Source organism: Sphaeramia orbicularis, chromosome 18, assembly GCF_902148855.1.
Source record: "Sphaeramia orbicularis chromosome 18, fSphaOr1.1, whole genome shotgun sequence".
NCBI lineage: Eukaryota > Metazoa > Chordata > Actinopteri > Kurtiformes > Apogonidae > Sphaeramia > Sphaeramia orbicularis.
This window is the reverse complement of record NC_043974.1, coordinates 37,737,146-37,872,149: the sequence shown is the minus strand read 5'-3', so window position 1 is coordinate 37,872,149 and position 135,004 is coordinate 37,737,146. Positions and strand designations below refer to the sequence as shown.

Here is a 135,004-nt window from a genome sequence, read left to right as displayed (position 1 = left end):
AATTGTTTCAGTTTAGAGTTTGTATAAATAAATTGTCATTGTAAATATGCATCATTATTCATTCTATCATTACTGTATAGTGGTTTCATAAGAACTTAGAGCATAATGTATAATTGGTCAGCTGGGACTGCTTCTATTTTTGCTGTAGTTTCTGATGCCAGCAGAGCAAAGTGAACAATTCCATCATCTCCCTTCTTTTAGGTAACACTATAATCGTGTGATCTACCAAAGCAGTTTCAAACATTTTGTATCCCAGCAATCTGCAGGACTATATCTGCACGTTAACCGCACCGTGTAGAGTTTGGTCTCACACTGATTGTTACAGGCTGACGTCAGCTGTGAGATGCAGTATTGCTCAAACTAAACAGCAGCTGCAGCGGCTTGGATGCAGCAACAGAGTGGGCACAGCACCATAAGTTAAACACACTTTAATACAAAGGAGCACACTGCAGTGACTGTCATATTGCATCCAAACCAACTTTCAAATGCAGCAAGTGTTTTGTAAATGCACTACATCTGTGTTTTGGTAACAAGGCATCCCACTTGAAATGTACTAGATTACTGATTAACTAGGTACTCTGTTAATATGTAAGTAATTCAATCATCAACATAATGCAACCTATTCTATTATTATTATTTTTCATGACTTTTCCAAATCCCAAAAAAAAAAGGACAAATATGAATTTAACCAACACTGTAGAGCCGGCCTGATCAGTGAAATAATAACGTAATAACCTGTAAATAACGACTCCAAATTTTTCTTTCTTTTTGTGCAAAAAAAAAAAAAAAAGGGCAGTTTTAATAATAATCTATATCATAATACTGGAAGATCTCAGACCGTGTGTGTGTGTGTGTGTGTGTGTGTATTTGCAAAGCTCTGAGAAACTGGGAATTTTTTAACTTGCCAATTTGGTACCTACAGTTAATTCATAGTCCCATCTCCACATCAAATATCTTGGCAAGTTGATAGGTCAAATATTGTGGAAGATATTAGTCATTTTGGAATGCAATAGCCTTACATTCACGTTGTTCGGTTGACTGGAAGCACAGTACCATGCAGCGTGATGAGAAAAGAAGCTAAAAACAGGAACGACGCACTTACTAACTTCAGTCCCTAGATATCGGTATTAATATGACCCATGGTTCCCCACAGGTCAATGTACTAGAAATAATAATAGTAATCATAATGATAAGCATAATAATAATAATAATATTACGCTTATCATTTACACAAGTGGATCTACAACTGTACAAAACATTTAGCATCAGGAATTATATTGTCAAATTTCCACTTGTTTTTAAGAAATTCCAGGTTGTTGATGGACGTTTAGATTCACATTTTTTTGTGAAAGGATAGTTTGTAAATGTAACCACATAATTTAACTTTCAACATTAAAACAAAGAGAAAAAATAGGAGTTGTCATCATGTATATGTTATTATGCTATTATTATTATTATGCTAGATTGGTCTGTATGTGCCCCCTGAACTAAAATGTTTACACCTTTGACTGTTAATATCCTCAGTGGAATTTTTGCATCTCACAGATTCATCCTGCGGACCGGATTGTACCTTTTTGTGGGCTGGATTCGGTCCACGAGCCACATGTTTGACACCCCTGCCGCTATAGAGTAATATTAGAGGCTTATGCATTTTTTCCTAATAAGGTAGGTATTCTGTGTTAATTTAAATCTAGCCCTCAGCACTGGAAACATGCCTCACATGATCGTGCATAAATATGCTCTTAACCCCACATGTGGTTTGTTGGGACCTGGTTAGTCCATAGTTGGGTCCATGTGACCTAACACTGTAGACCACAGGATTCAGTTTTGGACAGCTGGTCCTCCAACTTAGCCTTGAGCTAAAACCATTACAGTTAGCAGTGCTGTTGGCTGGGAAAACAGTGCCCGACAGTGCTAACTATAGGATCTCCAGTTTGGGAACGAGTACAGGTGAAATTGATCTTTAATGACCAGGCATGAAAGGGTGGTATAGTATGTTAAATTAAAATGAAAACAGAAAACATAGCAAAATAATATGATGTTTCATCTCATGAGATTTGTTGTAATATCCAGTTAAAGCAGGGGTGTCAAACTCATTTTAGTTCAGGGGCCACATTAAGCCAAGTTTGATCTGAAGCGCGCCAGACCAGTGAAATAATAACATAATAATATATAAATAATGTCAACTCCAAACTTCCCTCTATGTTTTAGAGCGAAAAAAGTAAAATTATGCGATGAAAATGTTTATGTCGAGGCCCAAAACGGAATCTGGCCCGATTCAGAATCGGGCCGGCCCAGAATGGAATTCTATTCTAGGCCGGCCTAGAATGGAATCCTGCTGCTATAATGTTATTTTTATACCATGTTTAATGCAAATGATCCATAATTCCATAATTTGTCATAATTTTACATTTTCAGTCTTACATACCTTGAGTAACTATTGTCAATTGCAGTCGATTTCACTGTACCATATATTGGTGGGGAGTACCACTAGGTTCTATTTGTAAATAAAGTGTATTATAGTTTACAATTAAAATGTTGTTTGTTTCATTTTTTTTTCACATATTTGCAAATTCCATGTATTGATTTTTGTAATAATTTAGATCATTTGCATTAAACATGGTATAAAAATAACATTATAGCAGCAGGATTCCATTCTAGGCCGGCCTAGAATAGAATTCCATTCTGGGCCGGCCCGATTCTGAATCGGGCCAGATTCCGTTTTGGGCCTCGACATTTACATCTACCAACTATCCTTTAAAACACAGGTGTTAAACATGCGGCCTGGGGGCCAAATCCGGCCCACCAAAGGCTCCAATCTGGCCATAGGATGAATTTGTGATTTGCAAAAATTGCACTGAAGATATTAATCAATAGTGTAAAAATCATGTTATTTCAGGTTCCATACATACACATATAAACCAATTAGATCTCAATTGGGTCAGACCAGAAAAATACTGTCATAATAACCTATAAATAATGGCAACTGCAGATTTTAATCTTTGTTTTAGTGTAAAAAAGTAAAATTAGATGAAAATATTTGCATTAACAAACTGTCCTTTTTCAAAAAATGTGAATAAACTGAAGAAATATGAACAACTTGAAATGTCTTGAGAAGAGTAAATGCAATTTCATCAATATTATACCTGTTACTAAATGTTTTGTGTATTTGTAATTGGAATGTAAGTTGTAATGCACATGTGTAAATGGTAAACTGATAAACTGAGGCAGAATATTGTTAAAACTGCACTTGTTTTTCTTAAGACATTTCAAGTTGTTCACGTTATTCAGATTTTTAAGGAAATGATGTAGATATAAACATTATCATAATGTAATTTTACTTTTTTCACTGGTATTATTTTACTGGTCCAGCCCACTGGAGATCATATCAGGGTGAATGTGGCCCCTGAACTAAAATGAGTTTGACACCCCTGCTTTAAAACAATGTGAATAACATGAACAAACTGAAATTTCTTAAGAAAACGAAGTGCAATTTTAACAATATTATGTCTCAGTTTTATCTGAAAAATAGTTAAAGTAAATATTTATCATGTTATAACAATAAAAGTGTCATGTCATAATGTGAAAATTATCATGTAATATTTTCACATTAAAATGACATACAAGCTGATCGTGATAACTTATCTAGTTAAAACTGATCTGCCTTGGCGGAGGTCTGCGCTCTCCAAGTGCTTTTCTAGTTTTGGTTTTTGATCTGTGAACTGCTGGCTGTACAATAATTTTCCCCGAAAGGAAAATAAAACAAAACAAAAACTAAAGTTATCCCATGACACTTTACATTTAAACCTGGTATAAACCAAACTCTTAATAAGCCAATTCACAGACACCAAGGAGCAAAGACTTGGCTAGAGAGAGAGAGAGAGAGAGAGAGAGAGAGAGAGAGCTAAATAGATAGATAGAGAGAGAGAGAGGGAGAGGGAGAGAGAGAGAGAGAGGGAGAGAGAGCTAAATAGATAGATAGATAGAGAGAGAGAGAGAGAGAGAGAGAGGGAGAGGGAGAGGGAGAGAGAGCAATAGATAGATAGATAGATAGATAGATAGATAGATAGATAGATAGAGCGCAACAGAGAGAGAGAGAGAGATAGATAGAGAGAGAAAGAAAGAAAGAGGGAGGGAGGGATAGAGAGAGAGAGACAGAGGCAAAGATGGATGGATGGAGAGAGAGAGGGATGGATAGAAAGATAGAGCGAGAGAGAGGAAGGGAGGGAGAGAGAGAGAGAGAGATGGAGGGTGGGGGGGATGGATGGATGGATAGAGAGAGAGAGAGAGAGAGAGAGAGAGAGAAAGAGTTGGGGGGGGGGGCATATAAATACAGAGCAAACTGAACTATAGCTGTTAAAAACTGGAGCTGCTGGTACTAATACCAATAACTAGTACAAATACCCATAACTGTTGATACTACTACTCCAAATACAAGTACTATCAGTGGATGTCCAGTAGTTTGTAAAATTATTATAAATTACTGTATTACAAAAGCAATTGATGAGATAATATGTTAATCAGATTTCTTCTGTGTACTCAGTGCTTATCAGAGGTTTAATGAGTGCTGTGGGATCATGTACAATCCAATCATTGGTCCAGTTTTCTTCAACGAGACATCAGTTACTACAAATGATTACTGTGACCTTTTGACTGAATATATGTCACTACAACTGGATGACCTTCAACCAACCATCATTCTCCAAGTAGATGATGCACCACCACATAGGGGACTACATGTTGGTGGGTTCTAAATCAAACGTTTCCAGACCGGTGGATTGGAAGGGATGGTTCAATTCCCTGGACGCCTCATTCACCAGATATCACTGGATTTCTTTCCATGGGGTTATGTTAAAGATATCATGTGTCGAACAAATGACCTGAAGCTAAAGATCACTGATCATCCCTTTGAAACCTAATAATGTTGATCTACTAGTTGGATCAATAGTTGTTGTTTTTTTTTTTTGTTATTCAAGTTTTTATTGGAGTTTTCACTTGGTACATGACAATCATACAATGTTGCTTAATGTTAACAAACAGGACTTCTATACATACATGAAAAGTATCAAAAATGTTACAAAGTGTGGAAGTTCTTACAAAGGAAAAAAAAAAAAATAGAACAGATAAATAAATAAATAAATAAATACAGGGTGGGGAAGCAAAATTTACAATGAACATTTAGTTGTTTTTTCTCAGCAGGCACAACGTCAATTGTTTTGAAACCAAACATATATTGATGTCATAATCATATCTAACACTATTATCCATACCTTTTCAGAAACTTTTGCCCATATGAGTAATCAGGAAAGCAAACGTCAAAGAGTGTGTGATTTGCTGAATGCACTCGTCACACCAAAGGAGATTTCAAAAATAGTTGGAGTGTCCATAAAGACTGTTTATAATGGAAAGAAGAGAATGACTATGAGCAAAACTATTACGAGAAAGTCTGGAAGATACTATTAAAGAAGAATGGGAGAAGTTGTCACCCCAATATTTGAGGAACACTTGCGCAAGTTTCAGGAAGCGTGTGAAGGCAGTTATTGAGAAAGAAGGAGGACACAGAATAAAAACATTTTCTATTATGTCAATTTTCTTATGGCAAATAAATTCTCATGACTTTCAATAAACTAATTGGTCATACACTGTCTTTCAATCCCTGCCTCAAAATATTGTAAATTTTGCTTCCCCACCCTGTAAATAAATAAATAAATAAATAAATACTAGAGGGAAGTAGTTCAGCTGTCATCCTGCTGGCTGTCAGTCATAGTTATGTCAGACCAGAATGGTTCCCAAACTGGTGCTGTGGTTCCATCCCTATTGTTAACCTTATGAAGCATACATTCATATGAAGCAGTCTTTATCTTCATGTTTACCCATTCTTTAAACTGTGGGGCTTTAGGGGTTTCCCAGTGTTTGAGAATAATCCTAACTGCCACTGAGACTTCAACCATAACAGAAAATTTCCCGTTTGATACGTTAGCAATCTATCCCTTTTCGTCAATAGCTGTTTTAATAAAAAAAAGATAAAAAATGCTTGTTCATGCAAACCAGACGGTAAAGTGCCGCATATTACTGTGAGGACTAACTTGCTTATTCTCCCTTCGCATTTGTATTCAACAAGGTTTATAGTGTTCTCTGAAAAGTAAAGGAGGAGAAAACGAATGAGCAGAAGGCAAAGGGAGAGAAAGAAAGAAAGAGGAGAACTGCAGCAACGCAGAGATTTTAATCAGCGTAAGTGCTTCCAATCTGACCTGTCCCACCTCTCCTCAGGTTCCATTAACACACACACACACACACACACCTACACACACACTCACACACACACACACACACACACACACACACACACACACACACACACACACACACACACACACACACACATATTGTGTTTTCATTACATTGCCTTATATCAATACAAGAGTTATATGGTTAAAATTTTCATGAGTTTTTATATTTATGGGACCATTCAGTTTGGTTTTCTGATTTCAGTTTATTTTGATTTATACTTTATTTTTGAGGAATTAATTTTTGTTCCTTAGTTTCGGGGATTAAGAAGAAAACCTTGATTTATTGAAGATGAAAAAAGGTCAAATGAAACCAATTATAATGTAAAACCACTGTTTATCAAAGGTCTCATATTGTACATATTAAAGCTGTGTGATCAGACCAAAAATATTACAAGTCAGTCAAAGATAATCAATTTAAATATTTATATGTATATTAATAAATGTGAAATAATTTCTTTTCAGTTTAAAGGCCAATTTTTAGTTCAAAGTGAAAGTCAAAGAAGCTGACATATTTGTGGTTTTAAATGTCTTTATGGTCAGAACATGACAAACATTTATCATAACAGCAGAACCTTTCACCTATTTAAACAATTACACCTGCAATTAATAAAACTATCAATGATAAAATCAACATCTGAATATGTTTTAGTAAAAATAAACAAAACAATATAGCCACTGAAACAATTTGGTTAACCTTACTGTAAATTAAAATGTGGATTATATATAAATATACTGTATATATATCATAATAGTTGGAGCTACTGATCACCAATGACAATTAACGTTATATGGCCGGGACTGTCCTGTGCTAAAGTGCCTCAGTGAGCTTTTTTTTTTTTTTTTTGGCTAAATGAAGAGTAAATTAAAAAAAAAAAAAAAAAAAAAAGTCATGATAAGAGACAGTAATTATCATCATTATCACTCCAACAACTCTTAACCTAACCCGTCCCAAACCATAACATAAACCTAATCTTCACGTCAAAACAAGCCTTTACCCTCAAACTGAATTATTTTCTCAAATGATTTAGAGAAACCTGTGCTACAAATTCAATAAATACAGTGGAGAATGCATGAACCAGCGTTAGTCACAAAGCATCGAACAGAATGAGTCGACTTTCTTAGGTAAGGATCAAGCTGCATGTATGCAAATTACATCCCCATAATCTTGTACAAATAATATGAATATGAATTCTCCATCTGGTCTAATAATAATCATAATCATAACAAGAATATTAAATTGCATTTATAAAGGAATCATTCAAAGGAATCTGAAAGTGCTACAGAGAAAAAAAAAAAGTCATGAGTAAATACATTATCTATCTATCTATCTATCTATCTATCTATCTATCTATCTATCTATCTATCTATCTATCTATCTATCTATCTATCTATCTATCTATCTATCTATCTATCTATCTATCTATCTATCTATCTATCTATCTATCTATCTATCTATCTATCTATCTATCTATCTATCTATCTATCTATTTATATTTTAGGGCTGTCAAAATTAACATGTTAATGCAAATTAATCCATCATCATGATTGATCTGATTTAATATTTGAGCACAATTAATCCATCTGCAGCACAGAATGACTCTGAATGTCTCTGCCAACACATTTGGGTCAGTTTGTCCAAGTAAAGTTACCATCGTGCATGAACAAATGGGCAGTTGATCTGGTAATGACAGGCAGCAGAACCAACCCATAAAGGTGGAAGACACTAAACAGCATGTTGGCCCTCTGGATGGAAATATGAAGACAAAAAAAAATACATATATATAATACAACATATAAAACAAGACAACATGGTGGGATATTAAAAGCCTATCTAAACAGGAAAAATAATGTAATGGTTAAATAAAAAAAATTATTATAGAAAAATATATAATATATAATTCTGCCGCATTGTTTTATTGCAGCAGAATCAGTCAAATACTTATACAAGACCCTCAGTGATCTTCAATACAGTTTTTCATTACTTTGCAGTAACTCCTGTTTAACATAAGCTCTACCCATTTCTAATCCAATATGTCCAATAATTACAGACTTAGTACATCGCTGCCACATCGATTTCCTTATAAAGAAATGCAAGCAACAAGACAACCAAAAAAGTGTGTGTTAAAATAAACCCAGTAGGAGGATGGTTTAGTCATGCCTATAAACAAACACTCATGAATTTTTGAGTTTGCGTCTGCCATGTTGAAATAAGGTCATTCTGTCCTCCTGCTCTGCTTGGTTCCATCCCTTATACACTCCCTCTCTCTTGCCCTCCATTACAGTGTCTGTCTCAGCATAATGGCAAATAGCTCTCAGTGAATTAAGGAGGAGGCATTGCAGCACCACTGAATGTATATTACATAATCAATATGGTCTGCCCTAAAAGTGCAGACACCATTCGCTGTCATCTATGCTGCTGCACACAAAAAAAATCCATCCATCTGCTAAATGGACTATCGATACATTTATCTCTGTTGATTGTGAGGAAGAAACTGGCTTTATCTATCTCAAACTGTAGCACAGACTGTAGCTCAAAGGAAAATTGGATGTGACTGCTGCAGTAGAGGAAACCTAGGGGTGTTATCCTTTTATTCATTTACTATCACTCTCTCTCTCTCTCTCTCTCTCTCTCTCTCTCTCTCTCTCTCTCTCTCTCTCTCTCTCTCTCTCTCTCTCTCTCTCTCTCTCTCTCTCTCTCACACACACACACACACACACACACACACACACACACACACACTACACACACTTTTCTATACTTACAGCAACATTAGGATTAAGGTTCTGTAGAAAAAAGTCCTTTGAGTTTGCTACTGTTGTGCATCGCTGGAATATACACCTTATACCATGTACTACTATACTGTACTGTACTGTACTATACTATACTATACTATACTGTAGTGTACTGTGCTATACTATACTATACTATAGTGTACTGAAGTGTACTGTGCTATACTGTACTGTACTGTACTATACTATACTATACTATACTGTAGTGTACTGTGCTATACTATACTATACTATACTATACTATAGTGTACTGAAGTGTACTGTGCTATACTGTACTGTACTATACTATACTGTAGTGTACTGTGCTATACTATACTATACTATACTATACTATACTATACTATACTATACTATAGTGTACTGAAGTGTACTGTGCTATACTGTACTATACTATACTGTAGTGTACTGTGCTATACTATACTATACTATACTATACTATACTATACTATAGTGTACTGAAGTGTACTGTGCTATACTGTACTGTACTGTACTATACTATACTATACTATACTGTAGTGTACTGTGCTATACTATACTATACTATACTATACTATAGTGTACTGAAGTGTACTGTGCTATACTGTACTGTACTGTACTATACTATACTATACTATACTGTAGTGTACTGTGCTATACTATACTATACTATACTATAGTGTACTGAAGTGTACTGTGCTATACTGTACTGTACTATACTATACTACACTATACTATACTATACTGTACTGTACTATACTATACTATACTATACTATACTGTAGTGTACCATACTATACTATACTGTACTGTGCTATACTATACTGTACTATACTATACTGTACTGTACTGTAGTATACTGTACTGTACTGTACTATACTATACTATACTATACTGTAGTGTACTATACTATACTATACTGTACTGTACTGTGCTATACTCTACTGTACTATACTGTACTGTACTGTAGTATACTATACTATACTGTACTGTACTGTACTGTACTGTACCACACTATACTGTACTGTGCTGTACTATACTATACTGTGCTATACTGTACTGTACTGTGCTATGCTATACTATTCTATACTATACTGTACTGTAGTGTACTATTCTATACTATACTGTACTATACTATACTATACTGTAGAGTACTATACCATACTATACTGTACTGTGCTGTGCTGTACTGTACTATACTATACTATACTATGGTATACTGTAGAGTACTATACCATACTATACTGTACTGTGCTGTGCTGTACTGTACTGTACTATGGTATACTATACTGTAGTGTACTATACCATACTATGTTGTACTATACTATACTATACTATACTATACTATACTATACTATGCTATGCTATGCTATACTATACTATACTATACTATACTATACTATACTATACTATGCTATCAGTTTCTGATATAATAATCCTCAACTCTAACCTGAGCTTTATTGAACATCTACATGATCCGTTAATTAAATATAGGAAAATACATGATTTTCACTGAAAAATATGCAAAATACTTTCAGAGGCTCCGTAGTTACCGTGGAAACACTGTCATCTTCTACAACATTGATTCACCAGTAAAACCCATGGAGTTGGATCAATGACAGTGGATGGACACACTGGGTTTATGTTCAGTTTGATATATTTTACTAAAAAAAAAAATCACCTTTTCTTCAGGTTTTTCTGTTTTGATATAATAACCTTTGACTTTACACTGAGCTTTTATGAACATCTTCATAATCAGTCAACTAAACATAGGAAAATAAACGATTTCCACTGGAAAAAATGCAAAATTCAGAGAATAATATTATGATAAATGGTGATAAATCACTTAGGAAAGGTTAAACAGAGAGAAAAATTAATTTGGGAACTGACACAAAAGTCACATTAGGTCCTTACGGGTTAAGGAAGCAAAAGTAATGTGTTATGTTGTATCAGTGTGAGATGGAGGTGGGATTTAATATGTTTTCTTCTTCCCACTCCTTTTTGAGCAGTACATATAGAATTTATTGGTTACTAGTGTACATGACAATCGCTATATTGTCTTGATCACCTTTATTTGTTATGTAATGTATTTGCTCTGATGTTAGTTCCTTGTTCACATAAAAATGTTTTGTTTTCTCCTCTGCGCAAAATAAATGAATGAATGAATGAATACTGAAGAGAAGAGAGAACTGGAAGAACAGAATCCGGAGCAGGATCATGTGACATTTATGTTGTTTGGTGGATCAGAGGTGTCACATCATGAAAGGCCTTTCAGATGGTCTGTCAGCGCTACAGACAGATGTTTACCTGGAATATGCTGGCTGATAAAAAGACCGCAGGGATGTGTATGGATCCATAAAGACACAGCAGTCATGTAGTCAGCTCTATATCCAGCAGCCAATGAAACAGCTTTCTCAGGCTAATCTCTAATGGTGTTGAGCAGGCTGTGTGCTGCTGATCCAGACCTATTATCTAATTGGTACTGCAGCAGCACTGACTGAGCACAACACATCAATCTCTCTGTCCCTCCTCTCCTACCTCCCATATCTGCTGTGTAATTTCTTTTTTTCAGTGTCCATCACTCAGTGCTTACTGAAGTGCTCTTTTTGTGCACGCTAAATGGGCATTATAAGCATAACCAAGGTTGACAATATCCATACATAAATGTCCCAGAGTTAGATAGCAAATGTAGAAGTGCAGCTTTCTGAGGCCCATGCAGTGAGCAATGAGAAACCACTAAGACAATGGAAGCAGCAAAACAAGCATAACACATGGATAATTTTGGTAATAATACAACCTAAATAGTTATTCTTTGGAACATTTTTAACAAATTAGCACATTTTACACTGAGACATGAGATGTAAATTGGCTAAAATTTGCTTAGAGGTCTTCTTTATGTCTTTGTGCATAAGAAATCAATCTAAGTGAATACCCAAAGGAACTTTGTGTTGGTAAATGCAAGTTATGCAAATTTACAGGATTTCAGTTCTGTTGCAACATGTTGATGGTCATATGAACTATGTTTTCAGCTCAAAAATGTCCAATTTCAACAATTAATGCTATATTTTCATGTCACAAATGGCCAAGTTATATTTGAACTGAATTTACCTAAAAAACAAATATTGTATTCTTTTAGATTCCCCAATTTTTCTTACAAGATTGTATACTACATATTACGTTTTATTTTTACAGGTTCAATATGGAGTATGGTGCTGATCCATCCTGCTTATGTTACGCCAATACATACATTAAGAATGTCACACGTCACTTTTTAAATCAACAGTTTTCCAATAATAAGCATTTTTGTAAAGAAATAACAATTTTATATTGTTATTTACTCTTTAGTATGATGATAAACTATACAATAAATAATTCTGATCCTAGTTTTTGCACAGGGATCATTTGTGGAAACAGTGACATGGCTGCCGAGCATCAGTATGATGGGATCTGGAACAACCATGTCACATCCGTCCACTGCCACATTTTGTGTTTTTGGATCAGCTGTTATTGTTTTAGATCCACAATACTAACATTTATGAATAAGAGGAGAATTAGCAATAGTAAGTATATAAGTTTATTACTGATAAAGTACCGGTACTGACCAGAGCATCATGGGTAATGTCACGTCCGTCCACCAGCAAAAGTTTTCACATACACGTGCTATTCAAAATCCAATATTTCTGAAAATAGAGCTTCCACTGTCAAATAATATCAGTAGTCTGTGCACAAATGGATTAGCATTATTTCAACACAGTTCTATGCATTTCTTACAACTTTTTTTTTTTTGACAAAAATGGCCACTCATTTGACCCCCTACATAAATTTTAGCCGAAATAAAATATTACATCAATTGTAATTAAAAATGCATTTTTTTCTCTTGACAAACAGCTACACTGTAGTTGTGGTTGACTGCAAAATGACTGTTTTATCTGGCACTTAATGTTTTCCATTTTTGTCTGTAAAATAGCATTTAGCATTAGCTGACCCATGACCCCTTGCTTCTGCTTTGGACCCTGAATGATTCTGAATAATAATAATTAAGCTGAATATATACTGATGAAAACTGTTATAGAAGATTTCTACAATCAGATGAACATTTAACATCTCTTCATTGGAAAGTGACAGTTTTTCTGATGCTGTTTGTCAAATTTTCATCTGATTAATGAATTAATTAGTTAATTTATCTTTTTTTTCTTGACAGGTGTAGTTTTAAGTCTAAACAAGAGAACAGAAGTCTATAACATGAGTTTAACCCATAAAGACCCAAACATCTACTGATCTAAACTGTTGATCCATTAATCCTATCAATACATATAAATAATTGTTGTAAAATACAGTTTGTCATCTTTTCATGGTCATCAGATATGACCCATTTGGACATTCAGAGGCTCCGTAGTTACCATGGAAACACCGTCATCTTCTACAACATTGATTCACCAGTAAAACCCATGGAGTTGGATCAATGACAGTGGATGGGCACACTGGGTTTATGTTCAATTAATGATAGATTTGCCTGAAAAAGTCACTTTTTCTTCAGTTTTTTCTGTTTTGATACAATAACCTATGACTTTACTCTGAGCTTTTATGAACATCTACATGATCAGTCAATTACCCCTGTAAAGCCTGAACCATTAAATCACTGACAGAAAATTCCAGTTCTTTGAAACTGGAGCCTTTATTGGTCCTTCTGAACAACCCAAAAGATGTGTTTTCGCATATCAATTTTCATGTATGAGTTTCAATTTTGTATCATATTTGATACATCAGGTCTCAATGCTTTAACATTATTATTTTTGAACAAACAAAAACATGATATAACACAAACATGTCTAACAAATTGGTAATTCCTTTTCAAAACTGGCAAAGTTCTTCCTCCTTCCTCATTAATGACAGTCTTGTAGTGTCACTGGAAAGGCCTCTGGTGAATGAATTCCTCCCCCTGGTGGATTGTCTGTGTATTGCATGTATCTAATTGTATACATTAGGATTTTCAAGAAAAAAATATCACACTGATCATGTAGAGGGCTTCAAAACTCGTGTATCAAATATGATACATTTGGCGTAGGTTAAACATAGGAAAATAAATGATTTGCGATGGGAAAAATGCAAAATTCAGAGGATGATATCATAAAAAACGGTGCTAAATCACTTAGGAGAGGTTAAATAGAGAGAAAAAATTCATTTGGGAACTGACATAAAAGGCACACTGGGTCCTTACGGGTTAAAAACTGATTTTTCAGGTAATGGTACATTTCATTTAAGCACATAATATAATAATAATCATCATCAAAGAACATAAACACAAAGTAGAAAAATAAACAACTATTAAAATAAATGCATGTTCTAAAAATATCTCATCCACACATTTCTGCCATTTTTAGTACCCTTTCAAATACCTAGAGAATTGCACCAACAGAACACACACACACACACACACACACACACACATACACACACACAACTACACACACACACACACACACACACACACACACACACACACTATTCATAGTATTTTCTATCAGCCTCATTGTAGTTCTTCATCCATGTGGACAGGCTGTATCTGTGGCCTGGTTGGAGTGCACTCAGACTATATTTACAGCAATTCACCAGGGACGTGTTCACTAACAGTACGATGAGAGAACTGCAACATCACATTTTCTCTCGTTACCTATCCACACTGACTGTAATCACAGTCACAACATGTACTTTTATGCAATCTGGCACAAGTGAAGGAATACTAGGTTTATGCTTATATTATGGTTTTTAGAGTGTAATATTACATGTTTTTTTTTTTATCCCTTTTATCTGTATTTTTTAGAGTGAATATTGCATGTTTTATCATTTTATCTGTATTTTAAATTTTTTTTTCATTCTTCATTTATTTGGAAAAGCATATATACAAAACTTCCCTTTCAGGTACAATTCAATATCCACACATCAAATCTGAAAAAAGACGCTTATCCAAGATTTTTAGTCAAATATACAACAAATAAAATAAAAGGAAAAAAAAAGTGGGCTGGTGGAGAGGGCTTACTCCACTACTTCATCAGCAAGATAAAACACATTAAGGTGTATTTGTTTACATTAACCTAAACATAAATGTATATCATATAACTGTTTTCACATTACCAATGTATTCAGTTCACATCCATTACAAATTTAACATAGTTTGTCCATTTTGACCAAATAGTGAAAAAATATTCCCTTTGACCCTTTAAACAAAATGTCAGTTTCTCCAGAATGAAAATGTTCTGTATGATATCGATCCATTCTTCTGTTGTGAGTGCTTCAGGCTTTAACCATTTTCTAGTCATAGTCTTTTTACTTGCTGCCAAAAGCATTAGCAACATTTTTTTATCCAGTTATCACATGAAATATATTTGATCTGTATTTTAGATTGAAGTATTGCCTGTATTTGATCATTTTATCTGCATGTTTTTATTGTTTGATGTGATTGCATGTTTAAGGTTTTTAAATTCCCCACAGCAGTAACTTGAGCCTCATGACTCTATCAGAGAAGCACTTGTCTTCTTTTAATCAATGCACCTACAGCAGACGTCTCAAACATTATCATCATCTTAGTTCAGGTTCCACATACAGACCAATATAATCTCAAGTGGGTCAGATCAGTAAAATACTATCATAATAACCAATAAATACTCACAACTTCAATTTTTTCTTTTTATAAATGCAAACATTTTCATGTCATCTTACTGTAAAACACACTAACATTTCACAAAAACGCGAATAACTTGAACAAATATGAACATTTTCAAATGTCTGAAGTGCACGTTTACCAATATTCTGCCTGTTATTAAATGTTTTGTCTATTTGTAGATCCACTGTGATCTGTATGTTGTAATGTACATGTGTAAATGATAAACTGAGACATAATATTGTTAGAATTGCACTTAGTTTTCTTAAGAAATTTCAGTTTGTTCACATTATTTTAAAGGATAGTTGGTAGATGTAAAGATTTTCATTGCATAATTTTACTTTTTCACTCTGAAACATAGAGGAAAGTTTAGGAGTTGACAATATTTCTATATTATTGTTATTATTTGACTGGTCCGGCCCATTTCAGATCAAATTTGGCTTAATGTGGCCCCTGAACTGAAATGAGTTTGACACCCCTGATCTACAGTCTGGTGTGAGAGAAACAAAAGCATTACCTGTGAAAAAATTCATGAAGCAGTCAGTTTTATATATATAACATTTCCTGAAAATTTCATCAAAATCCTTCTATAACTTTTTGAGTTATCTTGCTAACAGATAGACAAACATACAAACAGACAAACCTCGATGAAAGCATAACCTCCTTGGCAGAGATTTAAAAAAAAAAAAAAAAAGGGATAAGAAACCAAGAAGTGAAGGCACTGGAGATATACAAACCACAAGAAAATAAATATACAGATAGATTGTTTTGTTCTTTTCAGAAAAAGACAAGAAATATACAAAAAGACCATTGTAAAATGTTATATGTGCATGTGAATGTAAAACCTGTAAATTCTCCATTATAAAATCAAATAAAAAACTTACATTAAATAAATAAATAAATAAAAAATCAACCTAAACACAAATTGGAAATGAGATAGTGATATAAGTTACACATTGTACCTTCGGTTTTGTACAGTGTTCAAAGGTAGTGTGCTGGTGCCTGCTTTGGAAATCAGGACTAACTGAAGTTCTGTTAAAGCAGGATTACAGTGACCCTCAGTGGCAGCACTACACACCATACAGACTCACCTGGTGAGATGGATACACTACAAACAAAAAGTTAAGGATATTTTACATTTTTGGGCCATTTTTTTTTTCTATTGGGATTCTTGCACAGCGCTTTTTACTTTTTTTTGTGTGTGAATTGAATTGAAACACATTTGTTTTTAATGACCAGACATAGTTTTATTTACAAATGGCAAAAATGACAAAAAAAGACGAAAAATGAATAAATAACCTTAACTTTTTGTTGATAGATAGATAGATAGATAGATAGATAGATAGATAGATAGATAGATAGATAGATAGATAGATAGATAGATAGATAGATAGATAGATAGATAGATAGATAGATAGATAGATAGATAGATAGATAGATAGATAGATAGATAGATAGATAGATAGATAGATAGATTTAATAGCTAAGAATAAGTTAAACAGAAAAAGATAAAAAGAAGAGAAAAAAGACTCATGGATGTGCACACCTTCAGTCTTCCAGATGTTTACTACAATGAAGGTTCAAACTCCTGAACCTTCCGTAGACAGGGGTGCTTTTTCATTTAATTTTAATGGGTTACATGTAGTTTCTCTGAGTTAAAATCACCATTAATAATAATAAATGAGAAATTATGTAGAAATATACCATATATTTTGTACAGGATTTCAATAAGATTTTACATCCAAAATTTTCTACATGCAAGTGAAATTCATGTAGTCTTTATTATTATTCTTTTTTAAAGGCGCTCAGTATTGCACCGCATTTCTTTACAATGTTATATGCAATTCAGTGTAATAATGTTAAAGTCCAAACTATTAAAGTGTGTTACTAATGGTCACTCCTCTCACAGAATTTTGTATAATGGCTATACTATACAGGGTGGGGAAGCAAAATTTACATTGAACATTTAGTTGTTTTTTCTCAGCAGGCACTACGTCAATTGTTTTGAAACCAAACACATACTGATGTCATAATCATACCTAACACTATTATCCATACCTTTTCAGAAACTTTTGCCCATATGAGTAATCAGGAAAGCAAACGTCAAAGAGTGTGTGATTTGCTGAATGCACTCGTCACACCAAAGGAGATTTCAAAAATAGTTGGAGTGTCCATAAAGACTGTTTATAATGGAAAGAAGAGAATGACTATGAGCAAAACTATTACGAGAAAGTCTGGAAGATACTATTAAAGAAGAATGTGAGAAGTTGTCACCCCAATATTTGAGGAACACTTGCGCAAGTTTCAGGAAGTGTGTGAAGGCAGTTATTGAGAAAGAAGGAGGACACAGAATAAAAACATTTTCTATTATGTCAATTTTCTTGTGGCAAATAAATTCTCATGACTTTCAATAAACTAATTGGTCATACACTGTCTTTCAATCCCTGCCTCAAAATATTGTAAATTTTGCTTCCCCACCCTGTACATACATACATACATACATACATACATACATATATATATATATATATATATATATATATATATATATATATATATATATATATATATATATATATATATATATATGTGTGTGTGTGTGTGTGTGTGTGTGTGTGTGTGTGTGTGTACTTGTCATTTTATTTTCTTGATATCATGAGATCAATTTAGAACACTCACATAGACTTTTTAGTTCAGTAACATTTATCTTAAATACTGAAAAGCAGCCACTTGCACTATAATTGATGTTAAGACCTTATAATCAATTACAGTGCAATGTAAAAAAAGAAAGAAAAAGAAAAGGGGGTAGGAGGAATAGCCTTTGGCTGGTCATGGCTGGTCTGGTCCTTTAGCTGTGACTGTGCTGCTGGAGGTTTGGGGGGGTTTGATGGTGTCCTCCCCTCCTCGGGTTCTGTGTGCTGTGTACACACTGAGTTTATGTTCAGTTAATGATATATTTTACTGAAAAAGTCCATTTGTCTTCAGTTTTCTCTGTTTTCATATGATAACCTTTAAATTTACTGGAATTTTTGTGAATGTCTACATTTAATATAGGAAGTTAAATATAGGAAAATATACAATTTATAGTGAAAAATGCAAAATAAAGAGGGTAATATTATAATAAATGGTGATAACTCACTTAGGAAAGGTAAAATATAGAGAAAAATTCATTTGGGAACTGACACAAAAGCAGCACTGGCTCTTTATGAGTTAATCTTGTGTTGTTGTTGTTGTTTTTTTTTTTTACATAATTTTCCATCTTCGGACAGAACTAGACCTTGTGGCTCACTTCAGTGAAGAGTAGCAGAGGAACATTTTTATTGACATAAAGTGCATCCAGAATATGAAGTCATCACAACTTTAATAGTGCAAAATCACTTGTCCCTTAGTGACCTACTATCTCACATCTCATCCTCAGATCTTCATCATCATTGGCTGAGGCACATCTGAGCATCCTTGACAAAGTGACATCAGTCAGACATTTTAACTATAAAAGCGCAGTCTCGTAGAAGCTGAAATCACTTCGCTCCACTCCAGTCAGAAGCAGCACAACAACGCTATAATATAGTAGTACGGTCATTTTTGAATATGATTTTTGATGTCATAACATAAACATGAGAAACTGACTCATAACTATCCAAAGGATCATCTTACTGAACAAGAAAAAAGCAGAAAAACTAAACACAATAGACAGTTAAAAGTGTACAGTGTAAGAGGTGTCGCTTAAAGGAGCAATGTGTAGGATTTAGCAGAACCTAGTGGCAAAGATACACACTGCAACAAACTGAAAACCCCCCAGCTTCCCTTTGCAAGATACAGTATATATACTGGACATTAACTGGAAAAAATGCACAGAAACATCACCCAATAAACATTATATATATATATATATATATATATATATATATATGTATATATATATATATATATATATATATATATATATATATATACATATATATATATATATATATATATATATATATATATATATATATATATATATATATATATATATATATATATATAATTGTAATTATTATACATGGTAATGCAATACCTCTTCTGTATCGTATTGATTCAAATTTAGAATTATTTGGAATGTAATGGAATTCAGTGCCATAACTGAGTCCAACCTTATTAAAGCAAACTCTTTACTTTGGTTCCAAAAGTGGTCACATTAGTGAGGTTCAAGTGTATTGTTTTATTAGTGTAGGGTCAAAACACAGTATTCAAAATGTCTCTGAAGGGACATTTTAGAGACAATTTGACAGATTAGTGTTGCTAAATGACCCACATTTTTACTTTTAAATTCATTTTTGCTTTAGTTGGATCATAAGAGATTACCCAAAACAAGGAGCTACTTTATACTGAAATAAATGTTGGAATGGCAATCAATTAAAGTTCGCTCTCTGACGGGACATTACTTTGTTTTGACCCTGTATGATAATAAAAAAATACAGTTTTAAGTGATTTGAAGCATCTATAATTTAAATTTTGCTCCATCTTATAGGGGGAGAAATTCCCCTGAGGCTCCGCCCTTGGACCCCCCCACCCCACCCCACCTTCCATTTTTTTCTGAGATCCGCCATTGTGGAGATTAAACAAAAAATTAACTGTATATTGAGATATGTCTGTAAATGGAAAGATCGGACCTTCCTCAGATTTTTTCAGATATCTTCTAATTATCTTTTTTGAGACTCTGGATAAATTAGATCTGTGATCAGATCTGTGACATGTCATTGTCCTGTTCTGGGTGACTTTAAGCATTTTTACTATTGGATGAAGTGCTTTCTAGTGGAATTTGAAATACCAAAAACAGGGACAAAAGTGGCCTAATCATTATATTCTATTTCTGCAAATACAGTCCCCTAAATCCTACAAACTGGTCCTTTAAACCCACTTCACCTCATACACATAAATGCAGAAAAACATATACAGTCAGAAAAAATTATTAGACCATCAAAAGTCATCAAAAACAATGGTTATGCAATCTAGTACTAACTCCTGTGTGTATCATGTGACTATAACAGACAGAAAAGAAAACATGGAATGCCTAAAAGCACTGTTTTTTGTTTGAGAAAAAAGTCAGAATTCTGACTTCAATCTCAGAACAATAATAAAACAAAAAACAAAAAAATTAAAACAGTCAGGATTCTGAGGAAAAAAGTCAAAATTCTGAGATTAAAGTCGGAATTCTAACTTTTTTCTCAGAAATTTGACTTTTTTCTCAGAATAATAAAAAAACATATATATTGGACCTCATTATTTTTTTTTTCCTGTGGCCCTAATCCTCTTCCGTACATAGCTATTGATGTAAGACCTTAAGTGATTTTGGTTATTATCAAGAAAACCATGGAAAATGGATAGATATCAGCTCTGAAATTAAACTACTATGAGCTATTTTTGTTGTTATCATTATATTTGTCCAAACAAATGTACCTTTAGTTGTATCAGGCATTAAAATGAACAAGAAATTGAAGGGTGGTCTAATAATTTTTTCCGTGACTGTATAATATAGAAGTCCTATTAAGTTTTGACGCTATAGTAACAATACAGATGCCTGAGAACTACTTAACATTCAAAGCTGCATAAATTTAAGATTTATTGTAAGACTGTTTAACAGAATAATAAATATTACATATTTATTAGCATGTCGGTGTTGTGGTTAGTTTCTACTTCTGAAATCAATAAATAAATCAAATGCTAACACAAACCTCTAATACACAAAAGACATAAATAGTTTGAAAACAGCTGGGTTTATGTGGCAGGGTTCGCTTAAGCATCCCATGATGTCCTTGTCGGAGGCCTGCTGGTCATCTGTGGAAGGAACAAACAAACACAAATGCTGAATGTCCTTTAGAACAGGGGTGTCAAACTCATTTTAGTTCAGGGGCCATATCCTCCCAATATGATCTGAAGTGGGCCGAACCAGTGAATTGATAACATAATAATATATAAATAATGCCAACTCCAAACATTTCAATGTGTTTTACAGTGAAAAAAGTAAAATTACATTATGGAAGTGTTTACAGCTATAAACTGTCCTTTTAAAAATGTAAATAACATGAACAACCATGAAAAAACGCGCAATTTTAACTATATTTTGCCTTTGCTTATCATTTGTAAATGCTCATTACAACTTAGATCACAATGGATCTGCAAATACACCAAATATTTTAGTAAATGGCAGAATATTATTAATAAAATTTGCCCTTATCTCTCTTAAGACATTTCTAGTTTTTCATATTTTTTGTGAAAGGCTAGTTTGTAAATTTTCACACTTTCATGTAATTTCACTTTTTTTTTTTTTTTTTTTTTTTTTACACTAAAACAGAGGAAAAATGTGGAATTGTCATCATTAGTAGGTTTTTATGGTAGTATTTTACTGATCTGACCCACTTGAGACTAAAGTAGGACTTTATATGGACCCTAAAGTAAAACGATTGACTGTTAATATCTTCAAGTGTAATTTCTGCATTTCACAAATTCATCCCAGGGGCTGGATTGGACCCTTTGGCGGGCCAAATTTGGCCCCCGGGCCGCATGTTTGACACCTGTGCTTTAGAACCAGTACATTAGAACCAGATGGAACATGCATGGGTCAAACCTTTAAGACCAAGTGCACCATGTTGAGGCCGGGTGCAATATTTGAAACAATGACATTTACTTGTTTTTATCTTGACTGGGTACCACACTTAACCCATAAAGACCCAAACATCCACCAGTGACCAAAACCATCCACTGATCTAATATGTTTAATACCTGTTGATCCACTAATTCTATCAATACATGTAAATAATTGGTGTAAAATACAGTTTGTCATCTTTTCATGGTCATCAGATATGACCCATTTGGCCATTCAGAGGCTCCGTAGTTACCATGGAAACACTGTCATTGGTAAAACCCATGGAGTTGGATCAATGACAATGCATGGAAAACTTGTTTTTACGTTAATTTATTGATATATTTTGCAGAAAAAGTCACTTTTCTTGAGTTTTCTCTCTTTTTGATATAATAACCGTCAACTTTATTCTGAGCTTTAATGAACATCTACATGATTAGTAAATTAAATATAGGAAAATACATGATTTTCACAAGAAACATACAAAATACACAGGATAATATTAATATAAATAATCACAAATTGCTGGAGAAAGGTTAAATAGAGAGAAAAAAATCATTTGGGAACTGCTGTAAACGTAGTATTGGGTCTTTATGGGTTAAATGTATTTATTTTTACAGCCATGTGTTTGTAATTTTAACGGCAGGTGCAATGAAAGCATGTTTTTACTTTTAAGACTAGGACTCTATCTATCTATCTATCTATCTATCTATCTATCTATCTATCTATCTATCTATCTATCTATCTATCTATCTATCTACAAACAAAAAGTTAAGGATATTTCTTTTTTGTCATTTTTTTGTCATTTTTGCCATTTGTAAATAAAACTATGTGTGGTCATTAAAAAATGTGTTTCAATTCAATCCATCCATCCATCCATCTTTTTTCTTTTCTTTTTAATCTAATTTATTCTTAGTTATTACATGCTGCATTTTTTAATTTGTTGTTGATGTGGTGTGACTGTTTCTGTGGAGCGGTATCTATCTATCTATCTATCTATCTATCTATCTATCTATCTATCTATCTATCTATCTATCTATCTATCTATCTATCTATCTATCTATCTATCTATCTATCTATCTATCTATCTATCTATCTATCTATCTATCTATCTATCTATCTATCTATCTATCTATCTATCCATCCATCCATCCATCCATCCATCCATCCATCCATCCATCCATCCATCCATCCATCCATCCATCCATCTTAAATAACAGTTATATATGTTTGTGTACATGCATACTTACTGATGTAGTAGAGAACTGTCCCTGTTGAAAAGGTCTGCCTGCAGTTTGTAGTGGTGGATGCCTGTACAGAGGGGCTGAATGTGGTCTTGTCATTCCCATTGACTGTCCAAAAGTATGCATATCTATTCCATTCTGCTGGTAGGCAGCAGGTTTACTGTAAACACCTGGACCCTCCCTCAGCCTTGGTGTTTCTTGTGTGAATGAAGGATTTTTATAATCTCCTGAAAATAGTAAAGAACAGAATTTATCCATGAGAGATTCACAAACAGTCCACAAGTGATGTGCACTTAAAATCAACCAATCTTACTCCCACAAACAATGAATTCATCCTACTAGCAGTACTACAACTCAATCCATAACTCAGTTTACCTGTTCTATCACATCAATGTGGACGTAAATGTATTTATTCACTTTCAGGTAGTAATAGATAATCACAGTGAAATGTATTTTTGTACCTGCAGCCAATAGTAAAGTAGTTTTTTTTTTTAATGGAATTATGCATTTGAAAACATTTCCCTGTGGTCTACATAAACTGTAAATGCTCTGCTTGGGTCTGAATTCTTCATTAATTCAACTCCACAGGTCCATCTTCAACCCTATTTCTGAGTAATGACACCAGAAAGGTGGTTTTAAGCGCTGGCCCTTTAAATGCAAATGAGCCACTTCAGGTCCCACCCCCTCCAGGTTGTTGGCTGTGCTGCTCTGTCCCATTCAACCAACACCTGAACATTTTCAGTTAATCAACTCAAAGTTTAGACATATTTTCAGTTTTTACTACAACCGCTGCTGCTGACAAACAATTATGTCGTACTCGGAGAAATTTTCATCCGAAGTCTTGACCTAATATGTGCAAATGTCGTGATGTAACTGGTTATAAAACTTAACAAATTAAGAAGGAATTAAAACAGGTTGTAGAAATCCACTGGATTTTTTTCCAAAATGAATATAAAGATAGTTTTGCAGCACCTGGAGGGTTCAAATTCAAACTTTATGAACTATTAGGGTCCAAATACACAAATAAATGAACCAAAGACTAATAAAAGTGGGTTTAGCTAAATATAACCCCTTTAAGTTGACCTTTGTATATGCTGTATATGCATACAATTTACAGGGTAGTTTTCTTTGCTTTTCCACATTATATAGTCCTGTTAAGGCTCAGAACACTAGTTACTTTATAGACATTTTAGTTGTTAGCTGTTTGCTAACCAGTCCACAAATGGCAGTTGTACAAAGTAAAATTAAATGAGTGTTTGAAGGTAATTTCAACTAAATGACAACCTGAATCAAAAAGTAAACAACCAATGATATGCTTAGTAATCTGGGGCACTGTTAAAGGAGGGTAAACATGACAAATTCATGGGGCCCAGCATTTATAGGGGTCCATAGAGCAGTGGAGGAGGCCCAGTGGATACAGGTTAGAAGTTGTAAAAATTTCATGGAAGGTCCGCTGTATAATAGAGGTATAGAAGCTGGGAGTCGGACCCATTTAAAGTAAGTTATGTTAGTTATGGATCGCTACCCCCCGCACTCCGAACAGACTGTCAAAATACTGAATTCTACAATGTTTACCTTTCATGGGGCCCAGAATTGGTAGCGGCACCCCCGTTAGTAGTGATTTATACTTAGTTAGAAGGTAGTTGACACTTACCACCTGCCTGGCTGTTTGATCTGGACCACTCAAAGTCCTCGTTCATCCACTGGTTAACCAGTTTCTCTTTCATGTCTTTTGACCTGCAGACACAAAACCACACAACGCAAACAAATCACTGCAGTTACATAATATTGGTCAATGTCTTGTCATTAAATCAACATATTCCACAAGCATTAATCTGAAATCATTTTGTCCAAGTCAAAGCTTTAAAGCACTAGTTAACAAACCGAAATTCAGGCCGATCTATTGGAACGGCGTCAAACAGCAGTCAAGACTCACTACCATAATATTGTGTTTGATTGATCTTTTGGGTACTGTGTTGTTTTCCTTTCAGGACATTGTGGGTTTGATTAGACGAAACAAGTTAGTGTTGGTCCTCTGGCCATATTTTATCTATGTATCATCAATGTATAGAATATATGAGCATCAAATACAGGCAGTAATATCAGAAAACACCTTACCGTGCTTGTTTTTTCTTGCCGATCATAACGTACACAGTCATAGCTGTTATAATCACCAGAAGGCATGCAAGGGTCGCAGATAACCCCCCATAGAAAGCAGTCTTCTGTATAGGCAGACCGCAGTCATCGCCCATGTACCAAGTCGTATTCACATTTAGACACCTGAAGCAGAGGTTAAAGATGATTAACATGAGTGGATAAAAGTGTCAAATGAAGCATCAGTTCTATCTTACTATCTCTGGGGGAGCGCTGTTCTGTAAAGGTGACTCCTGGCTGATGAGCGTCTGTGGATTTTAGCATTTTTTACTAGTGATGTGACGTTCACCAACGAATCAAATCTTTTGAACGGCTCTTTGAAACGAACGATGGGAACTGAGTCTTTGTAAAGAGCCGTTCTTTTTTTTTAATTTTTTTTTAAGGAGGGAGTGTCCGATTGCCTGTCAGTTTAGCGTCACTGGAGAGGCATTGGCTTTATTTTTACAGAGTAGAAGTGAGAGAACTCCTGATGTGGTATCATTTTGATATTTACATTAGCGATATCAGGTATTTTGCAATGTTACTTGAAGTATTTTATTTGCACTACAGTTTTTTAGGTATTTAAGTACTTTAATTGCAGTAATTAATCACCGTTGTGTTTTTTTTCCATATGTTTACACACATTTATTGTTCTTGTTTTGAGGAGAATAAAATGTTATTTCATGAGAAAATGTTTTATTTTCTTCTCCATTTTTAGGCTACAGACGAGTCCACATAATGTACTGTGATGTTTTTTGTCAGATTCCAGCATTTGCCTAATGTCACCTCTCATGTCATGTATTTAGCCCACACATTTGAACTAACTATTCTTTTTTACGGTAAGATAATATTTACTGCCACGCCAGTTAAACACTTTTAAAATGTAATGTCAATCATCACATGTAGCCTATTTAGTCATTAACACACTGGTGTTTCAAAATAATGCAAAAAACATAAAAGAGCCAGTCTTTTGAACGGCTCTTTTCAGTGAACGGCTCCTGACTGAACGGCTCCCTTCAAAGAGCCAAAAGTCTCATCACTATTTTTTACCTCCACCAAGGAGGTTATGTTTTTGCCAGCATTGGTTTGTCTGTCTGTCTGTCCGTGTGCAAGATAACTCAAAAAGTTATGGACGGATTTGGATGAAAATTTCAGGAAATGTTGATACTGGCACAAGGAACAAATGATTAAATTTTGGTAGTGATCGGGGGTGGGGGTGGGGGGGCACGGGGGGACAGCTGATCTGCCTTGGCGGAGGTCTGCGCTCTACAAATGCTTCTAGTTATTGTATATTTTAGTCATTTCTTATTGAACCTGTGTGATTTTACATGATGTAGATGTTTTACTTGTTTTTATCCATTGTATTGTGCTTTTGAGTGTGTTGGGATGTTTTTAATGCCTGAGTGTGGTTTTTAAATTTTGTTTTACAGCCGTGACAAAAGATGAATTTCTGTTTTTACTTGGAACAGACAATAAAGTTATCAATCTATGTGGTTGTTCCTGTCAGAGCCATTATAGAGGAATTCCTCCTTGACACTTGATATTGCCACATTGATATTTGACTGAAATAATATGACGTAGTTAAAGCAAACACAGGGATTTGTAATTTTTGCAAAGAAGCTGTGGGTAGGTGGAACTATTACTAGTGTTCTTTTAACCTCCTCAGACCCAGGACATGTCAGCAAAGTACAAGCTTTTTTGTTGTGCTTATATTGGAAACATGATGATTTTTCATTTTCATGACAGTTTTTTCAGATGCAGTTTTTAAAATTTTTATGGAATGTCCTTTGTGGTGGACAGTTTACTTTACTTTTTTTTGTTTTTTTTGTATGAAGTTGTGAAACTCTTGTCCACAAATGTGGACAGTGGGTCCTCGGAGGTTAAGTAGCTGTTCTGAAAAGCTCATATACATCCAAAATAAACATCAACAGGATGGTGATCATACTGGCATTGAGGTCCAATGTCCCTGTACACCCGGCAGAGTCCCTTGTTGTAGCAGGTTTTACGTTGTGGATGTGCAGGATTACATGCAGTTACACATGTTGTCTTTCCACCTGGATTCGGCACTGCTGCGTAGTGTTCAGCAAGGGCTGGATCATCCAGAAATCTTTCACAGAAAGCTGCAAAAGACATGAAAACACACAATAAGCCTGTTGTTGGTTGAAGTGTTGATGTACATTGTATATGTACAATATAAACATACATAAATAGTGATGTCAACGGTTCTGTCAACCAACACAACATAATTAGAAATAAGTATTTGTTTGCAGAAAAATCTGAAAATCTGAAGGAATGGAAATCACTTCCAATATTATTTTAACAATGGCTGCTTTTCCTATAGGATCCAAATGCTTTAATATTGTAACAAAGTCTTTAAGATGCCTGGAGTTCATGAACCATACTCACAACAGCCATTATTGTTTTAATGTATAATTACTTTTATTGTTTTTATTAATTCCAGTACCATCATTGCAAGATTCTAGAAAAACATAACCTACTGAGCTTTGAAAATTTTAGACTCTTCTCCAACTTCAGTCTGGTGTATTAGATCTGAAACGGCCTGGCCCCTGCTTGCCTACTGGACTTTGTCTGCTATTGTTCTGCTAGCTCTATAAGATCCACCTTTGGACAATCTGTTTTTTTCTTTCAAAGCCACCACACAGTGGAATGACATAAGGAGATACAGATCATAAATGATTTCAAATTCCAGCAAAAAACTTACTTCAAAACCACTCAAATCAGCAATCACTGACTTGACTCTGTATTTAACTTTCCTCATCTTCTGTCGTGGTGCTGACAAAATTAAATTAAATTAAATTAAATTAAATTAAATTAAATTAAATTAAATTAAATTAAATCTGTGTACAGCACTTTGGTCAACTGTGTTGTTTTAAAATGCTTTATAGTTAAAGTTGATTTGATTTCTTTGATATCATACCACTGTGGTCAAGTTAAATAAGCCCAGGGAGTTGCTATAACTTAAATACCTGCTAAATGATTAGAAACTGAAAACACGAAGTAGTTGGCTACTATGTTTCATTTAATATTTATTCAAATTTGTATAAATATTTGATATAATTTGTATCCTGTAACATTACGCCAGAGTCAGTTCTTTTCTATTGGTAGTGAATTGGTCAAATATCACATATATTGTTTATCTTGTGTTATGGGCCTCCATTTATTAATTGAAAAGAGCTGTTTGACATTTTCTTTTTGAGGAGAGAACTGGAGCTATCCCACCTGAGTACGTGACATCAAAGCAGAATGGCCATCTTGAAAATCAAGCTTGAAATTGAATCTCCATTAAAGTATAATTCATTCACCAAATTTAATCAAGTCTCTCATCAACTTAATTTCAAGCCACAATGGGATTTCTTCCAGCCCATTTATCTTATAAAGTATCAGGTACATTGGAGTATATTCACTGAAGGGCGAGATATTTTTATCAGGAGAACTAAATAAAATGAAAAAAAATAAAAACAGACACCATATAGCTTAGTATCAGTCTGTGGGAGTTTGGAAAGTAACTGAATGTGGATTAAAATATAAGTCATACAGATATATAATACGGTGATACTGACTTTCCAAATCAGGCTCTGCTGCTTTCACAACAGGTGGACTTGTGATGTTGTAAATACAATCTGTAAATTCCAAACACAAAAAAAGACTTGTTAAGGGAAATACTTACAATAGGCACATTGTCTTAGTAATAAACATGCTATCATTTGAATAAATATAGTTAAATGTGCGTAATGAACTGATTATATGTCTTACCGTTATTTTTGCACTTGTGAAGGGCATTAACAGCTTCTGTAACCTCTGACATATCATCTTTATAATCACTGTTAGCACTGTCAGTGTTTGGAAGCTCCAAAACCACATCATGTGTGACATTAACACTGCGGTAGAAAGAATCAAATTTAATGCAACACAGATTAATACATTATTTTGAAATTCCTAACATGTGGCATCAAACATAATCAACCAACAGCAAGAAACAACATTTAAAACTCCTTTATAAAAGTTGAAGTGACTGGAAAATAGAAATATTTTCACAGTAATGCTTTGGTTTTATTAAAGGCTTAATGCCTTAGTGCACATATGCTGATGTATAAAAATGACTTGGTTTTATATAATCAGTGCACAGTAATTAGTGGTGTAAAATAATTACCCATCTGCACTTGCTCGGACAGTGAAGACAGCCAAGTCTTCTGCTGATAATTGTATCTGTAAAAAAAAAAAAAAAAATTACTGAGCTTCTCTCACCGAATTAGTTCAACTCAATTCAAGTCATTCATTCATTCATCTTCTGAACCCGGTTTATCCTCACTAGGGTCGTGGGAGGTGCTGGAGCCTATCCCAGCTACCTATGGACGAAGGCGGGGTACACCCTGGACGAGTCTCCAGTTCATCGCAGGGCTGAACATACAGGGTTATTCAAAAAGAATGAACCGATTTCATGACGCATTACTTCAGTTCTCAAGCATCATCATGGAATGAGTCAGTGACCATTTGAAACAGGAGTTTTCTAAGTTTTGAACATCTGCCACAGAGGGCGCTGTAGTCACGTCGTTCCTCCAGCAACGTTCACTTGTTTGTTTACCCTCGGAATGGCGAGACCTCAGCAAAAGGCTTTCTGCGATCTCTTTGTGCTTGGCAATGTTATTATCGTTAACGAAAACTAACAAAATGACGAAAACTAGAATTGAAAAAACATTTTCGCTAACTGAAATAAATAAAAACTATAATTAAAAGAAAAAAATGATAACTAACTGAAACTGTATTGTGTGCTTACAAAAGTAACTAAAATGTATAAAAATTGCGGAAAAAATTCCCTTTGTTTTCGTCTTTGTCAACGTCGGATTGATACAAAATCGATTTATTTCGCTCAAGCAATTTTAGCCGGTGGCACCATACGACACTTGACGGTCCGTCACTTGTGGTTTCCAGTCGTCTTCTGGTCCTCACTCTACCTGGAAACATGGAGACTAAAGTTGGGAGAAAGCAGCAGAGTCCTGTCTGGAATTTATTTGAATACGACGGAAAAGAAGAGAAACGATACGACAAAACTAAAATTAATACTAAAGCTAAACTAAAACTAAGCATTTAGAAAAAAACGAAAACTAATAAAAACTAGCAAACCTCCTCTAAAAACGAATTAAAACTAACCGAATCAGAGAAAAAAAAAGTCAAAACTAAATAAAACTAAACTATAATGAAAAATCCAAAACTATTAGAACCTTGGTGCTTGGCCTGCGAGATCCCCAGACCTCATTGTGTGTGATTTTTTCTGGCGGTAATACGTAAAAGATCGCGTTTATATTCCACCGCTTTCCACAAACCTCGATGACCTTAAACATCAAATAACAACAGCGATCAACTTAGTAGATCGAGATATGCTGTTAGCGTCTGGGAGGAATTCTCTTATCGCATTGATGTTGTCCGTGTTGCAGGTGGTGGACACATTGAACACTTGTAAGACAGGAAATTAAAGTTGATTGTGAGTAGAATACTTGTGACTTGGCTGGAGTTTTCTATTGCTTTTCTGTATTAAAATATTGCGTAATGAAATCAGTTCATTCTTTTTGAATAACCCTGTATTTGCTGCATTCCAGAGTGCTGGGAGATGGGAAGTGTCTGACATCCAATTTGGTAAAATGCATTGGAACGCCTGTCCAAGCCGGAAGTCCTAGTTGCAAAGTGGGGCCAGATAGAAGTACCCCGACCTCACTGTGAACTACAACGTGACATCAACAAAACAATGGTGGCGTACAGTGTGCAAGTTCACATAAAAAAAAACTTTACAATGTATAATTAGCTCATCTGTCATTTCGCTTCTTCCATCTTGTTTACATATATGAGAAAGAACACTGAACTGTCGACAGTCCAAATGCCTCTTCAGTAAGAAAGCAAATAGGGGCTTAGATCTGCGGTCCTCCATGTTTGTTGTTTATGTTCAACATGGGTCACCTGGAATACTTTGAGGTAGGATGTAGTTAACTCCAAGTGAGATATATTCTGCCTCCCAGCACTCCGGAATGCAGCAATGGAGACGAACAACCAATCACTCTCACATTCACACCTATGGGCAATTTTAGGTTGACCAAGTAAACAATCAGTGCATGTCTTTGGATGGTAGGAGGAAGCCGGGGTACCCAGAGAGAATCCATTCAAGTCAAGTCAAGTCAATTCAAGTCAAGCCAAGTCAATTCAAGTTAATTCAATTCAAGTCAATTCAAGTCAGTTCAAGTCATGTCACGTCACATCCAGTCCAGTCAATAACACCAACTCTTATACATGATTATCTTCTCACGGCACTTCTGAAATTCCAATCAAGGTCTTAAAATGACCAAGGCCACAGTAAATAGAGAATAGACAGAGAATAGAAAAGTACAGTGGCTGACAAGGGCCAAACACGGTGCAACAGCCCAATGCGTCTAAGTTAGAGAAAACAGCTGCAAGTACAGAAACGATGCAATTTCACAAACTCAAACTCAAGTCTAAAAACAGAAATGTGGTGCAAATGAAAAAATGTGCCGCAAGACACAAAAGCACATGCATAATCATCAAATGCTCTGCAAATAAAGAAATAATGCAAACCAAGAAAACATCTGCAAAAGAAAAACGCTGCATATCCAGTCAGTACAACGGAAATGCTCCAAACCTGTAGGGGGCGCTGTCAGCAGAACAGCTCAATGCAGAGACACACAGGATGGAGAGAGAGATGGAGAACAGCTGACTGACAGGCTTTCAAACTACAGTGGAACAAATTGAAGTTATGGCGTAATGCAGTCATATGACTTTTATTTGATTATATTTTACTCTAGTCTGTTGTCTATAAATGCTGCCCCCTGCAGGTTTGGAGGACTTCCGTTGTACTGACTGGTTATGCAGCGTTTTTTTGTTTGTAGATGTTTTCTTGGTTTGCATCGTTTCTTTATTTGCAGAGCATTTGATGAGTATGCATTTCTTTTTGTTTCTTGCGGCACATTTCTTCATTTGCACCACATTCCTCTTTTTGTACCTCCTTTAGACTAGTGTTTGAGTTTGTGAATTTGCATCGTTTCTGTACTTGCAGCTGTTTTCTCTAACTGAGACACAATGAGCTGTTGCAATGTGTTTGACCCTTGTCAGCCACCGTAGAAAAGCATTGGGAATGACCAACAAACAGCACAGACACTTTACAACACACTTATTTAAAATGCTTTACCTGTTCCCAGCTGTTATGTGACAGTTTGCTCAAAGGTTTCCCACGGCTATGAGAAACAAGAGAAAAACAAACACAGCTGTTATAACTCACATCACTATGACGATAAAATAGTTGTCAATGTGTGTCATAAAATAGTAATACATTTTTTTATACCTACCTGACACTAGTCACCACCACTTCTTTAAAGTTTTCCACCTTGCCCTGGTAGTAATTATTCATCTAAAATTGTAACAGTAAGAAGGAAAAATCCAAATACAATGAATGGACAGTATTGGTAACACAATGAACCACAAGTTTTATTACTTTTATTACTTTTTGGGGGTTTTAAGTAATCACAATAGATCAGCTGACACATTCAAACTATATTAACCCATAAAGATCCCGTGCTACTTTTGTGGCAGTTCCCAAATGAATTTTTTCTCTCTCTTTAACCTTATCACCCTTTATCGTAACATTATCATCTTTTTCTTGCATTTTTTTCCTGTTCAAATCAGGTATTTTCCTATATTTAATTCACTGATCATATAGATGTTCATAAAAGCTCAGATACCACAGGATACCACAGTTTCCAGCACATATGTTAGTGTATATTTGTATATAATTCACTTCTGAAGGCAAACACTTGTTTTTCTATATTCTTATTCTTATTTTTGTTTTTTTGATATCTGCTGCTTCTTTTAACTGTTCTTTTAACAGAACCAAGACAAATTCCTTGTAATGTAAAAATTACTTGGCAATAAAATCTGATTCTGATTCTGATTAAAGTTGAGGGGTTTTATATCAAAAACAGAGAAAACTGAAGAAAAAGTGACTTTTTCAGTAAAATCTATCATAAACTGAACATAAACCAAGCATCTCCATCTACTGTCATTGATCCATTTTTGAATCCATTTTGAAATTTTGAAGTGACAAATGAAAGAGAAGTAAAGTCTGGATGGTTCACTAGCTCTTGTTATTATCATTATCACTAAATATATTACTATTTTGGAGCATGGTGCTATGGTTGTTGAGATTGGTACGAGAGTTTCCAATTAATTGTAAATGTAAGAAAAACTGGAAATATGGAAGTATGTTTCTGCCTTCTGATTATTAATGATGATTTAAGTGCGGTTGACTTTTATTTCTAGATTATACATATGAAGACAGAGGTCCACTCACAAAGAAAACAATTAAAACTCATGGATTTATGATACAAGATACCTGAACAAACTGTAGTTGTCACTGGAAAATGTTTCATTTGTTTGTAATAGTGATGGAATAGATAAGATAATATAAGATAAGATATGACAGTATTTATCTCACCGTGGGGATATTGCCTTGTTTACAGCAGCAAAAATACAGAACACCAAGCGCAGAAGACATAGAATAGTAATTGTAATAAGTATATGCTTTGTTTTGTGATAGGAGCTGATCCGTTTTGTGTTTTTCTTACATTTGCTAGCACTATTGCTAAACTAAGAACAGTTTTAATTTCTGACCTCCATTATTAATAACCACAACACATTGACCTTTGTGTGAAGGACTTGGGTTGGATTGTTCATTTGTACAACTCTTCCTAGGATCAGGTTGTCACTTAATATCAAAAAAGGATAAAACTAAATATAAACAAAAATACCGTTTACCTTTACTGCTATCAGTTACCTTGGAAGTGAAGTTGCCAACAAATTCTTTGTATTCAGGAGAGTTGTTGTTGTCATATTCTGGATTGTAGGTCTCCTCAATCACCATATTAACCACCACTGATCTGTTGTGTGTCTCTGTAAAGAGAACCATGCATTTTGTATGTCATGAATCAAAAAACAGGCGAGTTAAAAACATTTCAAATATCCTTTTCAAGTGAAGGGAATTAAAGTATACCAAAAATCAACCTACCTGGCACAATATTTTGAATGAATTCACATGTATCTCCATCAAATCCAGCAAGACATATACATTTGCTTCCATTCCAAGATCCTCCATTTAGGCATGTAAGTGGCTTCACTGTTGTTGGACTTGGTGAAGTGGTAGGTGTTGGTGTTGTTGTTACTGGTGGTTTAGTTGTTGTTGCATCAGTTGGTGGTTTGGTTGATGGTGTAGATGTTACCCCTGTGGTTCCGGTGGTGTCTGGTGGTGTAGTAGTGACTTCAGTCTGTGTAGTTGGCTTGTTGGTCTGGGTGGTGGGTGCAGATGTTATGGCTGATTGGGATGTTTCAGGGTCTGCTGAGCCAGTTGTTTCAGAGGACAATGTGGTGCCAGTTGTTTCAGGTGTGTTTCCTGGAGTGGTTCCTGCCGGTGTGGTGGTGGAGTCTTCCAGTTGTGTTGTTGGCTCACTGGTCTGAGTAATAGGTTCGGATGTTACCACGGTGACAGTTGATTGGGATGTTTCAGGGTCTGCTGAGCCAGTTGTTTCGGAGGCCAATGTGGTGCCAGTTGTTTCAGGTGTGTTTCCTGGAGTGGTTCCTGCCGGTGTGGTGGTGGAGTCTTCCGGGCCTGTTGTTGGCTCACTGGTCTGAGTAATAGGTTCGGATGTTACCGCGGTCACAGTTGATTGGGATGTTTCAGGGTCTGCTGAGCCAGTTGTTTCGGAGGACAATGTGGTGCCAGTTGTTTCAGGTGTGCTTCCTGCAGTGGTTCCTGCCGGTGTGGTGGTGGAGTCTTCCAGGCCTGTTGTTGGCTCACTGGTCTGAGTAATAGGTTCGGATGTTACCACGGTCACAGTTGATTGGGATGTTTCAGGGTCTGCTGAGCCAGTTGTTTCGGAGGACAATGTGGTGCCAGTTGTTTCTGGTGTGTTTCCTGGAGTGGTTCCTGCCGGTGTGGTGGTGGAGTCTTCCGGGCCTGTTGTTGGCTCACTGGTCTGAGTAATAGGTTCGGATGTTACCGCGGTCACAGTTGATTGGGATGTTTCAGGGTCTGCTGAGCCAGTCGTTTCGGAGGCCAATGTGGTGCCAGTTGTTTCAGGTGTGTTTCCTGCAGTGGTTCCTGCCGGTGTGGTGGTGGAGTCTTCCAGGCCTGTTGTTGGCTCACTGGTCTGAGTAATAGGTTCGGATGTTACCGTGGTCACAGTTGATTGGGATGTTTCAGGGTCTGCTGAGCCAGTTGTTTCGGAGACCAATGTGGTGCCAGTTGTTTCAGGTGTGTTTCCTGGAGTGGTTCCTGCCGGTGTGGTGGTGGAGTCTTCCGGGCCTGTTGTTGGCTCACTGGTCTGAGTAATAGGTTCGGATGTTACCGCGGTCACAGTTGATTGGGATGTTTCAGGGTCTGCTGAGCCAGTCGTTTCGGAGGCCAATGTGGTGCCAGTTGTTTCAGGTGTGTTTCCTGCAGTGGTTCCTGCCGGTGTGGTGGTGGAGTCTTCCAGGCCTGTTGTTGGCTCACTGGTCTGAGTAATAGGTTCGGATGTTACCGTGGTCACAGTTGATTGGGATGTTTCAGGGTCTGCTGAGCCAGTTGTTTCGGAGACCAATGTGGTGCCAGTTGTTTCAGGTGTGTTTCCTGGAGTGGTTCCTGCCGGTGTGGTGGTGGAGTCTTCCAGTTGTGTTGTTGGCTCACTGGTCTCAGTGGTGAGGTCAGACATTGGTGGGGTTATGGTAGACTGGGATGTTTCTGGGTTCGCTGAGCTAGTATTTTCAGGAGACAATGAGGTACTAGTGGGCTCGGGTGCAGAAGGCTCTGTAATCTCACTAATGCCTTTGTCTCTTGAAAGTCTTATTTCATGTGGTGAAACATCATTGGGTGTGTTTTGGTCGTCTAGTTCAGCTCCGAGATTCAATGAAATGACTTTTGTCTTAAGCTCAGTCTCTTCCCCATGGTGGTCATGGTTCGTTAAATATTCTACAATAAGAAAAAGAAATTATTATCAAATTCTTAATAGCTTTCAGTTTGGTTTCGGCGATGCTAACACATAAAGAATATATGCATATCATCTAACTTCCATGCTACAAATTTAACTGTTCAGTATGGAAGATTTTCTGTTTCGTGCTAATGTGATTATTAGAGTGTGTGTTTGACCTCGAGTTGGCTGATGATGGACATTGTCTTTGTGGTCAGCTCTAAGACTTTGTACTCCAAAGCTTATATTCAAATGTAACCCCTTTAACAGTACCAATATGTAGTTTTTCAGTCATTGTAATTCATTACAATTTTACAATGTTTTTTGTCATCTAATATTTTTATGTTACATGACAAATTACCAGTCTTGTAATTTTAGGATGAGATGGAAGTCATACGATCATTTCACGCACGTCTTCTTTGACCCCATATGGTGGATATCAATATTGTAAATAGACATTGAGCACATTATAATGAGGAAAAAAAGACTTTTGTGGAAAAATAATATTAAAGTAAATTTTCTGCTGGCATGTCACATATGGTGGGTTTTGCTACTTTTCTCTAACGGTAAAAATTTATCCCAGTTTGTGTTAATGTGATGGAGGAGGACAATATTCCACAAAGTTTATAATGTTCTTACAAGACTTAAATAAATGTTATTTGAAGTGTTAAAATGTGGTCATAAAAGTTATAAAAGTCTTAGAACCCTTGCTCAAAAATGTGTGATTACAGATCTGTTACAACCATATCCAATCTTCCCTACGGCTAAAATGGTTAATTTGTTCATGTGACTAAGTTTGAGTTAAGAAACGAACCATTATTGGGTGCTTCTATGAAACTGGTCCTAAAAACAGGACATGGGGCTAAAAATTCAAACCAGATGTAGACTAATGTTATGAAGCAAGTTTGGAAGCACTTTGGGTTGATTTAAAAAATAAATAGTGTACTCACTGAGATAAAAGAGAAACTATTTTTCAGATAAAACACATTTTTATATTATTTTACGTTATATTTGATACACAAAAATCTGTATGTAACAGTTAAGGGGACACGAAAATTATGCGCCACTATTTTTTTCGAATATCGTTTTATTCTCTCACAGGTACGTTTTGGGAATTGAACTAATTATGCAAGGCAGAGTGTTTCACAAAACAAATCACTCATGATTAATAATAATAATAATAATAATAATAATAATAATAATAATAATAATAATGGATTAGATTTATATAGCGCTTTTTTGGCCACTCAAAGCACTTTACATCATTGACCCATTATTCATTCACTCTCACATTCTCCCTCTGGTGGTGGTAAACTACATATGTATCCACAGTTGCCCTGGGGCAGACTAACAGAAGCGTGGCTGCAAGTTTGCGCCAACGGCCCCTCTGACCACCACCAAACTTTCATATGCATTCATACACCAGTGTGGGTGGCACTAGAGGCAAGGAGAGTGAAGTGTCTTGCCCAAGGACACAACGGACTGACTAGGACAGAGCGGGATTCGAACCGCCAACCCTTCGGTTATTGGTCAACCCACTCTCCATCTGAGCCATGCGTTTAACTGAGCAGGTTCTGCATGTAACGCAAGTGGACACGGTGGGTTAAATCAGTGGTTTCCAACCTTTTTTGGCCCTCTCACATGTCATATCCTGCAGTTTATTAGAACTTGAATTTTATTGGGGAAAATGTGTAGTGTTTTAACTATAAAATATACATTGAATCATTTAAAAATATTTTTATTAGTAATTTATTTAATTTTTATTTTTTTGTATTACTAGAAATTTCAGGCGACCCCATGTGAATTCCAGGCGACCCCACGTGGGGTCCCGACCCCAGGGTTGAAAAACACTAGGTCACACACAAAACCTGGAATGGGACTGAGATTCATGAAAAACCCACATGTCTGGATTAGAAAAATCACTAGGATCGTCAAATTTAACAGTGTCTTTATTTATAGCGCCATATAAAACTATTTACAGCGATGTTTTCAGATCTAATGCACTGACACCTAGGTAGTTTTTCAAGTCCCGATTTGGGTCCTATTTTTGGCCCCAGTATTTTATTAAAAATTAATTAATTATGGGATGGCTCAGAGCAAGAGTATTATTTTTTTTTTGCTTTTATCTGAGGTCATCATTAGGTGCATCCTGGGGGGAAATATGTCTAAAATATGTCTAAAATATAATACCAAAGTATACCCAGTCTCACTGAAGCACCCTATTGGAAAAATGCAAAGTACAGACATCGACAACATTTACATCATTAGTAGCTTAATTTGTTAAAGAGTATGAAAAATCATCGAAAACTTACCATTTGCTGAACAGAGGCAGATGAGTAATACCGAAATAATGAGGGCATTTGAAGAAAGTGCCATTAGTGTATGTCCTTGAAAAGTGAATAAAAAAGCTCAAATCCAAATGTAAGACACACAAAAAAGAAGTGTTGGTGGACAACATGCACCTTGTGAAATGGCTGAGTCCAGTGACTGAGATAAGACTATTGGCATGACAATAAAACGTATGGCCATAACTTTATTGCACATACAGTTCACACCTTTTTTGTGATATCTGCATGACATCCAATAGGTGTTATCAGGACACAGCCTGATTATACACAGAGACGAGTCAAATGCAACTTTTAGAAAACCCGTGTCAGTGTTATACATTTAAAATGGGAATGAAATTTCATACTAAGGTTTCAAGTTACAGATCCAGATTTAAGATGATTTAGGGTAATCTAACTACAGACCTGGAAAAAAAACAGTGTTATATATGGTGATAGTTTGGACTCAGAGGTACATATGAAATGTAAAACAAATTGAGGATTAAAAATACTAAATGAAAATCACAATTTTTTGTATTTTTATTGTATGTTCTTGTAAGTATCTTGCATGTGTTTTTTTTTGTGCTAAGTTTATATGATTGACTTGGCATTTTAACTGATTTTTAATTTAAATCAATGAGTAATATTTGTTAAAGGCAACACTACTATTTGATGTTTATACTATTATTATTATTGGAGGAACTAACAAGACTTTATTACTTTTGTAAAAAAAAATTCAAAATTTTTCATTGTTATGTAGGAAATAAAGGTCAATGAAGTTACTGTATTTGGTTTCTTGACTGCAAATGCAAATGCAAAAAAAAAAAAAAAAAAAATCCAAAAAGTATATATAAAAATTAAAGAAAAACACATGTAAGGTGAAAGAATCCGTGTATCATTCGTTGATTCGTTTTTCAATTTAAAACCAAAATCAAAAAAAAAAACACTTGTTTTTTTTGTTTTTCATTTTCAAAACCACAATGAAAAACTGATAACGGTTCATTTTTCCATTTCCCGATTTTGTGCTCAAATGAAAAATGGAAAAAAACGGATAATGACCGTTTCATCCGATTTTGCTATTTTCAATATAGTTAAGTTGTCTGACCCGGAAGTAGTCATCACTAGGGAAAAAATAAACAAACAGAATTCTCCAAATTAACGAGATACTGTTTTCTGAAAAAAATTAAATTCGGCTCTGTTTTTCTGAATTAATTAATTCAGAAAAATAGAGCCGAATTAATTTTTTGTGTGAATGCAATACGCTTCCGTACGTATCAAACAGCTGCTTTATTATAGCAAAATATTCCTCCAGTCCGACCATGATTCCGTTAATTCGGAAAATTCCATTTCTTTATTTTTTCCCTAGTAATGACTACTTCTGGGTCAGACAACTTAACTACATTGAAAATAGCAAAATCGGATGAAACGGTCGTTATCTGTTTTTTCCATTTTTCATTTGAACACAAAATCGGGAAATGGAAAAACAAACCAATCCGTGTATCATTCGTTCATTCGTTTTTCAATTTAAAACCAAAAATCAAAAAACAGAAAAACAGCTGTTTGATACGGAAGCGTATTGCATTCACACAAAAAAATAAATTTGGCTCTATTTTTCTGAATTAATGAGATAAACGGCAGCTTAATTATAGCGAAATATTCCTCCAGTCTGGCCATGATTCCATTTGTTTATTTTTTCCATAGTTATGAGTACTTCTGGGTCAGACAACTTAACTATATTGAAAATAGCAAAATCGGATGAAACAGTCGTTATCCATTTTTTTTTTCTATTTTTCATTTGAGCACAAAATCGGGAAATGGAAAAACAAATCGTTATCTGTTTTTCCTTCTGGTTTTGAAAATGAAAAACAAAAAAACGAGTCGTATTTTTGTTTTTTGTTTTTTATTTTTGATGATTTTTGGTTTTAAATTGAAAAACGAATGAACGAATGATACACAGATTTGAAAGGAACATCACTTTTAGAACATAGACCAACATAAGTGCTGATCCAGACCCCTGTCCACATCCACATGATCCCTTTGAACATCATTCCTTACATTAGTACCATTACTTCATGGTACCGAACAAAGCAGGTCCACTCACTGTTCATGCAGAGGTGGACCTTACAGACTCAGGTTGTAGACACTTGTCCAGTAAAGTTTAAATATGGGTCAAAATCATTTTGACAAAGTGCATTTATTCAGTATTTTTTTTTTATTTTGGGAGAGTCTATAAGAATGTAGACATAGGAATTCATGACATTTTTTGTAAATCTGGAGAGACATAAAATTAATTTGTGGTGTTTTGAGCTATTTGTTCAAGTTAAATTAAAAGCAGTGGGTCATATAATTGGTGTGAACTAATATTGGAGCGATCATACTTTTATGGCCCAGGTGTTTAAGTGTATGTTACACAAGCAGGGGACACAGTATCCATGGGACACAGTCCATTTCATCACAGCTGGGTGGGTCAAAGGTTTACAAAAGAACTGTTGTAACACAAGATGTGATACTATCAGGATGTGTTGTTAAAAAAAAACTAACCCCCCCTACTGTTGTAAAAGTTCACTTTCATCTTACTGGACAATAATAAAACAAGACAATTATCTCTTTGTGTGAACCAACATTTTCCACTCACCACTTATTAACAAAGCAGTTAACCAGCTGTTGGCTTCCTCTGACCTCCAGTTACAAAACATTTATAACCTGAAACCTTGACATAACGTCCATTTGTGTGTGGACACCATTGGCAGCAGCATACACACAGACATAAAGTCTGATAAATGTTATAAATTTTATGCCAGAAAGTTCCATTACTAAACAACACACAAAATACAACCACATCAAGGTGATAAAAAGTGAAAAGCATTCACTTGCCAATGCCAATTTATTGTTGATAGTTGAATCAGGATAAATGGGAATCGTACCGTTTCAAAACTAATACAAATAAATGCATCTGAATGAAATGTTTGAACCAATCTTTACCTCCACCAGGAGGTATGGTGATCGCTGTGCTTTGTGTGTTTGCGTGCGTGTTTGTTTGTTAGCGAGATAACTCAAAAAGTTATGGGCAGATTTCACGAAATTTTCAGGCAATGATGATACTGGCACAAGGAAGAAATGATTACATTTTGGTGGTGATCGGGGGGGGGGGGGGTGATCTGTCTTGGCGGAGGTCTGCACTCTCCGAGTGCTATTCTCGTTATTTTTGTTATTTTATTATATGTTTGACTTGGATGGTGCTTTTCATAGACATCACAATCTTAATTTTACTCACTTATTACCTCCTCCAAGGAGGTTCTGTTTTTGTCTGTCTGTCTGTCCGTGTGCAAGACAACTCAAAAAGTTATGGATGGATTTGGATGAAAATTTCAGGAAATGTTTATACTGGCACAAGGAAGAAATTATTAAACTTTCGGGGGGGGGGGGGGGGGGGGGGGGGGCACAGATCTGTCTTGGCGGAGTTCTGCGCTCTATGAGTGGTTGTCTAGAAAAGACAGCGCAGACCTCTGCCAAGGCAGATCAGTGCCGCCCCCCCCCCCCCCCCCCCCCCCCCCAATCACCACCAAACTTTAATCATTTGTTCCTTGTGCCAGAGTAAACATTTCCTGAAATTTTCATCCAAATCTGGGGCACTGATCTGCCTTGGCGGAGGTCTGCGTTGTCCGAGTGCTTCTAGTTTTATTATATGTTTGTCCTGGATGGTGCTTTTCATAGACATCACAAACTTAATTTTCCTCACTTATTTAACCATTTATCACTTATTTTCTGCTTCTTTAATATTTTTTTATATAACTTTTCAATGTTTTTTTATTGTATTTTTCTATCCGTTATAATTAATAAATATGGATGTTATTATTAATGATTAACACTTTCACACCCATATACACACACACACACACACATATATATGTGTATATATATATATATATATATATATATATATATATATATATATATATATAGCGTATATTTACTTCCATTTTCCTGTTTGTACATAGGCAAATCTTGTATTTTTTTTCTGCTTTATTAGTGTATTCTATTTAGATTATTTGTTGCTTTTATCTATTCTCACTTACTTCCCGTTTTTGCTTTTTTTGTGTGTTTTTTCAAGAGTGTTTTTACATGCTACTGAGCTATTGTGACCAAGTAGTTTCTCTTGTAGATCAATAAAGTTTGTCTAAGTTTAATTATTGTATTTATACCTCTGCCAAGGAGGTTCTGTTTTTGCCGGCGTTGGTCTGTCTGTCTGTCTGTCTGTCTGTCTGTCTGTCTGTCTGTCTGTGTGCAAGATAACTCAAAAAGTTAAGAACGGATTTGGATGAAAATTTCAGGAAATGTTGATACTGGCACAAGGAAGAAATGATTAAATTTTGGTGGTGATTGTGGGGTGGGGGGGTGGGGGGGGCACTGATCTGCCTTGGGCGGAGGTCTGTGCTCTCCGAGTGCTTTTCTAGTTCTAAATGGGAGTGGTCTGAATTTCACAAAACTTGATGAAAGACATTCTGTAAAGTTTTAACTAATTTTATTTCCAGGCACAGGAAATAATTCCATGAGGTTTCCTGGTTATCCGTAACTATAGAAACACTAAGTGGCAAACGAACGGCAAATAAGTACAAAAGAAAACAATGAGCCCGGGTAGCAACAGTCAGTCTATAGAGTTTATGTAAATATAGTCCATTTATTCCACTTTTATCCAGTTGTGGTTGTTCCAGTCTCAGTCTGTGTGTTAATTTTTCCATTTGAAATATTTCTTCACTTGTAAATATCCACTGGTCCTTTGATGGAATGGTTTCCTTCCCCCAGTTCCTTGTTATAGTTTTTTTTTTTTTGCAGCTATTAAGAGTATTTTCACCAAATATTCGTCCTTTTTGAGAATGATACTGTCCCGAAAGTTACAAAGACATGAACATCAGGGATCAGTGGAACTGGATAACCCAACACACGGTACCCATTTTTTTTTTATTTGTTTTGTTTTTTGGGGTCTTTTTTGTTTGTCTTTTTTTTTTTGTTACTGTTACAATTCTGCATAAAACTCAATAAAGATTTAAGTTACAAAACAAAAAAAACAACGAAACCCTAAGTGGCAGCAAGACTATGATGAACTAGGATGGACACAAAGGTTTATGTCAAAAATCCTACCTGATCTGTCTGGATCTGTCTCATTATTTCTCAGCCTTTTTTGAACATTGTGAGTCTTTAATCTGAGCTTCAATGAACATCTACATGATCAGTAAATTAAATACAAAAAAATACATTGTTTTAATTGAAAAAACACACAAAATGCAGAGGTTAGAGTCATAATAAATGGTGTTAAATCATTTAAGAAAGGTGAAATCTAGAGAACAGTTTATCTGGGAACTGCCACAAAAGTAACACTGGGTCTTTATGGGTTAATGCCTTTTATGTTGCCTTCATGTGCTATGGGAATTATGGTAAATACTACTTATGAACTCAAAAATTACACATCAACACCTCCTCATGTCATATTTTCACTGGAGAACTGGGAAAAAAGTTTGATACACGAGTTACTGTGATGAAAATAACATTAGAACTTTTCAACATGGTGAAGAGCGAACAGGGATCAATTGCAAATCATAAACACTGCTTTTATTAATGTGCTGTTAGCTGATTTTTTTGCACATTTATCGTATACACAATGTAGATTTTCCAATAAAACCTTCCACTTGGAGCTTACGGCTGACTCGTGTTAAAAGAGTGTGTCCTCCACAAAAGTTCATCTTCTTTTCTTTTCTTTTCTTTTCTTTTCTTTTCTTTTCTTTTCTTTTCTTTTCTTTTCTTTATTTAACCTTTATTTAACCAGGAAGAAAACCCCATTGAGATGAAGAACCTCTTTTCCAAGGGAGTCCTGGCCAAGAGGCAGCACAACACATAGTTACAACATACAGTTACATTATACAGTTACAACATACAGTAATTTACAGGACCAGTCAACCTATGTAAAACACGTGCAAGTCATTGAGATATTCTCTAACACTCTTGAGTTTGGATTTAAAAGCATTCAGAGAGATCAGTTCAGTCAGTTTCCAGTCTCTTAGCAGCATATTCCATGAGCAAGGAGCAGAGTACACAAATGCCCTTTTTACCCAGCTCTGTACGAGCGAATGGCACAAAGAGGAACAAATGCTCGTTTGATCTCAGACAATAAGAGTCACTATATATAATACATATACAATTCTTCGATTTATTAAACAAAAATACGAAAAAACCAAAAAGCACATACATACAGGGTGGGGAAGCAAAATTTATAATGAACATTTAGTTGTTTTTTCTCAGCAGGCACTATGTCAATTGTTTTGAAACCAAACATATATTGATGTCATAATCATACCTAACACTATTATCCATACCTTTTCAGAAACTTTTGCCCATATGAGTAATCAGGAAAGCAAACGTCAAAGAGTGTGTGATTTGCTGAATGCACTCATCACACCAAAGGAGATTTCAAAAATAGTTGGAGTGTCCATAAAGACTGTTTATAATGGAAAGAAGAGAATGACTATGAGCAAAACTATTACGAGAAAGTCTGGAAGATACTATTAAAGAAGAATGGGAGAAGTTGTCACCCCAATATTTGAGGAACACTTGCGCAAGTTTCAGGAAGCGTGTGAAGGCAGTTATTGAGAAAGAAGGAGGACACATAGAATAAAAACATTTTCTATTATGTACATTTTCTTGTGGCAAATACATTCTCATGACTTTCAATAAACTAATTGGTCATACACTGTCTTTCAATCCCTGCCTCAAAATATTGTAAATTTTGCTTCCCCACCCTGTACAAAGTTCCACTATTTACATTATACTGTCCAAAACATGGCAAAAATACATACAAAACATCCACAACCATCAGAACATGTTCCGAACACGGTCAGAAAAACCGTCAACTCCCCTCGGCCCTAATGCCATATACCCTCCTGATCTGTCGCACACCCCAAGCTCCGCCCATTGGCACACACAACAATCAAAACACCTTTTTAAATAAAATTAAATTATAAAATCACTAATCAGTAATTAATAACAGAACTGAAATTAGCAAATGGCACCTATACACAAGTTGCAAAAAATAAACAGGAAAAGCACTCGGAGAGCACAGACCTCCGCCAAGACAGACCCCCCCCCGCCCTGATCACCATCAAAATGCAATCATTTCTTCCTTGTGTCAGTATCAACATTTCCTGAAAATTTAACAACGAACAAACATGCACGCACACAAACAAAGCAAAGTGATCACAATACTTCCTGGCGGATGTAAAAATAAGTGGGGTTTGCATGTTCTCTCCAGGTACTTAGGCCTCCAAAGACATGCCTTAATAGATTTATTAGTTAAGCTAAATTGCCCATAGGTGTGAATGTGAGAGTGACTGGTTGTTTGTTTCTATATATTTCAGTGCATGTACAGTATGTCCCTGTAACTGTCTCCAGGATAAAGTTCAGAAGATGAATGAACGAAAACATAAACCCGTAACAGATGAATTAACACATCCAAAACTGTTTTACCCAAGTAGCAGCAGGTCACGATAAATTGTGTATCAGTCATATTTCATTTCACTACAACAACAAAAGCACTTGAACACACCGCACTGGTAATGTAGAATTAACCAGTGGAAAGGGTCATCTTCCTGGTAGCACCTGAAGGCAGCATTACTGTATGTGAATTTTAAATTACATTTCCTTCAAGGATGTGATTAAACTAAGAATGAGTCAGAATAACTGAAATAAGGCCGGCTCATGTGGTAGAACAGGCACCAGGATTATGTCATACATCACCTGACTGATGATGACGACCAAGTGGGTCTGTTTGAGGTGTGTTTTAGCAACTCTGTCACACAAAAGATAAATGTTGTAAAGCTTTTAGAGGAACACTTGTACCTGAACACTCCCTAATGACTGTGCCCATCCCATCGGACTATGCCTACTGCACTAAAACCAGGCCTAAAAGATAAAAAGATGGAAACCCAATGGAAAGCTGCTGCCCCGCCCACTCATGCTCAATGTCTTTTCTTGGTCTGGAAAAAAAAATCCTTTATTGTCTTCACTTCTCTGACATGAAATTTGACAAGATATGGGGCCTCTTTATGACTTACTTCCACAACTGAAAAAACTCTCTGACTTCTTCTGCAAACTCTTAACTAATGCTTTTTTTTTTCTTTTTTTTTTTCTTTTTTTTTGGGTGGTTGGAAGTTTAATGTATGTTTTCTGTATTGAAAAACTTTGTCTTTAATTGAACATGTATTGTATCTCTTCTTTCAAGCCAGAAAATCAATACGAATATTTGATTTATTATCATTATCATTCTTATTCTTATTCTTATTCTTATTCTTATTCTTATTCTTATTCTTATTCTTATCATTCTTCTTCTTCTTCTTCTTCTTCTTATTATTATTATTATTATTGGTATGACCAGAATGATCAACACAGATTGGATTGAGTCTATTTTTTTTTTTTTTTTTTTTGGTCTTTGTGTTTTTTGTTTTGTTTTGTTTTGTTTGTAACTTGCGTACATTTCTTATTTTTTTCTTTTGGTGTTCTGTTTGCCCATTTAATACATGTGTGTTTATGTGGATGTATTTGTGGGGATGCCACCTGGATCGGGGGAGGGGGGGATGGGCAAGTTCACAAATTTTGGAAAAAATGCCTTAATGATGTCAATGTTGTTATGGAAAAATGACAAATATAGTTGTTGAAAAAATATATATATTTGATTTTAAAAGATAATAATAATAATAACAATAATAATACATTTTATCTATAGGCACCTCTCAGGACACTCAAGGTCACCATACAGAGTTGTTAAAATAAAATAAAACAAAAGTACACACATACATAAAAGACAAAAAGAGCAAGCTCATCACCTGTTACTAAAATATATTATATCAATTATATGTTAACTCATATGTTTAAATACATCATACCATATTAAAGACTGGTCGCGATATGTTTACAATTTAATGAATGAAGCTGGATGTATAATGTGATTGAAACATGTTTATTTACTGGTAACACTGGTACTTGCAGAGAAACCTTTAACTGCTATATATTCAGTGCTAATTTGCTGCTAATTTACTAAAGCACAGAGGATTCTTTAACCCATAAAGACCCAAACCTCAACTAGCGACCAAAACCATCTATTGATCTAAACTGTTTAATACCTGTTGATCCATTAATCCTATCGATCCATGTAAATGATTGGTGTAAAATACAGTTTGTCATCTATTCAAGGTCATCAGATATGACCCATTTGGACGTTCAGAGGCTCTGTAGTTATCGTGGAAACACCAACATTTTCTGCAACATTTATTCACCAGTAAAAAACATGGAGTTTAATAAGTGACAGTGGATGGAAACGCTTTTTTTTTTTAATTTTTATTTTTTACTGAAAAAATCACTTTCTCTTGAGTTTTGTCTGTTTCTAATATAATTACCCTCAACTTTGATGTGAGCTTTAATGAACATCTACATGATCAGTGAATTAAATGTAGGAAAATATTGGATTTACACTGAAAACCCACAAAATACAGAGCATAATATCATAATAAATGTTTAGAAATCACTTAAGAAAGGGTAAATATAGGAGAAGAAATATATATTTTGGAAGTGCCGCAGAAGTAGTAGTGGGTCTTTATGGGTTAAATGCCTAAATATACCAGAAATAAAAATATCTGTGAAGATGACTCAGATTTCTCCAAAACAGTAAAATGACATGTATTACACAATGAGGACATGTTAATCACCCAGTGATGCTGTAAAGCTGTAAGAGGAGCAGTTATCTTAAATTACCCCAACACTCCCTACTACAACCTGTCAGACTTGATAAAGTTGGCTGCAAATATATGAAGAATGAGCTGATCATTGGTGTAACTACAGAACATGAAACCATATTTATGTCCCTGAGTGCATTATTCAGATTTGAACTCATGCACTGTTAGTATATTTAAATGGTAATACTTGGATGTTGAAGACAAAGGTTTCAGTATACAGCGCAACATTACAGTTTTACTGAAGTACAAAGGCTTCAGACCTCTTCAAAGGGCAGCATGATGGAAGTAAAAAAAAAAAAACATCGAAAAGTTTCTGTTTCCTGGGAAAACGTGTTTTCCCGGGAAACAGGAACTTTCAAATTTTTTTTTTTTTTTTTACACACAGCAGGCAGCCAGAAACTTAAATCTAAGGGTCATCTTCAGCTTTTGATGCATTCACCATGAATAGAATAGAATAGAATAGAATAGAATAGAATAGAATAGAATAGAATAGAAAACAATCTAATAGAATAGAATAGAAAACATCTAATAGAATAGAATAGAATAGAAAACAATCTTCTATTCTATTCTATTCTATTGTTTTCTATTCTGTTCTATTCTACTCTATTCTATAGAATAGAATAGAATAGAATAGAATAGAACAGATAACATGTTTTCCTGGGAAAGAGAAACCTAAGGATCATCTTCAGATTTTGATGCATTCACCATTAATAAAATAAAACAAAATAAAATAAAGTAAAATTAAATAAAATGAAATAAAATAAAATAGAGTAGAATAGAATAGATTACAATAGAGAACAATACAATACAATACAATACAATAGATAACATGTTTTCCTGGGAAACAGAAACCTAAGGATCATCTTCAGCTTTTGATGCATTCACTATTGATAGAATAGAATAGAATAGAATAGAATAGAATAGAATAGAATAGAATAGATAATGTGTTTTCCCGGGAAACAGAAACCTAAGGACCATCTTCAGATTTTGATGCATTCACCATTAATAAAACAGAATAGAATAGAATAGAATAGAATAGAATAGAATAGAATAGAATAGAATAGTCTTTATTGTCATTGCAAAATACCTTTGTACTGTGCAAGGATATTTGTTTTTTCATTCTGTAAGGTGGTCAAGTAATGCAAGTGTAAAAAAAAAAAAAAGTCAAGTAAAAAACAGCTGTAAAAACTTTTTTTTTTTTTTTTTACGTAACTGTCATAGAAAACGACACATGCACACAAAGTCCAGTGTCCAATATTCAGACTGTACAGTGATGACTATAATGTTCAGTTGTTTGAGTAAAATGGGTGGGTGAAGACATTTTATTGACCCAGTGATTGAAAAGATAAATGTTCAACTGTCAGAAAAACAGCACATGAACACTCCCTGCTGACTGTGGACGTCACATCAGGGTCATGATTGCATTCAACACAACTGAGTGTCATAGCAACGGGTTTTATCTCAGGTACAAAAGTACATCGTCATCTTTAACCATTTTGTATCTAAGTAAATACAAAATGACTCATTATAACCTACGGTATTGTTTTCATATTGTCCTTAACCAGCAGAGCAGACCACTGTGGTACTAAGCATTATTCAGTAAATACAGGGGGATAATAGAACACAGTGGTTCTGGAATTCTTCTGCTTGTGACTTAAAAGATAAATGTGTCCTTTTTTGAAACCACGTTTAAGAAATTTCAACATGAATGCTTATAATATCTACTTTTGACCCAAAACAGTGTTAAATAAATGCGCTTCATCTTAGTAGTGGATAACTCTTTAGGTCCTCCTCAAGCATTTTTGTACATTTTTCTCTTTTTGTTTTGGTGATCACTTTGGTTGTGTTGCAGCTTTTGGCATGAAATATAGCAAGTTCTTTTAAGCTATATTTTTGATATCTTTTACTCTTACATTGTTTTATACTCCCATGATGCATTTTGCACCCTCTGGTTACCTTCAAGGAAAAAATTTACATGCACAAAAAAAAACCTATTATAAAATCATGATACAGCAATTTTTTTTTATTTTTTGCTTTTTTTTTCATAAATCTCTTAAACAACTTCAGTCCTGCTCAAATCTACCAAACATCCAACAATTTTGAGGATTTTTACCTGTAAATCACAGGTGTCAAACATGCGGCCCGGGGGCCAAATCCGGCCCGCCAAAGGGTCCAATCCGGCCCCTGGGATGAATTTGTGAAATGCAGAAATTACACTGAAGAAATTAACAGCCAAGGATGTTAGAATCACTTTAGGTCAATTCAGTCTGAAGTGGGTCAGACCAGTAAAACACTATCATAATAACCTATAAATAATGAAAACTACAAATTTTTCTCGTTGTAGTGTAAAAAAAAAGGAGAATTACACAAAAATGTTTACATTTAAAAACTAGCCTTTTACAAAAAATATGAAAAACCTGAAAATTCTTAAGAAAAATAAGTGCAGTTTTAACAGTATTATGCCTTAGTTTAACATTTATACATGTGCATCACAACTTACAGATCACAGTGGATCTACAAATACACAAAACATTGAGTAAGAGGCAGAACATTGTTAAAATTCCACATACTTCATATTTGTTCATGTTATGTTCAAGTACGGGTCATAGATGTAAACATTTTCATTATGGAATTTGACTTTTTTTCACTCAAAAACATTAAAAAAAAAAAAAAAAAAAAAAAAAACTTTGAAGTTGACATTATTTATAAATTCTTATACTATTATTTATATTATTTTACTGATCCGGCCCACTTTATATCATATTAGGCTGTATGTGGCCCCTGAACTAAAATGAGTTTGACACCCCGGCTTTAAATGCTAGTTTTATTTGAACTCTGAATGATTTATACAGTCATGGAAAAAAATTTAGACCACCCTTTCTTTCTTTAATTTTTTGTTCATTTTAATGCCTGGCACAACTAAAGGTACATTTGTTTGGATAAATATAATGATAACAACAAAAATAGCTGTTAAGAGTTTAATTTCAGAGTTGATATCTATCCATTTTCCATGGTTTTCTTGATAATAACCAAAATCACTTCAGTTCTTAAGTCAATAGCTATGTACAGAAGAGGATTAGGGCCTCTGGGAAAAAAAAAAGAAAAAATTAAGGTTTGATTTATTTTTTTATTATTATTCTGACAAAGAAGTCAGAATTCCGAGAAAAAAGTTGGAATTCTGACTTTAATCTCAGAATTCTGACTTTTTTCCTCAGAATTCTGATTGTTTTAAATATTGTTTTTAGAATTGTTTCGAGATTAAAGTCAAAATTCTGAGGAAAAAAAAAGTCTGAATTCTGACTTTTTTCTCAGAATTCTGACTTTTCTCACAATTTTGACTTCAATCTCAGAATTCTGACTTTTAAATATTTTTTAAAATTATTGTTCTGAGATTAAAGTCAGAATTCTGAGAAAAAAAAAAGTCTGAATTTTTTCCTCAGAATAATAATTTAAAAAATATATTGGACCTTAATTTTTTTTTTTTTTCCAGTGGCCCTAGTCCTCTTCCGTAGCTATGGCTTTTAGGCATTCCATGTTTTCTTTTCTGTCCGTTTTAGTCACATGATACACACAGGAGTTAGTACTGGATTGCATAATCATTGTTTTTGATGACTTTTGATGGTCTAAGGTTTTTTTCCTGCAACTGTATACACAATATAAGTGAGATCTCATAGTCCAAATCAGTCACATGGCTGGGGGAGGGAATATGGCATAGAGATAAGGAGGGGAGGGGGCTGAAATTTGGGTCAGTGCACCTTTGAAGGGAACAGGTCTTTATTAAATCGATATCTTTGAATGCATTATTTTAGTGGAAGATGCAAGTTCACCATTTTGTTTCCCCTAAATATCAACATTTTTTCAACAATATTTTTCCGTTGTTGAAAACCTGACGTCTGAAGTAAGTAATTTTGATAATTTACATTTTTTTTTAAAGGTAAAAAAAATCTACAGTGAAAAACAGAAAAAGAAAATCGCAGTGGACACAAACAAGTCATTAATGTTTCATTCTTTTAATAGTGGATGGTTAATGTTGATATAAAACCTGCTCTTGCTGTACTGTGGGGCACCATTTTCTTCCATTACTGGCTACAAAATTCCAGCTTTTTAGCAACAGTAAAGGTAAACACAAATATAAATATACTAGAGCTGCAACTGATTAATCGATTAGGTGCTTGAAGTGAACGAAAAATTCACGATTCGATTAATCGACTCGAATTGATTGAAGGGAAATATTCTATTGCAGTTTTCCTGAATTGAAGCTTCTTTGTGCGTCACAATAAGCGTCCGTATGAAACACAACAGTGGAACCAATGTTTAACAGCAGAGAAATGAAGGAAACAAAGCTTTGATTCAGGAGAACTGTGGTTGAATGATTTTTTTTTTGGATCACTTTGAGTCGATTAATCGGTTGCAGCTCTAAAATATACACAGAAAAGAAAACACTTTGACTTAACTGAATCTGCTGTTTCACCTCGTAACATCAGCAGCTATGTAACACCTTTAACTTCAAATAAAATACACTTTAAACATTCAGAATCTATCGTCAATCGGTCAAAATGTAACCAAATTCACTGGTTTACTGGGCACTTGACTTCCTCTTCAGCAGCTCTAGCGGCACCATAAAAGGGTTGAGAGGGGGGCACAGTCCCATCATGTCTTCATCCTCACATTGGCTGTTTGTATTTGTGTTCCCTGATGACTGGCTGTCGGTTTCCTGTGGCTGAGGTGCCTTTGGGCCAGTGTCTTTAGTGCACCAGCTGCGGTCATCCTGCTGTGGGTTGGCCTCAGAGGCTCTGGTACTTTGGTCATGGGGTCCATCCTGAGACCCCGCTGTGTGACACTCACTTTCACCAGCTCCTTTTAAGCCTTTAAACAGTTCTTTGATCATCTTAGAATCAGCAGGAACTGACAAAGCCTGATACACCTGAAACATACAAGGAAGAGGTAGCGTCAAACAGCTTCTTCTCACTAGGACTTATTTAAAGAGACGGAAAAAAGAAACAGTACGACCTGGTTGTCCTGATATTTTCAAAAGTACTTCAACTTCAAACTTCACAAAGATGGGGAAAAAAAAAACTCCAAATACCTAATTATTCCACTTCAGCAAATTTTTACGATTGAGCTGTACTTCACTTGAGGACTTTTTTTTTTATTTTACTTTATATATTTTAACCCATAAAGACCCAAACATCCACCTTAAACCAAAAGCATCATCTGATCTAAACTGTTTAAAACCCGTTGATCTAGTAATCCTATCAATACATGTAAATAACTGGTGTAAAATACAGTTTGTCATCTTTTCATGGTCAACAGATATGACTCATTTGGATGTTCAAAGGCTCCGTAGTTACCATGGAAACACTGTCATCTTCTACAACACTGATTCACCAGTAAAACCTATGGAGTTGGATCAATGACAGTGGATGGAGACACTTGCTTTATGTTCAGTTATTGATAGATTTGCTGAAAAAGTCAATTTGTCTTCAGTTTTCTCTGTTGTGATATAATAATCTTTACAATCTAAACCATGGGTGTCAACTCATTTCAGTTCAGGGGCCAAATTCAGCCAAATTTGGTCTGAAGTGGTACAGACCAGTTAAAAAAATAACACAATTATATATAAATAATGTCGACTCCAAACTTTCCTTACATAATGAAAATGTTTACATCTACAAATTGTCGTTTAAAACAATGTGAATAACATGGACCACTTAAAATTTGTTAAGAAAAATAAGTGCATTTTTAACAATATTATGCTTCAGTTTATCATTTACACATGTACATTACAACTTACAGATCACAGTGGAAGTGGTGTGCACTGTACCTGGATCAGATGTTTCTGCAGGTTTTTGCAGTCCAGCAGAGGGAGCTCCTCTGGCAGAGACATCAGCAGGTCCAACACTATAGCACTCTCTGAAGGATATGAGACAGTACAAGAAAACAAAAAATGAATGGGCATCAGCGCTCAAAACCACCTTTCTGGTGTCATTACTCAGATTAGGGTTGAAGATAGACCTGTGGAGTTTAATTAATGAAGAATTTAAAACAGTTTATGTATAACACAGGGAAATGTTTTAAAATGCATAATTCCATTTAAAAAAGCAAAATATCAGAAAGGTTAAATAGAGACAAAAATTCATTTGGGAACTGCCACAAACATAGCACTGGGTCATTATGGGTTAAATGACTGACATTAGAGTAGCGAAGGTTTCACTCACCCATAGGAGTTAGCTTACACCCCTGATCGGGGTTATTGATAACACTGAGGAACTGATAGATCTTCTCAAAGTTCACTATGGACTTCACTCCCAGTGACACAGGGTGGTACTTGGTGGTGTACTTGCCAGTTGGTCCAAATTTGGGTGTTGTGTGGGCGGGGACTGAGGAGGAAGCAGCACCAAGGGGGAGACTGAGGCTGCTATCAGAGGTGGAAGGGACAGGTGTGGCAGCAGCAGAGCACACTATGGTGGTCTTGTGCTGTGGAGTGGTCTGAGGCTGTGGAGCGGTCTGAGGCTGTGGAGCGGTCTGAGGCTGTGGAGCGGTCTGGGGCTGTGTGGTGGTCTGGGTGTGTCCATGTGTGGATGCAGACACACTTGCAGATGTTTGGCAGGAGGTGATGCTGGCAAGGGGAGGGTTTCCTACTGCTTCAGGTGACTGCTGCTTTGGTGGAGGGGCTGTGGTGGTGGAGGCCACTTTAGATGGTACTAGGAGTCTTTTGGCTGGGTGCAATGTTGGTGCTGGGGGTTTGAGTATGGGGAGGGGATGGACTGCACTGATGCCAGGAGGCTCACCTAACAGGAAGACATGACAGTGTTAAGGTCTGTGCATACCAAGTCCCTGTATTTGTACATGTTATTTTTGTCATCCAATGAAATTTGTTACATATGCCGCGTTTCCACTACATGGTATCAGCTCGACTTGACTCAGCCTTTCTGTATTTCCATTACAAAAAAGGGCCTGGAATCTGGTCCCCAGTGCTAGTTTTTTGGTATCACCTCCGCCGAGGTTCCAGGACTGGGGACCAGATACTAAAACGTGACGTGTAAACACTGCAGACCACTGATTGGTCAGAGAGCCGTCTCTGTGACCCACCGTTTTACAAAAAAACAGATGCTGAAGTTTACAGTAAATATAGCGGTAGGTTAATACACATAATAACAGCCTGCAAAACTACACCACGGTTTGTCGAGGAGGTTCAGACGTAAAAATTCAGCATGAGCTTGACGAGACAGCACGAAACGAGTGAGTTTATCAGCAACTCTCTGAGCAGACGACATGGAAGTAACGTGCCGCATTGCTATGACACCCAGGTACTGTAAAGTCTGTAGTATCCTGTAATGGAAATGGTCGCCAGAAATAGCACCTGGTACCTGAGTCGAGTCGAGCTGAGCCGAGTTGGTTCCATGTAGTGGAAACGCGGCAATAGACATACACAAAGTCCTATATTAGATAAGATTAGATTATATTAGATTACATTTTATCGGGGAGATTTTAGCAGGGAAATTCAACGGTCAAGGCAGCAACAGAATAAAATGCAAGAAAAAAATGTGCATGCATAAAGATCATGCAAAAGACTAACAATATAAAATATGAATAATAGTAATTAGTAATAAAAAAATCTAATGACTATATTCATATTTACAACAGAGTGGAATTGCAATATGTCAGACAACACAGATGAGACACAAACAGGACAGGGTTCAACAGGCGACCCAAATGTTTGGAAACAAACTTTGGTACAACATTGTACTTAATCTGTGATGAATGGGTCCAATTGAATTATTTCCTTTGCTTCGTTATGTCATAGTTGACTAGGCCTGAGGTTTAACTTGAATGTAATTCATTCTGTCCAGAGAAAATGACCAGAGAACATGGGAATAGGCATGCTGTGGTTGAACTGCACTGTGCAGGTCAACGCCAATGTGAAATTTACCGTTCTCTCAACCGAAGGGTATCACGCAGTTTTATCTCAAAAGTCATCAGGAAGTACCAGGAGACTGGATCTACAGATGACAGGCCAAAGTCAGGCAGACCACGCTCCGTTCGCACCAGACGGCTGATTCAAAATGTCCGCCTCCGAATTCGTTGGAATCCAACTCGATCAGGGAGAAAGATGGCTCGTGACATGAACGTGAGCAGATCCACCATGCAACGTGTCTTAGCAGTCGACCTGGGTCTCAAAGCTGTCCATCAGTCGCAAGTCCAGATGCTTTCAGCCGCTGATAAAGCCATTAGGGTCACTAAGTGCAAAAGGTTACGTGGACGTTTCATGGAGGACGATGTGAAGAAGATGATTTTTTCAGATGAGAAAATGTTCACAGTGGAGCCAAAACTGAACCGCCAAAATAGCCATGTGTATGCTACAAGCCGTGCAGATGCAGATGCTGCAAGTTTGAAAGTCAGAAGAGCTGAATTTCCTGCAAAAATCATGGTTTGGGGGGCTATCTGCAGTTCTGGTGCGTTGCAACTGAAATTCATTGATCCAGGGACCAAGGTAAACAAGGAGTACTACATAAATGAAGTTCTAGAGTCGGTCTTGCTTCCTGAAGCCCGCAGACTGTATCCAGATGGTGATTGGATCTTTCAGCAAGATGGAGTGCCAGCCCACACCGCAAACGTCACTCAGACCTGGTTGAGAGAGCACTGTCCTCAGTTCATCACCAAACAAGAATGGCCTGCTAGGAGCCCGGATTTAAATCCATTGGACTACAGCATCTGGGGACTGTTAGAGGCAAGGGTCAACTCTCATCCTCATCACTCGCTGGCCAGTTTGAAGCAGGCGATTAAGCATGAATGGAAACGTATTCCCAAGGACACCATTGAAAAAACTGTCGCTGAGTGGAGGTCACGTTTGCGCTGCTGCATCCAACACAAAGGGGACCACTTTGAAAAGTGAATATGCCGTGTAGTACTGAGGGGCAAGCAATCGTATCATAGTTATCGATTTTTCAAAATATAATACCATTACTAAAATATATGTGTTTTTGTTTGTTTCCAAACATTTGGGTCGCCCTGATGAAATTTAACAAATATTTGCAGTTCAACAGCTACAACAGGAAGTGGGTCATACCTTGGTTTGGTGTGTGATGCATCGGTCTGAAGGGGACTATACGGCCGAGAGGGCTGTTTTGGTCTACGAGTGGTTTGTCCATCTGAGGTGGGTCACTGTTCCTCAGAGTGCAAGGTTCGGTGGATGACACAATCAGCATCTGGTGAACAAAAGATGAGGAAGATGGAGAGACAGGAAAAGGTTGAGCTCCAGGGTTGGTACTAAGAGTGTCACAGTACGTATACTTGTCCCCTTCCATAACAGCGCTTGGATTTCAGTTTAGTACACTGTATGGGCATATATAGGCAAATGACAAATACATCTTTTTCTGAGTGGGACACTCTGTATGAAATCACTGCAGTTTGGCAGAAATGTGGTATTTCAATCGACCACTTTGATGTTTGTCAGCAGTGATGAGGTTTTTTGTGGGGTTGAGATTGAAAATAAATACTGCTATTCACTTATAAGCAAGTTCAGTTTGAACCTTATTCCATCTCATAGATAGATAGATAGATTAAAATTAAGACAAAACAGTTGAAATGTTTCACTTTATGTGTAATTAAAGTAAAATATATGAAAGTTTTATACTTAAATTGTAAGAAAAAAAAAAAAATCAATGTCACTTTCTGAGATTCATCCAAATAATGATATCATTCCAGTCTTTGACTCCTGCTTTGATCATGAATATGTCATATCCATCAGAGCATCAAACAGAAGACAAGTGCCCTGGGGGTGCTCTTATCAGGTGCCCAAACTACACAGGGGAAGTCATGACAAATAAAAATATTATAATCTTAAAATCAAATAAAACTGGCTTTTGGTACCTGAGAAAAAGCAGTGTTTATGGGTTCGTCCAGTGCTCCACCCACAACTGAAGCCATGTGCGTCCACTTCTCAATGGGCTTTGAGACCTTATTATCATCCCTTCTCTTCTTCTCGAATTCCCTACACACAGACGTGATGAGTTTGTCCTTCAATGTATCGATCACAGATTCAATCTGAAGGAGAGAAAAAGACAGTATCAGCATTGAGAAACACAATTACTCACATATTGTGACTTTACTTAAAGTATCTGTACTTTAGTATTAAAGTATTTAAAGGTTTAAGTATTACTTGAGCATTTTTTTACCTTCTTATTTTACTCCCCAGCCTACTTTTAAAACAAGTATATATTGTTTTCTATATTTTGTGAACTCTTTGGTTTCAAATGCATTTGAGGAGAATTTCCCATTATTTATGTTTGCATCATTGCACATCTTCACAATATCAAGAATGATTTTAACATAAATGGATGGAACAATTACACACAGAAAAGATGATCCACTGGTGAATCAATCCAGTAACTTCACACACAAAATAACAGTAATGTGGAAAGAAGGTGAAAAGTAAATTATATATAGGATACAATATAGAGTATATCCTCTTGAGACCCAGCAGTGCATTTTTGTCCTCAGTAGGGAACAAAAGTTTCAGTTTTACTTAAAAATGCTGTCCATTGCAAAGGACATTCCATTAAAAATAAATAAATACATAAAAATAATTTTAAAAATGTATCTGGAAAAACTGTTGCATTATGCAGTTTCAAATCAAGACAACTGTTTAATATAAAAAAGCTCAAACTTTCACTTTCCTGGTTCTCAGGAGGATATAACAGCAGCAGAACAATGTCAACATCGATTCTGTAAGTGAGTCCTTTGGTTTTGTGGAATGAATCAAAGGTTCAGATGAAATTCAACTGAAAACTAACATGGGTCATTTAGCCCCATCCATGGAAGGTTGGGGTAGTAATACAAAAAATACTATTTCATAAAATCTATGGGTAAATTAAACTTTTAAATAGCATGATGTCAATGTTTTTTGAGGAATACGTGGAATATGAAACAATAACAACTTTTTATTACAAAGATATTGCAAGGAAACAACCTCCTGGGGTTATTTTTGATCCAAGTACTGGTACTGTGGATATTTAAGTGTAGTTAACATCAAATACTTGATGCAACACAGCTACAACAGCTTTGTGCTAGAGTACCCCCTTATTTGAAAAACTAGGTTAGCCTCAGTTTAAGCTAGTTTACAAATCATGTAGAGCACAAGGTTCAGAATCACACAACTGAAGACAAAAACGTTTCAGTTATGAAACATAGAACTAAATAACAGATGGTAACATTAAGAGCTTTACTAAGAAGTAACGTTAGCCAAAACGATATGTAATTTAAGGTATGATTTTACGCAAGAATACAGCATAAATTAACGTTAGCTAACATGAAATGACAACCACAAATCCAGGTTTCGTTGCCTGGTTTCCAGTTATTTCTACTAATTGCAGCGATCCATCAGCTCCCTCTGTCTTTGGCTTTAGGTCGCCGCTTAAACAATAGCTCCGAGTGCTTTTTAAATCTATTTGTGCAATCAATGACACAACAGCTCTTCCCCATTTTTTAGATTGTTCTAAAGTTTTCGCAGTATTCAAGCCAAAGCCGCTACTCATCTCCCTCTTTCTGCCACTCAGTGGGCGGAACCGCGGTGACGTCACGTGCATACCCTCTATTGAAAACAGAGGGTTTCAGTGACGCTAAACTGACAAGCAATCGGACACTCCCTCCTTAAAAACACAAAAAATGAACGGCTCTTTACAAAGACTCGGTTCCCAACGTTCATTTCAAAGAGCCGTTCAAAAGATTCGATTCGTTCGTGAACGTCACATCACTGGCCCATATTTACCTCCGTAGTAGAACGTGTAGGTACGTATTGTTTCAGGGCAGCGTAGTCTAAGTCGCTTTGACCTCCGTCTGTCCGGGCCAGAGCTTTCAGACCATTCAGGAGGCTCCTTTGTTCCCCTCGTCGCCAGCTACTGATCTGTTTATGACACTGTTCTTCTTCTTGTGTTTGTATGTTTGCATACCGTTTAGTGCGTTTGCGCGGAGGAGGTTTCATGTCGACTCACGCGCACTTAAACAAACCGGCCCAACCTAACAACAACAAACCGACCTGAAACACCTATCAAATATGGTGAGCTCGAAAAGTTCAATTTATAAGGTAGCACTCGATAATTATAAACCCTGCCACTGTATTAAACGGAACGTAGAATCCGTGTCTTTTCTAATAACAAACCTCACGCGACTGTCCAAAAGCGAAGTCTAAACCTCACATCCGGTGGTTGGCAGGATTTTCAGAATAAAAGCATCGACTGAAATTCTAATATTTACTGCCCCAGACAGAAATTGAATTAACCAATAGGCATATAGGCATTTGAATCATATAAGTATTAAATAAAGTTATTATTCTTGACAGGCCGTGCTATATCCTCACTCACTTGTTGCGTATTTTATATTGAAAACATAAATACTTCCGGGTTACTCCAGGGTTCCGCCAAAGCTTTGGTAAATTACGAAGATGCCTGGTTTTTACAAAGGGAATCTCATGTTACACGCGACACGCTGGTTAGCGATGTTTGCAGCGTTGATATCAAATCAATTACGAATCAAGTAAGACAAAAAAAAAACACATTCTGGCAGCGGTGGGATTCGAACCCACGCCCCCGAAGAGACTGGAGCCTTAATCCAGCGCCTTAGACCGCTCGGCCACGCTACCGATGAAATTCATTGTAAACACATTAGATAAATAAACAAATGTGATTTTCAGCACTTCCGTATTATCTTTAACTAATAGAAATGTCCTGCTTTGGTTTTAGAATAAATATTTTATTTTCCTGTCTGGCTATTCAATTTTCTTGCAAAATTTGCTCTTTCCAATACCCTGCATTCCTATTTTTTGTGAAGTTCGACAGGGGGCAGTGTTCTCATATTTAGGGGGATGTGTTTGTTATCTGTGTTAAAGCTATACCATATGATGTGGCATTTTTACACTTTTCTTTTGCCATCTTAAAATGCTCCTAATAAGCATGTGTCAAACTAAAATGTAAAAGAAATCCACCAGGTATTGAAACTCAAAAATGTTTAATTCTCATATATTGCTCATATTTCTGATAAAATTCTGACCAATCATTTTATTCGGTCCGAATGAAATAATTGGCCGAACCTGGCTGAGTCTCCTGTCAATCATCCATTACGGCCGTACAGCATCCAATCCATTATCGCCGTCTCCGCATCTGATATGGGTCCCTCTGAATCTGACACTTCACTGGTGCTGCTTCTCCTGTCACTGACCACAGTCTAACTGTCGAAGATGTGTATGGATAGAACTGAAATATACATGTGGAAGGAAAAAACAGATTTATGAACAGAAACAACAACTAAGGAGAACAAACAGGTGTCCAATGAATGAAGGATGGAGATAAAAGTCCAGGAGTCTGATGTACTGGACTGAACAGGTCTGCATAAAGCTCAGCTTTTATGACCGTGGGACTCATACAGGTACATGTACTTGGTGTCACACAATGTAGGATTATGTAGGATGATAAATGTATGGACTATGAAACCTCAAATGTCCACCGAAAATTCGCAGAGGCCGCGCATTCATAGTGCGTGTGCCCGTCGCCTGGGCACCTCATCTCCCACAATGCACGTCATGACAAAATTCCGAAGATGCCCGAGTTACCTCACGGTTCGGTTTGTAAACACATGGTTTGTTTATGGTGGATGGCACTTCGAAATTGTTCACCGTAATGCAAGAGATTCAGGTGAGTAATGCATAAGTAATAGAACAGAATACAATACAATATAATACAATACAATACAATTTCTTTATTGTCATTGCACAGTGTAGTACAAAGAACTCTGGTGTTAAAAAATATAAGAACAAAATTTTAGCAGGATCTATTCTATTTCTAGATCCTCTAGAACTTCTATTTATTTGTTCTTAATTTGCCTTTCGGTTGCTCTACTTGCAGATCTCAGTGAAGAATTCAGGGAAATTGCTGTTTCTCATATCTGAAGGTAGTGTCTGACTTTAACCCATAAAGACCCAAACACCCACCATCGACCTAAACCATCTATTGAACTAAACTGTTTAATACCTGTTGATCCATTAATTCTATCAATACATGTAAACAATTGGTGTAAAATACAGTTTGTCGTCTTTTCACAGTCATCAGATATGACCCATTTGGACGTTCAGAGGCTCCGTAGTTACCATGGAAACACTTTCATCATGGACAGCATTGATTCCCCAGTAAAACCCATGGAGTTGGATCAATGACAGTGGATGGAGACTTATGTTTTTATGTTAGTTAAAGATATTTTTGCTGAAAAGATCATTTTTTCCTCCTTTTTTTCTGATTTGTTCTAATAATCTTTGAATTTACTCTGAGCTTTAATGAACATCTACATGATCAGTGAATTAAACATAGGAAAACACATGATTTACACTGAAAAAAAATTATAATAAAGAGGATAATTTTACAATAAATTGTGATAAATATCTTAGGAAACGTAAAATACAGAGAAAAATTCATTTGAGAACTGCCACAAAAGTACCACTGGATCTTTATGGGTTAAAAAATTTGCCATTATTTATTTTCAATGAGTTTAATTAATCAATTAAGGGCACAGAGTGATATTTAGTTGCATATTATTACTGTTTAACCGGTCCTCAACTCAAAGTCATCTCTTTGCCTGAGCAGGCTCCGCAAGACTTTCTCAGAATAAAGGAAAAAGTTTCTGTTCCGTTCCACGTCCTGTGCATTAAAAATACGAGTTACCAAAGCTTGTTCTATGGCAGGAGACTCACATGGGTGATGGAGCACTCTGTGACTCACATTCCTCAAAGGCTCTATGACTAATAAACCCTGTGTTTTTTGTTCCTTAAATCCAGTAGAATCATTGCGTGTCTTTTTGCTCACTGTTTTAACACTTTCATTTCTTCCTGTTGGTGGCTTATCTGTTCCTAAACTTACAGCTGTTGAATTAAATGTAGTGTTCTCATCACATGGGCCAGTTAGTGTGCTTGAGTTCAATAGGCTAACATTATTGGAGCAGGTCACGTTCATTTGAAACATGTTTGCAGTTGCATTTCTCAGTTCATCTGCTGTGCTGTGCCGTGGAACTGCAGTCGCTTGAATATTTTTGCGTAGATAGACTTTGTACCCCTGAAGCAGATGAGTTAATCCGGTCCTGTAAGACAGACGCAGAGCCTCAGCAGACCCGAATGGCACAGAGTGTATTCGAACCTGATGGAAAAAGGAACAAAGGTAAAGAGTCAGCATGGTTTAATAGAAATGAGAATATACTAATGTCAAAACAGGGGTCTTTGGACTCAGGCACAACATGCAGGTAGGTATAAGATAAGATAAGATAAGATAAGATAAGATAAGATAAGATAAGATAAGATAAGATAAGATAAGATAAGATAAGATAAGATGAAACAAGACAAGATGAGACTTTCTTTATCCCACCATGGGGAAATTTCATGGTTAATAATAGCAAAATACAACAAGCAAGTGTAGAGAAAAAGACAGGTAGAAAACCCACAAATGAGTGAAAAATTGAAAAAAAAATGAGTGATATGTGTAGACTTTAAAATTCTCTTGCTAGCATATAAAGCACTGAATGGTTTAGGCCCAAAATACATCAGAGACCTTCTAGTCCAGTGTGAACCATTCAGACCACTCAGGTGGTCTGGTGCAGGTCTGCTCTGTGTTCCAAAAGTAAGAACTAAACATTGAGAATCAGCATTCAGTTTCTATGCTCCGTATATCTGGAACAAACTACCAGAAAATATCAGGTCTGCTGAGAGTCTGAGTTCTTTTAAGTCAGGGTTAAAGACTCACCTGTTCACTGCTGCCTTTGCCTAAAAGGCTTTTTACTTTTTAACTTTTATATTTTCCTTCAAAACTCTGCACTGCAACTCTTTAATATTTTTGGGTTTTATGTGTTGTTTTCTTATCACCTTTTACATGTTTCTTTTATAATGTTTTAAATGTGTTTCTTTTTCCCTTGTCATTGTGTTTCAATGTCCTGTGTGAAGCACCTTGAATTGCCTTGTTGCTGAAATGTGCTATACAAATAAACACACCTTGCGTTGCCTTGTACAGGTGAACTATCGAGCCGATATATTGATTTTTTTCAATATCGGCCTTAATTTTCTTTTCTTTTTTTTAAAATCAGTTTTCTAAATTTATTGTCATTGTGCATCTCCAGAAGTACAGAACAAAAAAAAAGAAAGAAAGAAATTCACATTTTATGATACAAGATTTTGTGACACACAAAGTATAAACCCCACCCCCCCAGAACCAATGGCGACCCCCATACCAACCCAACCTGGATCTCAAAATACAAAAAAACACTAATAAAAACAAATACACGTATATAGATGAAAATGAATATAATTTACAGATATAGACAGATGGGTGATCAGGATAGTCATGGACAATTATGCTGCACTCTATCTTTAACCATAATGCAAACAGTATCTCACATACTAAGGGTTTTTCAACTGGCTGCATGCATCAGTGGAGACCACTGGAGATCAAATTGGACTGAATGTGGCCCCTGAAAGAAAATGAGTTTGAGACCCCTGAGCTATATACTCTATAGTTTGAATGATATGTATCTCCTAAAAATACTCATTAGTATTTTCTTGACTGTGTTATTTACCAAAGATGACTTTCTGCAAAATACAAAACCAATACACGTTTTCATTTCTGTTAAACTGTTTTTTTCGTACCTGATGAATCCTCATGTGCAGATGGAGTGCAGCTCCTACCAACCACTGCTGCATGGACACAGAGCTCATCCTCTTTTTGGTGGTCATCCTTTCGTAGTGGTCGATCAGCTCCAGTTTCAGCCACTTGTCGTACAGCTCCGTCGTTTCACCCATGCTCTCTGCGTTGTTGGCGATGCCAGGAACCATTTGGAGATAACTCTGGATAATCCAACCAATATTTGAAGTACTGCTGATCCCAAAAATCCTTCTGGTCTGGATTCTTTGACTTGATTGATTACCCTCTGTAACTCCCTTAGCCCGGATCTGATGAGTAAAGAAGAAGAGTTCAAACAATATTGGAAAAAGTAGAATCACTGACTTATCTTTAGTTTAGTCCCTTTACTATATATGTCACCTTCTTACATCATATAATTTCTTTTACAACTTTTCTATCTATCTATCTATCTATCTATCTATCTATCTATCTATCTATCTATCTATCTATCTATCTATCTATCTATCTATCTATCTATCTATCTATCTATCTATCTATCTATCTATCTATCTATCTATCTATCTATCTATCTATCTATCTATCTATCTATCTATCTATCATTTCCTCTGTACATACAAACGGCTCAGTCTAAGGCAGGGGTCTCAAACTCATTTTCTTTCAGGTTCCACATTCAGCCCGATTTGATCTCCAGTGGGCCGGACCAGTAAAAGAATAGCATAATAACCTATAAATAATCACAACTCCAAATTTTTGTCTTCGTTTTAGTGCAAAAAAACCTAAAAATACCAAAAAATACTTACTTTTATAAGCTATCCAAACAAAAAAGATGTGAATAACCTGAAAAAACTGAAATTTCTTAAGAAAAATAAGTGTGATTTTATCAATATTATGCCTCAACTTATCATTTGTACAGGTGCATTATGGATCAGATCTACAAAGATACTAAACACTTAGTAACAGGCAGAAAATTGTTAAAATTGTGCTTAATTTTCTTTAGACATTTCAGGTAGTTCATATTTGTTCAGGTTATTCATGTTTTATTGTTACAGGATAGTTTTTAAACATAAATATTTTCATAATTTAATGTTATTTTTTGCACTAAAACAAAGACAAAAATTTGAAGTTGTCATTATTTATAGGCATAATGTAAGATTTTTTTTTTTTTTTTCACATCAAACTGAGAAGAAAATATGGAGTTATTATATTCTGTAGGTTATTATACTATTATTTTTACTGTAGATCATATTGGTCTGTATATGGAACCTGAACTAAAATAAATTCAACAGCCTTAACTGTGGAATTTTTGCACTTTGCCAATTCATCACACGGGCCGGATTGGGACCTTCGGCGGGCCGCATTTGGCCCCTGGGCTGCATGTTTGAGACCCCTGGTCTAAGGAAACAAAAACGCAATTCTTCTTATTTTTAAGTTACAATACACTAATAAAAATAAGATTTTGTCAATCATGTTCTGTGTTGGCAATGAGAGTGTCCTAAATTCCCTAACAGCTTACACACTGGACCTATAAGATATTGACATAGATCGATGGTAACCTACCTGTTGGGCAATCTGGTCAAAAAGCATGGACAAAGCAAGAGCAACAACTCCAACGCCTCCATAGGTGATCCTACTGCTGCCTCCACACTCTCTGGTCAGGTTGAGGTTGAAGGCAGTTTGCTGTTCCCTGCTCATGCTCCGTTGTAAGCTGGTATACTGATGCTGCAGAGCTGCTGAGGAGTCCAGGGATAAGAAGGTGGTGAGGACAGGATCTAAGGAGATGTCAGGGATGATGCCGGCATCTCGAGCAACAGTAAACAACTCCTGAACAGTAGCTGCAGAAGGAAGACACAAACTCGGACCCGTCAGGATCATGGCTTTATCTTTTTGAATAAAGTGTATTGATATGTGCAGGCAATCTGCTTGTGTTCTGTACCCTGACCCTTGGTGTGTTTATCTGCCCGTCAGTGATGATACTGGCAGAGATGATACAACCCCACTACCCTTTATACACACATACTATATACAGTAGCAAGGTACACAATTAACTGACACTGTTAATAATCTGTTTATTCAGGTGCTTGACAGAAGTCTTGGTCAGCTTCTGCTAGTGGTGTTGGACAATACTAAAACTCACTAAACCTGGTGAACATGGGACCACCTTCAAAATTACAAAGTTCAAGGTCCTGGAAATATACAGTAAATAAATATTCACATGCATAGAAATCATAAGCAATTAATGTCCTCTGTTATAAAAAAAAAATAATAATAACTGATATTGGTTGGCCAAAATGTGTAACTACTGAACATTAACCTTAATGTAAATAAGCACTCAGCTCAGTAGGAAGTTTCCTGAGCTGGCAGATCAATAGACAGTACTCAGAATATTTGTACAACAGTCAGACAGTCATGCTTGTGTGGAGAAAATAGACCTGAACTGAAGTAGCTGCAAAGAATGTCCAGAACTGCTTTAAAAGTGGATTCATATAGCTTGTAAATGAGTTATTATTTAGGCTGACATTAATGATTTATACTGACATTTTTATTCTTGAATATATAATTGATGTGTGTATTTTACTTGAGTATCTTACAGAATGTAAAACCAAATTTCATTGCACTGAACAGTAAAGCCTATTCTATTCTATTCTATTCTATTCTATTCTATTCTATTCTATTTAGAGCTGAAACGATTAATTAATTAATACCTTCGAATCAATTACAAAAACTCACAATTCGATTAATCAACTCGAACTGATTAAAAAGAAATATTCAATTACAATTTTCCTGAATTGAAGCTTCTTTGTGTGTCACAATAAGCGTCCGTGTGAAACACAACAGTGGAACCAATGTTTAACAGCAGAGAAATTAAAGAAACAAAGCTTTGATTTAGGAAAACTGGAATTGAATTTTTTTTTTTTTTTTTTTTTTTTTGAGTCGATTAATCGTTTCAGCTCTAGTTCTATTCTATTCTATTCTATTCTATTCTATTCTATTCTATTCTATTCTATTCTATGAGCTGTTGAAATATATTATAAAACACAGGCAGTAATGTAATATAAACAAACAAAATATAATTTAATACAGTACCCAGGACTTGTAGAATAATCCACTTTGTCTTTATACATAACATTTGTAATTATTTTGTATGCACACTATCATTTATATTGTGTATTTGTGTCAGTCTCAGAATGTTATGATTGTAATTGTCTGTACATAATCTTTGAAAATTAAAAAATATTTTACAGTTTTGTCATGCATAGTCAAAGTGGGACTGTAAATATTTTCATTTCATTTTCATTTTATTTATTTATTTAGACAGGGACAATGCACAATACATATTAACCTTAAAAGGAGAGCTGTAGTGTGCCAGGTTCTAGCACTAGTGCTAATTTCCACCTGTAGTCCCTGGGCAGGTTGATCATTAAAATCATTATCATTAAAAAAAAAAAAAAAAAAACAGACATCAATTAAAACTAAAACAGTAAAAAAAAAATGCATATTTATAACTCCATCTGTATATCATTAAAAAAAACAGACATTAATAAAACTAAAAAAAAAAAAAAAAAAAAAAAAAAGACTTCTGGAATGTTCTGCAATAGATATTCTTGGTTGTACGTTTCTATTGCACATCATCGTTTTTGCAACTTGTTGAGGATCCAGTCATTCTACACTACACACCCGCGGACGGCAGGGGGCGGTATACACCCAAAAGCTCGAATTACAACCTGTAAATGACGAATAGAATTAGACGAAGCAGACGTAAATGCTACGCGACGAATTCCTTTTAGTTAACAAGAAAGCGAAAAAAAAATTGCGGTCATCCGGCTCAGCGATTCATCGGTTTCTTGCGGACCTTGAAAAAATTTAATTGGTTCCTCCATGTGAATCCTTCCCTGATTTTCGCAGTTTCTGTTCAAATTTCAGGTTTTGTCCAAACCGGAAGACTTGCAAAATTAAAGTTAGCAAGGCGGTGACATCTGGCTGCTCCCCCACCTGACTCATTGAATGAGGGTTTAGCATCAATTAGCAATTGTTTTGGTTCAGTTCTATGCAATAATAAAAGCAGTCGGAACCGGTTGGATACACATTCACATAAATCTGCAGGTAAACGGTAAGCATACAACTACGGTTCCTATTCACGGTTAATGAGTCCAGTGAGCCGCGTGCATTATTTTGTTTTTGCTAACATGGTGTTTGGCTGCCCTTTAGCCGGCTAACGACAACATGGCTAATGTTAGCTCGAATGAAACAGACCGTTAAAGGAACTATGGCCATTTCAGTTCGTTCTTAAATGTCTAATAACATGCATGCACACCGGTGGTTACTGCCCAAGTATTGCAATTAATGTGACTTGCAGTAAATTTAAGTGGCCAGATTGGAACGGCATTATGCTAGCAACCAACAATATATGTTAGCCGCGAAAAGGGCCATTTCCCACACTAGGAAGATAGCACTTATCAGTAAATACTTTTTGTCGTTATTGTCTTCTCTGTTCAGAGTATTGATAGGATCATTTTTTTCACTATTGTAAGCTCTTATTTATAAAAGTAATCTGTTTGCCACCTTCGTAGTGCATTCTGTCTGCTAGCAAACAAAATTATACATTCGCTTTCTGTCGGTGCACATGGCATCTTGGGCCCCGTGAGTATAATGTGTTTGTAATGCTCATTTGCTAAGTCAATGTTGTGTGAAACAAGTGTAATGATTATACCCATTATCCTTTTGACTTTATTTTTTACGATTGCCCTGCAGCTCTTAATGATATTAGAGCAGAATAATGTGAAAATAGTTATTACTACAATGAATAGATTATATTTGCAGAGGATACTCATCATACGTGTATGATGCTGTTGTTTATTTGTTCATTATGGAGTTTATCATACAGTGGCCACCTGCTTATTAGAACAACACTTAGAAAGTTCCACAAGGAATTTTACTGGTCTTATAGTTGCAATTTGTACTCATCACATGTCAGGATTTTTATTGCAAAAAAAATTATGTGAAGATCATGAGATGTTTTTCCCTCAGAGCTAAATGTTTTCATTAGTATTTGCATGCTCAGCCTGACTAATTTCTTGATTCCCCTGGATTGGGTTGAAATGTTGATGTTTATCAGAGGAAATGTATGGATAATTAGTGAAACCTGGAAGCAAATAAATCATTTGTTAACAATAATCCTGTGAGATATTTTACTGTAACTTCAGAACTTAAAACCCAATATTTTAAATATATGTGTAGTTTTATAATGCTTTGAAAACTGCATTTTTTTTTATAGTTCCCTGTGGCTGCAATATTTCATTCCAGTTTATAAAATTAGTATTTCATAAAAATATTTAAGACAGGTTTCCTATTTCTGCATAGTTCCTATGGTGTCTTTCACTGGACTCTGGAAATTTTCATGTTAATTTCAATTTATAATGGTTTGGGATTTGCAGAGCAGATAATGAAGTGTTGTTTGTTCTATTTATCATTTAGTAACATATTTAATATAAGATAAGACTTTATTGATCTCAGCATGGAGAAATTTAACAGTTTACAGCAGCAATATGCATCACACCAGTGCAAAAGAAAAGGCAGGTAGAAATAAATTGTAAGTTATCTTTACATTAACAGGGGTTTCTTTAGGTTTACAGATGGCTTATGTGCTGTCTAGAGTCTAGCATTTTTAGCCGGTTTCAATACTTAGGAATGAAATTCTGATAATGAATTTCCAAGCGTAATATTACCTTCTTTGTCTGAAATGTGAGTACTAAAGCAGACCATTTGGTTCCACACATGTGTTGTATGTTGTTTGTAGGTGACGAGCTGGCGCAGGTTGTGGGTTGTTCGTGGATAATGCGAGACAGTGGCGGTAGCCTGGCCCAGAACCGCTGGCAAGGAGACCTGAGTCTAACCGCTGTGGGCCAGGATGACACAGGAGGAGGTGGGTGTTCCTTTTCATCTCAAATATCCTTCTCAAACAGAAGCAAAGCTATAAAGATGCTGACAGTCATTTATCAGACAGTTTACTATAGCGTCGGACTGGGGAAGGGGATGCGTTTTTGCAACCTGTGTTTGCATGATGTTAACCAAAACGGTTTAATTATTGCGTTTTACTTTTGAAACATTCATAAGCATAGTAACAGTCAGCCACAGAGCCTCCCTGTTGCCATGGTAATTAACTTTCACGTATGCTGCTTAGAAACCCTTCCTCATCTCACGGAGGTATTATTTCTGTCAATGTCATCCTTCTGTTCTGTTGAAATATCAGTCCAAAAGTTTTTTTTTCATTTGTGAAAGATTGTATGTTGATGTAAGAGACAGCACAAAGAATCTGGAATCAAAGTAAGCGCCTACAAGTTTCCACCACTATAATAAACAACCCCACACACACAGAAGACCCGTTGGCTTGATAACATATCTGCTGATTGTCTGATGTCAGATTTGTCTGAGGACATAGTGTTCATATTTTACAGAAGACAAAGAATTTGAATGTAACTAGGTTTGTTTGATAGCTGTTGAGTAGCTGCTCCATTCAGAGTCAGAATCAGAAGGCACACAGCTGATGCATTTAACCCATAAAGACCCAAACATCTAACGGTGACCAAAATCATTTACCAATATAAAAAAGTCAAATAACTGTTGATCCACTAAATCTATCAATGTAAAAAAAAATGGTGTAAAATACAGTTTGTCATCTTTTCATGGTCATCAGATATGACCCATTTGGACGTTCAGAGGCTCTGTAGTTACCATGGAAACACGGTCATCTTCTACAACATTGATTGACCAGTAAAACCCACGGATTTGGATTAATGATAGTGGGTGGACACACTTGGTTTATGTTCAGTTAATGATATATTTTACTGAAAGTCTTTTTTTCTTCACTTTTCTCTGTTTTTGATAGAATAACCCTCAAACTATAATCTGAGTTTTTATGAACATCTGCATGATCAATGAATTAAATACAGGAAAATACCTGATTTTCACTTAAAAATGCAATATACAGAGGATAATATTAGAATAAGCGGTGGTAAATCACTAATAAGGGTTAAAAAAAGAGACAATCATACATACACAGTTCAAAATCTAAATAATTTGCTGTAAAATTGAACCTCAGGAACACTTTAACATTGTTGTAAACATTAATAATAGGTTTATCTCATTTAGATTGATTTCGCTGTTGAAGCCAGGTATTCATAGGTGTATATTTTAAAATGTAATTTGTTTGGTGATTTTATTTTCATTGCTGTGCTTTGGAATGTTAACAGCACAATCTGAGTTAATTCCAAAATTAACTTGCATCGTTAGCAACATGGTTAAGGAAGACCAACACATCACAATATTTTTGGTTCATTTTAAGACCATGGTGGTCTTGTTTACAGCAGAGGTGCATAGTTTATTCCATTAAAGGGAAACACTGGATATGACTATTCATTATTTAGACATGTCTTAAGTGGTCTATACTTGTACATTACAGAATCAATATAGAACCTTTCAAGTGAGCTGTATAGTGATAATCCCACATTTCTTGTATCAATGGGTTTATTGGTCTGTGTATGATTTACAGTAGATGTGTCAGCACTGGCAAATGTAGCAGTGTGACGACAGAATCCACATAATGTAAATAATAAGCAAAAGTATATTATTATCTAAGGATCTGTGGTTTAAAATCCGCAGTTCAAATTCTGCCAGAAACATTGGTCTGTCCAAGCATAGTTTCCTAATACCTTTAATGATGTCGTTCCATAATTTTGGCATCTACCAATCAAAATTCAAAGTATTTCCAAGTGCAGCTTTGTTTGTTGTTCGGAATGCAGATCACTTCATTTTTGACCATCGAGTTCTCTAAGACCCTTTCTATTTTTACCTTTTCTCCTTACCTCTTTTTTTAATACTGATTTTAAAATGAACTGGAAGGATAAGATGAGACTGGATGCACTGGAACAGAGGGCTGCAGAAGGTTTGGACTGGCCAACCCATGTGTGAACATAACTTTTTAAGTTGTGGTCATTTTATGCAATAAAATCTCATTCATTTTCTCTATTTTGAGTTTAAAAAACATAAAATCAAAGCAAAAAAAAAGCATTAAATCACAAACAACAGAGCAGATGTGGGATTTTTGTCCTGTAATTGTTTTGTTATTTTTTTCTTGTTACATGTTTTATGAATAATTATAAGCCACAAAAGGTCTTTTTAGCATTCACTTGACACCTGAAACTGTCCTTTAATCTTGAAAGAAAGGATGATTTCCTATTGTGATAATTACTGATATAAATATTTTTATCATGATAGCATCTGCTTTTACAAATGAGCGAAAAATATACTTATTAATTGGGGACTGGAGATTAGTCTCTGCAGAAGTTTTGAGGTGCTTGTGGACTGTAAGGTTTGTTTGTCACTTTGTTTGTTGATCCCCAAGACTTTTTAAATACAAATTGCTGGAACTTTGGCTTTTGTCAAATTAGGCATAAATATTTAATAATGGATTAGATTTAGAGTTTAGATTTATATAGCGCTTTTTTGGTCACTCAAAGTGCTTTACATTGTTGACCCATTATTCATTCACTCACACATTCTCACTATGGTGGTGGTAAACTATATTTGTATCCACAGCTGCCCTGGGGCAGACTGACAGAAGTGTGGCGGCCAGTTCGGGCCTACGACCACCACCGAACATTCATACGCATTCATACACCAGTGTGAGTGGCACTGGAGGCAAGGAGGGTGAAGTGTCTTGCCCAAGGACACGAGACTGACTAGGACAGAGCAGGATTCGAACCGCCAACCCCTCGGTTATTGGACGACCCACTCTACCATCTGAGCCCCAATTTATCAACTGATTATGTTTTGGTGACTTTAGATTACATTAGATTAGATAGAACTTTATTGATCCCTTCCAGAGCCCTTAGAAAATTTGAGGTTCCAATAGCAGCACAAGACTGAATTTGCACATATAAGAAATATAAGAAAATAGTAATAACAATAACTATAAAAATGGTACTGGAAAAACAGGCAATTGCACATTAGAAAGTACGAGTAGAAACAACAAATAACAAGTGGTGCCAGGCACAACAAACCCCACCCCTCGCACATGTTGTAGCCTATTGGCATCGATCCAGCTGATGTCATCATGCCTATGCATGTGCTGATGTCAGCATATCAATCGCCTCTGTGTATGTGTCAAGTTTTAAGAAAATTGAAACAAAATTGATGGTTTTATAGACATGAGAAATTTCGCCCATTATAAGTAAATGGGAGAAAAAAAGATTTTTTAAAAATTCATAAAAAATCTGAACTTTGACCTACTTTTCCCAAAATGTAATGACCTCTGTTCTTAGTTACTGGCAATCTGTAAACCCAATTTGGTATGAATTCAACCAATAGTTTTGCCGCTACAGACATGTCAAATTTTTCCCATTATAAGAAAATGGGAGAAAAAAAAAGAATAAAAAAATTCATAAAAACTTCAATCTATAAAACCAAATTTGGTATGAAATCAACCAGTAGTTTTGGTGCTAGAGTGTTAACAAACAAACAAAGAAACAAACCAAAAACAATACCCCTTGCTTCCCCTTTGGGGGGGTGGGGTAATAAGCAATATGAATATGTAATTAATAGTAGGAGTAATAATAGTAATGATAATAAACTATGAGAAAAATTAACTGGCGACAACAAACAAACATTGCACAGTGGATGCAATAAACAACATGGCACAACTTTAACTGCACAGTCCCACTGGTGGATCATTAGACATCTGCTCTATCTCAGCATTGAGGTCCCTATTAAAAAAAAAAAAAAAAAAAAGTACAAGTTGTTAAACTAACCACATGGACTTAACTGTACTGAAATGACAGTGGACACATCTGATGTAACTTCTATGGTTGTTGATGTGTTTAGGTGGGATCCCTGGAGAGCACCTCATAGTCCCAGTGTCCGGCCACAGCATCTCCAGCCCTATGCACCTCCGACTGGGGCAGAAAGAGAAGGTGTGGAGAGGCGAGTATGTAGAGGAGGAGGAGGAGGAGGAAGAGGAGGAGGAAGACGGGATGGGCAGGATTGAGACAATAGGTGATGAGGAAGATGAAGATCTGGATGGGGAGGATGACGGTGAAGGTTGGGATAATAATGATGAAGAAGAAGACGAGGTGGAAAGAGACGGATACCAAGCAGAGGTGGAGTGGGAGGTTCCAGACTTTCCTTTACAGTCTGCGCAGCACCCTCTTTCACAACAATTCCAACTTCATGGACCCCCACAGAAGGCGGCAGATAATGGCGATATCACCGTAGAGGACTCTTCTCTCCAGGCCGCTGTAGGGGATTCATTCAGGTCCCTCCACAGCAGGCACAGGGCTTTCCGAAGGGTCAGGACCTGGCGGCGTCTGCGATCTCACGGAGGGTTCGGAGTTCGGCTCACCCTGCACTGGAAGAGCTGGAGACAGAGGGCCCAGTGGTCATGCTCCAGAGAGTATCGGTCGAGCAGAAGAGCACTAAGGTTCAATCTGTACAGCAAAAAGAGAAGGATGAAACGGTATCTGCAGTCAGCGTACACGAATGGAGATGATGATAGCAACAACGGAGACTTCACAGAGTCTGAAAAAGGTAACACCGTGAAGAAAATATACCATTTAAACTAACCTACAGTAGGATAGTATCATACTGCTGTGTGCATGTTAGATAAAAAAAAGAAAACAGATTAATTGTCAATATATCACAGCTTAAAAATGTATTAGCAGCTGAAAAGACAAAGCCACAAAGAATCTAACCATATTTCAAGGTGAAGTCCATGAATAGAAGTTAAGTGTTAAACTATTTTCAATCTGTCATTTGGTGTGGACTGCTCCCCATAGTTTCTGCCCCGCGTATAATTCACATAATAAAAAGGTCCAGTGTGGTGCATTTATGGCTTTTTTTTTTTTTACTGAATTTGCGCCTCTCTTGCTAATAAGTAATACACAAAGGACAATTAATGCTGCAAGCATGACCAGTACAGGAACACTTTAAACACCATACATGCCTATGCTATAACACTACCTCCACCATGTTGGACAGGAGACGTGTTCTGCTTTTATATTATAAGCTGTTCCTTCTCCATACATTTTTCTTAACATTAATCAGGTACAAGTGAATTGGTGTACTTGGACTCATCTGTCCAGAGGACTTTATTCCCGAACTGGACAGGCTTTTGTGTTTGTTTCCTGGCCTATAATCTGGTTTTCCTTTTATTGTCATTGTTCCATGTTATTAACTCTCTGTGTTTATCATTAAGATGTCTCCTGTTTGTAGACTTAGACTATGTTTAAACGAAGCTGGATATTTTTGAAAACTGAGATTTCCCCCTCTCCATTTAAAAAAAAAAAAAAAAAAAAAAAATTCGTTTAGATGTGATCATTTTCGGAAAATTCTGCATTTATACGGCCCTGTATATCTATACCGTCAAGAGCATGCCAGACCTGTAGATGGCAGTGTAGTGGGATGATGGAGTACCATTAACCAATCAGAATTCTGAAAAGAATTACAATGAAACATTACTTCCACTATCAACCTATGGAGATGTAGATTTCCTGGTTCTGTGTCCGAGCAGTGCCATTGGTTGAGCTGGTGACTTTTTTTTTTTTTACTTTACAGTCACAACCTGTTTTTTTGATGTGACAGAGGAGGTGAAAAAGGGTTTGGACTCTGAGTCAAACCATGTTAGTTCTGTAGTCATTAACAGCTGCGCTAATTAGCTAAGATGCTAACATCCACTACCAAACTTCCTTATTTTCTCATTTAACACTTGTAACTTCATTTATCTGCTCCATCCTCCTCCTCTAAGCTGTATCATCACATGTGAACCTGGTAGAATATTTCCTTTGAAAACTGTGAAGTCTGTCCGAGAATGTGCGTTTTCGCATTTCCCTCTATTTATATGCAGACGCAAAAATGGAGATTTGCAGAAATCTCCACCTTAGCCAGAGTTTTTAGAAACCTTCGTTTTCTGTGCACATGCTCGTTGTTGTTATGTAAACGATAGGCACAAATGCAGAGAAAAATCTGTTTTCAAAAATCCCTGGCTACATGTGAACAGCCTCTTAGTTGGATATTGTGAAAGAGTTTTCCCTTCACCAACAAGATAATTTTGCCATCATCTACTTTAGCAGTCTTCTGTTGTCTTCCAGGATTTTTGGTGTAGCTGAGCTCTTTCTTTTTTAAGAATGTCTCAAATTCATTCTTAATTCTATCCCGCTGATAGATTTTGTTTTTTCAGCTGAATGATAGCATCCTTTGTTTGCATTTGCACCTATGGACCTTATTTTTGAATTCCACTAATCGGTTATCAAAGGCAAAGTAAACATTTGAGATCATTTCCAAACCTTTTATCTGATTAAGTTGCCATAGAATAGTCTGGGAGCCGGCCACAAAGCTGTGAAGATGCTTCTCAGTTAACTGAATTACCTTTTCAGACCCACTGAATTAAAGTCCATACATCAGTCACATCTCATACTTCATTTCAGATCCATTGTAGTGGTGAATAGTAACATATTATGAAATGTGTGTCACTCAAAAAATTAATGGGCCTCACTATATCATGACAATGACAGTATCCAATAATATTTCACTGTCAAGTTATCACCCAGCCCTATGAGCAAAATGATGAAAAGCTGAAAAACTCATTCTAAGATCTGTCCCTTTCTGCTTCAGTCTGCTTAAATACTGAAAAGATGTATCCTAGCTGTATGCCCAACTCTTCTACACTTTATGATTATCTGTGTAGTTGTTTTAGGCGTAGGCTGTTACATTTCCTCCACTGCAAAAGTAACTAGAAATTGTCAGAGAAGTTACACACAGAGCTGTTGTCTGTTGCAAATACACACAATGGACAGAATAGGATTTCACTGTATGACCTTGCATCTCATCAGGCTTCTATCACATGCTTTAATGTAGCATTTTACTTTTATCAGACTGAAATAAAGTACAATAGTCTGCATAGAGTCAAATGTGAGAATGTCATTTGTTTTTTTTTCCTTCCAGATAAGCGTATAATTGGCTACTCTCAAGGCAGGCAGGAGGAGAGAGGGAGACACGAAGTGGAAGATAAACCAGTGGAGCTGGCCCTCACTGAGGAACACATGAGCTGTGTGACTGGTATGTTTCAGAGACTGGACACTCCATTTTTCCCATGGGGGTCCTATGGTGTGGGGATTATTATTATTATTATTACTAGTATGTGACCCTGGGGAACCATGGGTTGTAGATGTGGCAGTTTTTATGCTGGGGAGAGCAGACTTTTGGGGAAAGATGTGAGTATATTTTGTAAGTAGTGGCATAAAAATTGATTTGTAAATCATTCTTTAAAATGTAACGAACCATCTACTTTCTTCACACCTCAGGAAGAAAAATCTCCCGTCAAACTTTAAGGAAATATTAACATTTATAAAGTGTATGGACAAAAATATTGGGACACATCATGGCTACAGCTGTAAGATGTCCTGTTCTTGCTGATTTGTGATATAATCAGATGTTAATCAATTCTTCGTCAGAGAGAGCTTAAATTCTACTCACAATGAGAAGTGATGAGACTGTGGATGTTAAATGGCAAGATAAGCTCTTACCTTTATGGGTCCATGAACACAGTGTCATCACTCCTCAGCAGCAAGAAGACACTCTCTTCTGAGCTCGACGTTTGGCGCCAATTGTTGTGAAATATTGAAGTGAAAAAGATGAAGATGGAGGTGTCTTGCCATCTGAGGAAAAGTCTCACAGTCCCTTTTAAAGGGGTCATATTTTGCTAAACCCACTTTTATTAGTCTTTGGTTCATTTATTTGTGTATTTGGACCCTAATAGTTCAAAAAGTTTGAATTTGAACCCTCCAGGTGCTGCAAAGCTATCTTTATATTCATTTTGGCAAAAATCGAGTGGATTTCTACAACCCATTTTAATTCCTGCTTAATTTGTTATGTCTATAACTAGTTACGTCACGTGCTCATATAAGGTGAAGACTTCCGATGAACATTTCTCCGAGTGCGACATAATTGTTTATCAGCAGCAGCGGTTGTAGTCCATACTGAAAATATGTCCAAACTTTGAGCCGATTACCTAAAATGTTCAGTTGTTGGTTGAACGGGACAGAGCAGCACAGTCAACAACTGAGAGGGGTGGGGTGTGAAGTGGCTCATTTGCATTTAAAGAGCCAGTGTTTGAAACAACCTTTCCGGTGTCATTACTCAGAAATAGGGTTGAAGATGGACCTGTGGAGTTGAATTAATGAAGAATTCAGACCCAAGCAGAGCATTTACAGTTTATGTAGCCCACAGGGAAATGTTTAAAAATGCATAATTCCATTTGAAAAAAGTAAAATATCACTCCCTTAATTCCAGCCTTTTAATGCACATAATAAACGTAAGTCATGACCAAAAATGGAGCTAAACTGTTGGTCATCTAGTTCATACACAGCACATGCCTATGACTACCTCAGTGTGAAGGTGTTGGTTTATTTACTGTCCCTGTTTCTTTCATCCTCTCTGTAGGAATCCTTGAAGAGTCTTTACAACAGTATGGTAGTCTGATCCCCATCCATGTGGACGACATCGTTGAGAAGCTGCAGGACATGTTTAATGAGACATTCTCACAGCCACACAGGTACAAATTAGTCCAAGGTTTATCATGTCAGGTTATGTATTTTGTTTTGGCATTTAAAAAGTCAGATTAATCAAATAAGATGTAACTATCCCTTCATATGGTACTGCTGCGTACTGCTCATCTCAATTTTCAATCCATTTACTGAGAGGAGCCTTTTAAAACGTTGCATCAAATATGAACCCATTAAGATCCAAACTACTGATCTAAACTGTTTAATACCTGTTGATCCACAAATCCTATCAATAGATGTAAATAATTGGTGTAAAATACAGTTTGTCATCTTTCCATGGTCATCAGCTATGACCCATTTGGACGTTCAGAGGCTCTGTAGTTACCATGGAAACACGGTCATCTTTTACAACATTGATTCACCAGTAAAACCCATGGAGTTGGATCAATGACAGTGGATGGAGACACTGGGTTTATGTTCAGTTAATGATAGATTTGACTGATAAAGTAGTGTTTTCTTAAGTTTTCTCTGTTTCTGATATAATAACCTTGATAACCTAATAATGATAGATTTTACTGAAAGTCACTTTTTCTTCACTTTTCTCTGTTTTTGATAGACTAACCCTCAAACTATAATCTGAACATCTACATGATCAGTGAATTAAATATAGGAAAATACCTAATTTTCACTTAAAAATGCAAAATAAAGAGCATAATATTAGAATAAATGGTGATAAATCACTGAATAAAGGTTAAAAAGGGAAGAAAAATTCATTTAGAAACTGCCACAAAAGTAACAGTTTTCTCTGCTTCTAATATAATAAGCCTCAACTTTAACCTGAGCTTAAATGATTATCTACATGATCAGTAAATGAAATATAGGAAAATATGATTTTCACAGGAAAAGTGCAAACTACACAGGATATTATTATAATAAACGGTGATAAATCACTTAAGAAAGGTTAAATGGAGAGAAAGGGAAATTTTGATTGTTATTTTATTTTATGTTTTAAGGCTTTAATCAGATCAGAGTGATAGATGAACACATTCAAGGTTTGTATTGATCGAATTATTGCTATATTATAAAGGAGGTTCTCAAATTTATGTCCTAAACAATCCTATTATTCAGCCACTGGCTTTTGTCAGGTTTGCACAGGTTTTACACAACTAAATCCTCAACTTCTGTCAACTTATTTCTGTAGTTTGGCTCCAACTTTATAGTCATTTGATCAGATTTACCCAAGTCAGATTAGTCATTGTGATGAATTGGGTATTTACTTTATTATTTTTTTTTTTTTACCTGTTGGTACCAGTATTCTTACATCATGTCAAATTTAGAAATAATCATCTTTGTCAGTTTTGCTATTTAATATATTCCATTATCCACGGTCATCTTGACATGTCATGTGATGCTGTAGGTAAGAAGAGAGTGTAAAATAGTTGAGTGTGTGTTTGGTTTGTTCTTTATTAGGAAAGCAGTGGTCCAGCACCTAATACAGTCCTTTCAGCGTTCATCAGGATCAGCCCTGGCTAAAAGTTTCAGAGTCAACTACAAACGTCATGTTCTGACAATGGATGACCTGGGAACGCTATATGGACAGAACTGGCTCAATGACCAGGTACATCAGTACACACTCAAAACAATGTACACACTTGTACTTTATTCATGAACTCATAAAGCGTGTTGAGACAGTGGACATCTCTGATTGAAAATAGGGTTTATGTCTCTTGAAATATGACCTCCCTCCTGTTTTACTGACATCGCTGCCATTAAGCATGATTCACAGTCTGTGTTTTCAGATTAATTGGTTGGTAGATATTATAGGGAGTTGATAATGACAGTAATGGAAAAGCTTGAAGCCATCCAGAAAAATTAATAACATATCATTATTCAGTGTTGCATATCCTTTATAGTCTATTACCGTCATCTTTATTGTCTTGAATGCTTTATCTGACTTATTTAGGTTATGAACATGTATGGTGACCTGGTCATGGACTCTGTGCCAGAGAAGGTAAAGTGTTTTCTTTTTTTTTTTTTATTGTCTTTTAAATACAGTTCTGCTTTTGAGAAAAAATAAATAAATAAAAATTGAACAATGTGTTCTGCAACTCTGGAGTTTCACTTAAGAGGTTTAATCAATCTGACATTCTGAAGAGGAAGTCTAACACAGATGGAAGTTATTACATTTTTATGTTAAGTTCCTTGATTAAGCTTCAGTTAATGGGTAATATGGAACCTTAACTGTTTTAACTGTTAATTAAATCCAGTTTAATATGGAACCTTAACTGTTTTAACTGTTCAATCCAGTTTAATATAGAACCTTAACTGTTTTAACTGTTAATTAAATCCAGTTTAATATGGAACCTTAACCGTTTTAACTCTTTAATCCAATTTAATATGGAGCCTTGCCTGTTTTAACCGTTAATTAAATCCAGTTTAATATGGAACCTTACCTGTTTTAACTGTTCAATCCAGTTTAATATGAAACCTTAACTGTTTTAACTGTTAATTAAATCCAATTTAATATGGAACCTTAACTGTTTTAACTGTTAAATCCAGCCTAATGTGGAACTGTAACTGTTTTTATGTTAAATCTAGCTTAATATGGAACCTTAACTCTTTTAACTGTTAAATCCAGTTTAATATGGGACCTTAACTCAATTTACTATTAAATCCAGTCTAATATGGAACCTTAACTGTTTTTGTGTTCAGTCCAGTTTAATATGGAACATTGTTATAGTTACTGGTACTAGACTTCTTGTTGTCACTCTGCAACAGTTGCAACAGAAAACAAGTGTCAGCTTTTCTACATTATGTCCTCTTTTTTTTCATGTAATTTAGAATTTTCTTACTTGTGACACCATTGTATTTGTTTTCCTCAGGTTCACTTTTTCAACAGCTTCTTCTATGATAAGCTAAGGACAAAAGGCTATGAAGGAGTGAAACGATGGACAAAAAATGTAAGTGTGTGTTTGGGTCTTCCCACGTTGTTGTGGTTTGAGTTGAATCAGGAAATTACGTGATATGATGTTAAGGGCATGTGTCTGCAGACGGCTGTTTTTTCCCCTGTAATTAGTAGATACAATCATTAGTGTAGTTACATAGCACTTTGTATTTACCAAATAAGCCAGAACATGAGTACATTAACCACACCTCTGGATTTACTTTGAAATGATGAGTTAATGGTATGGCCAATCCAGGTGTTTATCAAGCCTTACGTGGATCTCCTGGAGGAAGATGATGTGTAGAACCATGACAATTATGATGATATAAAACCTTACCATCCATAAAAGTGTTATTAAGCCTCTGCAGCTTCATGAGACACTTTTAAGTTGACTCCTTCAGGACTATTGTGCTCAGACAGACACTGTAGTGTACATATTAAAGTTATCTTCTGGGTAAACACGTTAACCTTTTAGGCACTGGAGATTTTTTTTGTTTGTTTTTTTTTTATATTCAATATTGATAGAGATTTCAAAAAGCTGTAGCTTGGAAGTGGTTAGAGATAAAGTCATACTGTAAATTAGAAAAATATTGGGTATGACCGCAAGTTTATGATGGGTAAATTTACGATGAGTAAATTCACTCATCAATTTGCATATTGTGATGTCACAGGGCGCTGGCCATATTGGATTGCATAATGTTAAGTAAAATTTAATTTGTTTTTGTTTTTTGTTTTTTTGTTGTTTTATCCTTAAAATAAATTAACTTATGCATTAGTAGAAAGTCAAGTGCCGGAAGTTTTAATAGTTTTTTAGACAAACAAAAGAGTAGCTAAATGTGTCCTTATCTCTGTCCAAACCAAATAGACTTTAGTTACTAAACTAGTTCAGGACCACACCTTACAAACTGGATTTTCTTCTTCACTTTGAATTGAAAAACATGCCCTGAAATGGTGTTAGGATTGAAGGGGCACATGTCCGAAATGTGTTGGTAGGATTTGGTAACAAGATTTGGGACTGTAATTGGAGCTATGGTCTGTTTTTTTTTTTTTTTTCCAGTTACATTGCTTGTTGTAATATTACAACTTTGGCACTTAAAGGGCTACAACAACAAAAATAATGCACTTTTCATATTAGTTACTAATATCAGCAAAGCATAAATTATACATCCCTTATCTCAATTACAGCTGAACAAATAATTTAGATACTATGTCATCATTTATTCCATTGTTCCCTTTCTCACTATTTTTGCTTTCTTCTAGGTCGATATCTTTCAGAAGGATCTGTTGTTGATTCCAATACACCTGGAGGTGCACTGGTCACTGGTCAGTGTAGACATCTCTCGTCGAGCAATCACTTACTTCGACTCTCAGCGGACCCTCAACAGACGCTGCCCAAAGGTAGGACAGCACAGGATCACTGTCATCTTACTTTAAACAAAGAACTGAAATGATAGGGCATTGTGAGTTACAGGTATCTGCATCTTAACTGTGCAGACTACCCTCTAGGCTGAGGAATGTTCAGTGTATTATTTAGAGTAGTCCATGCAGAAACAGATGACCAAAGAAAATCAGATTAAGTAATCAGTACAGTATTTTTAAAATTACATTTCACTTAAGACATTTCAGGTTGTTCATATTTGTTCATGTTATTCCCATTTTTTTGTGAAAGAATAGTTTGTAAATGTAAATATTTCCATGTAATTTAACTTTTTTCACACTTACAAAAGAGAAAAATTTGGAGTTCTCATTATTTATAGGTTATTATGATAGTATTTTACTGGTCTGACCCACCTGTGATCAAATTTATCTGTATATGGAACCTGAACTAAAATGATTTTGACATCCTTGATTGTTAATATTATCAGTGTCATTTTTGCATTTCACATATTCATCTCGTGGGCCAGATTGGACCCTTTGGTGGGCCAGTTTTGGCCCACGGGCCACATATTTCACACCCTTGCATTAGACACTTGCATCTGAACACCCCAGCATACAATATGTCAGTTTCAGCTGTGTACCAGGACATATACAAGTTTAATCGCATGAAACCATGGGGGCAGAGAACCTGGGCATGTAACCTACCAATAAATACAAATTTAATTTATACATATTAATAATTTCAGAAATGTGAAATGTTTCAGCAAACACTTTGCTGAGAGTTGAAAATGTTGAATCTTTTTCATTCGATATAAATCAGGCAGCTTGGTCCACCCTTACATTTATCTGGTTTATTTCCATTATCAGTGGAACAACCTTTGTCATACACAGGTGCTTCAGCTGTCAGTTAAATATACACACCTACTTATGGCACTGGTATCATAGTTGTCATTTGTTTATTTAGAGTGTAGCAGAAACTTGCTCAGGATGATGTATCTTATTTTGGCGATTCCACTAGAATTTAACTGGTACCACTAGTAGTGATAATAATAGTGTCAAATAATGATATGTCAGCAGCCACAGGAAGTAAAAAAACATAAATAACTGCAGATATTTTTGTTAATTATTCATGAACATAGCATAAGGTTCATGTTTTTTGTTTTTAATTGTGTCTTTCATTTATATTTTTAGCACATCTTTAAGTATCTCCAAGCAGAGGCAATCAAAAAAGAACAACAGGAGTTTCTGACTGGATGGAAAGGATTCTTCAAGATGGTAAGGTTCAGGTTTACTACCTGACTTCCTGTGCGGATTTATCATTTAAAGCTGTGTATGACTTTCGTCACCAATTTTTCATCAAATCTGTAAAACCTCAGTCATAGCAGAAGTATCACGAATCCGTACGTCTTTCTGTGATTACGCACCTGAATCTCTTCCCTCACCGTGAACAATTTCCAAGTGTACTCCACCATAAATAATCCATTTGTTCACAAATGCTGCAGCCATAATGCAGCTGCGTGGAGCTCCACTTCCCACAATACATGTCTTGACAAATTTCTGGAAATGCCAGAGTGACCTACCGGCTCTGTAAACAAATGGATTGTTTATGGTGGAGTACACGTCGAAATTGTTCACTGTGAGGGAAGAGATTCAGGTGCGTAATCACAGAAAGACTTACAGATTCATGATACTTAGGCTAAGACTCTGGTTTTACAGGTTTGATGAAAAATTGGTGATGAAAGTCATACGCAGCTTTTAAGGCATAATATGTAAGAATACTTTCTAAAATGAAGAGAGACAGATATGCATGAACAGAGCGACTCCTGGATCATAGTGCAGTAAAGTCTATCAGATCTGGGCAATGTGGAAGCACCATCTAATGGCTGACAGTGGAATTCCACTTGAAGATAGTTCAGCACTGGCTCTGATTTCCATCTGGGGTTGTTGGCCTTTGTTGGGGGATGATTATTCTATTGTGTTCATTTTCATGAAATGCTTATTTTGTTCATTATATTAATTTGATTCTCATTCTGCACATTTTGATTAATGTTCTAGTGTTGGTTTTAAAAACATTAAATTGTCGTTTCTCAGATTGTTTAAAAGCATTTGTGAGGATCTGGTCACTCTAAGTAATTTTGAATTGTATCTTTGTATAAACCTAAAGTTTAAAATCTTCCATATTATGCTTTTAATAACCAGTGTTGAGAAAATGAATCCTGAACTGCAGCTTTAAGTTGTCCTTTATCATGCTATATTAGCCATCTCAATAGTTGTACTGTTAACTGCTTATGTGTGTTGCAGAATGTTGGCCGTCAAAACAACGACAGTGACTGTGGGGCTTTTGTGCTTCAGGTGAGTTGCTCAGTCATGTGTTGGCACCCATCCCATTGGTATTAAAGCTGCACAAAACATGAAGTATATGTACTTTGTCTTTGAATTTCTGAATCCAGTGTAATCCAGTATGTTGTATAGGTTGTTTTTTCTCTTTTTCAGCAGCAGGTTTTGTTGTACCAAAGGGCTTTCACACACAGTACACACCAGTAATTATCAAAGAAGTCTGTGTGTTTTACATTTACTGCAAACATTACATTAGGTAGAGGTGTACATACATTACAAAGGTAATATAATAGTAATATACTATATATAGGTGACTATATAGAACTTTAAGAAAATATTGATGTTTATAAACTATATGGATTAGGGATGTAAACAATTAATTGACTATCGATCAGTTTTTGATAAAAATTTGCTCGATTAAATTATTAATCGTCGGTTAATTGCCCTTGTCCACCTGTCCGAGGCTGCTGGTTTGTCAGTGCTGCGATGCCGCGGCTGAGATAGCCGGTCATTGAACTGGATCATGGCCTTGATGAGTTAGATTGGCTTTAGGGACATGGTGGAGCAAAACACAGACCAGCCCGTCTGTTTGTGAGAGCGGTGCACCCCCGACTAAATACACGCACAAATGCGGGGTCGGTATTGGATCGGACCGTTTTCCCTTGAGGTTGGTCTCATCCACGGACAGTGAGACAGAAGTTGAAAACCTCCTCCAGGCTCCTGATCCGGGCCACAGGTGTATCAAGTAGTTGTGAAGCTTCAGGAGGTAGAGAAAAGATAAATGAGTGAAAAGTTTCACTTTCACTTCCGCGGGGGCACGGACTGCACCGCCCTGTTCCCCTATAGTAGGAAAATGACGCACGCACACGTGCAGTTACCAACCAATGCACACACACGCACCCCCCAGCCGAGCTGCGCGTGTGCGGCCAACTAACAGCGAATCTGTAGCTCTTTCTGTGATTACTCACCTGAATCTCGGGCATCTTCAGAATTTTTGTTGCGACGTGCAAAGTGGGAAACGGAGGCTGGCACTGCCGCTGCAGGGAAGTTTGCGCAGCGGCAATGGCAGCGTGAACCTCCGTTTCCCACAATGCGCGTCGCGACAAAAAAATTCCAAAGATGCCCAAGTTACCTCCCGGCTCTGAATGTAAAGACACAGGCTTGTTTATGGTGGATGGCACTAAGAAATTGCTCACTATAATGCAAGAGATTCAGGTGAGTAATCACAGAAAGACTTACAGATTCGTGATACTGAGGATATGACTGAGGTTTGACAGATATGATGAAAAATTTGTCACAGAAGTCTCCCGCACCTTTAAGGAATATGACAATGTTTTTTCATGAAGTATATAAACAAAATTTAGCTTTTATTCGTATAGATCGTATTGAAAGAGAAATTCAGGTTCCCAGGAAAATTGCTGCTTATCAATTAATCGTTAATCGATCGATAAGGTCAACCAACTAATGATTAATGGATTAATTTGCATCCCTAATATGGATAAAAATATTTGGACACATCATAGCTACAGCTGTAAGATGTCCTGTTCATGCTCATCTGAGATAAAAACGTCAATATTTCCTCAAAGTTTAATGGGAGCTTTTTCTTCTAAAGTGAAATGTGAAGAAATTAGATGGTTAGTGATTATTTAGAGTCAGAGCACGAAAAATATTTTAGAAATTTCTAAGTAGAACATTGAAAATCATAGTCAGTGTTGAGAGAAATTAAGTAAAAACCATCTCTGAGGAACTCTGGAAGCAAACATAACAATTTAAACCAAACTAACCAATGCAATTTTATTCATCACAAATAAAAAACTATATTGTGACATTTGTCATTATTGTTTTGTATCCCAGACCCCTGTTAGAAAAGAAACACCTGAAATCAACATGTCCACATACTATATACTATATAGTGTATAAATATATACACACAGGGCAAACCCTGAACTAGACTGTGCACTAGACACTACATTCTGTGCTGTAATTGTACAATAATAATTCAAACTTATTTGCCAATGTGGGCGTGTCTTATCTCACAACCCAATATTTGAGTTGGATGTTCCAGCTCTTTTTTTCCCCCCAAGTCAAAAAGTTCATTTGATTTAACTTTTTTCAAGCACAGGTTGACTTCCTAACATGTCTGTCATTGTTTGTCTTCCCACCGTCCTGTAGTACTGTAAGTGTCTGGCCCTGGGGCAGCCGTTCAACTTCGGTCAGCAGGACATGCCCCGGCTGAGGAGGCAAATGTACAAAGAACTGTGTCATTGCAAGCTCATTCTGTGACCCAGCACACACCCCCCCATCTGCTCCACCCAATCCCACCCAGATTGAGGGACAATAATAAAACAACAAATGGAAGCGGAAGAGGAGGAGGAGTGGAAAATATGATTGACTGGAAAAGGACTCTCCATTTTAAAAAAAAAAAAAAAAAAAAGTTTTTCTCTGCCAACATCTAGAGAAAGTGCTTCTTAAACTGGTGTTCCCCCGTAGATGAGTCATCGTTTCGCTTCGTTTGATCTCTCTTTGCTTCCCTCCCTTGCCTTATGACAACTCTGATTTAATTTCTTTGTCATGGTTATTCCTTGTTTGGTTGACAGAGGCCAAGACTAGCTTTTATTTTGGAAATGTGCTAATTTTTCATTCTATTGTAACCGACTTGTATTTATCCTTCTGAGAGGGAGCATGAAGGTAATGAAACCTCTGCAGAGGTGCTGCATTTATTTCATCATTCTGGCCACTGTTTTCATCTGAATGCTCTATCGTTCATTCGTTTGTTTTTCAAAATAAAACAAAACTGGCAAAACAAAAATTTACTTTTTAAATACCAAAAAGTAAACAATGGACAATGGCTTTTTTTTTTTTTTTTTTAACCACTTTTTTATTTTACCAGTCATTGGACACATATGATGTTACATGAAAGACCCTCAATATTACCCAGTCCCTCAGAAATTCCATTCATATGTAACTAAAGTCAAGTTTCTTTTTTTTTTTTTTTAATGCTGCCAGTTAATGGTATTTTCTCAGCCTTAAATGATTCACAACTACCTAATATAAAGTTGAAACATGTTATTTGTTACTATTCAACTGTATCGGGTTACTAAATATGCTTATGTACCTTAAAGTAGTTGTCTGGCGCAAAAACAAAAAAAAGTTAGATTGGCAAGAACTGAGTTAATTTGTGTTTTGTTTTGTTTGATCGCCCAGAATTACAACTGTGTTCACTGGAAAAAATCTAAATCTTACCAAGTGTATTTTTCTTATTTCTAGTCTAAATATCTCATCACACTTAAAATAAGACATAATCACCTAAAGAGTAACTTTTTAGTGAGATATAAGAACTTATTTTTAGACAATAGATCTGGAAAATCTTATTTAAAAAAAAATCTTACCAAGATAATTTTCACTTGTTCCATCGGCAGATTTTTTTGCTTAATTCAAGACTTTTTTTTTTTTTGCTTAATTCAAAAAGTTCATATTTTTTCTTGTATCTCACTGAAAAGTTACTCTTTAGGTGATTGTCTTATGTTAAGTGTGATGACATATTTTGACTAGAAATGAGAAAAATACATTTGGTAAGATTTTTTTTTTTTTTTTCCCAGTGTTAAACTGAAAACAATTCTCAAAAACCATCACAGCCCCACAGTTTCATCTCTGTGACTATATTCTTTTTCCACTATTGGACAACTTCTATGGATAATTACATTTTTGTTCAGTGGGAATTCCAAGGGTGTAGCAGCAGAGCTAGAAATCTGCTGTTTTGGACTAAAGCTGTTGTAAAAAAAAAAAAAATCACCCTCTGGCAAAAATGTCAATCTTACTAAGTGTATATTTCTCATTTCTAGTCCAAATATCTCATCACACTTAAAGTAAGACATAATCACCTAAAGAGTAACTTTTCAGTGAGATATAAGAACTAATTTTTAGACAATAGATCTGGAAAATCTCATTTCAATAAATCTTACCAAGATCATTTTCACCTGTTCCATTGGCAGATATTTTTTTTTTTTAGCTTAATTCAAGATTTTTTTGCTTAATTCAAGCAAAAAGTGAAAATTATCTTGGTAAGATTTCATGAAATAAGATTTTCCAGATCTATTGTCAAAAAATAAGTTCTTACATCTCACTGAAAAGTTACTCTTTAGGTGATTGTCTTATTTTAAGTGTGATGAGATTTTGACTAGAAATTAAAAAAATACACTTGGTAAGATTTAGATTTTTGCAGTGCCGTAGTTTCATTGTTTTGTTTCTGTACTTTTTGCTTCTAGTACATGAATTATGCACAAGTTTTTTTTTTTGTTTTAATCAATATCTCTATCACTGATGAGTCCTGTCTCTTCCACTTTCCCCCCAAAGTACAAATAGCAGTCCACAGCGAGAGACATATTTTATTTTAATCCTATGTGAATTATTCCACGATGAATTCATATGTTTATCAGTTAAAGGAGATAATTTTACTTGACGAAATATGCGTGGTCTTTCTAGTTATGTATTTTTGTAGTCTGGTGAAATTTCATTGTCTGTTTTACAACAAATCGATTTCCTTCATCTGCAAAATAGTCTTTTAAATTGACTTGCATATGTGTAATTGACAGGATGGTTCAGGATCAGTATGTTTCCCTCTGTCGACTGCTGCTGTTGCCGACTACTGTAAATATTGTTTTCCAAAGTAAAGTCCCACGGGGAACACCTGGAAGGGGTAAAACATCATTTCTCTATATAAAGTACACAGATTTAAGACGTCTGATTTTTTTTTTTTTTTTTTAATTACTCCATTTTTAATCTGAGCACAAATATTGAAAAAACGAGTTGTTCCGAGCTTTGTTTTTATTTTGAAATGCAGATAAATGGATGAGGCTTAGATGAATTTCACGTGGCAGGGCTAGGAAGGTACATTTAGATGATCAGAAAAGCCACATCTGTGACCCACCAGATGTTTACACCCAGTTTGACAAGTTTGTATGTATTGACACGGGAGATGAGATTTTAGCTTCCATAAACACTGTCCCGAATACAAGCCAGATGAACAAATTGGCTCTAAGGGTTCTCTGCGTTACATTTACCTTTTTCCATGTTTCTCTGTCAGTAAAAGTGTTGCTCTTCTCATTGTTTAAAAGCAGGATGACTTCTTTTTTTTTTTTTTTTTTTTTTTTTTTGTGGAAGTCTAGTAAGTAGGTTTTGAGAGCCAATATCGTGAGGACCACAACAGCTATACAAATCAGTATGTCACGTGGAATTTCAAGTAACCTCTTCTACTATTCTTTTTATAACTGAAGACAAATTTGTTCATAGCTGTGCGTTTTGTTTTTCCAAGCAGGAGTTGATGCAATGGAGTTGACTGTTTTATATCTTCTATAATTCATTATGATTGCTTAGAATAAAAAATATGTGGCAAACAATCAAGTGACTGTGACACTTTTAATGACTGAAATGATGCATTGGTAAAAGCTTGAGGTTAATGCACTAAAAAGAGGAAAGAAAGAAGCTTAACATGCAATGTCAAGGGTGAGTTCAATGGAAGTTTGTTGTTTCCATTTCCTATTGTGCACAGTTACTTCTTTTGCAGCAAGGCAAAAAACACCTTCAAGCAAGCATAAAAGCTTTGCAAAATTGAGGACATTTTTTTGTGTTTCCCTAAATATATGTAACAGATAATCTTCATCAGTTAGAAGTTCAATCAAAAAATGTGAATTGGTTCAAGAAAAAGACAATTGAAAACATAAAAGGTTTTACAAAATAAAATACAAAGTTTTACAAAAAAAAAGTTATGCTGGCTTGTAAAGGGTTTTGCCTGGTCTGTGAACGGCCTGGTAACCATGGTAATGATGATGAAACACCTTTTAACCCATAAAAACCCAGTGCTACTTCTGTGTCAGTTTCCCAATGAATTTTTCTCTTTATTTAAACTTTCTTGAGTGATTGATCACTGTTTTTTTTTATATTATTATCCATTCATCAATGCATTTTCACTGTAAATCACGTATTTTCCTAGATTTAATTCACTACTAATCATGTAGATGTTCATAAAAGCTCAGATTAAAGTTGAGGGTTGTTGTATCAGAAGCAGAGAAAACTGAAGAAAAAGTTACTTTTTCAGCAAAAATATCAATAATTGAATATAAACCAAGTGTGTCCATCCACTGTCATTGATCCAACTCCATGGGTTTTACTGGTGAATCAGTGTTGTAGAAAATGACGGTGTTTCCACGGTAACTACGGAGCCTCTGAACATCCAAATTAGTCATATCTGATGACCATGATGAGTACAAAGCACTGATCGGTGTGCAAACAAAATACAAAGACAGTCAAACTGCTCTACACCTGAACAAAAAGGCAAAGGCTTTTCCAAATGCATGGTTTAAATTTGTTCGTTTGAAATCATAACCTAATTACAACCTACTTTTACTATAATATTTGTTAGATATGTCATGCAAATCAGACAAACTTGTTATTAAAGTTTAAATATCCTTCTCCATATTTGCACCACTGTGACAAAACTGTGTTTCCAACAACGTTCTTCTTATCATCTATACACCTACTATCTTTACTGCTGTCAAAAAATGTACACCGGGTGAAGTAAAACAATCAAGAAAAACAATGTGTTAAAAAAAAAAAAACTAGGGTGAAAATGAAAAACATGACAAAACAAAAAAGAGCTACAACATACAATTTGTAAAAACATTTTCATTACATTTATTCTGACCACAGTTTGTTGTTTTTTGTTTTTTTTTAAATATATGAATGAATTCTCAGTTGGCAATGTTTCTAGTGCACATTTTGGAAGGGCTGCTATTTATCACTGTTCTCAGTCTGAGGTGATAACGAAGTACAAATACTACACAAATACATGCACTTTCTGCAACTTAGAGTTTCAAAAGAGATTTGTTGCCTCAGTTTTAACCCATAAAGACCCAGAGCTACTTTTGTGTCAGTTCCCAAATGTATTTTTCTCTCTATTTTAACGTTTCTTAAACAATTTATCATCATTTATTCTAATATTATCCTCTGCATTTTACTTTTTCAGTGAACATCAGGTATTTTACTATATTTAATTCACGGATCATGCAGATGACTATGAAAAGCTCAAATTTAAGTTAAAGGTTATTTATTAAAAACAGAGAAAACTGAAGAGAAAGTGACTTTTTCAGCAAACTATGTCATTAACTGAACATAAACCCAGTGTGTCCATCCACTGTCATTGATGCAACTCCATGAGTTGTTCTAGTGAATCAATGTTGTAGAAGATGACAGCGTTTCCATGGTAACTACGGAGCCTCTGACCGCCCCAAATGGGTCATATCTGATGACCATGAAAAGACGACAAACTGTATTTTACACCAATTATTTACATGTATTAATAGGATTAATTGATCAATAGGTATTAAACATTTTAGATCAGTAGATGGTTTTGGATGTCGGTGGCTGTTTGGGTCCTTATGGGTTAATGCATCTGAGGGTAATTATCCATATTTTTGCACCATTTAAAATCTTTTTGCATCTCCCCAACATCAGCAAGAGCAAAATGAAAATGTTGTGAAAGGTAAAACAAGCATATGACAAAAACATGATAGAAATCATATAGAAGACACAACAGGATTTAAAAAAAAGTATTTTACTTTTATCTCGCTAATACTATGGATACATTTCATAGCCAGTATTTATTTTTTGTATTTTTTTTTAACCTTTCACTGCAGTAAAGAAGCCAAAACAGAACTTTTAAAGATTTAAGAAGACAAAAGTGCTGTTTGTTTGACTTATTTTGAAAACTCCAAGTGTTCCGACTGTCCCAAATCTACCTTTATTATATCACCAACCAAGGCCAGTTTTGTAAACCATATTTTATTACAGTGTAATTGTACATAGGTACAGTTAATGCTGACAGCAGGAGTTTATTTATCACTGAAGAAGTCAATACTCAGCGGCGACGCCTCAGCCCACTCTCTGTAAGTGCTTGATTTAAATACAGGAGACGACAGTCTGTCTCACACTGAAAGTAACCCAACCTTGGTACTTTCAGACCGCTACTTGTTAATTGTGTTATGCTGAAGAAGTCACTCCATATTCATAGTTAAATACTGCAGGGGTCTGACTCCTGACCGAGAGTAATTGTTAAAGTGATGTTGATACAAATGATCAAAAGGTGTGGCAACTACAGTGCATTTTACAAGACAAAGAAGGTGTCTGGCACTCTACTGGGGTATCAATAAGTTATTCAAGGCTGCAGGAGATGGAGGTTCAAACAGCCAGGGGTGGAGTGTGTGTGTGTGTGTGTGTGTGTGTGTGTGTGTGTATGTGGGGGGTGGGGGGTATCATGATGAGGAGTGTAGATGTCACCTCCAAAGGAACAGAGGAATTATTTGGAAGCAGAGTTCTTCTGAAAGGATTCAGAAATTTTAACACAATTGTTTTCAAATCAAATCAAAAAATAAAATCAAATTTTATTTATATAGTGCCAAATCATAACAAAAATTATCTCATGACACTTTGCATATAGAGCCGGTCAGAACCAGACTCTAAGCCAATTTACAGAAACCCAACAGAATCCTCCAGGAGCAAACACTAGTGAGTGGTGACAGTGGAAGGAAAAACTTCCCTTTAACAGCAGAAACCTGGAGCAGAGCCAGACTCCTGGAGGATGGACGTCTGCCTGGACCAGTTGGGGTTAAAGAGAGAGAGTAAAGGAGGAGAAAAGAGAGAGCAATAGAGATAGAGAGAGATTGGGGGAGAAGGGGGGAAGTAGGGGGAGACACATGAATACAGCTGATGCACAGATAACTGTACTAGAACATCTATGGAACTATATAATAAACACTATCATAACTATATGGATAAGTGAGTGATGACGATGAAGGAGGAGAGAGGCAGGACCACAGCAGCAGGTCCAGAGATGATCCAGGGAAAACCTGTGATGATCCTGGGAAAACCTGTGAGGTGATAAAGCACAGAGACTCCAGGGAAGAAGTCCAGTCAGTAACATGTATTCACCGGGGCGTAAATAGAAGAGAAAATTAGGAGAGAAAAGGTCAGGGAGAAAGAGGAGCAGAGAGGAGGACATAGAGGAGGAGGAGGAGCAGAGAAGAGCTCAGTGTATCCACAGACACATTTTCAGACACATTCCTGTTTTTATTCCTCTTCAGACACATCAGTAATCACCTGCAATGATGACATAAGGAGTCTCTGTTACACATTAATTATCAAGAATAAGTTACAGTGTCATGATGGTTTCATGAAAATATGATTCCAATTTTCTGGGTAGCAGTGTATTTTTAATTTGGTGCCTGTACTGTTTAGTTGTATTTAGTATTGTGAACACAACCAGTGTAACACCTATAACATGAACAAAGTAACTGCAGTCTTCATCATATTGATCTTTCTTATCATTTTTGTGTCAGCAGCCATGGGAGAAAATGCTATGTATGTGTTTTTGATCCAGGATATATTTTTGATATCATATGCAAGACTTTTTAACACATCCAATACTGTGTTTTATTCTTTTTTTGTGAATTAATTAGACAGACATCACATTTAAAGGTGCGGGAGACTTTCGTGACCAATTTTTTATCAAATCTGTAAAACCTCAGTCATATCCTCAGTATCATGAATCTGTAAGTCTGTCTGTGATTACTCACCTGAATCTCTTGCATTACGGTGAACAATTTCTTAGTGCCATCCACCATAAACAAACCATGTATTTACATTCAGAGCCAGTAGGTCACTCGGACATCTTTGGAATTTTGTCGCGATGTACATTGTGGAAAATGCCGGTTCACGCTGCTGTCTGGCAGCGACAGCTGCTACAGACGACGCGGAAACGGCAGGAGCTCCCTTCCCTCTATGCAAATTCCTCCAGCTGTTTCCGTGTTTCAGCCGTTTCTGCGTCGCGTTTCATTCATATAATATTATATGCTTGCACCGCCGCCGCGAGCCTTCGCTTCTCACAATGCACATTGCGACGTGGAGACGGCAGGAGCTCCCTTCCTTCTATGCATATTCCGCATAGCCGTTTCTGCGTTTCAGCCGTTTCCATGTCATGTTTCATCTATATAATATCATGCTTGCGCCGCTGCCACAAGCCTTTGCTTCTCACAATACACATTGCGACAAAATTCCAAAGATGCCCGAGTTACCTCCCTACTCTGTTTGTAAACAGATGGTTTGTTTTGTAGTGGATGGCACTAAGAAATTGTTCACCGTAATGCAAGAGATTCAGGTGAGTAATCACAGAAAGACTTACAGATTCGTGATACTGAGGATATGACTGAGGTTTTACAGATTTGATGAAAAATTGGTCACGAAAGTCTCCCGCACCTTTAAATGTCTGCCAGTCAGTATGGATAATATCCAACACTGCTCCATGCAAACAGACTCTTCTTTGTTGGGATCTGATAACAATGAAACTGCTGCAATTGGTGAAAAAAAAATTTAATTAAAGTTACTGAACTGGCAGAACAATACCCATCACTGACCATCAAGTTCATTCTTTCTTCTGATTCTGATCAAACCTAACCAACCTAGCCTGATGAAGACTATGGATGCAGTGTTTTTAACTGAATTTAATTCAATTCAATTCAAGACTTTAGTATATTATTATTATTATTAGTAGTAGTAGTAGTAAACTCCACATTTAATTTAGGACTTGCATATTTTATAATGTTGTTTTGAGATGAAAAGTGCAGTAAGTTGAAAATTCCTGATTATTTTCCTCCTATGAATATAAGCCAAGACAATTAGTAGGTTGTTTGTTTGTTTGTTGTTGTTGTGTTTTTTTTTTAACTTTATTAATCAAACTCTGGTTATACATGCAAACAAATTCCAAAGAAAAATACTTTTTTTTCAGACTGAGCAACAACATCACTTATCTGAATAGTATTTGTAAAGAACATTATAAATAATAATAATAATAATAATAATGATAATGATAATAATAATAATAATAATAATAATAATAATAATAATAATAATAATAATAATAATAGTAAATAAATAAATAAATAAATAAATAAATAAATAAAAATCAAATAAATAACAAAATAAAGTCAGAGGTCTAATCAGGAATCAGTACATTCAAATTTTCACAAATAATCACAGCTTGTTTGGTTTTTACATGTTTCGGTGTTTTGTTTTGTTTTGTTTTGTTTTGTTTTTTAAGTTTGTTATTTCATTTATGTAAATTAAGAACAGTGGGAGGGGGGTTTCATCAATCTACATCCGTGTATAAATTGTTTGGCCATAATAATTAAAGTGTTATACATAATTTCACGAGACAATTATTAGATACTTGGTACGGAAAATTATACCGCTATAATTTCCATGTTATGACGTGAAATGATATAAGCACGTACGACACGGACAACTTCCATCCAGAGCGCCTGTCCTTTTGTCTTTGCATTGACAAATGGCTGAACTAGGATAAAGGGAGGACTACAATAAAAATCAGGGGTAGCCCGAGTGAGAGGAGTTTGGCTGCTGTTCAGATAATCTACTGATACAATGTAAACTCCACCCCTCCGGTATGTTTGCCGTAAACTATCACGCACATCCATCGACGCAACGGTCCGCCCACATTTATATGACGTAGCGTCCGACCAATGGAAGGTATTTCTGGGCGGGATTACATCTAAATGACGGCGATCTGTTGCAATGAGAAGGCCTCACTGTGTGTTGTCAACGTATATAAGACATTTCTGCCGCAGTTTCTGCCTTTGTAATAATGTCGGCTGAATTTGAAAACAGGTAAGGGTGCTGTGGTCGATTAATTTTCATAACCTGATATTTACCTTAAAGCTAACTTTTGATACTGTCTTCGGAATGTAGAATTTGTGTGAACTATAACGGCATTCTGTATCCGAGTAAAGAGGAAACCCCTAGCGAGCTACCGCTAATTAAGGCCTACCAGTGTTCTGTCAGAGTTGGTAGAAAATACTCAGATCGTTTGTCTTCTGAAAGTATTTTTTACATTTAAGTAGTTCCTTTGTTGTGGATGTAAGGTTTTGATTAAAAACGACCGATCCGGTTGGCTTTAGCCGGTGGCTTAGCTAACTGAACGATGTGAAATGGCAGCCGGCGCTTTCGGGAACCACGTGAATCAGGCTGGTTAAGGCCTACACATGTCTCGTGGTAGATGCTTCACTTTATAACCGCAGACTATTAAATTTGTCGGCATAAAAAGTGTATAAATCAATGAATGTCTATCGGTGAACGATGGCTGCCGTTGGCGCTTTCGGTACTTATATAAAAAAAATGTGTGTCTTTTTCCACTGTGGGCGCACATGGCCGTAGTATGGACAATGCCGGCATCACGGGCCGATGAATCGGGGTGGTAGCTTTCTCCTATTTCATTCCGTTCTCGAAGCGGGTACCGGCTTTGTGTTTCTGTGCCGGTAAATGAGTGTTAACAGACCGCTGACGTGACAGCTTTAGATTGTCGTAAAAAAAAAAAAAAAAGTGAACGAGGCCCGCTAGCCGTTGGGCCCGTGGCTAAACTGTGCTTTTCCTTTTTTTTTCCTTGTATTTTTTTTTTTTTTTTTTTTTTTTTTTTACTTTGGACTCTAGTTTTTGTTCAATTATTACAAATATGTGTAAAGCATCGTTAATGTCGGAGTTGTAACTGTCTCGGAAAGGTTTCGCTCGCGCTAACGACCATCTTGAGTATGTGTGTTAAAAATGGCGGCCTCCTGAATAGGCGTTAGCTTGTGCGCGTGAGGGCCCCGGTTAACGCCACATAGTTTTCCAGGTAGAACGCTGGCTTAGTACGTCCACATCCACAAGAATCTACCGTTAATGGAGGATCAGTGTGAAAACGCCCCACGTCATTTGGATTGTGATGCCAGTACTTATTGTTTCTACTGTAAACTTGTGTTGAAATATTCCTTTTACCGGCGTTGATGACTAACATGATGGAAAACTGATAAATGACTGTATTCTCCACAGAGACAATGGCCCAGAATGCATGGAGCCAGATGGCATCATCGAGGTGAGTCTGATTACATCTGAGATGATGGAGACGAAATGTACTAATGTACATTTGTGGTGGTAGTAGTAGTGTGTAATTCTTCAGTGTGTTGGGACACATTTCAGCATATTAAATCACAAATCATCTGAATTCCTACAGAGCAACTGGAACCAGATCGTGGACAGTTTTGATGAGATGAACCTGCGTGAGGCTCTGCTCAGGGGAATATATGCCTATGGTTTTGAGAAGCCTTCCGCAATCCAGCAGAGAGCCATTATCCCTTGTATCAAGGGTAAGTATTGAATTTTGTGCATGTAAAACATACACGGTCTGGTTGTAGACACTGTCAAAAGGGTCCTGATAGGTCAAGTTTAGTTAATTACAGACATAATATAAAACATATGGAAGGGAAAGAAAAAAACAAAACAATACACAAATAATAGAAAAAAAAATTGTTGTGCCTGAAAGGGAGTAGGAAGAAGCCACTGCTTATTCAGTCCTACCCCCTGATTCCAGTCCTCAGACTGTTAGTGCCTAATCACTTGATATACATCATAAGATTGTGATTATCCATAAACACACCCCTACCAACCTGTACCCCCATACAGTCACATACACTTCTACATACACACATACAGTCACATACACATCTACGTACAGTCGCATACATATATACATACACACCAGTTTATGTCTACCACTACATCAGCACATCTAGGTTTCACATCTAAATGTTTCATCACACACATTTTACTGCCCTGAAAGTATGACGCACATAGATACAGATTACTTGTAGTGAGATGATGTATCCCTGAAAATGATGGTTCTGATGCAGCAGAAGGTGACTGTAGTGGCAGAAGAATACAGACATTCTCAAAACCAGCCACCCTGTTCATCTTGAGATAGTCTATTTGTGAATTTTTGTTGGATGTTATATTCAGGCTTTATTTGTCTCAATGTGCAATTTGAAGTCTTTTTTGGTGAATTAGAGTATACCAAGCAGGCACTTGAGAGCCATTACACATGACTAAACTCTTAAAAAAAAAAAAAAAAACACACATTCTTGGGATAACTGTCTTTTATGTATGTGTATATGTGTGTGTCCCCCCCCCCCCCCCCCCCCCCCCCCCCCCCCCCCCGTCAGACAGACTTGCACAGCACATTTTTATATTTTTTCCCCCAGTCACTAAGAGTAATAACACTTTTTTGCCCAGGAGTGTATACTGTACAATGTTGTCCACTGATGTAGAAGGACCCACAAAAAATCTTTTTCAGGAAGATGTTGAACTCTGTGTTATGAAATGACACTACTGCCTCCTACTGGACATGCAATGGCTTTAAAGACTTAAATTGTGTGGTGTTATGACTTATTAAAATGTAAATAATAAATTACCACAAATATTGAGCTTAATCAAACTCATTTTGGATTTTCTGTTCTGTAGGTCATGATGTGATCGCTCAGGCCCAGTCTGGCACTGGGAAGACTGCCACTTTTGCCATTTCCATCCTCCAGCAGATTGATGTGGATCTGAAAGGCACCCAGGCTCTGGTCCTAGCTCCGACAAGGGAGTTGGCTCAGCAGGTAAGCAGTTATCAAATACGAGAGCATAGTGTAATCCATAATTGGAACAGCATATGGCAATAAGGCTCCCATGATGTTGTGCATGTGGAAGTTAATCTAATGAGCCACACGTGGGCAGGATCCTCTTGTTCAATAACAAAGTTCACATCTTGTGTGTGGCAATGTAAAGGTTTTTTGTGGAAGTACAAGAGCCCTTGAGAAAAATCAATGGCTTAAGTGGAAGATTACCTTAAGTACAAGAGTGTACTTGCCTAGAGGAAAACTCTAAATGCAACTTGTGACAAGTCCTAGTATTAATTACTTGAACATGTTTGAAATGTAACATTTGTTCTGCTTTTTTTCTTTTTATCCAGATCCAGAAGGTGGTGCTGGCTCTAGGTGACTACATGGGAGCCAGTTGTCACGCTTGCATTGGTGGAACAAACGTTCGCTGTGAAGTCCAGAAGCTGCAAGCTGAAGCCCCTCACATTGTGGTGGGGACCCCTGGCCGTGTCTTTGACATGTTGAACCGCAAAAACATTTGTAAGTTCTGATTTTGAGATGTTAAATGACTGCTAGTCATTGTGTCTTACAAAAATTGTCCGAGTATTCAGTGTGACTGTTTGCGAACGTACTTAATTGTGGTGTTAGTCAGTGTTTGATTAAATGCCTTTTCATTGCTTAAGCAGTTCTGAGCGTACGCTACAGACTGTGTCCTGTATAGTGATGAAACTCATGCGTGTCAACTGACTCTGGTTTCCCCTGGTGTTCTGTTGCTCCAGTTGGCGTTTTGCTAGCTGGTGTCCTCGGGACATTAGGGATCCAGAGGCATGATCATACATTGTTTCTGAATACAGCATACATCTGTATTCTGCATCTGCGCTGTTACTTCTGAAATAGTAACCCTGATAGTAGAAAGTGCTCAAGTTAAAGGTTATGTTCTGTCATGCACTTGAAAGATTAGTTTGGAACTAAACTGGGATTTCTTAAAAAAAAATTCCTCAGCTTCGAAGCACATTAAAATGTTTGTGCTGGATGAGGCCGACGAAATGCTTAGCCGTGGTTTCAAGGACCAGATCTACGAGATCTTCCAGAAGCTGTTGAGCAACACACAGGTAAGGCAACTTATTGAAGGAAAAGGTTTTGTCATATGTTGGCTCCTGTTTAGTGTAAATGAGTGGTGCAATCAAAGTTGTGTCATACTGAAATGAAAATGACAATGAAACCTTTCTATTCTAAATAGGTTGTCCTGTTGTCAGCCACTATGCCAGCTGATGTGTTGGAGGTCACAAAGAAGTTCATGCGTGAGCCTGTCAGAATCTTGGTCAAGAAGGAGGAACTGACCCTCGAGGGTATCCGCCAGTTTTACATCAATGTGGAGAAGGAGGTAGGAAAACCTTTGTCCTGTCAACACAAACAAACTGAAAATCTGATTTGCTGTTAAAGATGGTAGCAATGTATAATCCTGACAATCACTTTCTTTGTCTGACCTGTTGTCAGGAATGGAAACTGGACACACTGTGTGACCTGTATGAAACGCTCACCATTACACAAGCTGTCATTTTCATCAACACAAGGAGGAAAGTGGACTGGCTCACTGAGAAGATGCATGCCAGAGATTTCACAGTCTCTGCCCTGGTAATTTCTCACACAGGATATATACAAAGTGATTAATAAGTTTGAAATGCATTTTGCAGCTAATGTTGCATTTTCTCGTCTTTAACTCAGGGGTGTCAGACTCATTGTAGTTCAGGGGGCACATTCAACCCAACATGATCTCAAGTGGGCTAAACCAGTAAGATAAACTATAAATTAAAACTCAAATGTGCTAATATTATGTCTCATATTGTCATTTACACATGTGCATTACAACTTACAGATCAAGGTGGATGAAAATAGGCACAAAACATTTAGTAACAGGCAGAATATTGTTAAAATTACACTTGAGACATTTAAGGTTAGTCACATTTTTGTGTGAAAACGCATTTTGCAAAAGTAAATATTTTTATACTATAACTTAAGTTTTTCACACTAAAACAAAAAAAATTGGAATTGTCATTACTTATAAATTTTATTGTTTAGTTGGTCAAGCCACTTGAAATCATATTGGTCTGAATGTGGCCCCTGAACTAAAATGATTTTGTCACCAATGACTACTGATATCTTCAGTGTAACTTTTGCATTTCAAAGTTATCCCCAGGCTGCATGTTTAACACCCCTGTCTTAAATGTTACTTTTAGCACAGATGTTCTGATACTAGTTGTCCATCATTGTCTTTCAGCATGGTGACATGGACCAGAAAGACAGAGACCTGATCATGAGGGAGTTCCGGTCTGGCTCAAGTCGAGTGCTCATCACCACTGACCTGCTGGTATGAGTTTTTGACATAGTTGTGTGAAAACGTGTTCTTCTTAGCTCAGTTCATTTCCATTGTAGTGGTTTAAGCTAAAATGTGACCAGTGTGTGTTGGCCAAGGTTCCCTCTCCTTCCATCTTCACCTTTGGGGAAGGAATGAAATATCCTTGGTAGAGAATCTCGTCTGCCCTCCACAGTGACTGGGTTCCAGTCTCAGACTCACAACTTATTGGCAGTCGACATTGTCAGACAGAATACTAAATGGGCTTATTTAATATTGTAAACCTGTCATTTCAACATACTCATCCATCATGTTCTCCTTCAGGCCAGAGGTATCGATGTGCAGCAAGTGTCCCTGGTTATCAATTATGACCTGCCAACCAACAGGGAAAACTACATTCACAGGTACACTTGAATATATTTTGTTTGAATACTCCATTTAAAAAAAAAAAAGTCTAACGTGTGCTGACACATACACTTCTGATGTGAGATGACGAGAGGTTTTCGACATGAATTCACGCCAAATGTTTTCCACTAAGATGTAACCTGACAAGCTTGCTTAGTCATAATGGAATCAGTGGTTTTTCATTCAAAGTGATCTGTTATTTATTATTGAGCCATAACATTTGAGGGTTTCATGTCCTGTATGTCTTGTTGCCGTTGGCGTTTCTAATTACCCCATGTTCGTCTGGGCAGGATTGGCAGGGGTGGCCGTTTTGGCAGAAAGGGAGTCGCTATCAACATGGTGACGGAGGACGACAAGCGAACTCTGAGGGACATTGAGACATTCTACAACACCACCATCGAGGAGATGCCCATGAATGTGGCAGATCTGATCTAGAAGATTCCACCTGCCCTTCTATCACCCAACCCCTTCATTTTAGAACCTCATTTCCTATGAAATCTTAAATTCTAACCATTTCCTTTGGCTAAATTCCACAACGACTATATTCACCTTGGAAAGGAAGATAACAGCCAATGTTCCCTAATCGATAGGATTTTTTTTTTTGGCCATCTTGATTGGAACGATGAATTACTGACCTGCTTCAGCTGCTGGCCATATAATCCATAACCCCCCATATAAGAACTGAAATGCTATCTGCAGCTAGTCTCTTGTCACAACTTAAAGCATATGAAAATTGTAAAAGTCTGTTTTGTAAGCCAAGGACTTAAAATGAAACAGTTTGTAACCATTTCACATTAGTGAAAAAGGTGACTGCATTTCCAAAAACACATTAAAAAAATTAATGTGGCTAATGTAAAGGACTCAACCCTCTGCTTCTAAGCATTAACAGTGATGTAGGTCAGTTTAATCTTCATGATCCATTGACGCTTCTCTGAAATGTAGCTGTGGTTTGTGTCCCCATGTGCTGATCACTGTCTACTGTGGACACAGCTGAAACTTTAAAGTGCTGCACTTCACCAGTTCAGTATTTACACAACATTGAGTGTACTTGAACCAGCCTTTATCTCCTTGAACACATTCAGAATCGTGTTGAATTAAGGTGTTGGGGCCAGAGTACACAGGGCAGACTCAATAAAACATCTGTACAGTAAAACCCATCATGAATGAGTTGACCTTTTCCATCCTCTTTCTGCTTCACTTTCTTGCTATTTGTAAGTACTGCTTGACACACGTGGTCAGTCGTGCAGTAGCTCTCAGCTGGAGACTGACTGGTGCCTGTAGATGTTTTGGAGGCTAACGGTGTGTGAGAATTTTGCCTTGACCTTCATGATTTGGTATTGGATTTATATATAGGTTTTTTTTTTTTTTTTTTTTTTTTTTTACTTTTCCTTTTTTGATAAGGTGGTGTCACTTTTTGTAACCTACCTCGCCAAAATGATTTGGGAGGGATGGGGGGTGGGGTCTCAGACAAAAGGACCAAACTACAAATTAGCAAATGTATAGAGATTATACCCCTTACCTCCCAAAAATGTATTTCTTTTTCAATCTTTCTCACATATTAAATGCTTGTCCTCAAGGGGTGTGGTGTCTGGTTTAGGAGAACTGTCATGTTTGGGGTGTGTGGTCAGTGCTATTTTTAAAATGAATTTATGAAATTGTTAACCTTTTTGAGACAGAACCATGTATCAAGTTTTCTACATTGGATTCTGTATAGTATTTATTTTAATGGTCTTAAAAAAAAAAATAAAGGTTTCTCCTTTTAACAGTGTAAACTGGCCTCTGGATTTTTCAATTTGGGGTCATTCCTGAGTTCTGTTTAGCTAGAAATGGCTTCAGAACTGTTGGAAAAGACTTTTACACCTTAAACATTAACAAAAATGTAAATATACCATACCACTAGTTAATCTGTAACAGTTTGATGTGTGTGCAAATGAGTGACAAGCAGGATCCATTAAATGGGTACAATTAACAGTTAAGATTACTTAAGCTTGCTGAAAACCTTTTCTTTAATGACGGGGGGGAATTACCTCGGGTACACTTAAAAAATCTCATCTGACTCAGCTGATAGTGGTTATTTCAGTCTCATAGTTGACACTTAAAGGGGTATTTCATGGTTTCTGGCCCTTGTGAAAATGCATATCAACACTGCAAAATAAGCCACCTTTATCATTTTAAATGAATACTGAACTACAGATTTTCAACTTTTTAAAGCTATTTTAGTAAAAAAAAAAAAAACAGGACTGATGATACTGTTTAGAGTAGTGTTTTCCAACCTTTTTTTGCTCGTGACCCCATTTTAACATCACAAATTTCTGGTGACCCCAGACATTCAAAACTGAGACATTTTTCTTTTTGCTAAAATTAATTTGATTTTGTTCATATAATTGCTATACTATGTTGCAAATAAATGTTAATTTTAGATGACATTTAGTCTATGTAATGTGTATTATTATGGACAGAGGCAGAAAAGCCAGGTGTAGATTACTGCACAAAGGGAGAATTTGATTTTCCTTGGTCAGGATATGTACAGTTAGTCCAGCTTGGATTTACAAGGCTGACAATTAATACTGAACAAACAATAACTCAAACTATGAATTATGAAAGAGCTGCAGCATCTGAAACTGACCACAATGAACATTTGACAGATAAACAGAACCACAGTGCTTCAGTTTCAGCTTCACAGTTTGTCATGTCTGTTATGGATTGTGATTGTCTCTCTCAATGCTATATTTTTTTCATTAGAATTTTTTTTTTTTTTTTAATCACTAGAAATTTCAGGCGACCCCATTTTAATTCCAGGCAACCCCACGTGGGGTCCCAACCCCAAGGTTGAAAAACGCTGGTTTAGACACTTGAAGCTGCATGTACACTGTAACTGTACAGATCAGAGGAAAACTACACAAACAAAGGATGTGATCCTAGAGTGATGATGTCTCAAGAAGTCTAACATGCAGTGATGCCTCAAAAAATCAGTTAAACAGGGAAGAAATTGTGTACATTTGAAACACATGTAAATTCAGTTCTTTCAGTCTTTTTTTTTTTTTTTTTTTTTTGTAATTCTGATCATTTTGGCCAACAGCTCCAAAAATGCCTGCCGACTTGACAGTTGTCCAGAGGACACTCATAGACCCTTCATAGTGTAGCACAGAGGATAACTGCTGAAGTGTGTTCAGAGCGCTGTGTCAAACCACATTCATGGGAGGTTGACTGGAAGGGAAAAGTGTGGTAGGAACATGTAACCGCAGCCTTAAGAAGACTAAAGAAAAAACGACTGAGGACCTTGGGGAAGCTTCTCAAAGAGAGGTGTCCAGGAAATGGATTACAAGTGCCATATTCAGACTGAACCAGAGAACTGCACCACTGCTCAACCATCTACTTTCTTCACATCTCACTTAAGAAGAAAAATCTCCCATTAAACTATAAGGAAATATTGATGTTTATAAACTATATGGACAGAAATATTGGGACACATCATGTCTACAGCTGTAAGATGTCCTGTTCATGCTGATTTGAGATAAAAACTTCAATATTATGGTAAAGTTTAATGGGAGATTTTTATTCCTAAACGAGATGTGAAGAAAGATGGTTAGATGTGGCAGAAAATTATTATTTACAGTCAGTGTAAAAAAAATATCTTTTTTTTACATTACATTTAGAGGTAGAACATTTAAGATTATAGTCATGTATAGAATAAATGAAGAGCAATTAATAAAAAAACATCTCTGAGGCATTTTGGAAGCAAAGATAACAAGTGTTCAGAGAACGCAAACCTCCGCCAAGCACCCCGAACAGTGTGCATGTGTGGATCGACTATTTCTTTTTAAAGTATCTATGTGCAAAACAAATTTCATAATGATATTTCACGAATTGCATTTTTTATGATTTTTTGAAAATGGTGCATAAAAAATAACAAAAATCAGCAGAGTAATGGAAGAGAAGAGGAAGAGAAATGGAGCAGAACGATATTTCATACAAAGTTGACGCTTGGTACCAGTCGTGTGTATGTCAGATTATATTAAATTCTAATCAATATTTGTTGAGTTATAATGAAAAATGTGTTGTAAATGGGATTTTCAGTGTTAAATGTAAGTGTCCACAGAGTCCACATTCCACAGTGGATGTGGACAATTTTGTGCCAGATACAAGACATTGTTATAAGCTACAGGTGGATCAAATTGGAGGCTAATCGGAGACGTTTTGAATTTTTTATGAATTTTCGAAAATTGCTCAGTGATCAGAGATAGGAAAATTTGAGGTTTTGTGACCTTGCTGTGACCTTGAACTTTGGCCTACTTGGCCCAAAATTTAATGGGTTCATCCCAGGGCCTAGGCCTATCTGGGTAAAATTTGGTAAAGATGGTTGTAATAGTTTTCCCGTAAAGTTGCTAACAAACAAACACGCAAACAAACAAACACACAATGCACAGTGATCACAATACCTCCTGGCCGAGATAAAAACTTAAACAAAACTAACCAGTGCAATGATATTTATCCCAATATAAAACTATATTATGACATTTATCATTATTGTTTTGTATCCCAGACCACTGTTGGAAAAGAAACACCTGAATTCAATGTGTCCCAATACTTTTGTCCACATAGTGTTGCTGTGTACCAGGAGATTTTAGAACACTCCATGTTTCCATCTGCTGACAGGCTGGCTTTATGGAGATGCTGATTTCCTTTTCCAGCAGAACTTTGCACCTTCCCACGGGGCTAAAACAACTCAGTAAAGGCTTGTTGGCCATGAAGTGACTGTCCTTGACTGTCTGTTCAACTGGCCTGACCTGAGCTCCTTAGAGAACTGAAGGGGTATTGTTGAGAAAGGTTAGATGCAAGACCCAACAATACAGATGAGATGAAGACCACTATCAAAGGGACCGTCCATAACACCTCAGCAGTGCCACCGGTCGTTAACCTCCACACCACTCTGCATTCATACAGTAATTTATGTAAAAGGACGTCCAACCGAACTCTATTAAAAAAATGAGCTTACGGAATATTGTAATATGTTTAGACAGACAGACAGACAGATAGACAGACAGACAGACAGACAGACAGACAGACAGACAGACAGACAGATAGATAGATAGATAGATAGATAGATAGATAGATAGATAGATAGATAGATAGATAGATAGATAGATAGATAGATAGATAGATAGATAGATAGATAGATAGATAGATTTACTACGTCATTAATCCCAGAGGGGAAATTCAAAATATGGTCACCACTCCACAGAAACAGTCACACCACATCAACAATAAAATAAATGCAGCGTGTAATAGCTAAGAATAAATTAGATTGAAAAGAGAAAAAAAAAAGAAGAGAAAAAAGACTCCTACTGTAGACAGGGGTGCCTTTTCATTTAATTTTAATGGGTTACATGTAGTTTCTCTGAGTTAAAATCACCATTAACAATAATAAATGAGAAATTATGTATAAATATACCATATATTTTGTACAGGATTTCGATAAAATTTAACATAGATAGACAGATAGAAGGGCATTGTCCAAACATGTGGTTTTCTATTCTCTCTTTGTTTTGACAATATATAAAACTGAATATTTAAACAATCCAATATAATGGACTGATGTTTATCAGTCTTTTAGAACCAGTACTTCACCTTCTTCTACTTGGTAAAAAAAAAAAAAAAAACAGCAAACCTTGCAGCCTCTTTTTTTTCCCTTTTGGAAAACATTCAGCTGGTTTGTATGACTCCTACTGTAGATTCATACTTCTGAAGTAGGATAAATCCTCTGGTAATAGTTTTCACCCTTTGGTCCTAAATGCAGAAACAGTTGAATAAATCCACCGCCTGTTCCATGGTGTCTGGTAAAACCTTGTCTCCTACTGTGACCAACTGACCCCCTAGAGGGAGATGTTGTTCTTTTTTATATCACCCACTGGTGAAGGAGAGAAAAATGGAAGATCTGGACTCAGTGTTGGATGATGATCTTTACTGATGCTAGAAAGTGACAGCAGCAGCTTCTAACTCTGTATATGTGCATTATTGTTTGTTTGTTTATTTCGAATCTTGCATTAAAATCAAACAACAAAGAATTCTATAAAAGAAAGTCAAACATTTGAAATGGAGCAGGATGAAGTTTAATTTATAATCTCCCGCCCCCTTACTCCATCCTTCAACTATCCTAAATTCCTATATCAGACTAAATTCTGACTATACACAAAACACAAAATTGCTGTAGACTGTCCATTTTGCAGCAGCATTTCACATTACAATAAACTCTTTTCATAGCAGCAATAGTGCATATATCAAAACAAAAATAAACTCTGTCCATTTCATAATACACATAACAGAAACAAAAGTACACTATCCATTTCCTAACAATAATACTCAAAAAATAATCTGTCATTTCTTAACAGTAATATATTTATCAAAAATAAACTATGTCCAATTTATAACCATACCATATGTAAACTAACTTGACACTAAATAAACACAATCAATGCAAAAGTAAAACCCTCATAGATTAAAAGTTAGTAAAATATCAATATCTATTTATACTATAAATACCCACTTTGTAAAGTGTGTTGTTGCAAATTTACTGTTTCCCACAGACCTCAGTGTACTTCCTCTTTTCTTATCATTTTTATTATGATGCAGAAATGAACAACACACAAGGAACTTAAGTTGAACATAAAAATAAACATAAAAAGATATGATGGTTTTCAACCAACTCAGGGTCATTCCTGTTATACGTACAGTGACTTTTCTGCCCTTAATTTGTACTTGACATACATTTTATTGATACATGATTTGAATGTTCTCATGTCCTCAGCACTTGTTATAGTCCACAAGAACTATTAACTATGAGAGGATTCAAATTTCTAAATCTTTCTGTCTAACCTGCCTTAAAAAATCAAACATTTTAATCAGGTAAAACCATAGTATTATTAGCATTATTCTACATGTATATTTAATTCTTGCGTTTCCCATTTTCTTGCAGTCTAGTAAACTCTACAAGCCCATTTGTTTCACCTTTAGAAAGTGAGACAATTGTTTTTTTCTACGTACATGCAGCTGAAAACTGAAGTAAGCTTCAATTGTCACTCCTCCCTTTTAACTGTTATCCTGCTCATCACACTCCTAAAATGTAGTAATATCCAAAATGTTTGTTTGGGGGAAAAAAAAAAAATCACCACAATTATAAATTAAAAAAATAAATTTGCGAAATGCCAGTCAAACACAGATGCATTGGTCAAAATTGTAATAGTTGTAATAGAATATAATGGGAACCCTTGGATCTGTCTGTCCATTAGGTTGAACAGGAGGAGGTGAACATTCTGAGTGAATGAATATGAACAGCATGTCATTTTTCACCCAACAATGATGACGACACAGAAAATCATTCCTGCTTGTGGCCAAGTGGTATGTTTGTATACGTAGAGCTACATATAATTATCAATACTATTGATTTTAGTATTGATGGGATTGATATTTTCTTTCCTGCTACATTTTATTATGCTTGAATGGAGCAACAATAACACACAAAAATTTTCCCCTGGGATTAATAAAGTATTCAGATTCTGAAGTCAAATTGTTACTAGGGAACAGTTAGTCTCCTATACCAGTGACATTTCTTATATTACTGGATGTATAAAAAATTATGGGAAGGAATGCTTCTAGGACCCAAAAGAGAGTTTATTTGAGGTGCTCTTTGGAAAAGGGATTAATAAAGTAGATAAACAGGGAGAAAACTCCAAGGCACTCTGTTTAAGCATTAAAATGTCTTTATTCTCACGGCATAGTCATGTGTAGACCTTCAAGCCTTCATCAGGAAGTCAAACAAAACAGAAGCCTACAGTTTTCCAGGCTTCTGTTTACGTTTATTTAACCTGCAGGATGATAGTCTATTTGGAGAAGACAGAGACAGAGATTCATGGATGGAGATGCTGGTTTTTGCATTCAGTCACGGATACATTTGCTGAAAAAGTCACTTTTTCTTCAGTTTTCTCTGTTGTAAAATGAATTATTTTGAATTTACTCTGAGTCTTAATGAACATCTACGTGATCAGTGAATTAAATATAGGGAAAAATGTATTTATTTATTTATTTGTTTGTTTATCTAGCAGGGACAGTACACATTAATTAACACTTCTGTAAATGTGCCAGTATAAGCAAAAAAGCTATTTTTCAACTCTTGTCCCTGGGTAAGATGTAAAAATTAGAAACATTTTAAAAATTAAAGCTACACCCACACATTACATGGCATAATACATGAAATACTCGAATAAATACACGATTTACACTGCAAAATACAAAGGATAATATTTTAACAAAAGGTGACAAATCACTTAAGGAAGGTTAAATCAAGAGAAAACTTTATTTGGGAACTGCCACAAAAGTAGCACTGGGTCTTTATGGGTTAATGCCCCTACTTGTGTGACTAGCCCACATCCTATTGACTAGCCCAAATCTGTGAATCAAGGGGTAGATTTCAAGAAACCTATGATGATACACTCACCGGCCACTTTATTAGGTGTACTAATACCAGATACTCCTTTGTGAACACAGTCACAAGGTGCTGGAAACATTCTTCAAAGGTTTTGGTCCTTGTTGGCATCATACTATTCATGCAGTTGCTGCAAATCTGGCAACTGCACATCCATGATGTAAAGTTCCCTAAAACATCCCTAGGGTGCTCTATTGGACTGAGGTGTCATGACTATGGAGGCCATTTGAGTGAATTCATTGCCATTTTTAAAAAGCATTTTGAGATGATGTGAGCTTTGTGACATGATGTACTATCCTGCTGGAAATAGTGTCGTACTAAAGAGATGAACATGTTCAGCAACAGTGGCAGATGATGAAATTATTTTTTGGTGGGGCGCAGTATGCAAGTCAGTTTTCAAATGGATTATAACCACATTTCACCACTAGGATACGCCAAAGCACATTCACCACTATTTAAAAATACTCATTTAAACTAAAGTTGAAGTCAGCCTATGGGCTAAATGACAACATCATTACCTCTCCTCCAGGATTCAAACTCTACTCGCCCACATTGTAATCATTAGTGTTCACTAGTTTAGCTTATTTTTGCACAGATAAAAGAAAAAAGAAGCAAAAGATAGATAAAAGAAAACCAAAACAGTGCAGGAAGAGGCAAAAGCCCAACAGGCTGATCTGAAGGCTCCACCTCAAGAAAAGAAGAAAAAAAAAACCCAACATTTATATAATACAAATAACATATAAAACACATGAGCTTAATGAACGAAAAATATGCGTGGTTTTCACTTAGCTTACATGCACGTACTTACAAAAACAGTGATTTAAGACAGGGAGTTTGCAGTAATTACATAGTATTTTAAGCATGTTTTAAAAGTTTTTATGGCTAAACAGTTATTTGCCATGTAGGAAAATTTATTCTATAACTTGACACCCCGAAGTCTTATAGAAAATTGTCCTCTACTAGTTAGAAGTTTTGGAGGATGGAGTTTTGTGGATTGCAGAGTTTCTTTGTTTCTTTATTTCAGGATCCTCAGAGACTATTCTTCCTGGAGTTCAGTCCCAATATTGAAGTGTTACAATTTTTACATTTACAGAGCACATAGACAGAAAAAACAAAACATTAATTTAGCATTGTTTCATTACTGATTACAGATTTCTTTATTTTATTTTATTTTTTTTTTTTTTAACACAAATTAAGCTGAGTTAAAATAGGAATGAATTAGAAATTAAATAAGAACTATAGACCTATCTGCTGGGATGTGACGTTCAGTCCTGTGGGTGGTGCTTGGGTGCATATTTTTGCACCCTGAGGTTCTCCTGTGTCTTGTGTTGAGGGGGTCTACTGCACATTTATAAGGAGAGTCTATTATGGTAAAGGGAGAACTTTGGGTGCAGATTTTTGCACACTAAACTGGAAACACATGACTTAACTGTTCACTAAACAACCAAAAACATTTATAAATGACACTTGAATGAAGATTATACACAATACCATAGGCTGCATCATGTATAACTCCTTATTTATTTATGTTATTTATGTGTCAGTTCCAAAATACGATGTTCTCTATGTTTAACTTTTCTTTTTTTTTTATATATATATATAATTATGCATTTTCAAACATTTCTCTGTGGTCTACATAAACTGTAAATGCTCTGCTTGGGTCTGAATTCTTCATTAATTCAACTCCACAGGTCCATCTTCAACCCTATTTCTGAGTAATGACACCAGAAAGGTTGTTTCAAACACTGGCCCTTTAAATGCAAATGAGCCACTTCAAGCCCCACTCCCTCCAGGTTGTTGGCTGTGCTGCTCTGTCCAGTTCAACCAACAACTGAACATTTTAGGTAATCAGCTTGAAGTTTGGACATATGTTTAGTTTGGACTACAACCGCTGCTGCTGACAAACAAATATGTTGTACTCGGAAAAATGTTTGTTGGAAGTCTTGACCTTATATGTGCAAATGTTGTGACGTAACTAGTTATAAAACTTAACAAATTAAGAAGGAATTAAAACAGGTTGTAGAAATCCACTTGATTTTTGCCAAAAATGAACATAAAGATAACTTTGCAGCACCTGGAGGGTTCAAATTCAAACTTTATGAACTATTAGGGTTCAAATACGCAAATAAATGAACCAAAGACTAATAAAAGTGGGTTTAGCAAAATATGACCCCTTTAAATGATTTATCACAATTTATTATGCCATAATCCTCTGTATTTTGTGTTTTTTCAGTGAACATCAGGTGTTTTCCCATATTTAATTCACTTATCATGTAGATGTTCATAAAAGCTCAGATTAAAGTTGATGGTTAATATAACAGAAACAGAGAAAACTGAAGAAAAAGTGACTTTTTCAGCAAAATATATCATTAATTGAACATAAACCCAGTGTGTCCATCCACTGTCATTGATCCAACTCCATGGGTTTTACTGGTTGTAGAATGTTGTAGAAGATGATGGTGTTTCCATTTTCACTATGGAGCCTCTGAATGTCCAAATGGGTCATATCTGAGGACCATGAAAAGATGACGAAGATGATGAAGTAGCAGTATCTGTCTGAAATACTCACATCAGCCCATCTGGCACCAACATGCACCCTGTTCAACATCACATAAATCACCTTGCCTCCACATCCTGATCCTCCTACAGTTTGAATTTCATATTTTTATATCTACTTACTTTAATGCTTTGAGTTGCTGCCGATGATTGGCCTGTTAGCTATACACTTATGGAAAAATCTTTTAGACCACCCTTATTTTCTTCAACTTCTTGTTCATTTTAATGCCTGGTGCAACTAAAGGTACATTTGTTTGGACAAATATAATGATAACAACAAAAATAGCTGTTTGTTTAAATGTTCTACAAGAATCAAGAGAAGGAAATACAATTAAAACTGTTCACTGGCCAAATATTATGTTTTGGATCATTTATTGAGATAACCAGTTCCCTCTGTTTGAATGCATTTATTTGGACCTTTTAACATGTCTGTGTTTTCTGTTACATGAACATTCATTAAAGATTTCATCCATCCACCATATATCTTGTATATAGTCACGGAAAATTATTAGACCACCTTTGTTTTCTTCAATTTCTTGTTCATTTTAATGCCTGGTACAACTAAAGGTACATTTGTTTGGACAAATATAATGATAACAACAAAAACAGCTCATAGTAGTTTAATTTCAGAGCTGATATCTATCCATTTTCCATGGTTTTCTTGATAATAACCAAAATCACTTCAGTTCTTACATCAGTATCTATGGCATTGTACTGACAAAAACAGTGCTTTTGGACATTCCATGTTTTCTTTCCTGATTGTTTTAGTCACATGATACACACAGGAGTTAGTACTGGATTGCATAACCAGTGTTTTTGATGACTTTTGATGGTTTAATCATTTTTTCCACGACTGTGTATTGCTGATTTTTATTAATAATCTGTATTGTAAATATATACAGGGTGGGGAAGCAAAATTTACAATGAACATTTAGTTGTTTTTTCTCAGCAGGCACTACGTCAATTGTTTTGAAACCAAACATCTATTGATGTCGTAATCATACCTAACACTATTATCCATACCTTTTCAGAAACTTTTGCCCATATGAGTAATCAGGAAAGCAAACGTCAAAGAGTGTGTGATTTGCTGAATGCACTCATCACACCAAAGGAGATTTCAAAAATAGTTGGAGTGTCCATAAAGACTGTTTATAATGGAAAGAAGAGAATGACTATGAGCAAAACTATTACGAGAAAGTCTGGAAGTGGAGGAAGCAACAAAAAACGTACCAAAGCTTTTATTAAAGCTCTCAAATCCAAAATCCGAAAGGATCCAACCAAATCCATGAGAAAAATGGCAATTGAGCTTGAGGTAGACAACAAGACCGTTAGAAATGCAGTAAAATATATGATTTGAAGTTAAAATCTTACACAAGAACACCAAAACACTTGTTGACAACAGCAACAAATCCAACTTTAGCAATTTTTGGGAATCATGTTTATGGCCACCTTCTAGCCCAGATCTAAACCCTCTAGATTCTGCTATTTGGGGCGTTTTAGAACATGCTACCAATAGAACATCACACAGCAATGTCGACTTTCTTAAAGATATTATTAAAGAAGAATGGGAGAAGTTGTCACTCGAATATTTGAGGAACACTTGCACAAGTTTCAGGAAGCGTGTGAAGGCAGTTATTGAGAAAGAAGGAGGACACATAGAATAAAAACATTTTCTATTATGTACATTTTCTTGTGGCAAATAAATTCTCATGACTTTCAATAAACTAATTGGTCATACACTGTCTTTCAATCCCTGCCTCAAAATATTGTAAATTTTGCTTCCCCACCCTGTATATATTCAAATGTTATAGTGTTCCTATTGTTCCTGTTTTTATAGTAGTTTTTTGGAAGTGGATATATTTATCCTGACTCTAGAGGGTAGTAAATGTTAAATCTGATGCTATGCAAAAAATAATAACACATAAAGTCATTATTTTTGCAAACATTTGACACCCGGTCACCCAACATTTGTGATATGGAAAATAACAATTTTTTTGTGTATTTTTTTTTTTTGTGTGTATGTATAATCAGACTGGCATTTAATGGCTTAAACCATTGTTTTTGATGACTTTTGATGCTCTAATCATTTTTTCTGTGACTGTATTTGTGTTAACATGCATTTGCACAGGTGGTAGATGAAGGTAGAATATCTACAGTTTGAGTATGCTTGTTGACAATTTAAAAGCTTGAAAATTCAGTCATCACTAAAATGTATGTGATGTAAAAGAACCAATAAAAGACATGTTGTGGTGTTGTATCAACATTTAAAGTGTATTGATTGATGCACAAACGCTCCATCATCCACCCCATCTCCTGTTGGGTGCTGATATTGTGGGGTGGAGCATGTGTGTGTGTGTGTGTGCATGTGTGTGTGTGTGTGTGTTCATGTGGGTGTGTGTGTGTGCATATTTTGGGTGGGATGGGTGGAAGGTGGATTATGCAAGTAGGAGGCTCGTAAAGGGCCTGCCACAGTCTTTCTGTTGTGTGACGGATGGCTGGGAGGCTGAACAGGCCTGTTTTGCATGAGAAGAGAAGCCAGCAGAGAGGAGAATAGAGGTCTATTCAATAAGGCCTGTCACCAAAAGCCACCCTCTTGCACAAACCCCCACAGCCCACCCCTTCATCATCTATCCTTTCTTCCTCCTCCTCTTTTGCTCTACCTCTCCATCTCGGCCTCCCTTTATTCATTCATTTTGTGGTTTTCATTTGTCCATCTTCAGTGCTACTTTCTCACCCTATAATCTGCATCCCGCTCCCACCTCTCTGCCCTCTTTACTTCTTGATTTCATCCCACTTAATTTCTGTTCATTCAGATTTCCCCTCCTTTCCATCAGGCTGTTTTTTTGCCTCTGTGAACTCCATAACATTTGAATCCTCTCATTATTTTGTGGGTATTGTGAATGAGGGGCTACAATAGAAATATCTTGGTCAAAGCTTATTAATACTAGAAAAAGTCATGTGATTTTGCTCTCTGACATGCTGACTGAGTCCACTTGAGTCAGCAGGAGATATTGAGACAATATTGGTTTAAAGCTGTTTTTAACCATTTTTAGCCACTAGGAGGCAGAAAAACATCAAAAGAAAGTATAACAATAAAGCTGAATTTATTTACTTACTTATTAAGGGTCTGCTTACACATTTGTTCTGACACAACCCAACAATGGGAAGTCCTAAAGGAGCTGTAAGTGAGAACAGATTTGACTGAATCAGACTAGTGATTAAACGGATTGTAGTTAAAACGTCTGTCAGAACCAGAGTGTGAATGCATGTAATTCTTAGAAAAATGTATCACATGTGGGTACACAGGAAATTTACCCGGATAAAATTTACTCAAATTGAAGAAAATGTTACTCAGATAACATTTGGTCCCTCTAAAAAGAATAAACATCACTCTTTGGGTAGAGCTCTCCAAAGTCAATTTAGAGCCAAATTTACTCAATATAGAGAAAAATGTATTCTTTTTGAGGAAAATACTTTTGACCCTGGAAAAAAAATGGTCAGTAATTTTTCTTGTGTATGTTATGGAAGTAACTAAAGTCAAAAATTTACAGTACTTCAGTGTTCACTTCTTTACTTGAATGTCCTACATTTTAACAGAAATATCTGTACTTTTCTAGTTTTCGTATTATATTTGGTATATCTGTTCATATGTTGAAAAATGTCACAAGATGTTAAGAATATGAAGGATGCAGTAAGATGACAAAATAAAAAAAAAAAAAACAGAAAAGACATGAGAGGAAAAGGATTTAAAAGAAACAAGACAGTGCTATAAAAGACAAGAACAAAATAATAAAACATGCAACGACATAAAAAGCATTTAAAAGATGTAAACCATGTGTAAGTAATAACAGATAAAAATGACAAAAAAGACACAAAATGCCATGAACTTAAAAGAAATAAGACAAAAAAAAAGGATGTAAGTAAAAACACAGAACTACAGAAGAGAACTGGATCGTGGTGCAAAGTTTTATTCCTAATGTCAACAATTAATTTGTGCATTGGCTTACAGTTAAAGTTTGAGGTTTAATTTGTTTAATTATCTATAACTACTACTAACTACTAATGTATAATTAATAGTAACATTAACCCTTTTAACATATCATGGCAAGCGACATAACTGAATGAAACAGATGGCTTACTGAAATCTTTATATTAAAATTGAAAAAAACAAACAAACCAAAAAACAAAAACTTCAGCATCTAAAGTGTTAATAGTTACATTAGATTAATATGATGGTTTGATTTACACACAAACAGCTGATAGAAATGTCTTTCAAAGGCTTACATTTCACTTTCACTTGGATACAGTGCAGAACAGAATTCCAGGGTTCAAAGAATATCATTGTTTTTCAGGGTTTTAAGAACAAGTATAAAAGACAAAGAGATTTTAAATTAGATTAGATTAGATTAGATTAGATTAGATTAGATTTTATTGATCCCACAGTGGGGAAATTCAACGGTCAAAGCAGCAACAGAATAATGAACAAGAAAAAGTGTGCATGGATAAAGATAGTGCAAAAAAAAAAAAAAACAATCTAAAATAATAATAGTAATACAAATTTTACAGACTATATACACTGATAGATACATAGACTGTCATCTGTGATGCAATATAGAGTTGTGAAAAAAATTATTAGACCACCCTTTTTTTTTTTTCAATTTCTTGTTCATTTTAATGCCTGGTACAACTAAAGGTACATTTGTTTGGACAAATATAATGATAACAACAAAAATAGCTCATAGTAGTTTAATTTCAGAGCTGATATCTATCCATTATCCATGGTTTTCTTGATAATAACCAAAATCACTTCAGTTCTTCCATTAATATCTATGGCATTGTACTGACAAAAACAGTGCTTTTAGACATTCCATGTTTTCTTCTCTGTCTGTTTTAGTCACATGATACACACAGGAGTTAGTACTGGATTGCATAACCATTGTTTTTGATGACTTTTGATGGTTTAATCATTTTTTCCGCTACTGTAGTACTACAAAGTATATTGACAACAACGTGTACTGTCTTAAAGATGGCAACTTTACCTAGAGACCATGTATTATTCAAAAATAAAATGCAGACACTTACTCTACACACAGTACAAAGGCCTGGCTGGTGAAGTGTGTGTGTGTGTGTGTGTGTTGGACTTGACTTGCAGTCCCCACTTGTTGCATTAGAGAATGTGTTGCTGCATGTGTTTCAATGTGCCGTTGCATATCTTAAGACTTGTTTAGAAGAAGAATGGGGTAAAAAGTACTCCTGAAACACTCCATTAGTTGGTGCCTTCAGTCTCCAAATGTCTTAAGGCAGTGTTTTTCAACCTTGGGGTCGAAAATGGGGTCGCCTGAAATTTCTAGTAATTGTTAAAAAAAATTAAGAAAAACATACTAATTAAAAAAAAAAAATGGTGAATTGACAGAGACAGTCACATAACAGACATGACAAACTGTGAGTCTGAAACTGAAGCACTGTGGTTCTGTTTATCTGTCAAATGTTCATTGTGGTCGGTTTCAGATGCTGCAGCTCTTTCATAATTCATAGTTTGAGTTCTTGTTTGTTCAGTATTAACTGTCAGCCTTGGAAATCCAAGCTGGACTGACTGTACATATCCTGACCAAGGAAAATCCAATTCTCACTTTGTGCAGTAATCTACACCTGGCTTTAATAATATACATTATATAGACTAAATGTCATCTAAAATTAACATTTATTTGAAACATAGTATAGAGAACTATTACAGGATCAACAACAAATTAATTTTAGCAAAAAAAAAAAAAAGGCTCTGTTCTGGGGTCGCCAGATTTTTGTGATTTTAAAATGGGGTTACGAGACAAAAAAGGTTGGAAACCACTGTCTTAAGGGTTATGAAGCTGCTCTGCTGTTTCAGTTCTGTTGTTCATGTGGTACAGCCTTTTCCGAAATGTTGTACGCAATAAATGTCTTCATCTGGAGCCAGTTGATTTCTGATTAGACTTCACTCATAATATATCTGTGGATCTTACTGGAAAAACTTTAAAAAACTGTAAGTTCCCTTGACAGCCCAAACCTAAACCCCTAGTTTAAGTAAAAAATACAACTTTAAAGGACATTTCTAGGTCCTGAGCCTGATGTTAATATTACCAAAGCGTTCTATTTTCTGAAGATAATGACCAATAACTTCACTTCAGTGCTTAAATCGGGGGTGTCAAACTCCTTTTCTTCCGGGGGCCACATTCAGCCCTACTTAATCTGCAGTGGGCCAGACCAGTAAATAATGACAACTCCAAATTGTTTTAGTGCAAAAAATGACATTCAATTATACCAATATTAAAGTTTACAAACTATCAACAAAAAAAAAAGATGTGAATAACCTGAAAAAAATGAAATTTGTTAAGAAATATAAGTACAATTTTATCAATATTGTGCCTCAACTTATCATTTATATATATGGATTACAGATCCAATCTACAAAGGCACAAAACTTTTAGTAACAGGCAGAATATTGTTAAAATTACACTTAATTTTCTTTAGACATTTCAGGTTGCTCATATTTGTTCAGGTTATTCACATTTTATTGTTAAAGGACAGTTTGTTAATGTAAACATTTTCATAATTTAATGTTTTTTGCACTAAATCAAAGAGAAAAAAATGGTGTTGTCATTATTTATTAGTTATTATGATATTATTTTTGAGTTTGATGCCCTAACTTGAACTTTGCAAATTCATCCCATGGGCCGGATTGGAACCTTTGGCGGGCCGGTTTTGGCCCCCAGGCTGCACTTTTGACACCTGTGGCTTAAATCATTTGAATACATTTTCCCCTTGGCTATAATCATGACTAGTAAGCTACAAAAATGATTTTGTTTTGCAAATACAAAATGAAACTTAAACTTTTTCCATACCAGTAAGCTAGCAGTTAGCTTACTCGTTGCCACTCACAGAGGCTCCTACTAGGGCTGTTCAATAAGTTCATGGCCTCACCCAGAAATACTGGTTGTTATAATACAGGATGTTACATTCTTTCGTGATGGGATAGTGATGCTTGAACATCGATGGACCAAGTGCATTGCTGTAAATGGAGATTATGTTGAAAAATAAAATATAAATTATCAGTCTGTGTTGTTCTGTTCTGGGTGAGGCCATGAACTTATTGAACGGCCCTCGTATCGATGGCCAGAATACAAAACCTCCTTTCTGAAAAAATCACTTTTTTCAGGAAACAAAAAAAAGTTTAGTTTTATTATGGTATGGTCTTTGTTAAAGATATCCAAGCATATTCTACTGTTCTCCGACTCTCTTTCTATATTATGTGTTAACAATATCATCCTTGTTCTCACCATTTAATGTGAAAACTCAAAATCTAAAAATTTGCAGATAGGAGGTTTTGTTTTTTGGCCATTTCTCTGCCATATATCTCTGCTCCTTTGTCCACATATGTTCAGCTTTAGCCTCAGAAAACCAACCTGGTGATTTTAAACACACCAACTCCTGGCTTCAAAACAACAGCTCAACATCACTACACTTTCATCCATTACTTATATGCAGTCAATAACCTGCACACAGGGTTTTTGGATGCATTTACTCTAGTTGTTCCATGTGTTGCTGACATGATTAATGACATAAACATCACACACATCTTTTAAACTTTTTTTTTTGTGCATGTGTGTGTATGTAGATGACATGCTATTCAAAACGAGTATATTTTTAACTAGTATGATGCTTTCTGACCCTTTTGTGGTACCTGAAGTAAGAAAACAGAGCAACTAAACAACTAAATTGAAACATAAAAAAAAAAAAAACAGATTTGTAAACCTGCTTTAAAACCAGCTTTAGAAATCAAAACTAAACTAATAGTTAAAATGAAATATACAAACTAATGAAAGGCATAATAGTCAGAACTATTTTAACTTTGTTTCAGTCTCCTGTTTTCATCACCATGACAACTCGGGGTGGAATCCCTTCCAAACGCCACTCTCCCCCTCGTCTTACACTCACTCCCCTGGCTTTCCTCTTTCAAAAACAACTCACCCACAGTCGCATTCTGCTTCCTTCATCTCTCTTCTTCTATGACTTCAGTCGGAACAGAATAGCTGTGGACTGTTTCGTCTCTGTCACCCTACTCGTACTTTAAATCTGGGCTCAAATGATTCATGTTTTTGATTGAGTTCGATGGTGTGTTTCCTCATTCATTTTTGACAAAGTGAAACGGAGCAAAAAAAAAAAAAAAAGGACCAGAATAGTGATCAATGCCACCACCTGGGCTTTTGTGTGTTAAGTTTGTCATTAAATCCACACTAATCAATTAAAATACACTGTTTACATTTACTATCAGAGGTGAGATAACAAAGCACCATTACGTCACTGCTGTACTCAAGTATTTGTGCTTTTCGCGAGTAGTTTCTACTTTCTATGTTCAAAACAGGCTCATTACTTTACTTTCCATGCATTTTTGTTTTGTAGCATTTTCCAACCAAATTGAATGGAACAAAAACAAAGAAAGACAAAACCTTAGCAAATCTATCGGTGAATATCACACAACAAAAGTAAATTATAAAAAAGACAAAAACAATGAAAAACATAGAAGACAAAACAAGATGAAAATTGCACAACATGAAGAAAACATACCTGTAGTCAGTATCTTATTTTGTGGGTTAGTGGTTATTTTGCAGATGATGGTATTTGTTACGACATCACAACAAAAAATAAGTTTAATTTCAGTTCTTATTCAAGAAAACAGACAAAATGCAAAATACAGTGAATAAAATGTGTTATATAATTGAACTTCTGGTGCTGACATTAAATGCAATTCCTTTAACACATTAAATTCAAAGCAAAAACACAAAAGAGTAAATGTTTTTGTGGATAAATTCTTACACAGTGAACTTTACATTCCCATAAAAAAAAAAAAGGTAGGATGAGGAAACCAAATTGCTTGCTTTTGACTTGCACATTTTGAGTCGTTTTTCTGTCGCTGTCGTATTAAAAGTGAAGCGAGCACTCCTTCTTTCAGTTCACAGTTACACAGTTGGTTACTTCAACTCAAGGTGGACTCCATTTTGCAGAGGAAAGTGTTTATTTTCTTCAAATGAACACTGATGTTAACTAAAATTGATGATAACTGCGACAGGCTCGTTCTTCTGGAATGCCTCACTTCTCCACCCCCGCCATCAACAAGTGCCTCGCGCACCGTCGGAGCCCTTTCTGTTGCAAATGCACATGCACATGCACATACTAAATAAAAGGCCGAGGCTCTTCCATTGGTCCGTACCCTCCACACTGCATGAGAATAGGGGAGCTGTTGGGAGGTTGGAGTAAGCAGGCAGCTGATCTCAGTGTGTGAGCTGGCTGTCTGACAACAAGTGGTTTCCGCTGAGAACAGCACGCAGGAGCTGCTGCCGAGATTTTTCATATGAAGCTTCCAGTTTAGACTATTTTCAGTAGCAAAGCAGCCTAATGACAGCCACATTTAGACTTAGAATTTAAGAAAAGGAGGAAACCAACAAACCGTCGGGTGCTGGTTGCTCCGTCTTCTGGGTGACTAATTAATTAGAACCAATACCACCCGTGCTCCGGTGGGAAACGTGGCCGTGAGTCGCCAAGTGGAAGGCGACAAAAAGTTGCTCTGAACTTTTCCGTTCACCTCTTGTGTAACTCCCAACTTTACATTTAACATGTATAGCATGATGGAACACGAGCTGAAGCCAACCGGCCAGCCTCCTTCCCATCAGACCTCCCAGGGAATGTCACCGGTCACTGGAAACATGACCGGGAGCCTAGGAACCAACGGCAATTCTCATCCGAGCTCCAAAACAGTTTGCGCGGCCGGAGGCGACCCTATGGATAAAGTGAAGCGGCCGATGAACGCGTTTATGGTGTGGTCTAGGGGTCAGAGGCGCAAGATGGCACAAGAAAACCCCAAAATGCACAATTCTGAGATCAGTAAGCGACTGGGAGCTGAGTGGAAACTTTTAACAGACGCAGAAAAGAGGCCCTTCATCGACGAGGCCAAGCGACTCCGGGCTGTTCACATGAAGGAGTACCCCGATTACAAGTACAAACCACGGCGCAAGACCAAACCACTGCTTAAGAAGGACTCCCAAGTGGGCAAGTACCCACTGTCAGCAGGCAACCTTCTGGCGGCGGCGCAAGGACAGAGTGGGAGTCCACGCATGGAGTCCTACGGATGGGGCCCCACTGGAGGTTATGCCGGTATGCAGGGCGAGGCACTGGGTTACACTCAGCAGCTCCACCGATATGACCTTTCAGCGCTTCAGTACCCACCTGCAATGACGGCAGCCCAGACGTACATGAACGGAGCCAACTCGTACAGGTGAGCTGCTTCTGGGTGGCAACTAATACATGTGTTCACTGTGGAGATCATTGTCTTTAGTTCAGAAATTAACGATGTAAGGGTCATGTAAGAGACTAATTGGAATCATCCATGGGTGCCTGATCCTTGGGCTTTTGTTTAGAAAAATATCAAGCTTTGCAAACCCATGTTTTTGGCAAGGTTTCTAGAAGTTTTGTCATTGCACGGTCTCAAAAAACTTTGTATTAATTTTCACAATTTCAAACTAAGACAATGTTTTCCGCAAGTTTGTGAAGTAACAGCGAATGTGTGGAAGATCGTACTTGACCGACCGCAGCCATTAGAACAGGGAGTTCGTTTTTACATCCACCTCGGTGATTTGGTTTAGGGGCTGCAACAAAATCTAACGATGGTATAAAACCTCAGCAAACCTCATATTTCTCTAGTTGGTGCCGTGGGTGGAATCCATGTGTTACTCCTCTTGATTTAACTTAGTGTTGCCTGTGTGTACAAGAGGAAGTCAAAGTGTAGCTAGTTATCTCTGAGTGGAGGGAGATTAGGAAATTGTGGCAAGCCTTTCATATAGTGGTAGAACTTTTAAAATGTGGTAAATCTTTACAAATTCATTATGAGACCATACACAGAAATTAAATTGAAGAAAGTCATAACATGTCTCAACTTGCTTGTTGTAAAACTGAAAAGATGGACTTTTAAAAGATATACTACTACAATTTCAGAGTTTGGGATCAATAAAGTATATGTATGTATCTATTGTTTAAAGGTTCAGGAGTAGGCAAGTCAACCTCTTTGACCTCAGAAGATGCAACAAGAAAACAGTTCATACTTCTGCTCTTCATCTTGCACAACTTTTTTTTTTGGTTCACAACAACATATGTATGATAAATATACTGTGTGTATGTGTGTGTGTGTGTGTGTGTGTGTTAACTACAGTTTAAATGAAAGTGAAGGAAAATGATTAACGTCTTAAAATGTCTTTGTCAAAATGAACCTGAACTTCTGTAAAGTGACGCACTGAACCTTATATTAAATTAAACTCTGAGAGGGAGACTTGAAATCTGGAATATTGAGATGCAGTCCATTCAGTCCCAAAGAGACACTGGGGAACTGTGCACAAGGGCACAACAGGCCTCAGTCTGTTGCCTACTTGTTATGAGTGTGACACTCTGCTTTGGGCACAGCCCTGCCTGGAATGTAGATCAGGATGACTTGACAGCAGGCAGGACTGCACTGTGTGTGGTCCTCCCTCCACAATCCCCTATTTTTGCTAAACCTCTGTCCCCATCTACATTTGTGAGTCTTTGCCTCAATAGTGATAGGGCTCCTGCTACTACAACACCCCCATCCCCCAAGTCCTGTGGAGAACTGGAAGAATGAACCCTGATACTACCACTCAGATAAATAAGGATAGATCATGTAAAGTTGGTTAATTATTATTTAATATGTTTTCATTCACACTTATAGGTCAATCTCATGGCAATTTTAGTCATGGAAGCCAAAAGTTTGTTTCTAATCCTATGGAATTTTGTTGTAAAATATAGTGATGTTTACAAATCCTAATAAAATATAACTTAAGGGCAATATTTGACAAAAATGAAAAAAAAAAAAAAAGTATTGATTGAACTTCAAAAGTGATAGAGTACAGACTGTGACATGTTGTAAAAGTATATTTTTTCCTTGGCAAGTAATAAACACTTTGTCTTTTATTACAATTTAATCTTTTTTGTCACAATTTTCATGTTGCCACTTTTATGTCTCATCTTTTTGTGTCCTTTTTTAAAATCTCTCATTTCTTTGAAAATGGAAGAAGTCCAGTATTTAGTTTTAAAATAGGGAATAAAAGGAAAAGTTTGTCAGAAACATACTCACACATAGTAAAGATAATAGAAAACCCTACTGAAATACAGTAACCAGCTAGTTGTATGGTTACTTTCTATTTCTCTAAAGTACCTAAAAACTCTATAGTTACATTGGTTCGTTGTTACCAGTCTGTTATAATCTAAAAAAATAAAAATAAAAAATCACCACATCTTCTTATGGCATTAAATTAGTCTGTAGTCTTTATTCAGATAGAGCAGTGTCCATTGTTCGTCTACATTGACACCTGGCAACTTGGTTCTTGAAGACCTCCCAGCCTAGAGAACAGAAGAACTCTGTAAACCTTTATACCACCACCAGGAGTTAACATTTGACAAAATATGCTTTGATTGACAGGTATCCACCATACTTTCCTCTGAGCCTTTTAAGATGTTATAAATTCATTACCCCTGATGTAGCCATTCTTTTTTTTTTTTTTTTTTTTTTTTTTTTACGTTTTACACCACAATTCTCAACAGTTCTCATGTTTTTTGAGGGTCTGCTTGTTTGAACCCATTTCCCACTCAATCAGATGAATCCAAACACTACCATACTTCACCAAATAAATCTGTTATCTCTTTATCATGGGCTTAGATAATGAATAACTGTTTGTTTAAATCAGGGGTATCAAACATGTGGCCCGGGGGCCAAATGCGGCCCACCAAAGGGTCCAGTTCGGCCCCTGGGATGTTTTTGCTAAGTGCAAAAATTCCAGTCTTGAATTGAATTAAGCAAAAAAAAAAAAAAAATAGCTTGAATTAATGAAAAAATCTTGATTTAAGCAAAAAAAAAAAAAAAAATTTCAATTAAGTAAAAAAAAATCTTCAATTAAGCCAAAAAAATCTTCAATTAAGGAAAAAAATCTTCAATTAAGCCAAAAAAAAGTCTCAAATTTAGCAAGAAATCTTGAATTAAGCAAAAAAAAAAAAAAAAAAAAATCTGCAATTAGGTAAAAAAAAATCTTCAATTAAGCCAAAAAAATTTCTCAAATTTAGCAAAAAATCTTGAATTAAGCCAAAAAAAACTTCAATTAAGTAAAAAACAAACAAACAAAAAAAAACTTGAATTAAGCAAAAAAAAAAAACTTCAATTAAGTAAAAAAAAAAAAAATCTTGAATTAAGCAAAAAAAAAAAAAAAAAAAAAAATCTTCAATTAAGTAAAAAAAAAAAAAAAATCTTGAATTAACCCCAAAAAATCTTCAATTAAGTTAAAAAAAAATCTTGAATTAAGCCCAAAAAAAAAATAAAAAAATCTTCAATTAAGTAATAATGGATTGGATTGTAAAAAAAAAATCTTGAATTAAGCCAAAAAAAATCTAGAATTAACAACTTAATTTTTTTTCTTTGTTTTAGTGTAAAAAATAACAATAAATTATAAAAATATTTACATTTACAAACTATCCTGTGACGCTAAAATGTGAATAACCTGAACAAATATGAACAACCTGAAATGTCTAAAGAAAATTAATCAGTTTTTCTGCCTGTTACTAAATGTTTAGTGTCTTTGTAGATCTGATCCATAATGCACATGTAGAAATGATAAATTGAGGAATAATATTGTTAAAATTGCACTACATTTTCTTACGTTTCTTAATTTAAATTTTAATTTTTTCAGGTTTTTTTTTTTTTGTTTTGTTTTTGTTTTTTTGGATAGTTTATAAAAGTAAGTATTTTCATAATTTAATGTTTTGTTTTTTGTTTTGTTTTTTACACTAAAACAAAGACAAAAATTTGGAGTTGTCATTATTTATAGGTACTTATGTTATTATTTTTCTGGTCTGGCCCATTTCAGATCAAATTTAGCTGAATATGGCCCCTGAACTAAAATGAGTTAGACACCCCTGGTTTAAATGCTAACTGATGAATACCTGGTGTGTTGCAGTAAACAGTAAACTGACTTTCAAAGTAAGATACAAGTGATTAAACACAGATTTTAAGTCTTTTTTTTCTTCTTTTCCGTCCCACAGCTCCATGTCATACAGCAACAGTCCTCAGCAGCCAAGCCCCGTGACTATGTCCATGGTAAAATCTGAGCCAGTGTCCCACTCGCCTCCGTCAGGGACACCGAACCACCACAGGGGACCTCTGCAGGGGGACCTTAGGGACATGATCAGCATGTACATTCCTGGACCAGGGGGGGATGGCAATGATCCCACAGCAGCACAGAGGGGCTACAGCAGCGTCCAGCAGCACTACCTCACTGGAACTGTTCCACTCACACACATCTAGGACTGCACTGAGAACCACTGTACAGGAGGAGGAGCTCTGATCTCAATAGGAGGACCAGAAATGCTCAAAAAAATGCACAGCAGCAGACCGGCAGGTGAAGTCAGGTGTGGGAGACTTCAGACTAGCAAAAAAAACAAAAAAACAAAAAAATGTGAGACGAGAAGAAAAGAAATTGCTTGTATTAGTTTGACATGTGGTTGCGAGTTAAGAAAGGTACATTTTTGGATGCCAGATCAGTTCAACTAATAACCCCATATTCAATACCACATGAAACTGAAACTGAAACTCCATCATCATGACAGACAGCACTGAAAACTGGGATGACTTTTTTTCCCCGTTTATACTCGGAAAGGTTATTTTTCTTTGAATTTTTAGAACCTCTTGTTAAGCTAAAGACTCTTCATATGTGAAGCTCATGGGAGTTTCCACCACGTCAGAGGGTTTAGTCTTTCACTGTTTGACCATAGACTGTATTTGCACAGTGGCCGTTTTCCACTGATGGGAAGTTCAGACGCTGTCATAATGATAATGTCATCATGTCGTATAAATACAAGGACAAATCAGTATTATGTCACCACTGGAAAAGAAATGATTGTGAAAATCCAAAGGGATATTGAAGAATATGTGCAAGTACAACGTTGGACAACAAGTAATGCTAACAGTCAAATACTAGCTAACATTACTGTTTTATGTTATTAGCTGATATAATTGGACAACCATAAATTATGTCAGAAATATTACAAACACCACTTCTTCAATCTTTTGGCCAAAACTTCAGAAATATTCTGATTTACTGTGTGATGTTATGTAACATTACGCTAACTGGAACATATTTCTGCTAAGTATTGGCATCTATTAAAACAGTGAAATGTAAATTGTAAACTTGATTCCAACCAGTGAGTTTTACTTTCAGGTTTAAATAGGTGTGTTTTGATTTGTCATAATTACTTTACATCTTCCCTATTGTATCATTAATCACATCGCCAAGTTGGATGGCACTATTAGCACGGACATAGATGAATGCTAAAGCTACCTGTTAGCTAGTAGTTATATCCTCCTGAGACCCAGGAAAATGAAAGTTTTAGGTTTTTTATGTTAAACAATTGTCTTAATGGAAACTGCATAATGCATCAGTTTTTCAGGTATATTTTTTAAAATAATTTTTATTGATTTCGTAACCTCCGCCAAGGAGGTTATGTTTTTGTCAGCGTTGGTTTGTCTGTCTGTCTGTGTGTGTGCAAGATAACACAAAAATTTATGGACGGATTTGGATGAAAATTTCAGGAAATGTTGATACTGGCACAAGGAACAAATGATTCAATTTTGGTGGTGATCGGGGGTGGGGGGGCCCACAGGGGCCCACTGATCTGCCTTGGCAGAGGTCCGCACTCTCCGAGTGCTTTTCTAGAAAAGACAGTGCAGACCTCTGCCAAGGCAGATCAGTGGGCCCCCGTGGCCCCCCCACCCCCGATCACCACCAAAATTGAACCATTTGTTCCTTGTGCCAGTATCAACATTTCCTGAAATTTTCATCCAAATCCGGGACACTGATCTGCCTTGGTGGAGGTCTGCACTCTCCGAGTGCTTCCACTTTTTTTAATGGAATGTCCTTTGCAATGGACAGCATTTTTTAAAGTACATCTGTGAAACTTGTCCCCTATAGAGGACAAAAATGCATTGCTGGGTCTAAGGAGGGTATTTAAAAAATGGTTTTATTTTAGAATATGCTCCAATCTCCCTCTGTATTTTCACTCTCTGTGGTCTTTTCAGTGGTTCTTTAAAGGGGAACCTTCCCTGTGTTTACATAACTCCAACAGAACACTATGACATTATGGTTTTGACAACAGCATTTGAGCTTCACAGAGTTAAACGGCTGCCATGCATTGTGCTCTAACACAAATGGAGGCAATAGATGAAAATCTTTGTGCTGGTGACAAACAAATCATATAAACTGAAGTTTGTTGTTGTTGTTGATGTGTGGACTAAAGTGGAGAGCTAAAGTGGAGTGGGTTCTGGTTTTGGACCAGAGAAAAGGAATGCACAACTCTTAACAACACCTTTTGTTACTGCTTTGAAGTGAACTCTTTGTGCCTTGACTTTGGTATAATACTGTTGTGTTTTTTTATATTATATTTTTGAACTGATCCAATCCTGATGGATGACATAAAAACACCTGTTGGACAATCAGCACCACATCCACTGGACATGAAAAGAACACAACGGCCTCTAAGAGCGCTCGTGTTGCTCAGAATGTAGACCCAGATGGGTGTGCAAAATGCTGAACCGTAGGCCACTGTGACAGTGTTTGCTGCCTGTATACATTTGATTTGATATGATTAGTTTTTGTTTTGATGTTCTTATGTACATGTCCTGTTTATGTTGTGGCAGCATATGGGATTACTTTGTATTAATTCTCTGCTATAGGCAAGAGTTACATTGTTTTTTTAGGGTTAATCATTAAGTGAATGAAATTAATATGAAAAGCTACATTTCAGGTGAGTAGTCTTACTCTTAATAGCTTTTTTAAAACATAAGCTGTGTCTTTTACACTGGATTTACAAGTATCCCGGTGTATTTTAATGTCATATCAAATACATGTTTTTACCACTAGTTAACAGAATGTATCAATTTAAGTTTCTGATTGAGATTAACCTTCGGATTTTACAACAAAGCTTCCATTTTGCTTCTTTCAGATACCAGTAGGTAATCATGTCATGCTACAATAATAAACTTCACAGTCCCACTTCTTTGTGATAGTACTATAGGGGTCTGTTTTTGTATCTAAAACCATCGTTGCTATGGACATGAAGAGAACACATATTTTCATCCATCAGTATTTAAGTATTTCACAAATGCACTGGATACAGGTGCTTGAATTACTGCTTTTTTTTTTCTTTCCAAAAAAAAAAAATTTAAAAATAACAGTTTGATTAAAGTAATACATAAATGTTTACATTGCTATCCAAGTATTTGAAAAGTTACTATTGGTTTTGTTTTGTTTAGAATTCTCTTGTGTATAAATGCTGCCAGATGCTAGAGTTACTGTATGTAGAATCCATGTAAATAATGTATACATTTTAAGGCTCTTATACTAAGAGTCTTGATCTTTTTTTCTTTTCTTCTATCTTTTTTTGGAACAAATGTGGTATGGCATTCATGACAATATTAATAAAAATTACAAATCCTTTTCAGTTGTTACTTGGTAAATCTTGCTTTTTCTCACTGCGTAAATGCATTACAGTATATATGAAGGAGATTATAGAGGCAGGATTGAATGAAAAGCTTTATTTACACTTACATCTGTAATCAGTTTGATTTGACAAACATAAGTTGATAACTGATTAAAGTAAAGAACTAACTTTAACCCTTTCATGCATAGTAGTCACCACAGTGGACAGCTGTTCAAAGGTGTTGTTCTCTTGTATATTTATGAATTTTGTTGTTTTACTTCCATATCAGCCAACACAGTGGATGCTTATGCATCATTCCATACACTGTAATTCAAACCATTACTGTAACTTTGCTGTTATTGATAAACCTAATCTGCAGTTACATGTTTGAGTGTAAAAAATTTCTAATTGTTATTAGACTTTAATTAACTGTTTTGATTTTTTTTTTTTTTTTTTTTTTTTTTTTTAAACAAAAAGGTTGGGGTTTTTTTTTTTGCAAATTTTCTCCATGGAGGTATGTTAAAATGTGAGAAAACATCAGATTAGCAGCATTAATGTTTTTATTTTATAGTTTTTATGTAGTATATCAGTAAAAACCTGTTTCTTTGCTTCTAAAATTAAACACATGGCATGGTGTCCAGCTGATAGGATATTTTTGTAACTCCATGAAAAATAGGTTCATAAAAAAATTCAATCACATTGTTTGTTTGGTTTTTTTTTTAATGCCTAAAGAGGAATTCAAAACACCCAGGAAAACAAATCTTGATTAAGCTTCTCATAATTAATGCATGAAAGGATTAATTTCATAGATTTTATTTGTAACCTAATGAAATGTGGCACAAACCCCCCCCCCAAAAAAATAATGCCTTAATTTCCTCACTTGACAAATGTTGTGAAGTTTGACAACACTTACACTACACATAAACATTTACATGATTCTACATCATCCTTGTCATTTGAAAAAGGATGTCTGATGTAAATTAAATGTCACATCTGTCTGTCTGTTTGCTTTCATACACAGTAGCTAATCAGCTAGCTGTGAATCATTACGCATGTTTTGGTCGCAAATCTGAGTGCTTTGGAACGTAGAAGTCTTAACAAACTATAGCAGGGGTGTCAAACTCATTTTAGTTCAGGGGCCAGATACAGCCTAATATGATATAAAGTGAGCCGGACCAGTAAAATAGTATAAATAATAGGATATATATTTATAAATAACGTCAACTCCAAAGTTTTCTGTATGTTTTTGAGTGAAAAAAGTAAAATTCCGTAATGAAAACGTTTACATCTACGAACCGTACTTGAACATAACATGAACAAATATGAACCTGGAAATTGTTAAGAAAAATAAGTGCAATTTTAACAATATTACGTCTTAGTTTATCATTTCCACTTATGCATCACAACTTACAGATCACAGTAGATCTACAAATACACAAAACATTTAATAACAGGCAGAATATTGGTACAATTCCACATACTTCTCTTAAGACATTTGAGGTTATTCATATTTGTTCAGGTTATTCATATTATGTTTGTAAAAGGCTAGTCTGTAAATGTAAACATTTTTGTGTAATTTTCCTTTTTTTTTTTTTTTTTTCCCAGTTTTAATTATTTATAGGTTATTGTGATGGTAGTTTACTGGTCTGACCCACCTTAGGTTGAACTGACCTAAAATTATTTTAACATCCTTGATATCTTGAGTGTAATTTCTGCATTTCACAAATCCATCCCGGGGGGCAGACTGGACCCTTTGGCTGGCCGGTTTTAGCCCCTGGGCCACATGTTTAACACCTGTGAACTATAGCATCATAGTGCAAAAATATTTACTAGAGGTGACAAAATAAAGATAAAAAATAAAAACAATGGATATTTCCCTTAAAATTAATTAAAATTAAAGGAATGAGTATGATTTGAAAATGTAAGGTATAGTACAGAAGAAAGTAAAGAAAGTAGTCCCTTTTGACATGTGGTTGCAAGTTAAGAAAGGTACATTTTTGATGCCAGATCAGTTCAACTAATTAGGATTCTGTTTGGTTTCTGTAAATTGGCTTGAGAGTCTGGTTTCGACCGGCTCTGTTTGTAAAGTGTCACGAGATAACTTTTTTTATGATTTGGCGCTATATAATTAAAATTTGATTTGATTTGATTCACTTGCCCGTTTCAGGGAAAGTAACTATTTTTGGTCATTTCCACACACATTACAAGACAATGACAGCAACAGTTCCAGTGAGTCAACGATCTCAGGTCCAATGTGGTCTCCATGGTCTGTAAGGTCCACCTCTGCATGAACAGTGAGTGGACCTGCTTTGTTCGGGACCATGAAGTAATTCAGATTAAGATCCGTTACTTGTTAATATATAGACATGCATCACACATTGAATTTAACCTTCTGCTTTTAACCCATCACTAGAACATACCTACCACACACACT

The 135,004-nt window shown here is 36.0% G+C and overlaps 4 protein-coding genes, 1 long non-coding RNA gene and 2 other non-coding genes across 8 annotated transcripts; 5 read left to right on the top strand and 2 right to left on the bottom strand.

The window, feature by feature from the left end:
- Window positions 1-27,061: 27,061 nt before the first annotated feature.
- Window positions 27,062-45,447, top strand: LOC115438483 (uncharacterized). Its single transcript, XR_003938079.1, has 3 exons — window positions 27,062-27,168; window positions 29,331-29,338; window positions 45,435-45,447. It is a non-coding gene; the product is annotated as an uncharacterized LOC115438483 (long non-coding RNA).
- Window positions 45,448-53,154: 7,707 nt separating this feature from the next.
- On the bottom strand, window positions 53,155-61,016 carry snapc2 (small nuclear RNA activating complex, polypeptide 2). 2 transcript variants are annotated; one of them, XM_030162088.1, is made up of 7 exons: window positions 60,605-61,016; window positions 58,708-58,881; window positions 57,905-58,043; window positions 55,390-55,625; window positions 55,053-55,317; window positions 54,659-54,747; window positions 53,155-53,758 (listed from the first exon to the last, which is right to left on the bottom strand). In XM_030162088.1, exons 1-7 carry the CDS (start codon window positions 60,815-60,817, stop codon window positions 53,411-53,413), a joined length of 1,464 nt encoding a protein of 487 aa, XP_030017948.1. In that variant the 5' UTR covers window positions 60,818-61,016; the 3' UTR covers window positions 53,155-53,410. The 2 variants fall into 2 exon arrangements, with proteins under 2 accessions (XP_030017948.1, XP_030017947.1); XM_030162087.1 differs by having other exon boundaries at window positions 55,053-55,625.
- Window positions 61,017-61,392: 376 nt separating this feature from the next.
- trnal-aag (transfer RNA leucine (anticodon AAG)) lies at window positions 61,393-61,474 on the bottom strand. The gene has a single exon. It is a non-coding gene; the product is annotated as a tRNA-Leu (tRNA).
- Window positions 61,475-69,257: 7,783 nt separating this feature from the next.
- Window positions 69,258-89,849, top strand: senp3b (SUMO specific peptidase 3b). Its single transcript, XM_030162079.1, has 12 exons — window positions 69,258-69,609; window positions 71,296-71,421; window positions 75,378-76,079; window positions 78,492-78,605; window positions 79,989-80,100; window positions 81,521-81,668; window positions 82,014-82,061; window positions 82,933-83,010; window positions 84,255-84,392; window positions 85,563-85,646; window positions 86,673-86,723; window positions 88,881-89,849. Exons 2-12 carry the CDS (start codon window positions 71,334-71,336, stop codon window positions 88,989-88,991), a joined length of 1,674 nt encoding a protein of 557 aa, XP_030017939.1. The 5' UTR covers window positions 69,258-69,609; window positions 71,296-71,333; the 3' UTR covers window positions 88,992-89,849.
- Window positions 89,850-98,415: 8,566 nt separating this feature from the next.
- Window positions 98,416-105,751, top strand: eif4a1a (eukaryotic translation initiation factor 4A1A). The gene is made up of 11 exons (XM_030162094.1): window positions 98,416-98,438; window positions 99,636-99,678; window positions 99,817-99,949; window positions 101,100-101,239; window positions 101,593-101,761; window positions 102,224-102,333; window positions 102,462-102,605; window positions 102,719-102,856; window positions 103,500-103,589; window positions 103,899-103,978; window positions 104,270-105,751. Exons 1-11 carry the CDS (start codon window positions 98,416-98,418, stop codon window positions 104,412-104,414), a joined length of 1,215 nt encoding a protein of 404 aa, XP_030017954.1. The 3' UTR covers window positions 104,415-105,751.
- Window positions 101,936-102,074, top strand: LOC115439116 (small nucleolar RNA SNORD10). Its single transcript, XR_003938209.1, has one exon. It is a non-coding gene; the product is annotated as a small nucleolar RNA SNORD10 (small nucleolar RNA).
- Window positions 105,752-124,317: 18,566 nt separating the features above from the next.
- Window positions 124,318-129,487, top strand: sox19b (SRY-box transcription factor 19b). Its single transcript, XM_030162102.1, has 2 exons — window positions 124,318-125,317; window positions 129,139-129,487. Exons 1-2 carry the CDS (start codon window positions 124,659-124,661, stop codon window positions 129,398-129,400), a joined length of 921 nt encoding a protein of 306 aa, XP_030017962.1. The 5' UTR covers window positions 124,318-124,658; the 3' UTR covers window positions 129,401-129,487.
- Window positions 129,488-135,004: the final 5,517 nt, after the last annotated feature.

Bases quoted from the DNA above. Each gene is read 5' to 3' on its own strand.
- snapc2 (XM_030162087.1), bottom strand. From the start codon at position 60,817: ATGAAACCTCCTCCGCGCAAACGCACTAAACGGTATGCAAACATACAA. The intron at 58,882-60,604 runs GTAAATATGGGC...TCTCTCCTTCAG, and splicing joins CTACACGTTCTACTACGGAG to ATTGAATCTGTGATCGATAC. The intron at 53,759-54,658 runs GTACAGTGCACA...TGTATGTTTCAG, and splicing joins TGCAGAAACATCTGATCCAG to GTGTATCAGGCTTTGTCAGT.
- senp3b (XM_030162079.1), top strand. From the start codon at position 71,334: ATGCGAGACAGTGGCGGTAGCCTGGCCCAGAACCGCTGGCAAGGAGAC. The intron at 78,606-79,988 runs GTATGTTTCAGA...TCCTCTCTGTAG, and splicing joins ACACATGAGCTGTGTGACTG to GAATCCTTGAAGAGTCTTTA. The intron at 84,393-85,562 runs GTAGGACAGCAC...TTATATTTTTAG, and splicing joins TCAACAGACGCTGCCCAAAG to CACATCTTTAAGTATCTCCA.
- eif4a1a (XM_030162094.1), top strand. From the start codon at position 98,416: ATGTCGGCTGAATTTGAAAACAG. The intron at 98,439-99,635 runs GTAAGGGTGCTG...TATTCTCCACAG, and splicing joins TCGGCTGAATTTGAAAACAG to AGACAATGGCCCAGAATGCA. The intron at 99,950-101,099 runs GTAAGTATTGAA...TCTGTTCTGTAG, and splicing joins CATTATCCCTTGTATCAAGG to GTCATGATGTGATCGCTCAG.
- sox19b (XM_030162102.1), top strand. From the start codon at position 124,659: ATGTATAGCATGATGGAACACGAGCTGAAGCCAACCGGCCAGCCTCCT. The intron at 125,318-129,138 runs GTGAGCTGCTTC...TCCGTCCCACAG, and splicing joins AACGGAGCCAACTCGTACAG to CTCCATGTCATACAGCAACA.